General features: G+C 43.6%; 2 protein-coding genes across 5 annotated transcripts in view; one reads left to right on the plus strand and one right to left on the minus strand.

Moving 5' to 3' along the window:
• LOC121001628 (kinesin-like protein KIF20A) overlaps positions 1-12781 on the plus strand; it is a 132729-nt gene extending 119948 nt beyond the window's left edge. Inside the window, exons 17-18 of the mRNA XM_040432795.1 lie at positions 12281-12391; positions 12479-12781. Of these exons, the coding sequence (XP_040288729.1) occupies positions 12281-12391; positions 12479-12730 (363 nt within the window). The 3' untranslated portion in view covers positions 12731-12781. The remainder of the gene's footprint in view (positions 1-12280; positions 12392-12478) is intronic.
• Positions 12782-41082: 28301 nt separating this feature from the next.
• Positions 41083-113818, minus strand: LYN (LYN proto-oncogene, Src family tyrosine kinase). 4 transcript variants are annotated; one of them, XR_005778963.1, is made up of 14 exons: positions 113699-113818; positions 75511-75647; positions 69148-69196; positions 68947-69052; positions 67573-67671; positions 67392-67495; positions 66721-66870; positions 64076-64228; positions 60565-60747; positions 60375-60451; positions 46803-46956; positions 45889-46020; positions 44410-44681; positions 41083-41440 (listed from the first exon to the last, which is right to left on the minus strand). XR_005778963.1 is itself a non-coding variant. In XM_040431956.1 (13 exons), the coding sequence occupies exons 2-13, from the start codon at positions 75640-75642 to the stop codon at positions 44479-44481; spliced, it is 1479 nt and encodes a 492-aa protein (XP_040287890.1). In that variant the 5' UTR covers positions 75643-75647; positions 113699-113818; the 3' UTR covers positions 43341-44478. The 4 variants fall into 4 exon arrangements, 3 of the variants coding, with proteins under 3 accessions (XP_040287890.1, XP_040287889.1, XP_040287891.1); XM_040431956.1 differs by lacking the exon at positions 41083-41440 and having other exon boundaries at positions 43341-44681; positions 75574-75647; XM_040431955.1 differs by lacking the exon at positions 41083-41440 and having other exon boundaries at positions 43341-44681.
• Between the last annotated feature and the right edge of the window lie 30361 nt (positions 113819-144179).

The following is a 144179-nucleotide window of genomic DNA, read 5'->3' on the forward strand; positions in this document are numbered from 1 at the left end:
TATCCGTTCCAAAAGTCCTGGGGTCGCCAGGGATATATCTATCCTAGACATAACCCTGCAGGATCTGCTAAAACAGGAGAAGGCAATTATTTTATTTTTTTCATATAGAGACTACCACACATCTATAAGGCCTAACTCCTGGCAGTTCCTGCTAAGGGCTGTAGGCTCATCACTTACACTCCCCCCTCCACTGATGAGATACCCTATCCTTATTATCCATAACGGCATTGAAATCTCCCTGAACTAATATGGGGCACGAGTCCCATTTACAAATATTCCGCTAGCTTTCTCAGCACCTCGGAGGAAAAGGGGGAGGGGGGGGATATATACAAACGCAAGCACGCACACCAGTCCCATTCATCGGCCATATAAGAATATAAATCTGCCTTCTTTATCGATCCATTGATTGTATGGGTCGTAATCCACATTTCTGTGAATGTAGAAACTTACTCCCCGCGAATAGGCCGAATAGTGGGAGTGGTACTCGTACTGCGTCCAGGACTTTCGCATATAGTGCATTCTTTCAGCAGTTAAATGGGTCTCCAGCAGCCCCACGATGGCAGTTAAATGTCTAAAGATGGTATCATAGACCATCCTCCACTTAAGTTTATCCGCCAATCCGCGGACATTCCATGTCAAAATGCGTGCTATGTACCCTAAATTGGAGGGTGATCCATACCATCCGCTCCCCTCCTAACTCTATATTGGATCCCGCAGCAGTGAAACAACCCTCCCCCCCCCCCCCTTCCCCATGGTGCACGAGGCAATTAAGACCCATGATCCTCTTACACATCGCCTAGGCCTCCTACCCCCCCCCTCTCCTCCCCTCATCCTACCCACTATATATGCAAAACAAATACAGCTTAGATCCCAAGACAAAATGGCAGCTATTACATGAATAATTCATATTTGGCCATGAAGGGAAAGAAAAATAAGAGGAGAGTGAGCACCACGCAGCAGGTGTTCATATCTCATATCCCCCTGGCGTCCAACCAAGCAGATGCCTACTCAGAGCTTGCGAAGATGGAGACAGAATCATTATATACTATTCTTAATTTGGCCGGGAATAGCATCGAGTATTTAATATTAGCATTAATGAGACGTTTCTTAATCTCCCCAAATTGCCTTTTAAGCTGGGTAGAGAAGGATTAATCAGGGTAGATCGAGATTTTATTTCCATTATACACCAAATCACCTAGCTCTCTTTTATTCGGCGTAATATTTTATCTCGGTCGCTTTTAGCAAGGAGGCCGCATGGAGGGGCGCCAGGGGGTGGCCTTTTTGTTTGGGGCTCTATGTGCTTGTTCAACCATAAATAATAATGAAAAGGATTCTCGGCCCAGGGATTCCCCCAACCACTTCTGTATAAATCCCCCTGGGTCGTCCCCCTCTGATCCTTCAGGGAAGCCTATCAGTCGGATTTTCTCCCTACGTGACCTATCCTCTAAGTCGGTCAATTTTTCTTTGAGGGCCCTATGCTCTAAATCAATCCTTTCAATTCTTTTTTCACATTGAGGAGACTTCATTTTTAGTAACGGTTAAGGATTGTTCCGTTTCCTTTACGCTGCAGCGAATTTTATCCATATCGTCCCTGAGGGAAGAAATGTCAGTTTGCATAGAGCATACGGTAGTTGTTAGTGTTCCTAAGGCTTGATTAGTAATTTTCAAGGTGTCCAAAATGTCCCCCAGTATTTGCTCAATTGTTTCCATACGCGAATGGATCCGGGTATCCATGTCTTCCTTATCGCTATAATCTGAGGGCATTACGGTTTTTCTGAGCTCTTCCTTTTCCTCTTGACGGGCGTTGGGTTTCAATGTACCTCTTGTTTTTGTAGGGGAGGATCTTAAATACCTCTCTATATTGGATCTAGGGCTTTTGTCTGACCCTTTTTGGGACGTAGTGCCCACAGATTTCTTATTTGGAGCTTTAAGGGCCATATTCACGCCTATGGACAGCCGCAATAATCTATAACGGTAACTATGCGGTCTGGCCTAGGTCTCGGTGGTTCCGCACGACTCCTTCAGAGTGTCCCGTTAGATGTAATATTGGGTCCCTCTAACTAGAACCAGAGAGTAAATCGTACCCCTTAAATCATACAGAGGTGTTACTTTATTAGTATTTTTAAGGGGTTACCCACGGTGACTTCGCAATTAAAGCCCCCCCCTTTTTTTTTTGTGGTTAAGTTAATAGATATTAATAGCAATATTAAATAATCAGCCGGGTGACTTTCACCCTACTTGCCCATCCTAAGCGTGGTCAGTCTATAGATTCAGATAATTGGCTCCAGTTCAGACAATGAATGCGGTTCCACTCTTCGGTATCTCAGGATTCTGCTGTCCTATGGATAACACGGGAAGATTATATTCATAGGGGCTCACCACTCCAACATATATAATATGTTATAATAACAAAATATAATTACTTTATATTATATTGTTATATGTTATGAAGACAACAAGTATACAGTATATTATATATATTTCTCATTAGGGGAATATTTGTCTCTAAGAGTGTAAAGATGTGTATTTTGGAACAATTAATCACATCTTTGGTATGACAGGAGGTACTGATATCTCTGAGAAAACAAGGCCATTCATATCATTATGGTCCATAAATCAACAGTGTGAGAAACCTAGAGGTCTGTCTCTAATTGCTACAAGTGTCATAATTAATCCCTATAGCTTTGAATTAATGCTTCTAAGGTCAAATGTATAAAATACGTTTTATTCAGACTCGCATAAGTTAACCCTTTTATGATGCAAATAGCTTACACAGCAGTGCCACCTAAGTATGAGTAGGTGACATTACAACAGTAGCAAGAGTGCATTCTGGGTGCACAATTCTATCAATGGTCACTCCCATCAGACAATGATTGGAAAGTTCCAAACTAGGAATGTGTGTCTAACTGATAAGTTTGTGGTCATAAACCACACAAAGGAGAAACACAGGAGAGGAGAAAGAATACAAAGTTGAGCTCTAGAAGGGCCTATCAAGATGAAAGCCATGGTGAGATGCGCTATGATGGACCACCCAGCTTTCCTAGGAGCAGAATTGAGATTTCCACTAGGACTTGGTAAGGGACACAGAAAATGATATTTCATTTTATTAAGACTAGTTTGATAGTGTGGGTGAAATTATACCATCTAGATTGGCAAATTAATTAATTGATCATCTCCATATTGAGATGTAGTCTTAGGATATTGTGAGACTTCATTCTACCTGCAGAAGAATAAAGACTCATAATCTAGCAAAGCATTAAATAAATAGAAAAAAAAAAAAATATATATATATATATATATATATATATATATATATATATATATATAAATATTCATAGAAAATCAACGCAAGAAGAGTCTTTTAAAAAACGCAGTGTCTTTATTCACACGTGTCACAAAATAGGCAACGTTTCAATCCCTTTCCGGGATCCTTCTCAATCCTAGAAGGATCGCGGAAGGGGATTGAAACGTTGCCTATTTTGTGTCACATGTGTGAATGAAGAGTGCTGCGTTGATTTTCTATGAATATACAAGCTTGTATGTATGTATGTATGTGTGTGTGTGTATGTATGTATGTATGTATATATGTATATATATATATATATATATATATATATATATATATTTACACAGTACAGACCAAAAATTTGGACACACCTTCTCATTCAGAGTTTTCTTTATTTTCATGACTATGAAAATTGTAGATTTACACTGAAGGCATCAAAACTATGACTTGACACGTGGAATTATATACATAACAAACAAGTGTGAAACAACTGAAAATATGTCATATTCTAGGTTCTTCAAAGTAGCCACCTTTTGCTTTGATTACTGCTTTGCACACTCTTGGCATTCTCTTGATGAGCTTCAAGAGGTAGTCCCCTGAAATGGTTTTCACTTCACAGGTGTGCCGTGTCAGGTTTAATAAGTGGGATTTCTTGCCTTATGAATGGGGTTGGGACCATCAGTTGCGTTGAGGAGAAGTCAGGTGGATACACAGCTGATAGTCCTACTGAATAGACTGTTAGAATTTGTATTATGGCAAGAAAAAAGCAGCTAAGTAAAGAAAAACGAGTGGCCATCATTACTTTAAGAAATGAAGGTCAGTCAGTCAGCCGAAAAATTGGGAAAACTTTGAAAGTAAGGGCTATTTGACCATGAAGGAGAGAGATGGAGTGCTGCGCCAGATGACCTGGCCTCCACAGTCACCGGACCTGAACCCAATCGAGATGGTTTGGGGTGAGCTGGACCGCAGAGTGAAGGCAAAAGGGCCAACAAGTGCTAAGCATCTCTGGGAACTCCTTCAAGACTGTTGGAAGACCATTTCAGGGGCTACCTCTTGAAGCTCATCAAGAGAATGCCAAGAGTGTGCAAAGCAGTAATCAAAGCAAAAGGTGGCTACTTTGAAGAACCTAGAATATGACATATTTTCAGTTGTTTCACACTTGTTTGTTATGTATATAATTCCACATGTGTTAATTCATAGTTTTGATGCCTTCATAGTCATGAAAATAAAGAAAACTCTTTGAATGAGAAGGTGTGTCCAAACTTTTGGTCTGTACTGTGTATATATATATATATATATATATATATATATAAAAAAAAAAATTCTCAAAAAGTAGATGAGCAGCACACACTATGGAGGTGCAATTCCTTAGAGTAGACCACGGACTAGATCCAATTCAAATCTGTGTAGAAAAAATCCAAGGCAGCACACAATAATCCGTGAAAAACAGGGTGTTTATTCCCCCATGTGAGACAGCAACGTTTCAGCTCTCTCTATGGAGCCTTTGTCAAGCCAGCTTGACAAAGGCTCCATAGAGAGAGCTGAAACGTTGCTATCTCACATGGGGGAATAAACACCCTGTTTTTCACGGATTACTGTGTGCTGCCTTGGATTTTTTCTACACAAATTATATATACTGCTCAAAAAAATAAAGGGAACACTTAAACAACACAATGTAACTCCAAGTCAATCACACTTCTGTGAAATCAAACTGTCCACTTAGGAAGCAACACTGAGTGACAATCAATTTCACATGCTGTTGTGCAAATGGGATAGACAACAGGTGGAAATTATAGGCAATTAGCAAGCCACCCCCAATAAAGGAGTGGTTCTGCAGGTGGTGACCACAGACCAATTCTCAGTTCCTATGCTTCCTGGCTGATGTTTTGGTCACTTTTGAATGCTGGTGGTGCTTTCACTCTAGTGGTAGCATGAGACTGAGTCTACAACCCATACAAGTAACATAGTAACATAGTGGCTCAGGTAAGTGCAGCTTATCCAGGATGGCACATCAATGCGAGCTGTGGCAAGAAGGTTTGCTGTGTCCGTCAGCGTAGTGTCCAGAGCATGGAGGCGCTACCAGGAGACAGGCCAGTACATCAGGAGACGTGGAGGAGGCCGTAGGAGGGCAACAACCCAGCAGCAGGACCGCTACCTCCGCCTTTGTGCAAGGAGGAACAGGAGGAGCACTGCCAGAGCCCTGCAAAATGACCTCCAGCAGGCCACAAATGTGCATGTGTCTGCTCAAACTGTCAGAAACAGACTCCATGAGGGTGATATGAGGGCCCGACGTCCACAGGTGGGGTTTGTGCTTACAGCCCAACACCATGCTGGACGTTTGGCATTTGCCAGAGAACACCAAGATTGGCAAATTCGCCACTGGTGCCCTTTGCTCTTCACAGATGAAAGCAGGTTCACACTGAGCACATGTGACAGACGTGACAGTCTTGAGACGCCGTGGAGAACGTTCTGCTGCCTGCAACATCCTCCAGCATGACCGGTTTGGCATTGGGTCAGTAATGGTGTGGGGTGGCATTTCTTTGGAGGGCCGCACAGCCCTCCATGTGCTCGCCAGAGGTAGCCTGACTGCCATTAGGTACCGAGATGAGATCCTCAGACCCCTTGTGAGACCATATGCTGGTGCGGTTGGCCCTGGGTTCCTCCTAATGCAAGACAATACTAGACCTCATGTGGCTGGAGTGTGTCAGCAGTTCCTGCAAGATGAAGGCATTGATGCTATGGACTGGCCCGCCCGTTCCCCAGACCTGAATCCAATTGAGCACATCTGGGACATCATGTCTCGCTCTATCCACCAACGTCGCATTGCACCACAGACTGTCCAGGAGTTGGCAGATGCTTTAGTCCAGGTCTGGGAGGAGATCCCTCAGGAGACCGTCCGCCACCTCATCAGGAGCATGCGCAGGCGTTGTAGGGAGGTCATACAGGCACGTGGAGGCCACACACACTACTGAGCCTCATTTTGACTTGTTTTAAGGACATTACATCAAAGTTGGATCAGCCTGTAGTGTGTTTTTCCACTTTAATTTTGACTGTGACTCCAAATCCAGACCTCCATGGGTTGAAAATTTTGATTTCCATTTTTTTAATTTTTGTGTGATTTTGTTGTCAGCACATTCAACTATGTAAAGAACAAAGTATTTCAGAAGAATATTTAACTAATTCAGATCTAGGATGTTATTTTTGTGTTCCCTTAATTTTTTTGAGCTGTGTGTGTGTGTGTGTGTGTGTGTGTGTGTGTGTGTGTGTGTGTGTGTGTATGTGTGTATGTGTGTGTGTATGTGTGTATGTATATATGTATATATATATATCTATCTCATGATATCAAAATGGGCATGTCTAATACTAGACATCAATATGGAATGCTAAATACATTCCGTCCCCTTCTAACCAACTACACATCACATGACTTCAAGATGGGCAAATCCATTCAAAGATATAATTTAGAAGAGATAACTGTATCCTTCCGCCCCATCCTGGACTGTTTTCACACATATGACTTTGGTAAGACTATTAAAGACATAACAGGGATCTCGGATCTTTGCTAGACCATATCTTAAATGGGAAGGACTTGAAACAAGTCTTTCCTGTGGGAATCCATCACTTAGCTTGGCGAAGAATGATATACACTGCTCAAAAAAATAAAGGGAACACATCCTAGATCTGAATTAATTAAATATTCTTCTGAAATACTTTGTTCTTTACATAGTTGAATGTGCTGACAACAAAATCACACAAAAATTAAAAAATGGAAATCAAATTTTTTTAACCCATGGAGGTCTGGATTTGGAGTCACACTCAAAATTAAAGTGGAAAAACACACTACAGGCTGATCCAACTTTGATGTAATGTCCTTAAAACAAGTCAAAATGAGGCTCAGTAGTGTGTGTGTGGCCTCCACTTGCCTGTATGACCTCCCTACAACGCCTGTGCATGCTCCTGGTGAGGTGGCGGACGGTCTCCTGAGGGATCTCCTCCCAGACCTGGACTAAAGCATCTGCCAACTCCTGGACAGTCTGTGGTGCAACGTGACGTTGGTGGATAGAGCGAGACATGATGTCCCGGATGTGCTCAATTGGATTCAGGTCTGGGGAACGGGCGGTCCAGTCCATAGCATCAATGCCTTCGTCTTGCAGGAACTGCTGACACACTCCAGCCACATGAGGTCTAGCACTGTCTTGCATTAGGAGGAACCCAGGGCCAACCACACCAGCATATGGTCTCACAAGGGGTCTGAGGATCTCATCTCGGTACCTAATGGCAGTCAGGCTACCTCTGGCGAGCACATGGAGGGCTGTGCGGCCCTCCAAAGAAATGCCACCCCACACCATTACTGACCCAATGCCAAACCGGTTGTGGCGAAACCGACCTCGCCACTGGGTTTTGGAGAGGACTGGCTGCTGGCCTCTTGCCCCAGGATTATGGGCCATATACTAACTTTTAAACCCCTGATCCGATTCAAGTGAATTTTGGATAGGTTTGTCCCCACGTTATACTGTTTGAATTAATGTAAGTTATATGTATGGCCAATGTAAACTCACAAAGTTGTAACAATCTATAATAATTGTAACTTGTCAGCTTGGGAGGAAAATGCTGGGTGTGTTTCTATTGTGCCATTGTCCCATTGTGTGTTTAAATGGTGATGTCTGTCCTGTTGTATCTACATGTGTATTGGCGATCTCCCTTTGTTCTGGGAGATAATTGGATTGCTCCTCAGGTTGTCTCCAGACAGAGGGGAGGAGACCATGATGCATTGTGGGGATATGTTGTCCTATGTCAGTCTTCATTCTGGTCCTCTGGGGGCGTGAACGATTGGTTGCTGTAGTTACATTGTATGTGTTGTTAATTATTGATTGGTTGTATTTCAAACCCCTGTGGGCAGTACTATGTTTGTGGTTTATGAATAAAAGAGGCTGTACGTGAAGTACAGTCAGATGACTGTTTGACCCTCAACACGGAGCCTTGTCTCGTTATTGGGGGGGATTCACTGTATGCTGTTAGAAGACCGATTGCCAGGATTGTATGCCTTTCCTGTTCGTCTGCTAGCAGCTATTCGTGAGGTTCCAGTTTGGAGTGCTACTTTGTATCCAGTTCGGGACATTGGTGTTCTGCAGTAGCTGTGCCTGTGTCTCAGAAAGGGGCTTATCGCCTGAACGGAGTTTAACCCCTTGTCTGCTGAAACGGTCCGTTACACCGGTCATGCTGGAGGATGTTGCAGGCAGCAGAACGTTCTCCACGGCATCTCCAGACTCTGTCACGTCTGTCACATGTGCTCAGTGTGAACCTGCTTTCATCTGTGAAGAGCACAGGGCGCCAGTGGCGAATTTGCCAATCTTGGTGTTCTCTGGCAAATGCCAAACGTCCTGCACGGTGTTGGGCTGTAAGCACAACCCCCACCTGTGGACGTCGGGCCCTCATATCACCCTCATGAAGTCTGTTTCTGACCGTTTGAGCAGACACATGCACATTTGTGGCCTGCTGGAGGTCATTTTGCAGGGCTCTGGCAGTGCTCCTCCTGTTCTTTCTTGCACAAAGGCGGAGGTAGAGGTCCTGCTGCTGGGTTGTTGCCCTCCTCCGCGTCTCCTGATGTACTGGCCTGTCTCCTGGTAGCGCCTCCATGCTCTGGACACTACGCTGACAGACACAGCAAACCTTCTTGCCACAGCTCGCATTGATGTGCCATCCTGGATAAGCTGCACTACCTAAGCCACTTGTGTGGGTTGTAGACTCCGTCTCATGCTACCACTAGAGTGAAAGCACCGCCAGCATTCAAAAGTGACCAAAACATCAGCCAGGAAGCATAGGAACTGAGAAGCGGTCTGTGGTCACCACCTGCAGAACCACTCCTTTATTGGGGGTGTCTTGCTAATTGCCTATAATTTCCACCTGTTGTCTATCCCATTTGCACAACAGCATGTGAAATTGATTGTCACTCAGTGTTGCTTCCTTAGTGGAAAGTTTGATTTCACAGAAGTGTGATTGACTTGGAGTTACATTGTGTTGTTTAAGTGTTCCCTTTATTTTTTTGAGCAGTGTATATATATTCAATTATATTTTAGGTTGTCTACAATTCACCATGTCATGATTTTAAGAAGTTATGACAAATTTTATAAATTTTTTTATGGTTAATTATTTTTATGACTAATAATTCTTGATTGAATTATTACCCCCCCCCCCCCCCCCCCCCCCCCCCCCCCCGACAGTGTAGGGCTGCAGTAAACTATTTTTACGATTTAATAAAGTACTCTAATAAGAAAAAATGAATTAATAGACTGTTTTCCTTTATAAAAACTCATCATTCCCCCGGTCCTATCAGCTCTCCCCCACCCGTGCCTTCAGCTCTTCCCCACCCCAGTCCCATCAGCTCACCCTTCAATGCCACCAGTTCTCCCACTCCCTCCTAGCCATCAGTGCCCACCTGCAGCGCCAGTGAACTAAAATGTCCTGACTATGTGTAAGTCTGTCACAAGCCGGGATCCCGCGAAGGACCCCCGAGACGTCCGGCAAGGCAGGATATTGGGAAACGGGCTATGGACCACGGAAACTTTAATACAAAATTACAGAAGCAAATATAACAGAAGTGCCGAAGAGTACTGTACAAACAGCGGGAGAACCCACTGTGCTGCTTACGGTTGGCACCCTAAAGGGGCGTGACTAAGCAGCTACCTGGACTTCACTAGGGCCCCTGGTGGTGGCGATAGACTTTGCCATTAGGGTAGCTGCCAGGTGCCACTCCAGAGCTGGACCCGTACCGTAGCAACTGGTCCGACAGTACATACAGTAACCAGGCTTGAAGGGAATCCAGGCTAGGACAGGAATAATCAAATTACAGGCATAACGGAATACAGGACAGAGCCAGAAGCAGTTTTCTGCGCCACAAGCAATGGCAGCTAGACAGCCCCAGGCAGAGCTGCACACAGGTGGCAGTTCCCCCTCCAGGGAAGCCAGGGACCCACTTATGCAGGCGGACAATACAGACATCAGCAGAAGCAGAGTAAACTGCCACAAACTGTCATAACAGAAACGGATAACTGACACAGTTAAAGAGGACCTTTCACCAGAGGAAGGCCTCTAAACTAACTATACAGAAGTGTAGAGCGGCGCCCAGGGATCCCCCTGCACTTACTGTTATCCCCGGGCGCCGCTCCGTTCGCCCGGTATAGCCTCCGGTATGCAAGTAGTTAGGCTCCACCCACTTGATCCTGCCGGCGTCTTCTTCTCCTATGCTGTAGCGCTGGCCAGTCGCAGCACTCAGCTCATAGCCTGGCTATGAGCTGAGTGCTGCGATTGGCCAGCGCTACAGCATAGGAGAAGACTACTCCGGCAGGATCAAGTGGGTGGAGCCTAACTACTTGCATACCGGAGGCTATACCGGGCGAACGGAGCGGCGCCCGGGGATAACAGTAAGTGCAGGGGGATCCCTGGGCGCCGCTCTACACTTCTGTATAGTTAGTTTAGAGGCTTTCCTCTGGTGAAAGGTCCTCTTTAAGCACTGCTAGGCGCTCAGATGCAGGTACGCCCTGCTAGGCGATAGACAGAACATGGCATTCAAACAGGACAAACAACAAGGCAGAACCACGCCAAGGTATGGCAGGCAAGGTCCCAAAGGGTGAGCAGCATGGGGCAAGGTAAAACAGACCGACAGAACAAAACTGAACCAAGGAAGACTGACCCAGACACTGAGGGATCACAGGAATAAATACCAGCTCCGTGAGTGCAGCTGAGAAGCCATGCCCACAGAACCAAGCAGGGAACATTAAACCCATCAGAACTACTCAGGGGAGCTAACCCTTACAGGAAAGGGAACAGAAACTACAGCGTGGAAAGCTGCCGTACAGGCGTTGCCCATGGCAAGCAAACACAAGGTCAGGATACAGAAACAGGACTACAGATGCAGTCAAAGGGGTACACACTTACACAGGCTAGTTCACACGTGAAGCTGCAGCCTGCACTGAGACACAGCCAGTACGCCAGGGGACATGCAGCCAGCCTACACAACAACACACGTCACTGAACCGCACTGTTATAATGTCTGTATCCAAAGCAGCGTTGTGCGAGCAGGCGGTTGACCACGGAGCGTGAGTAATAGCAAGCTCTTTACTCACACTCTGTGGTCACATGGCACAAACAAATGTATTAATCGATTTAATTTGAGTAATCGTTTCAGCCCTAGTTGGGTGATTACTAAATCCTCCAGTCAACATGATGACTTTTTTATTTTGCAGTAGAAACATGTCTCCAGCAAAAGATCAGACCACTTACTCAAACTTATGCCTTGACAGTTGTCCAGATTTGTAGGAATTCTTACTCTCCTTTTCATGGGGTTTTCCTGGAACTTGCCTCAGGAGGATGATCTTACAAGTAGTGCTCCCTCCTTAGGGTTTAACTCCTCCACTGTCCTCTCTGGTGCTGCCATGGGTGAAGAGGGAAAAAAGATAATTACACTTATTGTTAATCTGATTTTCCAGAACCCATGACAACGCCTCTTAGGGTCCTTTTACAAGTACTATTTTAGGTGGATCAGAAGGGCAGAGCAAGTATATACTTTTCTATTCCTTGGTTGGGCTTCAAAAATGGCACCGAAATTGCTTGTGTGAAAGCATTCTTACAAAACAGGAGGTTTTGTTCAACTAGTCATATCTGATTTTTCAAACTTTGATTTTAAAACTTTAGTTTTTGATAATTATAACACTTGCCAAACACAGATGATACAACAAGAGATGATGTAAATTTTAAAGTGTAACCTTTTTGTAGTTATTCCACTTAATAGCATTGTCAAACGGCTGCAATTCTTTCAATATATGTTCATGGTTTGGATAATGAACCAGAGCAATTTAAGAACTGCAGTTTATGCCCACCTGTATTCTGTGGATGGGCAGCATATAACAATATGAATGTGTAGAATTGTGTTCAATATATTAAGTGCACATCAACTTTCTACAAGGTGGTAACAGATGTCACTTTCTGCTTTAACAGATCATAATTGGTCTGAAGGTGCAGATACAAAACATTAGGGATGAAGCTGATCTGAATGGAAGAAGGCTAACTGAAGAAAATGAAATGTTGAAGCAGCATTTGAAAGTCAACGTAAGCCTGCATGTATTGCGTTTTGAGCTAGTCCTTCATTTTCCTAACTATGATCAAAGATTATAAATCGGTACTTGCTTTTTACAGGAGCAGGAAATTCGAGGACTCCAGAGCCTGGCAGAGAGAGCTATTCATCTAGAGGCTTCTGTAGCAGAACTTAAGGGACAGCTTGATGAAAGTGGGAAGCTTATGGATGTTGGTGAACCAAAACCCAAAAGAGGCTTGTTCTCCAGCATTAAAAATACCATGAGTGGTACTCCAAAACAGTCTAAAAGTGTAGAGAAAAGTGGGGAAACTACAGGCTTGGCTCGGAAAAAACCTCTGCTGGCTCGTAAATGAGACTTTGATTTATCAATTGATAACTATGAATTTTATCAAACTATTTGTATAAATGAGCTATTTATTGTATGTAACTAATAAACACCAACTTAAAATGTTTCATTTTTATTAATTCCCCCTTGTCGTATACTTAAAATTTACATAGGAAATGTGCAAGAGTGATTCTATAGACTTTTCTGCTGCCTCAGACAAAGGAAAAAATGAAAAAATAATTAAGAAACCTTAGAGCTCACTTCACAAACTACAGAAACTAGAAGATACAAGAAGGTGAAATCATTGAGCAGCAACCAGAGTGTTTAGCAAAAGACAGGGGGAGATTTATCAAACTGCTGTAAAGAAAAACTGGCTTAGTTGCCCATAGCAACCAATCAGATTTCACCATTCATTTTCTAGAGTAGCTTTTGAAAAATTAAAGGTAATCTGACTGGTTGCTATGGGCAACTAAGCCAGTTTACTCCAGGGAGATTTATCAAAACTTGTGTAAAGCAAAACATGATTTCAGACTGTTTGGGATGCACTGGTCAAATATAAAAAAATATATATAAATGCAGCACTTGTGAATTGTTGATTAGTACTGTAACCCCCCTAGTATAGTATGATTCCCCTGTAGTTGCATGTTAGGCTGACACACTGTCAGCCTGATCCTCCTGAAATGGCAGGGAGCTGTCACGATCAGCTTCCTTTAGCAAAATGCTAAACACAGCACTCAAGAGCTTAGATTTACTAATGTGGGTGGGGCTAAATGGGAAAATACTTGTTGCATTCCTTCCCAAAAAACAGTTGCTCCTTGCAGTGTCTAAATTGAGCAGAATATGGCCATGAAAATGTTTTAATTATATTTTTTTCCCAGTACAAAAACTAGAGAAAAAAAATATACAAATGTGCTATTGCCATAATCATACTGACCTGGAGACTGAAGAGCAAAAGTTAGTTTTACCGCATAATGAATGCCATAAAGGCAAAACCCATAAAACTGGCAGAATTTTATATTTTCTAATACCACCCCATTTGAATTTCCAGCTTCCCACTACATCATATGCAATATTAAATCATGCTATTAGAAAGTACAACTTCTCCTGAAAAAAAGTCCTCGTATGGGTATGTGAATGGAAAAAATTGAATTAGTCTTGCCGGTTTCACACAACCTGTATGGCGGCACCTTATGTTGAGATTATCCTCATCCTTCTCCTACCAGCCAGGAACAGGAAAATTTAAAAGGGCCCTTCTTAATCTTCTCCATCAGTGTCTTCTGGACTTGACCAGCTGTAAAGCTTATCACTCATACAATAATTCTCTCCTACTTAATATTCTATACATAATTGAAATAAATTAAAGCTATATACATTAAAATTCATATAACTAAATCTTTTTTAAAATCTGTTTTACTTTTTATTGAAATAAACATTATCACATTAACATCAAGGAGTTCATAGTTTTTTGTATAGTTGAAAATAAGTACAACAACTTACAAAGATATTGGTGTACGCAGACACCCATAACAATTATGGGAAATCAGGATTCATGTGAACATTACAATATTTAAATGATTGAAGTATTGTAACATTGCATTTATTAACACAATAACACCCTTCCCCATTCTGAAAAGAAATTGTGCGGTTCTACACTGCGTGCAGAATTATTAGGCAAATGAGTATTTTGACCACATCATCCTCTTTATGCATGTTGTCTTACTCCAAGCTGTATAGGCTCGAAAGCCTACTACCAATTAAGCATATTAGGTGATGTGCATCTCTGTAATGATAAGGGGTGTGGTCTAATGACATCAACACCCTATATTAGGTGTGCATAATTATTAGGCAACTTCCTTTCCTTTGGCAAAATGGGTCAAAAGAAGGACTTGACAGGCTCAGAAAAGTCAAAAATAGTGAGATATCTTGCAGAGGGATGCAGCACTCTTAAAATTGCAAAGCTTCTGAAGCGTGATCATCGAACAATCAAGCCTTTCATTCAAAATAGTCAACAGGGTCGCAAGAAGCGTGTGGAAAAACCAAGGCGCAAAATAACTGCCCATGAACTGAGAAAAGTCAAGCGTGCAGCTGCCAAGATGCCACTTGCCACCAGTTTGGCCATATTTCAGAGCTGCAACATCACTGGAGTGCCCAAAAGCACAAGGTGTGCAATACTCAGAGACATGGCCAAGGTAAGAAAGGCTGAAAGACGACCACCACTGAACAAGACACACAAGCTGAAACGTCAAGACTGGGCCAAGAAATATCTCAAGACTGATTTTTCTAAGGTTTTATGGACTGATGAAATGAGAGTGAGTCTTGATGGGCCAGATGGATGGGCCCGTGGCTGGATTGGTAAAGGGCAGAGAGCTCCAGTCCGACTCAGACGCCAGCAAGGTGGAGGTGGAGTACTGGTTTGGGCTGGTATCATCAAAGATGAGCTTGTGGGGCCTTTTCGGGTTGAGGATGGAGTCAAGCTCAACTCCCAGTCCTACTGACAGTTTCTGGAAGACACCTTCTTCAAGCAGTGGTACAGGAAGAAGTCGGCATCCTTCAAGAAAAACATGATTTTCATGCAGGACAATGCTCCATCACACGCGTCCAAGTACTCCACAGCGTGGCTGGCAAGAAAGGGTATAAAAGAAGAAAATCTAATGACATGGCCTCCTTGTTCACCTGATCTGAACCCCATTGAGAACCTGTGGTCCATCATCAAATGTGAGATTTACAAGGAGGGAAAACAGTACACCTCTCTGAACAGTGTCTGGGAGGCTGTGGTTGCTGCTGCACGCAATGTTGATGGTGAACAGATCAAAACACTGACAGAATCCATGGATGGCAGGCTTTTGAGTGTCCTTGCAAAGAAAGGTGGCTATTGGTCACTTATTTGTTTTTGAATGTCAGAAATGTATATTTGTGAATGTTGAGATGTTATATTGGTTTCACTGGTAAAAATAAATAATTGAAATGGGTATATATTTGTTTTTTGTTAAGTTGCCTAATAATTATGCACAGTAATAGTCACCTGCACACACAGATATCCCCCTAAAATAGCTAAAACTAAAAACAAACTAAAAACTACTTCCAAAAATATTCAGCTTTGATATTAATGAGTTTTTTGGGTTCATTGAGAACATGGTTGTTGTTCAATAATAAAATTAATCCTCAAATACAACTTGCCTAATAATTCTGCACTCCCTGTATATACTTGATGTATAAGGTACAGTTGTGATAGTCGCTGGCATTCCCTAACAGTCAGAGAAGGAGTAAGGGCCAGAATATCTGTCCATTGTTCCTGGGACAATGCTCCAAGATCCTTTTCCCATTGGACCCTTGCCTTAATGGTGGTAAAGGAGGAGGAAGTATCAATAATATGTCTATATAGCAAGGATATAGCCCTTAGTGGAAGAACCCTTTTAATAACTGTTTAACCACAGGGGGAGAATCAAAAATCCGTACACCCTTGGGAAATTGCGTCTGAAACGCATGTCTCAATTGTAAATACTGTTGGGTAAGCTAAACTCCATCTGATTTGAAGTTGTCCCATGAACACTAGACCCCTCCTTTCCCATGGAGAAAAACCTTCCAGACGAAATATCTCAGGCACTTGAGGGTTACGCCACAGAGGGGTAACCTCACAAAAGCCATTAATACCTATCATACTTTAAAATTTAGACCATACTTTGGGCGCTAGGGACAGAGTAGGGAGTGTGGTCGAGAGTGAGGGACCTAATTCCACCGTGGCAATTGGAGCCCTTTGTTTTGTTATAGATGAAATAATAGCAGCCGAAGAATCCAACTCGTAAGTCTGGAGCCATCCTTTTTAAAATGTTGCAGCTGGGCAGCTATGAAATAGGACAATGGATTTGGTAAAGATAAGCCACCCCCCTCTTTACATTTTTTAGAGCGTTGCAATACTCGAGAATTAGGGATCTAAAAATCCCCTGAATTTTAAACAGCCTTTATGGAATCCAGACTGGGGAGTTATGAAAGATATAGCAACTGAGGCATAAGTACCATTTTTATGAGATTACTGCGACCGATGACTGATAAAGGTAATTTACACCAAATATTAGGTTTTGTGACAAATTTGGCAATCAATGGTTCTATGTTTAGTTTGATGTAATCCGTCGGAGATGAGGTCACCATCACCCCTAAATATTTAAATCTATCAGCTACTTGTAAAGGCAAGCTTTTAACATCTAATGAGGCTGGAAGTGGATCAAGTGAAAGGATCGTGGACTTATCCCAGTTAATGGTGAGTCTGGAAAAATTTCCAAATCTAACAATTTCCTGCATTATAGAATCTATGGAGTACTGCAGGTCCCCTACTATTAGTAATAGGTCATCTGCGTATAATGAAACTCTCTTCCCGATGATCCAGCTGAAAACCCTGCCAGTGTGTCTATGTACGCAACAGACAAGCAAGGGGTTCAATGGCAATTGCAAATAGCAAGGGTGACAAGGGGCATCCCTGCCGAGTACCACTATGTAGATTGAAATATCCGGATAGCAACCCATTTGCCCTAATTCTTGCAACTTGAGTGATATAATAACTACCCAGGAGATAAAACCCTTACCAAAACCCATAGCTGTTATGACCTCCCATAAATAACTCCATTCTATACTGTCGAAGGCCTTAGCAGCGTCCAGTGATTCTTTGTATATTGAGAAACAGTCTCCTTAGATTAACGGCCGTACTTCTATCTGGCATAAACACAGATTGATCTTTGTGTATTATCGGAGATATGACCTTATTTAGCCTATTGGCCAGTACTTTAGCTAATATTTTGACATCATGTGGTAATAGGGAGATGGGTCTATGATTCGGGTTGAGTTAAATCCTTATTTGGCTTTGGCATCACTACCACTATAGATTCACGCATAGAAGCGGGCAGGATACCAACCTGTAGGGCTTCATTGAATGTATTTAATAGGTGAGGAAGGAGACACTCCTTATATCGCTTAAAGAATTCTGCCGGGAGTCCATCCGATCCTGGGAATTTCTCATTAGGAGGAGGAGCTCAAGGCCATCTCTAATTCTTCTAGTGTTAGGGGTTCTTCCAGGAGAGCAGCGGATTCCGGCGATAGCCTAGTAAGTGATATATGAGCAAGATACTGTTGAATATCCTTATTTACTGATATCTTCGAGGTGTATAGCTCCCTATAAAAGCCATGGAATACCTTCAATATAATATCCTCAACGGAAAGATCTCAGTCAGGAGTCCGTATGGCTGCGATTCTAGAAGGACCTTGTGAACGGACCACCCTCTCTAATAAGCTGCCCGTACTCTCACCCGCCTCAAAATAATTTTGTTGTAGAAAAAAACGCTTATTAGCTATATGTAATAAATGCTCATTGAGCCTAGCTTGCGCCTCCTTCCACTTGGCCTCTACATGTGGGGACGGGGTGCCTATGAACCTGTGTTCCCATGTCTGCACCTCCAGTTGCATGGCCTTAGTAAGTGCTCTAGAATTAGATTTGCGCCTCCTGGATTCTCTGAATAAAGAGGTCCGTACATATGCCTTCATGGCATCCCAAACCGAGTTAAGAGATGCAGACCCTACATTGTTATCAAAGAATTCTATAATGAATCTGGTCAGTGGCTCTTCCTCATCCAATAGTTGGATCCAGAATGGATTAAGCTTCCACAGTGACATACCCCGACGACTCCCTGATTCCTCAAGCATCAATTCAAGGTGAATGGGGCAGTGGTCAGAGAAGCTGCGGGGTAAGTATTCCACTACCGATACATAAGAGGCCTCCAGCGACCCAATGGGCAAATCTATCCTGGACAGAGAGGAGTGTGAAGCTGAAACGCAAGAAAATTGTCTCTCCATTGGGAATCTAATCCTCCAGAGGTCACATAAATCTACTTCTCTCAATAGTCTTGCCAATGAGGTCTCTCCAGAAGGCGCCGCAGCCTGGGACGATGAAAACCTGTCCAATTCAGGATCAAGACAATTAATTAAAATATCCTACCATCAGAATTGTGGTTTGTAACAGCCATTTCAAAATCTCCTTGATTGCCACAGTGGAATACGGGGGTGGAACATAAACTGCTACCAATAGGAACTGTACCCTGAAAATAGTGCAGTGTAAGCAAACATACCGCCCCTCCGAATCTAGTTTACTAGAATGACATTCAAATGGGATTGCTCTGTGAACCAGAATGCTAACCCCTCTAGCTTGCGAAGAGAAGGCAGAATGGAAGGCTTGTGAAATCCAGGGCTTAGCAAGCAGTCTGTGATGCTGGCGTGTCAGGTGGGTCTCAGTAAGACATAAGATGGCTGGTTGATATGGTTGAACAGCTGTAAAGACCGCCTGACGCTTGATTGGATTACCCAAGCCTCTCACATTCCAAGCTATAATATTGGTTTTTCCCGCCATCATTCAACGGTACATATATCCGAAGGATAGCAAGAAATCCGTTATACCGGAGCCCATCGCCCAACTGTATCACAATAAGAAAAGTTGTCTCTCTGCTCAGAAAATTCCCCCCAAAAAAGAAAACCTAAGAATAAATTCTACAAGAAGGGACACTCTCCGCAGTCCCAACGGAGAGTTTGAGCAGACAATTTTCCTGCAACCCACAACATAGGAAGCAATAACAAGCCCACATAAAAAGTAGACATACAAATAGTCATCAGAACTCCCAAACGGCAACTCCGGCATTAATAGGTAAACATGACGAGGCTGTTTTAGTCCTATGCGGTATCAGTTAAAAAAAAAAAAAAAACATCATAGAAGCAAGCAGCATCCCTGAGAAAGCATACATATTAACCTAAATCAGGAAAGGGCAAAAAAATCATTAACAACGGATACTTTTCAGCAGCAGAAAAGTAAAGTTAGTGCAAATAGAGAGCAGAATACTCATCCGCCCGAGTGTGAAGGCAAATGTCCGTCATAGCTGCAGAGGAACATCTTCAGGTCTGCGACGACGAATCTTCCCTCTGCATAGCAGAAAGACATCCCGATTGTTCAGTCCACCGATATGCTTCCTCCGGCGACTCAAAAAAGTGGGTTTTGCCCTGAAATTGTACACGTAGTTTAGACGGGTAGAGCATAGAATATTGAATTCCATGGGACCTTAGAGTGCGTTTTACATCCAGGAAGCTGGCTCTACGTCGCTGCAGTTCTGCCGAAAAGTCTGGGAAAATGGAGACTTTAGATCCACCAATGGAGAGATCCGGATGATCCCGGGCTTTACGATGAATAGTATCCCTCTCCTGGAAATGTAGAAGCTTCATCAAAACTGGTCTGGGGGGGGGGGGGGGTGACGATATGGCACCCTGTGCGCTCTTTCAAAAGGAGATAGGGAGTCTTTTTAGCAACCGTATTGCTGATCCAATCTTCAAAAAATCGGACAGGATATTGTACCTCAGCTCTCTGGAATTCCTATTAAGCAAAGATTGTTACGGCGGGACCTATTTTCCCGGTCGTCCGCTTTATTTATCGCAAGCGTAATATTATGGATGAGCTTGGCTAAGTCATGTTTTACCGGTGGAACTTGATCCTCCAAGTGGCCCACCGATCTTCAATTTCTGTAACTCTTTCTGTTATCTTCCGCATATCTTGTCGGATAAATGACATTCTCCTGCAGTGATCCCTCTGAGGTATTCAAAGTAAGCAAAGTGGAGCTGCATTGTTGTACTGCAGCATATATATCTTTGCTAGTAGGGTCCATGATCTGTGGCAGGGGGAGGATTGAAGGCCCTGCTTGGGCCGCATGGGCCTGGTCTGCAGCCGCAGGGCAGGCTTCTGGGACGGATCCTTTCTGGCCCTCATGGTGTCCGCCATCTTGGGCGCTGTGGGCCTTTTCATCAGGGGCATCGGACACAGTCGCATCAGGGGCTGTTTTGGGATTAGGGGGACACTCATCCTCGGCACCGCCCGCAGTAGAGAAGGAATAGGCATATTGTATCAGCCGTGCCACGATCTCATCCGCTTTGTCTGGCGCGGCGGCGCCATTTTGTTTTGCAGATGTAGGCCCGCCACCTCCTGGTCCTTCTTACCGGACCTCATCATGATCATTGGGGGATCCGTGGGGCTATGAGGCACCGCAGATGTTGTGGCAGCGATCCGGAGCAGAGATGAGGTAGCTAGCCGCAGGATAAGGCCGGGAGTAGTCGGGAGCTCAGCGAGGTGCGCCTTCTTAAAACGCCGGTCAGGCCACGCCCCATATAACTACATCTGATATTAAACTCCATAATATTTGAGTTTTTATTGGAATTTTATTTATAGGGGGTGAAATAAGTGATGCCATCATGGAGGCTTTCGTGAAAAGGAAATTACTTGTAAGACTAATTTGCTTTTCCCCCTCACCTGCCCATGACTGCACTTTGTTGAGAACCAACAGATCAAATTTTATGGTGGGACAACAGCTTGAAGTACCTTCCTACCATAAACCAGATCCTTTTTATCCTCAATCTCCACTTTATAGTGTTTAATGAATGTGTAAGGGTTGGACAAAGTAATTGCCCTAGATATTTGTTCAAGAGAAGCAGACCCCTTCTCTGCCCAGGATGGCTATACTGCCCTAGTCGAGTGAGCCTTAAGAGGTTCTTTCCCCATTACACTATATGCTTCACAAATAGCAGACTTCAGTCATTGTGCTATGGTTGCCTTGGAGGCTTTTAGACCTTTCCTATCTCCATGAAGCTGAATGAAAAAGATTTAGAATTTCTCTTCGTTGCCAACAAATATTGAAGCGCACACCTTCTCACATCAAGCTTGTGAAAAACTTTCTGCCTCTGATTTAGGATGCTCACAAAACGAAGGAAGAACAACTTCCCAAATTCAATGAAAAATGGACACTACTTCGGTAATAAAGGATTATCTTGAGGTTTGAAAATTCCTAACATCTCTGATACTTAGAAAAGGTTCTTTGATAGAAAGCCTGAATCTCATTAACTATTCAGGCAGAAATAATGGCAACCAAAAACATAGTTTAAAGCGTCAAAAGGCTCAAACAGGAAGAGAGACCTGAAAGAACTAAATTCAAATTCCAACAAAAGATCTCAATCTTGGTCTGTCTATTGGCACCTGTCAGGAATATACTGTTAGTCTTTTGTCTAGAAATACGCTTAGAGTACAGATATCTGAATTAAGGGCTCTTGGGTAGCTTTGAGCTTGGCTGTCTTTCACGCAGTAGATTCCACGCACGGCATCCACTCGTGTGAAAGAGCCCTAAGAGTGCTAGGCCTAAGGCTCTTGCTGAAACTTTCTTGTAAGAAATCTAACACCGAGGAAATATCCCCACCATTACCAGAAAAATTATCGGAACACCAGGAAATATATATTCTGGTAAACCTTATAAGTCATAGTTTTCCTACTGGCAAGCATAGTACTGACTACTGGATCAGAAAGCCCTTTTGACCTCAATAATACCCTCTCAGGATCCAGGCGTAGACTTGGAACCCAAGGATGAGAGACTGGCTCCTGGGTTAGAAGGTCCTGGGACCACAGTAGAACCCACATTTTTTCCCTGGCCATCTTGAAAGAAGGGGATACCATGATTTCTTTGGCCAGTCTGGTGCGATTATCACACTTCCTCTGCCCTCCTGAATCTACCTTAGAACTTTTGGGATAATGGGCAATGGCAGAAAACAATATGCCAGATACAATTTCCACTGAATCGACACTGCATCTGTTCTTGCGCTTTCCACGTCTCTTGGATCCAAGGAGAAATAAATTGGAACCTTTTGCATATTTTTTTATTTTTTTTTTGCAAAGGGAATCTCATATCTCCTTCAAGCTCCACTCTCCCAGATCCAACTTCCTGCAACTTAGAAAATCCGCTGTGATGTTATGAGCCCCCTTCAGAAAGGCAGACGATAAGAAATTGACGTTCACCTCTGGCCAAAGAAAAATTGTCTGTCAGGGATTGCAAGATCTTGTTCCTTGTACCGCATTGGTGATTTAAGTATGCCACCACTGTTTTGTTGTCTGATCTGAAGATTGGAATTCTTTATCACATCTGTGAAATGAAGTAAGGCCTCCCAGACCGCTCTTATTTCTCTAATTGGCCAACAGTTTTCTTTGTATTTGAGGCCATTCCCCCTGAGAGGACAGGTTTTGGAGATGGGCTCCCAACCCCTGGAGACTGGCATCCATGGTGAGAATTAAAGGATCTCTCTCAACCCATGGAACCCCTGTTTAGAGATACTGTTTTTCTTCCCACAAGGATGATATAATTTCTGGAATACTCATCGTGCTGTCCAGAGATTCTTGCCTTCAATCCTAATGCCGCAGCATGTCTCTGAAGGGGGCAGGAATGGAATTGAGCCCATCTTACAGCTGGAATGCAAGCCATCAAAGACCCGATGAGATCCATAGTCTGGCGAACAGTGAAACATTTTTTTCTTTTTTAAATCCTTTTATCTGTGTCATAATTTTTAAAATATTCTCTTCTGGTAGAAAACACATTTGAGGCGTTGAATCGATTAGAATGCTAAGAAAAACAATTTGTTGTGTTTGGGACAGTTTAGGATTTCTCCCACTTTGTTATCCACCTTTTAAATCCTCCAACAGGTTTTTGATTTTCTAAATCCCTCTTTGAGTCGCCTACTATTGGAAGATTGTCAAGGTAGGGAATAATTAAAACATTTTCCCTTTAGAGATGTGATCATTTCCAACATCACTTTTGTGAACTGTCTGGGTGCCATAGTTATTCCGAACAGTAAGGCTTGAAATTAATAATTCCTCATCTGCCCTTATATTTTACACTTCAGAGTAGTGGTTATTATACAAGAGTGAAACTGGATCGCACATCCTCAATACTATGCTTTTTTCTAATAACTGCTTCTCAGCATAATTACCATCGGTTCTTAGCGCAATTTATAGTATACCTACCCCTATGTTGCATACTGTACATTAGGCATTGGTATACAATTTGATCAAAAAGCATAGGCTCACTCACCATGACAAGGTTGCCTCCTCGAGTGGGAACCTACTCTAAATTAGGCGCGGCGCTGTGCAGCGCCAACTGGCACCACTGCACCAATAGGCAGTGGGACCCAGCAGCCAAACAACGCCCCTGCTGTCTGGCAGCGCCACCCTGGCCAGATAGCGGGGCATCGTTTGGCTGCTGGGTTCTGCTGCCTATTGGTGCAGTGCTGTGGCGCCGGTGGTTGTCGCTCAGCGACATGCCAAATATAGAGTAGATTCCCACTCTAAGAGGCAACCTTGTTGCGGTGAGTGGGACTATACTTTTTGATCAAATTGTATATCAATGCCTTATGTACAGTATGCAACATAGGGGTAGGTATACTATAAATTGCGCGGAGAAGCAGTTATTAGATAAAAGCATAGTATTGAGGATGCGCGATCCAGTTTCACTCATATTTTACATGTCCTGTAGAATCTATTATTTTTTTTTATTCCCCCCCTCCTCTGGTATTAGCACTCCTCCCCATTCGGCCCAGGTGATTTTAATTAGCAGGAGACTGCATATGGGTGTATAAATTCCTACCACCTCTGTTGGAGTTCCTGAGAGCATGTGCTTAGGTGAGCTTCGACAACTGTTCACATTGTGCGGTGCTGTGTGACTGCCATTGTTGCTCTGGTGCTGGGTTGGTGGGGTCCAGTTCTAGGGTGGCTTTGCCAGACAGCAGGGGCATTGTTTGGCTGCGGGGTCCCGCTGCCTATTGGTGCAGAGCTGCGGCGCGCCAAATTTAGAGTAGGTTCCCACTCGAGGAGGCAACCTTGTCAGGGTGGGTGGGCCTATGCTTTTTGATCAAATTGTATACCAATGCCTCATGTGCAGTATGCAACATAGGGGTAGGTATACTATAAATAGCGCTGAGAAGCAGTTATTAGATAAAAGCATAGTATTGAGGATGTGTGATCCAGTTTCTCTTATATTTTACTACTCTGAAGTATTTCTGGTGATCTTAATGTACAGGTATGTAAAAGTAGGCATCCTTTAGATCCAGTGATGCCATAAAGACCCCCTCCTGTAAGACAGTTAATGTGGACTTGATCAACTCAATTTTGAACTTTATGTATTTTTTTATAGATTTGCAAAAAAAATTCAGGTTTATAATAAGGCATATTTTCTCGTTTTGGTTTGACTACCAGAAATACAGTGGAGTACTAACCCAGAACAACTGATCTATTGGAACTGGCAGAATTACCGCCAGATGTACTAAGTCCAGAATTCATTGCTTCCAACACAGTTGTAGAACTTTTTTGGGGGAAAGATTGAGCAACAGAATCCTATTTATCAACCAGGGACTTGAAGAAATATTTTCCCAGGATTCCATGAACCATATCAATCTTCCCCCTGCCGGACTCCTGGTGTCACTTCTTGGAAGAGTCAGTAGTACTGGGATTAAACGAAAAACCTTTCCCTTTATCCTGTCTATTAGGCTTCCACCTTTTTTTTGTTTTTCTGTTTTTGTTTTGAAAACAATCCAATTTTTTTTTATCTTCTGGAAAACTCTGTCTGAAGCTTTTTCTAGAATTTTGTTCTCAAGATCTTTACCGAACAGTAACTCCCCATAAAAAGGAATACTACAAAGTTTAGACTTGGAGCTAATATGACCTGACCAAGACTTTAGTCACAATGCTCTTCTAACATTATTAGCCAAAGCCGTGGTCCTTGCAGTGAGCTTAAGAGTCCACTATGGCTTCAAATAAATAAATAAAAAATCTACAGCTTTAACAGTAAGGGAAAGGAGTCTGCAAAGTTTTCATAAGGAGTGTTAGCTTTTCAAAGGGCTTCCCTTCCAGATGTAACATCCAACTTTTAAAAGACCTGGTCACAGATGTGGCCGCTAGGTTGAGCTTAACCCCTTAAGGCCATTTTTTGCAAATCTGACCAGTGTCACTTTAAGTGCTGATAACTTTAAAACGCTTTGACTTACCCAGGCCATTCTGAGATTGTTTTTTCGTCACATATTGTACTTCATGACACTGGTAAAATGAAGTCAAAAAAATAAATTTTTATTTATAAAAAAAAAACAAATTTACCAAAAATTTTAAAAAAATTGAAAATTTCCAAGTTTCAATTTCTCTACTTTTATAATACATAGTAATACCTCCAAAAATAGTTATTACTTTACATTCCCCATATGTCTACTTCATGTTTGGATCATTTTGCGAATGATATTTTATTTTTTGGGGATGTTACAAGGCTTAGAAGTTTAGAAGCAAATCTTGAAATTTTTCAGACATTTTCAAAAACCCAATTTTTAGGGACCAGTTCAGGTCTGAAGTCACTTTGCGAGGCTTACATAATAGAAACCACCCAAAAATGACCCCATTCTATAAACTACACCCCTCAAGGTATTCAAAACGGATTTTTCAAACTTTGTTAACCCTTTAGGTGTTCCACAAGAATGAATGGAAAATAGATACAATTTCAAAATTTCACTTTTTTGGCAGATTTTCCATTTTTATAATTTTTTTCCAGTTACAAAGCAAGGGTTAACAGCCAAACCAAACTCAATATTTATGGCCCTGATTCTGTAGTTTACAGAAACGCCCCATGTGTGGTCGTAAACCGCTGTACGGGCACACAGCAGGGCGCAGAAGGAAAGGAATGCCATACGGTTTTTGGAAGGCAGGTTTTGCTGGACTGGTTATTTTGATACCATGTCCCATTTGAAGCCCCCCTGATGCACCCCTAGAGTAGAAACTCCAAAAAAGTGACCCAATTTTAGAAACTACGGGATAGGGTGGCAGTTTTGTTGGTACTAGTTTAGGGTACATATGATTTTTGGTTGCTCTATATTACACTTTTTGTGAGGCAAGGTAACAAGAAATAGCTGTTTTGGCACTGTTTTTATTTTTTGTTATTTACAACATTCATCTGACAGGTTAGATCATGTGATATTTTTATAGACCAGGTTGTCACGGATGCGGCGATACCTAATATGTATACTTTTTATTTTATTTATGTAAGTTTTACACAATGATTTATTTTTTGAAACAAAAAAAAAAATATCATGTTTTAGTGTTTCCATAGTCTGAGAGCCATAATTTTTTCAGTTTTTGGGCGATTACCTTGGGTAGGGTATGATTTTTATGGGATGAGGTGACGGTTAGATTGGTACTATTTTGGTGGGCAAATGCCTTTTTGATCGCTTGCTGTTATACTTTTTGTGATGTAAGGTGACAGAAAAATGGTTTATTTAGCACAGTTTTTATTTTTTACGGTATTCATCTGAGGGGTTAGGTCATGTGATATGTTTATAGAGCCAGTCGATACGGACGCGGCGATACCTAATATGTATACTTTTTTTTTGAGTATTACTCATACAGCTTCCGGCCTGTGAGATCCAGGGGGCTGGATCTCACAGGCTCTTCACCGGAAGGCAGCGCCATGCCTTCCTTAGACATCGCGCTGCCTTCCATGCCATCGGGTCCCCCCTACAGCCGCAGGGGGACCCGATGGCACCGCCACACGCCACCACCGCAATAGGTAAAAGCCGCAAACCGCAGGTCTGAATTGGGACCCCCCCCCCGGCGTTGACAGGATGCCCGCTGAATGATTTCAGCGGACATCCTGTTGCGATTAACCCCCGCCGGGCGGCAGTCGCGATTTAAACTTAGGATGTACCGGTGCGCACAGAGTCCTTAAGGACTCGGGAAACAGGGCGTACCGGTACGCCCTATCCTTAAGGGGTTAAACAGTGCTGCTGCATCACAAGTCGTCTTAAGACTTGCGTCAATTTATTTTTTTATTATTATTATTTTTTTATTATTTTTCTCTTTCCCTCCATGGGATCACACAATGAGCCTATATCTAGAGATGAGTGAATTTCATATTTTGAAATTCGTTAACACTTCGTTTGTTGGTAAAAGGTTAATTGCGTTATGGATTCCGTTACCACAGACCATAACGCAATTCCTTTAGAGGCATTCCGTCATAATAGAAGTCTATGGGCTGCAAAATGAATCCGTCCCATTTCCGTTATGCAGGGGAGTCCTCCTCTGCATAACGGTAATGTGACGGATCAGTTTTGCAGCCGATAGACTTCTATTATGATCGAATGACTCTAAAGGTATTCCTCTATAGAATTGCATTATGGTCTGTGGTAATGGAATCTGTAACGCAATTCACCTTTTACCAACAAATGAAGTGTGAACGAATTTCATAATTGGAAATTAGCTTAGGTCTACCTGTATCATTGAGGGGTAAGGTTGAACCTTTTGCTAGTTTAAACAGGGAAGTATATACTTTAGGACAACCTTAAAAAAAAAAGTAATTTTTCATCTTGTTCATCAAAAAGCAACCTTTTCTTTATAGTTCTAGGTTAAAAAAAAACTTTCCTATCAGGATTTTTCCATTCACATAAAATTAGAGACTGAAGATTTTTATGTACTGGAAACTACCTCTTTTTCTCTCTTCATGAGCCAATCTGAACTTTTTCCTCCCTGATTTCTATTATAGCGCTGCTCGCCTTTAATAACTGGTATGTTTTCTTCTGACGACATTAATATCTCTTATTCAAAATTGCCATCAGAGTTGGTCACTTCTTTTTTTTTTTTCCCCTCTTAGGCCTCATGCACACGACCGTTGTGTGCACCCGTGGCCGTTGTTCCGTTTGACGTGATTTTCTGCGGTCCCATTGACTTTCAATGGGTCCGTTGAAAACTCTGCTGCTGCACCCGTTTTGTCGCCCGCGCCCGTGACCCGTGTTTCCTGCCGTGAAAAAAATATAACCTGCCCTATTTTTTTCACGGCTAACGGTTCGCGGCCCCATTCAAGTCAATGGGGCCGTGAAAAACTCGTTTGCACACCCGTTTGACAGCCGTGCCCGCGTCCGCGCCCGTTTTATTTATTTCTTTTGCCATGTTCAAACTGTTTGCCAAACTTTGTGCCAATAAAATTAAAAAAAAATATGTACAGGAAGTTTAAGGTCACAGGTTATGCTAATTTCTAGCCACTTGTGCCTGGAAGCTTCTGTGTGTGGTGAGGCAGACGTTTATGATAGTTTCCTGGCACCATGCCTCGCTGGAATGTGGAGAGGCTCATCACCCTGGTCCAGGAGAGGCCAGTGATTTGGGATTCACGCTCCAATGACTATTCGGACCGCCTAAAAAAGGATGCTGCGTGGGAGCAAGTTGCCCGGAGCCTGCGAAAAAACGAATGGGCCAAGGCGGATAGCCGAGGCCGGGCCGATTTACGTAAGTGCTAGCAATGCAGTTGTGCTATCCTTGCCCTGTGTGTGCCCAAAATATAATGTTTCAAACTCCCTCTGGTCCCATTTTTTTAATTGGGGTGGTCCTGCTTTTTTTGCCAGGAAGGCCTGGACTTGGTTTACCAAAGTGACGACTATTAAATTGCATCCCCCCCCCCTTTTTTATCGACAAATGGCTTTGCCTCCTTTTGCACAGTATACAGTACTCATGTCTAATCACGTCTATGACCTTTTTTTGGCCTGCGCCATGTGCCATTGTAATTGAGCATCTTACAGTTGTCACCTTCACATATATTGCAAATTGGTTTGGACCAAATGGCTTGCACGACTAGTCTCCTCCACCTTGTTCTTCTTCATTAGTATCCACACACCAGCTGCACTGTTCCATGTGCTGTTTAATCTCTCCATTTTATATATTTTGTTCATAGTTCCTCTTTTTTTACCATTTTTGTAAAGTTAATGGAGAATTGGTTTGGCAAATTTGGGACTCACAATTGTTTGTTATGTCATTTTTTTTTACAGTAAAACTAACTAAAACCCGCTGGGCCAGTTGCCGGGACCAATTCCGGCGGGAGGTCACTAAAAAAGGACGGAGTGGAGAGGGGACGTCAGGGAAGCGCCCCTACATCTACACTGCCCAGTTGCAGTTCTTAAGACCGGTAATGGATATGAGGACGTAAGTTTCATTTTTTGGTTTATATGCATCATAAATTTGAATTATACACTTGCATTTAAATCTTGCTGCCCGAAAGTGTACACAAAAGTAATGGGTTGAGTGGAGTTGGAGAATGGAAGACAGATACTTACAGTAGGCCTGGCATGTCATAACTGACTGCTCCTAGCTCTTTTAAAATTTAAACACCAAGCATGCCAGAATAGCTGTAAGCTAACCAGTCCTGCTTGGAGTTGTAGTTGGGCATCAGATGGTGGGCAAGAGTTTGTACATGCCTGGTGTTGGTTGTCTACATGACTGTTTGTCAACTAGTGTGCCTCCAGCAGTTGCAAATCTCAAACTCCCTGCATGCCCACACAGCCAAAGGCTGTCGGGGCATGCTGGGAGTTGTAGTTTTGCAACAGATGGAGCCACACTGGTTGTGAAACACTGAGTCTCTACATCATTTGGGGGGTGGAGTCACACCAGGCTCCACCGCTGAAGAGCTGTCTGATGAGACGACACGTGCCGTGCGCAGACAGCGCCTACCCTCTCTGTTTTGTTCGTGATGAATCAATTCTTTGCTGGTTCGGGAACATTGATGTTTGCAATCTGACCTAGAATAGAGATGCGAGATGACATGTGTGCACTGCATGCATTATCTCTGCAGACAGATGTTCAGTGTGTTGGACGGCTGTTGCTCCCACACCAATTTCTGTTTTTTTTTTTGGTTTTTGTCGTTTTGGTTTTAGAATTTGGAGAAATGTGTGTCCAACTACCTTTTTAATGGTAGTTTGGAAAAATATGATTCGTTAAGGGTTTCATAGGGTGTCCATATTTTGCCCATGTAATCTACAGATTTTTGCCCTTTTGAAAGCTTGGGAAAATGGGACACATTCGGGATTTGCACAGTCAACTATAATGGTTTAATGTAATAGCACCAACCACGACAGGGATGCCTTACTTAGCACATATAAAATGTCAATACCATAATCCATGGAAAATGGGTATAAAAGATGGTCCACCAATGCTTGCCCAGCCGCATTAAAACTACTACTCACCATGCTCAAGTGTGGCCTAGTTCTTTTTTTTATTCTGAAGAAACTGAGGTGCTCCAAGGATTAAACCTTACAACATGTATGTTTGGATGGTTGAAGCAGGCCACAGACTATTGAGTTGGCCAGAATATCCACACTGGTTTTATCCCTTGAATGATTGTTCCTCTACTGGCGCAGGCCAGCCTCAAACGGCAAACAATGGTTTACCATGACATTAACATTAGCCCTTGACAAGACTTGGCCATTCGTTGCATTTAAAAGGTATTTTTTTTTGGAACTGCACTATTCCACCAAAAGAGGACGGTCATTGTGTTCCGTCAAATATCTGATGTATGATGCTACTCTCTCTACATTATTTTAAGAACACACCTGGTTACACCTAATATAAAAGATGAACTTTAGAAATGTTGAAAGCAAATGCTCTAATTTTTACTTTTGGTTATTTCAAATACAGTACTGTGGACAGTCTGGATCCTACGGAAGATTCCGACTCAGGTGGGAGTGAAAGCCCAGCCGTCTTTTCACCTGAACCAAGTCCAGCACCTACGCCGGCCCAGGCCCCCCTACCACTAGCCAGTCCATCGCGGAATCCTCAGCCGCAGCCAAGACGTCGCCGCCAAGTCCCTCCTGCCACCTCTGAGCAAGAGAGTCGTGCGGCAATTGATGCACGCCTCATTGAATTTCTTGCCCAGAGGCGGAGTGATGGTGTGGAGGACAAGATGCTTAGGGGACTTGGGCCCCTATTGAAGCTTGTTTCGCCAAATGACCAACACCAGTGCCTGGCTTCTTTGATCGTGGTCCTCAAAATGTTCACCCTTCCTAATCATGGTGACATTCTAGAGAAATTAAATAACATGAGGAGGGAATTAGAGGATGCCGCACAGCCCCCACCTCCTGACCCCTTTCAATTTGCTCCACAACACACCCAGCCACCTTCTTTCCACCCACACCACCAGTATGGCCTACCCCAGGGCCAAAGGCAAGGTGTGGCTCAGCCCCTTTACCCGGGCAGTTTGCCACCTGGACCACCACAGCAGGCCCATGGAAGGCCACGGTCCTCTTATCCAGTGGGTTCCTTCACGCAGGACCTGCTGGATATGTGATTTGTTTTTTTTATAATTTTGTTTGTTTGTAAAATGTTTGGCCCTTAATTTGGGCAACTTAGTATATCATTCTTGAACGTAAAGGCCATTTATTGTTATAAAACTGTGTTTTTGGCCCAAAATTGTGGTCTGTTTTGTTTTATTGCACAATACACCAAACAGTTTCCATGAACAAATGTAATATTTTGAAAAATTACACGCACAGGAGCTCACAAAACAACACTTTATTTGTATTGACACAAACTTTATTTAGGGCAACTTTGAAGTCGAGGTATTAGAAGATTTTTCGGACAATATACTACACAAAAAATGATGTTAATCAATTTGACCAAAGCATCGTTTCCAAATAGTTATATGCAGAATTCAATATGATCTGTCCAAAAAATCTCAGCCAGCAAGCCCACGTCAAGGGTCCTCTTTATCTTGCGAGTCCCTACACTCAACTATCACAATATTTTTACGTAATCTATCTATAAAAAAAAAAAAAACTAAAGAGCCCAGAAGATTTCAAATACTGCCACGAATAGCGTCCCTCTGCCATGGCACGGACCCCTCTGAGCTGAAAAAGTAGTCTGCATAGAGTTCCCGAACTGCAATGCCAGCAGTCCCAGGTAGTCTATGCAGGGTCCTTTCCAAACCCAAATCTGAAGACGTAGGAAGATCTGCCAGGTCAACAGAAGAGGAAGCCTCGTGAATCCTGGTGAAGTTGTGGAGAACAATACAAGCTTGAATCACCAGGGTAACATTCTCCGGATCCATCTGTATGGATGACAAAAACACCCTCCACTTGCTAGAGAGAATACCAAAAGCGCACTCCACATACCGACGGGCACGAGTCAACCGGTAGTTGAATATACGCCTCCTGACATCCAAACCACGCTTTGGAAAGGGCCGCATAACATGGGGAGTCAATGCAAACCCTTCATCCGCCACGATGACAAATGGAGCCGGCGGACCTGCATATCCGGGCAGTCTTCTGGACTCGGGCAGGGCAAGCTGGTTGTCACGAAGCCGCTCACCCATTCTAGAAGCACTAAAGATGCGAGCATCCGCAGTACTTCCATAGGCCCCGATATCAACCATTATAAACCGGTAATGACTGTCAGCAACAGCCATCAGCACTACCGAAAAATATTGCTTATAATTGAAGTAACGGCTCCCTGAGTGAGGTGGCTTCTTCACACGGATGTGCTTGCCATCCATTGCCCCGATGCAGTTTGGAAACTGCGCTGAAATTTGGAAGCCCTCAGCGATCCGAACCCAATCGTCCGCCTTGGGCTGCGGCATCACCGTCTCTCGGAGTTGCTGCCAGATGACATGGCAAGTGTGTCGTACAATCCGAGATATCGTCGAGGTTCCTAACAGAAACTCAAAATGCAGGGATGCAAAAGAGTTTCCAGAGGCAAGGAATCTGTTGACAAAGGAAAAAGGCATCAGTAAATGCAAGGAAACCACAGATTCATGATTCTAGTCGAATGTTGTATACACTACATGATTGTAAACACCCTATGTGTAGAGAAGCGGAAACCTATGGGACAGGTTCCAGAGGCCCTCTGTGTGGGCACCCACAACCATTGAAAAGTCTAGGGTTTTCCAAAAAACTCCATAGACTTTCAAAAGCATCCATCAGCACAGGGCACACTATGAAAACGACAGGCAGCCTGGAATTACACTAGGCATTTAGGGCACAATGCGAAAAGGCTTAATCGCTAAACTATATTGGACTACAGTATTCATGCAAATTGGCCGTGTGTACATTTTGCATTAAACTGGAAGGATCGGGATTGATATTTCGCATCCCGGTCTAAAAACGGCTCGCCATCACTGCCCCTTGACCATGGTTGCTTAAACTCCCGTTACGGTTTAAAATGCAAAGTGCAAACCCAAATCAGCAAATGGGGTGTGGCCAGGACTACCACAAGTAAGTTCCAACAACTGTGTTTAGCCCCTTTGAAATGCAGATAGTCATGCGCAAGTCCAAAAAGATGAGAACATTAGGCCTAAAGAGTACAATAGCAGACAATCGCAGGTGTTGACAGCAGCACAATCCTCAAAAATATGGAACAGACTGGTATCTAGACTTCAAATAGGGTGGTGCACGCAGCTACAGATCCTGACCGAGGAACCCAATTCTTATAGACACTACAAAAATCCAAGGCACCCAACAGCATTTAAAAAAAAAAAAAAAAAAAAAAAAACAGGTTACAGCCTGCTGGAACATGGCTGACTGACTGACTAAAGCAACCTTTTACAAAACCTACTGGCGAGTGCAGAGGATTCATGGAGTGTCTGGAGGCCGTTAGCTGAACACACGTTTAAAACTTGCACAAAATAAACTAAAAACTTCAATAATGGATTCTTATGTGGCAGGGAATAAAGGGGTAAAGCAAAAAACAGCTCTAAAAAGTTTTAAACAACAAATAGAAACGTTAAAAAAGCAAACAGTAGCACATGTTTCACAGCAGCCATTTTCAAGCACATGTTACTCCTGACACAAGCACTGCACATTACTGGGTAAAGTTAAAATGTTCAATATTGCTTACCTCAACGTGACAATGAGCCTTTCCGTAGGAGAAATGCTGCGCCTCATATTGGTGTCCATAAAGGTAAGGACAGTACGTAGAGACGACAGCAAGCGATCAAATGTACCCACTGACATCCGACAGAAGGAATAGAACTTCTCAGGATGCTGCCGCAGATCATTGTAGAGGGTATGGAAGTGTCCTTTCCGGTAGCGTTGGGAAACTATCGGATGGACCCAAAATCGTCGCCGTCTAACAGGTTGCTCATTCAACAAAGGAGTGCGCGGTCCCCATTGCCGACAAACAACCCAATGCAGTAAGAACTCTTCCTCTGAATCCGACATTGTGATACAGCAAAGAGAAGCAGCCAAAATAACCTCTGTACTCTGGAAAGACTACAGAAAATGGCCACAAAACCAAACTCAGGTGCCCTTCATTTATACCAGTATCCAGGGTGGAGCTATTAAAATCACATTCTTTAAACCATCCCATGTTTTATGACGGGCCGCAAAAAAAACGGGAACACGGACACACGGAAGCACAACGGTTGCAAAAACGGTCACGGATCACGGACCAACGGAACCCCGTTTTGCGGCCCGCAAAAAAATACTGTCGTGTGCATGAGGCCTTAATCTGAGAAATCCTCACTGGAGGAAGACAAGGGAGATCCCCTTCTAGTCCCATGTTTAGAGGTGGATGGGTGGCAGGAGAAAATTCTGCCAAAGCAGACCTAATCTCCTGTTGCATCATGCCTTTCATTTCATCTGTTAAAGAAGGCACCTCCTCCTCTCACCATTTAATCAGTACATTTTCTAAATTTTATTTTTTTAAAATTTGCTACATTTATCTGGGAGCCTAGCTGCACACATGACATCCTTGACAATAAAAAAGAGGAAAGGAAAACCATTAATAATTGCAGTCCAGTACTGACAACCTTGTCATGCTGGTCTTGTATCCGCTTGCTGACAGGCTGCTCCACAAATTGCCCAGGCTCCAACATAATGCTAGTGGGAGATGACGGTGCAGGAGGCTCAGGGACTACAGTGTTGCTCAAATGCTGGTCAGAGGGTGACATCTGCCTTGACCAGTGCGCTAGATTTTAAAGCCAATCAACAGCATTACCCAAGTCAGCCCCATTAGCAACTCCATGATGATGTCACACACCAGAGCCAAGAATCTCGTGCGCCGGGGAGCCGGAGGAATTTCACTGAAACAAAAGCCAAAATGGCAATTTGATGCAATGTCTATGGTAGAAAAACACTCCTAGGAAAACCCTTGCTATGTGTGAGCATTATATTAAAAATGCCAGCTGGAAGCCCTACCATGAGAGGCAACATGTGGCCACAGAATGTTCTGCACATATTTATGAGCTGTTACTGTCCTCTTATCACTACTTAGTCGGTTACCCCTGTCATCTGAGATGGCTCCCCAGATCATCACACCAGTGGTTGGGGCAGTGTGTCACTCTGCAGCAAAGGCAGGATAGAACCTGACTATTGTCGGATCCCAAACAGAACCTGGATTAGTTGCCAAAGATGATATGGTTCTAGTCTGTAGCAGCCCAGGTTTCTTGTTCACAGCACCACAGCAAACAAAGGTGACAGTGGCTGGCTGTCAGTAGCAGCAGACGTAATGGGTGATATGACACCAAACTTCCTTCCGCTAAGTGCCTGAAAATGGTCCAGGCAGAGACAGGTGTGTAATGAAGGTGCCACATATCTCTGGATGGTGGACGACGACATTGTGGGAGCTGCTTGTGCTTGTTGGTGGATCAAATGATCTTCTCTACTGATGGTCTGTTTATGCCGTCCAGAGCCTGTTCTCTTTGTGTGAAATCGCATAACTAGTGCTCCCAGCAGCTAGGTCGTAACAGTCTAGGTGGTGGACAATTCTTTTAGTCCAAAGATGTGTCCCCTCAAAGTCTCTCAACTGGTGAAAATATCTATTGCTTTGTAGAGGCATGAAAAGGGGTAATCAATCTGTCTCTAAGAGGTACACTACTAAAAGTAGCTTCTGAGAGACTTTTTTTTTTTTATAGGGCAGCAGGGGATGCACTGTTACGCCCTCTTGTGGCAAGAGCCAATTTCTAATCAGATCACACCTGTAATCATTTACAGACCTGCTTGAAAGAATTGCATGCAGAGTTTTCTAGCAATCAAACTTTTCTATCTGGGTGTGTTTTTTTTTTTTGTCAGTGTATATTACAAATGTAATTCATGCTTTTAATGTGAAATAAATTAAAATTAGCCATTCACAGACAAAATTCTGACCTCTCTGTCACATAGAGTGTAAACTGATCAGCCAACCAGCCAGACATTTCTCTTTGTGGCTTCCTCAGGGGACTGTCACAGAGTTTTGGATCCATTTAGTCCCCGTTTTTTATGCATTTTAATTTAAGATGGTAAAGTAGCATTCTCCTCTCTCAATTTGGAAACGGGGGATGAAGAGTGTAGGTGGAGCAAACAGTGTTATCAAGCATTGTCAGGTGAAAGCTCCACCATTAAATGGTCTATTTCTGACACAGCCTCCATTGTGCTTATAAAGAATGAAGGTTCTAATCATTCTAGGCCTTTTTTTTATTATTATATTCCCCTTTATAGAAAATGCCAGTAGATAGCACCATCACATAAGAGAGCATGGTGATGTGGTGTTTTAAAGAAACCAAGGCCTTCTTTCTGGGAAGTTGACCAACCATTGAAGACCTAGTGAATAAAGGTGAAGGTTTTAGTGTTTGTTTGCAGTCCCAAACAGTGATGGCCAGTTCGCCCGCGAACACATGTGGGCTGCCATCTTAAATCAAAAGTCCGACGATGCACAGGTAAGCCCTTACCTGTGCCTGCGCCGCGAGCCGGTCTGAAACAAATGCGGTCACCGGGAGCAGGCAGTTCCGAGAACAGCCGCCAGGGGCCTTCATCGGGCTATTCTTGGAACTGCCTGCTCCCGGTGACCGCATTTGTTTCAGACCGGCACAGGTAAGGGCTTACCTGTGAATCGCCGGACTTGTGATTTAAGATGGCAGCTCGCATCCGGTAAGCCCTTACCTGTGCCGGACTGAAACAAATGCGGTCACCGGGAGCAGGCAGTTCCAAGAACAGCCCGATGAAGGCCCCTGGCGGCTGTTCTCTGAACTGCCTGCTCCCGGTGACCGCATTTGTTTCAGACCGGCTCCGGCACAGGTAAGGGCTTACCTGTGCATCGCCGGACTTGTGATTTAAGATGGCAGCCCACGTGTTCACGGGCGAACTGGCCATCACTGGTCCCAAATACTGAATGTGAATGTCAACAAAGGTGCAGCAAAGCTGACTTTGGAAACATTTTGGTAATAACTGGTTCGGTGGAGCCAAATATAGTTTTTCTTCTGATTGTCTGCTGAAGCTTTCATACAGGGCTGACTGACTCCTTTCTGCAGTTCGAGAAGATATATGGTGTTATATATGGGTCGCCTATAAGTAGCTGTTTCAATTTCTGGACTAGCAAGACATTTAAAGGGACTCTGTCACCTCATTTTAGCCTATAGAGATGTGGACATGAACTGCTAGATCGCCGCTAGAATGTCTGCAATATACCTGTCCCATAGTGGTGTGCTTTTATTGTGTTTAAAAAATGATTTTAGATATATATGTAAATCAGCCTGGTAAGGAGCCCAAGGGGCTGTACTAATCCTCTTGGAGTCCAGCCACACCCACCCACCCCCCCCCTCGAAGGAGCCCAGCACCGCCTGCATCCTCCGAATCTCCTCCTTGCTCAAAGTTAGATTGCCGTAATCTTGCGATGCGCATGCGCAGTACCTTCCCTGAGGCTGATGCCAGCACAGGGAAGGAACACTGTTTAGACACTGCGCATCGCGAGATTACGGTGATCTGTGAGCTAGGAGGACGCAGGTGGTGCTGGGCTCCAAGAAGGTTAGTACAGCCCCTTGGGCTCCTTACCAAGCTCATTTACATATCTCTAAAATTTTAAACACAATAAAAGGACACAGCTATGAGACCGATATATTGCGGAAATGCTAGCAGCGATCTAGCCGTGCATGTCCGCAGCTCTATAGGCTAAAACGAGGTGACAGAATCCCTTTAAAGCTATTACTAATCACTTTTGTTGGAACAAAGGAAATCTTGGTGCTGGATTGAAGGACACATCTAGCTAAATGCTCCCAACTTTGCAGGTACACTGAAGATCAAGCCTATAGGCTAGGCTCTGTATTGTAGGTGTGCTTTTTGTCTCTGCAGCTGGCCTAAACTAATAATACTTGTATTCTACAAAGAATAATATTGGGTACCTCTTCTTAGAACCTGTGTTGTAGATGCAATTTTAAAAACTCTGTGTTGCACTATGAAAAAATATATTAAAGAAAAACTAGGCCGGTTTCTTCTATAATGGACCCGCTTCTGCTGCCGGCTTCCTTCCTTCGGTGCAGGCGTCCTTCACTCACTGCGCCGAATACTAAACGGGACGGCGCAGGCACAGGATTTACGGGAGACTGAGGAGAACTCGAAAGTCAATCAACTAGACCTGGGCGTGCCAAAGGGTGCGTAGACCGAGCCTCTAGGTGCTGAAGCAATGCCCTAATAGGACCTAGAGGCTCATTAGCATGTTTTAAAAGTCTTTATTTTAAAGAGGACCTTTCACCGATCCTGACATTGTGAACCAAGTATCATGACATATACATCGGCGCCCAGGGATCTCACTGGAGCGGCGCCCAGGGATCTCACTGGAGCGGCGCCCAGGGATAATAGTAAGTCCATTCTCCCGTTATGTCCTCCGGTATGTTCGGGGACTTTGTTATAGTAGGCGGAGTCTGCCCTTGTTCTGCTGGGCGTCTCCTAGGCCAGGGATGGGCAAACTGCGGCTCTACAGATGTTGTAAAACTACAAATCCCATCATGCCCTGCTGATAGCTGTAGGCAGACTGGGCATACTGGGATTTGTAGTTTTAAAACAGCTGGAGACCCGCAGTTTGCCCATCCCTGTCCTAGGCTGTAGTGCTGGCCAATCGCAGCGCAGAGCTCACAGCCTGGGAGAGCAAAACCTCCCAGGCTGTGAGCTCTGCGCTGCGATTGGCCAGCACTACAGCCTGGGAGAAGGAGACACCCAGCAGAACAGGGGCAGACTCCGCCTACTATAACCAAGTCCCCGAACATACCGGAGGACATAACGGGAGAACGGAGCGGCGCCCAGGGATAATAGTAAGTGCAGTGAGATCCCTGGGCGCCGCTGTATGTCATGATACTTATTTCACAATGTCAGGATCGGTGAAAGGTCCTCTTTAAGAGAACGGCGGCAGGCAGGGAGTTATAAAGCATACTGGTATGTACTGCTGACATTAGCACATCGCTGATGTCAGTCAGCTACATAACGTTATTTCTCATGACAGAAACCCTTTAACATAAAGAGTGCCCATGGTGCTTATAAGCTCTTGCTGGCTAGGTGTGTCAAAAGTTACAACTTCACAAGCACTTGATGATGTGTATGAGCTGTGCAGCGTGATGAGACATTGTATCTTACCTACGTATCTTGGGTCTTTTATTACCTCTGCTTGTTCCTGTGCACATTCTCTTTCTCTATGCTAAGTCGGCAGACACTTACTAGTTATCTTACCCATCTTATTTACTACACTGGGTATGGCAGCACAACATTTCATATACAAACAATCAAGCTGGGAAATAGGGATTATTCTAAATTAAAGTGGTATTATACTTACTATAAATGAAAAAAAAAAAATAGAAGCTCTGCTCACATTTTTGATCAAATGTGTGTCAGGCCCATCTACCAGGTGTGAAGGTGGCTTCTGCAGATGGGTCCCTAACACTAACAGAACTGCATCTCCTGGGCTTGACTAAGCCTACAATGTTCAGTGCAGTGTAGGAACCAGCTACATACAGGTGAAACTCCAAAAATTTGAATATCATGCAAAAGTCCATTTATTTCCGTAATGCAAATTAAAAGTAATTGCATTAATTAATTGCAGCTTAAAATTAGAATTTTGTGAAAAGGTTCAATATTCTAGGCTCAAAGTGTCACATTCTAGTCAGCTAATTGATCCATACCCCCTGAGCAAAGGGTACCTGAGATTGGGACTTTGGGGTTTCATAAGCGGTAAGCCATAATCATCCAAATTATAACAAATAAAGGCTTGGAATATCTCGCTTTGCATGTAATGAGTCTATCTCATATGTTAGTTTCACCTTTTAAGTTGCATTACTGAAATTTGCACAATTTTCCAATATTTCGAGTTTCACCTGTATATACTCTGCTCAGAAGCCCTAGGCTGTCATACCTTTTTTGTTTGCTTCCAGCATGCTAGCTTTATGGTTGTGCACCTGTGACTTTAGATGTGCTAGTCTAAATTTTCTTGTAGTATATATTGAGGGTAGCTGCCTCTTTTAGATTGAGCACTCCCCGCCCATCTACCTGGGACTGCTGAGCAGAGTATATATGTAGCTGGTTCCTACACTTCCCTGAACATTGTAGGCTTAGTCAAGCCCAGGAGATGCAGTTCTGTTAGTGTTAGGGACCCATCTGCAGAAGCCACCTTCACACCTGGTAGATGGGCCTGACACATGTTTGACAAATATGTGGGCAAAGAGCTTCTATTTTTTTTGTTAATTTATAGTAGGTATAATACCACTTTAATTTAGAATGATCCCAATTTCCCAGTTTTTTTGCTTGTATGTGAAATGTTGTGCTGCCATACCTTTTTTATTTTTTTTATTTGCTTCCTGCATGCTAGCTTTATGGATGTGCACCTGCAACTATGAATGTGCTAGTCTAAACTTTCTTGTATTATTTACTACACTAGACAGTGTTTTGGAGAACTGAAGAGGTTTTTATGTTAAAAAAAAATTACATATTTAAATGCTCTACTGATTTACGAAGTTAAAAAAATATATAAAATTATTCCCAGACATTTTTTGTTTTTAATCTAAGGAATTTTATACAGCATCATGTATACTAGAATCAGCATTACTTCCATAACAGCTAATATTTCACAATATTCAATGAAAAACTTTATATACATTAGTTTCACATGAAGTGTAGAAACAACAACCAAAGTAAAACAGTTAAGTAAGGAAATACACCCACAATGGTCCTTGAGTCATACAGCTGGAAGGATCATGGACTGTATGCTGCCTCCTATCTATTCCTATTCTAGTAAAGATGGGCAACATTTGCTGGCAAGCGTGTTCTGCCAACCTCTGCTGTGGAACATCCCACTTTGTTCAATTGCACAGAGGATATTTTGTAGAGACAGTACGGTCTAGAATAATGGAAACCTTAAAATGAGATGAACAAAAAACAAAAAAAAACAAAAACATGAGCCATGGCCATGTGACAAGAAATCCATGGTGGACTGTACAGCTCTTTGGGTAGAATGCATTATGATCTATATGGTGTGTTGTACATTTTGAACATAATTCATCTACTACATGATAACTAGTTATGCACACAAACATCTCTTTGGTATCAAGGCGCCAACTCTAAATGTGGGATTATAGAAGAAAACATGAAAAACCTGGAAAAACTATTACTACTAAAAGGCTTAACATTACAAGTTTACTTTGGAAGACAGCAGGAGGCCGGAGGGTTACAGAATCGCAAAGTCTTGTTTAGTGGGAATAATATAAAAGAAGCCAAGTCATGGAACGGTGTAGACGTTCATCCTTCACGGTCAATTGTGAACTCAATTTAAAGCAGATCTCCAGGGTACTGAACTGGAAATCATATCAACATGTACGGACTTCTTAATTGGCTGGTAGGTGGGCTTGTGCATCTACATAGCTGCCAATATGAACAAGCAGAGCTGCCATGTAAAGCATGAGTACGGCCACACTGAGTTTTGAGTCAGATGTGCCTGCAGGATTTTCAGCCAAAGCTAGAAGTGGATCCACCAGAAGAGAGAAATACAAATCCTCTCTATATTTCCGATTCCTTTCCATCCACTTCTGACCTTGGCAAAGAAAAAATTCTTGCAGCCATATCTGCCTCAAAACCTCCTAAAAATAAAATAAAAAATGTGTGTCCGAACCCTGACAGAAGGGGCCAGATTCTCTCACAGGAGAAATGCACATCAGACTCCCTGTAGCACAATGCAACTAAGCTGTGGTTTCTGACTAACCCTGAACAAAGCAATATTAAAAAGCAGCTGAGAATACAATAAATAGCATGTAAAAATATACAAAAGGTGGGAATGAACATAATGTTACGCTCACATCTGCATCATGCATCTAGGAGGAGACAGCACAAACTCATCTCTGAGGAATGATTCCTTGGCTGGTATTCTAGACATTTATGGCATATCCACAGGAATACCGCTTTTAGGCCGCTTTCACTCGAGCGTGACGGATTAGGTCCAGATACATTCAGATGCATTTTGCAAGCAAGTTCAGTCAGTTTTTTCCGCGCGGGTGCAATGTGTTTTGATGCGTTTTTCACGAGCGTGATAAAAAAAACCTGAAGGTTTACAAACCGCATCTCTTAGCAACCATCAGTGAAAAACGCATCGCACCTGCACTTGATTGCGAATGCAATGCGTTTTTCACTGAAGCCACATTCACTTCTATGGGACCAGGGCTGCATGAATAACGCAGAATACAAGAACATGCAGAACTGATGATGCGTGAAAAACGACGCTCATGTACACAGACCCATTGAAATGAACGGGTCAGGATTCAGTGCTGGTGCTATGCGTTCACGTCACGCATTGCACCTGCGCGGGAAAACTCGCTCGTGTGAAAGGGGTCTAAGGGCTCATGTTTTTGTCCGCATTTTTTGCGGGTCGTATGCAGACCTATTCACTTCAATCTGTGTGCTGTCTGCATCCGTATGTCCATTTCGCGGCACCCGCAAAAAAACAGAACATGTCCTTTTCGCACTAGTTTGGAGCACCTATACATCACCATCACAGGGGTGAGCCGTCCTATACTTTTTTTTTACCATGTCCTATTCTTGTCCATTTTATGGACAAGGATAGGACTGTTCCGCATTTTACAGAACATCCTGCCCTTTATGGAACACACACAGCCAGTACCAGTGTTTTGTGGCCGTGTGCATGAGCCCTAAGTCAGCGGATTCTGTCTACACTTCATGCTATGAGCAGCCACTGTGTCTAGATTACATAGGACTGTTCTTAATATCACTGCACAAATAGAATTGCTGTTTTTTTTCTTCTAAGCAGCTACTTTACACAGAAAATATATTTCATACCAGGCAGTTAATGCCACAAGATAAAAATAAAATGTAAAAAAAAAAAAACATAACCAGGGTCGGACTCCATTACTCTTCTTCTCCACATTTATGGGTGAGCTGCCCTTTATAGCCACACATCCTTTTATTGGCTATAGACCAAAAATTGGTTCCAAAAGCAAGAAAAAATAAGTATTGGTGGAATTGTGCACAGGGTTGTTAAAAAAAAAAATGAAAAAAATCTGGCCAAGGGAGCAGCAGCACCTGAATGTTTGGCCACATTTTTAAAGGCACTTTTTGGTATCCACTTCTCCGCTGTCTCTCTGATAATTAAACCATTCATTTACACTACATTTAATTATTCAAAAATAATGACCGGTCTGTGATTGTTGTTTTCCTGTTACAGTCCCCGAGTATGACACTTATGGTAGCTTACTAACATTCATGCCTTGGAATAGATTTGGAAATGGGCGATGATGTAGCAGAAATGAGTGAGCTCACAACACTTACGCAGGATTGCAGGTGAACCTACTGCATTGATCTGCAATCCTACAGGGTTTAATGACATGTTCAGCTCTGTTTCCTCTTCCACACATGCTCAGGAACGTCTTTTCACATGTTAGGACCTGTAATCCGTAGGCACACATATAACACACGGGTGCTGTGTGCCTGTGAGGACAGTTCAGACAGGTTTGGCTACTCTGCGCAGTCATGGAACAGTGAGATCGTCCAATAAGCAAACCATTTCCTTGAACTGAACACTCAGCTCATCGGTTAACAGAAACTGATCACATTACTGAAGTGAATGGCACGCTACATGATTACGTACACTGCAGAAACTCAAAGTAGCTGCACAGGCTGTGAATAGGTGACCGCTGGAAATTCCCAGCCACAGCTCACTAAAAATCTTTTAAATACTCAGATAAAGAAACCAGATTAATTTAGTCCATTATATACACAAATGTAAGAATCTGATGCCGACGGCCGCATGTAATGTACCCTCTGAAGCTTGGGATATGAGACAGCCATGGTAAAGAAACATACACTACTGGATGTGGGTTATCTCCGGCCGGCTCAATCGTTTTCCGCACACAGTAAGGGTTTGTCCATCATCTATGGCTGTTGTTGATACTGCACTTCTGTCGCTGTGTAGAAGTCGTCCAAGACACTTTGCAAGTAATCAAATGTGGGTCTCTCTTCAGCTTTCTCCTTCCAGCATTGTTTCATGATTTCATACAGTTCTTCAGGGCAAGAATCCATACGTGGCAATCGATAGCCGCGCTGGAGCGCAGACATCACATCTGCATTGCTCATACCTTTAAAAAACAAAAAAAAAGTTACATGAAAATGTAGCACCATTATAAGCTGCACAGGTTTCTTAACTGTCCCCATTGCTTGCACCTTGTCGACATGTAATACATAGCCCTACCTGGTCGTTTGGACAACCCAACTTATTTGCTAGATACCGAGAAGACTAACTGACTGCGGGAGTTTTTTTTTTTGTTTTTTTTTCTTTTTTTCTGTTACCAGCAGAGGAACTCTGCTCTCAATTTCTCACAGTAAGGCCTCATGCACACGACCATTGTTTGGGTCCGCATCCGAGTCGCCGTTTTGGCGGCTCGGATGCGGACCCATTCACTTCAATGGGGCCGCAAAAGTTCCGTTCTGCGACCCCGTTAAAAAAAAATATAACATGTCCTATTCTTGTCCGCGCTTTGCGGACAAGAATAGGCATTTATATTGCGGGCGGCTTCCGTTTTTTGTGGATCCGCAGTTTGCAGACCGCAAAAAAACGGCACGGCCCTGTGCATGAGGCCTAACACAATATACGTCATCCTACTGAAATTAAAGGGCCGTGCATGGATTTCAATTGTTGAGTCAGGTCATCCAAAACAAGGGCAGGTCTCTTCCAGCAAATAGAGGGCAATACTTATCAGTGGACCAATCTCTAGGACCTCAAAATGCACTAAAGATGGCCATACCCATTAGTCTAAAGTCAATCAAAATGAACGTTCGTCGGTTGAAATGTAACCACAAATTATTGTTTTAGCGGAGCGATGACAGAGCATTATCACCTGAAAAGAAGTCGGCCATGTTCAATATTTTTTTAGGGGTTATCCAAATCAAACATTTCAGGGCTTATATCTGAACTGCAGAGCGCAGACTTAAAACCGAAACATTCCCAAAAAATAACTTGTCCTTTTCTACTGATGGCCTAGGCTCAGGAGGGGCCATAAAATTCCGATCAGTTCATTGGAACAGCACAACAGATCCCTACTGAATGGAAGCAGAGCTGCAGCAACCAGGTCGCTCCATTAAACCATGAACAGGGCTGTGCAGCTTATTCTGGGGATAGGCCAACAATATAAAAGTATCGGAAAACCCCTTGAAGATGTGGGGGCCTTAATATTGCTAAATATCGCTAGAAAATAGAGCTGCAGATTGTAACCGTGGGGATTAGATAAATTCTGCAGTTATCATAATGGCATTGTTTTTAACCCCTTTAATAACATCCTACTTTACCTGGATATGGTATCTTTCCATATGTTATAATTTCATACAGCAATATTCCAAAGGACCACACATCAGATTTTATCGTGAATGACCCAAAGTTGATTGCCTCTGGAGCAGTCCATTTGATGGGGAATTTTGCACCTGAAATAGCAAATATGCCAGTCACTACTTAATCCGACAATATTAGACACACAGAATATCTTATTTCTTTGGCGCTTTTCTCTATTGGGAGCAAAGTGCTGTACATCAAGGAGCTAGTAAAGATACTATTGTTAGACAACTGTTTCTAAAGTTTTGCATAGACATGCAGAAAGAAACATGTATTCAGTCTTTCCTTTAATATGTCCACAGATGGAGCCTCAGAGTTCCAATGGTGTTGGAGCAGAGTGTGAGAAGGAGCAAGAACCATAAGATTTCAGATTCTGGGAAAAACAAGGTTTCTGCTTTCAGTGAAGCAAAGGGGAAGAGTTAAGGTGTGTGGCACCAGTATACCTTGTCATATGAGAGGCCAAGATCATTCAGCGTTTTAAACGCAAGGAGGCCAATGTTCCATTCTCCATATCAATGGAAGCCAATGAACAGCAGGAAGAACTTGTGTGAGGTGTGAATGGAGGTGGGCTAATTTGGGCTGCAGTTTTTTGTACAAGTTGTAAATGGCTGCAGGTCATTTTTGGTAGATCTAGAAGTATTCTATATGAAGGAGGAAATAAAGAGGTGTATACGTTTTTGTAGATTTTTCTGGAGGAATAAGACAGATTCTTGCTATATTGCTCCGGTGTGAAGATTTGACAAGAGCATTATTATGCCATCATCCTAATAGGGCTTGTAAATAGGTTGCCCAATGTAGCTAATCTCTTTAAACTTACAGACAAGTAGAATTCAATCAAACTGATTATAGACATTCAGCAATGATTAGACCGTACCTTCTCTTGCTGTATATTCATTATCTTCAATAACGCGAGCCAGACCAAAGTCCGCTATCTTACACGTGAGAGACTCAGAGACCAGCACATTCGCTGCCCTAAGATCACGGTGGATGTAATTCTTTCTTTCTATGTACGCCATACCTTCTGCAATCTGAAAGAGAGGCGATGTAATTAAAGAATATGCATATTGTACAAGTTGTCTACAGGTAAATGGTGACTTTCCTCTGACCAGATCTACTGTATACAGCCTAGCTTCTTCTGATTGTCAGTGTTAGTATGGCAGGTAGTATGTGACATGCTATGCTATATAATACTGAGTTACTTTTGGTTTTTTTATTCATTTATTTAGCTGTGTTATTCCTGGCGCCACAGTGTGTTATAGCCCTGGCAGAACGCAGGTCTACTGAAACCTGACCCACAGCCAACGTCAGATATTTCTACAATGAGTGATCTGGCAAAACACATTCCCGGTAAGAATCCAGTAGAACACAGTGGGATATGCTCTACAATGTGGTTTACACCTAAACCTCTCTACATATCTAGAAAATATATAAAATTAGTAGGACATAGTAAATGAGCACTATTTTTAAAAGGACCCATACTTAACTACAGGTACCTACAGTGGATATAAAAAGTCTACACACCCCTGTTAAAATGTCAGGTTTCTGTGATGTAAAAAAAATTAAATAAAAATGAGACAAAGATAAATCATTTCAGAACTTTTTCCACCTTTAATGTGACCTATAAACTGTACAACTCAATTGAAAAACAAACTAAAATCTTTTAGGTAGAGGGAAGAAAAAAATCTAAAAATAAAATAATATGGTTGCATAAGTGTGCACACCCTTAAACTAATACTTTGTTGAAGCACCTTTTGATTTTATTACAGCACTCAGTCTTTTTGGGTATGTGTCTATCAGCATGACACATTTTGACTAGGCAAGATTTGCCCACTCTTCTTTGCAAAAACACTCCAGATTTTCAATCGGATTCAGGTCTGGGCTCTGGCTGGGCCATTCCAAAACTTTAATCTTCTTCTGGTGAAGCCATTCCTTTGTTGATTTGGATGTATGCTTTGGGTCGTTGTCATGCTGAAAGATGAAGTTCCTCTTCATGTTCCGCTTTCTAGCAGAAGCCTGAAGGTTTTGTGCCAATATTGACTGGTATTTGGAACTGTTCATAATTCCCTCTAGCTTAACTAAGGCCCCAGTTCCAGCTGAAGAAAAACAGCCCCAAAGCATGATGCTGCCACCACCATGCTTCACTGTGGGTATGGTGTTCTTTTGGTAATGTGCAGTGTTGTTTTTGTGTCAAACATATCTTTTGGAATTATGGCCAAAAAGTTCAATCTTGGTTTCATCAGACCATCACACCTTTTTCCACATGATTTTGGGAGACTTCAGATGTGATTTTGCAAAATATAGCCTGGCTTGGATGTTTTTCTTCGTAAGAAAAGGCTTTAGTCTTGCCGCTCTACACCATAGCCCAGACATATGAAGAATACGGCAGATTGTTGTCACATGTACCACACAGCCAGTACTTGCCAGATATTCCTGCAGCTCATTTAATGTTGCTGTAGGCCTCTTGGTAGCCTCCCAGACCAGTTTGCCATATTTTCTCCACTTGATGATGACTGTGTTCCATGGTATATCTAATGCCTTGGAAATTCTTTTGTACCCTTCTCCTGACTGATACCTTTTAACAATGAGATCCCTCTGATGCTTTGGAAGCTCTCTGTGGACCATGGCTTTTGCTGTGGGATGCGACTAAGAAAATTTCAGGAAAGACCAATTAGAGCAGCTGAACTTTATTTGGGGTTAATCAGAGGCACTTTAAATGATGGCAGGTGTATGCTGACTCCTATTTAACATGATTTTGAATGTGATTGCTTAATTCTGAACACAGCTACATCCCCAGTTATAAAAGAGGGTGTGCACACTTATGCAACCACATTATTTTAGTTTTTTTGTTTTCTTCCCTCCACCTAAAAGATTTCAGTTTGTTTTTCAGTTGAGTGGTACAGTTTATAGGTCACATTAAAAGGTGGAAAAAGTTCTGAAGTTATTTATCTTTGTCTCTTTTTTTTTTTTTTTACAGCACAGAAACCTGACATTTTAACAGGGGTGTGTAGACTTTTTATATCCACTGATGATTGAGATAGATAGAGATATATATATATATACAGTGGGGGAAATAATTATTTGACCCCTCACTGATTTTGTAAGTTTGTCCAATGACAAAGAAATGAAAAGTCTCAGAACAGTATCATTTCAATGGTAGGTTTATTGTAACAGTGGCAGATAGCACATCAAAAGGAAAATCGAAAAAAAAACTTTAAATAAAAGATAGCAACTGATTTGCATTTCATTGAGTGAAATAAGTATTTGAACCCCTACCAACCATTAAGAGTTCTGGCTCCCACAGAGTGGTTAGACACTTCTACTCAATTAGTCACCCTCATTAAGGACACCTGTCTTAACTAGTCACCTGTATAAAAGACACCTGTCCACAGAATCAATCAATCAAGCAGACTCCAAACTCTCCAACATGGGAAAGACCAAAGAGCTGTCCAAGGATGTCAGAGACAAAATTGTAGACCTGCACAAGGCTGGAATGGGCTACAAAACCATTAGCAAGAAGCTGGGAGAGAAGGTGACAACTGTTGGTGCGATTGTTCGAAAATGGAAGGAGCACAAAATGACCATCAATCGACCTCGCTCTGGGGCTCCACGCAAGATCTCACCTCGTGGGGTGTCAATGGTTCTGAGAAAGGTGAAAAAGCATCCTAGAACTACACGGGAGGAGTTAGTTAATGACCTCAAATTAGCAGGGACCACAGTCACCAAGAAAACCATTGGAAACACATTACACCGCAATGGATTAAAATCCTGCAGGGCTCGCAAGGTCCCCCTGCTCAGGAAGGCACATGTGCAGGCCCGTCTGAAGTTTGCCAATGAACACCTGAATGATTCAGAGAGTGACTGGGAGAAGGTGCTGTGGTCTGATGAGACCAAAATAGAGCTCTTTGGCATTAACTCAACTCGCTGTGTTTGGAGGAAGAAAAATGCTGCCTATGACCCCCAAAACACCGTCCCCACCGTCAAGCATGGGGGTGGAAACATTTTGCTTTGGGGGTGTTTTTCTGCTAAGGGCACAGGACAACTTATTCGCATAAACGGGAAAATGGACGGAGCCATGTATCGTGAAATCCTGAGCGACAACCTCCTTCCCTCTGCCAGGAAACTGAAAATGGGTCGTGGATGGGTGTTCCAGCACGACAATGACCCAAAACATACAGCAAAGGCAACAAAGGAGTGGCTCAAGAAGAAGCACATTAAGGTCATGGAGTGGCCTAGTCAGTCTCCGGACCTTAATCCAATCGAAAACCTATGGAGGGAGCTCAAGCTCAGAGTTGCACAGAGACAGCCTCGAAACCTTAGGGATTTAGAGATGATCTGCAAAGAGGAGTGGACCAACATTCCTCCTAAAATGTGCGCAAACTTGGTCATCAATTACAAGAAACGTTTGACCTCTGTGCTTGCAAACAAGGGTTTTTCCACCAAGTATTAAGTCTTTTTTTGTTAGAGGGTTCAAATACTTATTTCACTTAATGAAATGCAAATCAGTTGCTATCTTTTATTTAAAGTTATTTTTTCGATTTTCCTTTTGATGTGCTATCTGCCACTGTTACAATAAACCTACCATTGAAATGATACTGTTCTGAGACTTTTCATTTCTTTGTCATTGGACAAACTTACAAAATCAGTGAGGGGTCAAATTATATATATATATATATATATATATATATATATATAGTACAGACCAAAAGTTTGGACACACCTCATTCAAAGAATTTCTTTATTTTCATGACTATGAAGGGATCAAAACTATGAATTAACACATGTGGAATTATATACATAAGATAACAAGTGTGAAACAACTGAAAATAGGTCATATTCTAGGTTCTTCAAAGTAGCCACCTTTTGCTTTGATGACTGCTTTGCACACTCTTGGCATTCTCTTGATGAGCTTCAAGAGGTAGTCCCCTGAAATGGTCTTCCAACAGTGTTGAAGGAGTTCCCAGAGATGCTTAGCACTTGTTGACCCTTTTGCCTTCACTCTGCGGTCCAGCTCACCCCAAACCATCTCGATTGGGTTCAGGTCCGGTGACTGTGGAGGCCAGGTCATCTGGCGCAGCACCCCATCACTCTCCTTCATGGTCAAATAGCCCTTACTTTCAAATCCTACTTACTAAACCTGACAGGGCACACCTGTGAAGTGAAAACCATTTCAGGGGACTACCTCTTGAAGCTCATCAAGAGAATGCCAAGAGTGTGCAAAGCAGTAATCAAAGCAAAAGGTGGCTACTTTGAATAACCTAGAATATGACATATTTTCAGTTGTTTCACACTTGTTTGTTATGTATATAATTCCACATGTGTTAATTCATAGTTTTGATGCCTTCAGTGTGAATCTACAATTTTCATACAGGGAGTGCTGAATTATTAGGCAAGTTGTATTTTTGAGGATTAATTTTATTATTGAACAACAACCATGTTCTCAATGAACCCAAAAAAACTCATTAATATCAAAGCTGAATATTTTTGGAAGTAGTTTTTAGTTTGTTTTTAGTTTTAGCTATTTTAGGGGGATATCTGTGTGTGCAGGTGACTATTACTGTGCATAATTATTAGGCAACTTAACAAAAAACAAATATATACCCATTTCAATTATTTATTTTTACCAGTGAAACCAATATAACATCTCAACATTCACAAATATACATTTCTGACATTCAAAAACAAAACAAAAACAAATCAGTGACCAATATAGCCACCTTTCTTTGCAAGGACACTCAAAAGCCTGCCATCCATGGATTCTGTCAGTGTTTTGATCTGTTCACCATCAACATTAAGTGCAGCAGCAACCACAGCCTCCCAGACACTGTTCAGAGAGGTGTACTGTTTTCCCTCCTTGTAAATCTCACATTTGATGATGGACCACAGGTTCTCAATGGGGTTCAGATCAGGTGAACAAGGAGGCCATGTCATTAGATTTTCTTCTTTTATACCCTTTCTTGCCAGCCACGCTGTGGAGTACTTGGACGCGTGTGATGGAGCATTGTCCTGCATGAAAATCATGTTTTTCTTGAAGGATGCAGACTTCTTCCTGTACCACTGCTTGAAGAAGGTGTCTTCCAGAAACTGGCAGTAGGACTGGGAGTTGAGCTTGACTCCATCCTCAACCCGAAAAGGCCTCACAAGCTCATCTTTGATGATACCAGCCCAAACCAGTACTCCACCTCCACCTTGCTGGCGTCTGAGTCGGACTGGAGCTCTCTGCCCTTTACCAATCTAGCCACGGGCCCATCCATCTGGCCCATCAAGACTCACTCTCATTTGATCAGTCCATAAAACCTTAGAAAAATCAGTCTTGAGATATTTCTTGGCCCAGTCTTGACGTTTCAGCTTGTGTGTCTTGTTCAGTGGTGGTCGTCTTTCAGCCTTTCTTACCTTGGCCATGTCTCTGAGTATTGCACACCTTGAGCTTTTGGGCACTCCAGTGATGTTGCAGCTCTGAAATATGGCCAAACTGGTGGCAAGTGGCATCTTGGCAGCTGCACGCTTGACTTTTCTCAGTTCATGGGCAGTTATTTTGCGCCTTGGTTTTTCCACACGCTTCTTGCGACCCTGTTGACTATTTTGAATGAAACGCTTGATTGTTCGATGATCACGCTTCAGAAGCTTTGCAATTTTAAGAGTGCTGCATCCCTCTGCAAGATATCTTACTATTTTTGACTTTTCTGAGCCTGTCAAGTCCTTCTTTTGACCCATTTTGCCAAAGGAAAGGAAGTTGCCTAATAATTATGCACACCTGATATAGGGTGTTGATGTCATTAGAACACACCCCTTCTCATTACAGAGATGCACATCACCTAATATGCTTAATTGGTAGTAGGCTTTCGAGCCTATACAGCTTGGAGTAAGACAACATGCTTAAAGAGGATGATGTGGTCAAAATACTCATTTGCCTAATAATTCTGCACTCCCTGTAGTCATGAAAATAAAGAAAACTCTTTGAATGAGAAGGTGTGTCCAAACTTTTGGTCTGTACTGTATATATATATATATATATATATATATATATATATATATATACACATACACACACACACACACACATACATATACATACATACATACATACATACATACATACACACAGTTGCAAGAAAAAGTTTGTGAACCCTTTGGAATTATATGGATTTCTGCACAAATTGGTCATAAAATGTGATCTGATCTTCATCTAAGTCACAACAATAGACAATCGCAGTCTGCTTAAACTAATAACACAGAAAGAATTAAATGTTACTATGTTTTTATTGAACACACCATGAAAACATTCACAGTGCAGGTGGAAAAAGTATGTGAACCCTTGGATTTAATAACTGATTGAACCTCCTTTGGCAGCAATAACTTCAACCAAACGTTTCCTGTAGTTGCAGATCAGACGTGCACAACGGTCAGGAGTAATTCTTGACCATTCCTCTTTCGAGAACTGTTTCAGGAATATTCTTGGGATGTCTAGTGTGAATCGCTTTCTTGAGGTCATGCCACAGCATCTCAATCGGGTTGAGGTCGGGACTCTGACTGGGCCACTCCAGAAGGCATATTTTCTTCTGTTTAAGTCATTCTGTTGTTGATTTACTTCTATGCTTTGGGTCGTTATCCTGTTGCAACACCCATCTTCTGTTGAGCTTCAGGTGGTGGACAGATGGCCTTAAGTTCTCCTGCAAAATTTCTTGATAAACTTGGGAATTCATTTTTTCTTTGATGATAGCAATCCGTCCAGGCCCTGACGCAGCAAAGCAGCCCCAAACCATGATGCCCCCACCACCATACTTCACAGTTGGGATGAGGTTTTGATGTTGGTGTGCTGTGCCTCTTTTTCTCCACACATAGTGTTGTGTGTTTCTTCCAAACAACTCAACTTCGATTTCATCTGTCCACAGAATATTTTGCCAGTACTGCTGTGTAACATCCAGGTGCCCTTGTGCAAACTGTAAACGTGCAGCAATGGTTTTTTGGGACAGCAGTGGCCTCCTCTGTGGTATCCTCCCATGAAATCCATTCTTGTTTAGTGTTTTACGTATCGTAGATTCGCTAACAGGGATGTTAACATATGCCAGAGACTTTTGTAAGTCTTTAGCTGACACTCTATGATTCTTCTTCACCTCATTGAGCAGTCTGCATCGTGCTCTTGCAGTCATCTTTAGAGGATGGCCACTGCTAAGGAGAGTAGCAGCAGTGCTGAACTTTCTCCATTTATAGACAATTTGTCTTACCGTGGACTGATGAACAGCAAGGCTTTTGGAGATACTTTTATAACCCTTTCCAGCTTTATGCAAGTCAACAATTCTTAATCGTAGGTCTTCTGAGAGCTCTTTTGTGTGAGGCATCATTCACATTAGGCAATGCTTCTTGTGAATAGCAAACCCAGAACTGGTGTGTGTTTTTTATAGGGCAGGGCAGGGCAGCTGTAACCAACACCTCCAATCTCATCTCATTGATTGGACTCCAGTTGGATGACATCTCACTCCAATTAGCTCTTGGAGATGTCATTAGTCTAGGGGTTCACATACTTTTTCCACCTGCACTGTGAATGTTTACATGGTGTGTTCAATAAAAACATGGTAACATTTAATTCTTTGTGTGTTATTAGTTTAAGCAGACTGTGATTGTCTATTGTTGTGACTTAGATGAAGATCAGATCACATTTTATGACCAATTTGTGCAGAAATCCATATCATTCCAAAGAGTTCACATAGTTTTTCTTGCAACTGTGTGTGTGTGTGTGTGTATGTATATATATATATATATGTGTATGTTCTGCGAAAACTCAAACACAACCATCCATTTCTACGAAACTTGGTATACACATCCCTTGCTACCTGGAAATAAATCATGCGGGGGTCTCAGCTCTCAAGGACGTACCGTTCCTGAGAAATTTAGCCAATACAAGCCTGCCAGCCTTTCACTTAAATCCTAACTGCCATACACACGGTCACATGTCCCTTATCAGCCAATAGAAGCTTGCAGGTCCTACTCCAGGTTGCCATAACAACTGATCACAGGTTTTAGCAGTTCGCAGGTCCTTAAATATTCAGTCATATGACGGCACAACTACACTGCTACATGCATGGGGGGCAGGAGCCACTATTAAACGGACGGGTGCTGTGGAGTTCACTGTTAAAAGGGGCGGTCACTGTTAAATGGGCGGTCACCGTTACAGGGACAGCCACCGTGAAAGTCACTGTTAAAGGGGCGGCCATTGTGAAAGTCACTGATAAATACCCGAGCGACGCTGGGTCATCAGCTAGTCCTTTTATAAAAACGGATCCTGTTGCATCAGTCGTCTTCCGTTTGGGCCATTTCCGCCTGAGATCCGTTTTTTTAGACAGAAAAAATAAGTACTGCATGCAGGACTTTTTTTTCCTATCTAAAAAAAACGGATCTCAGATGGAAATGGCTCAAACGGATGACAACTGATGAAACAGAATAATTTTTTTTTTTTTTTTTTTTTTTTTACAGAATCCTGTTTTTTTCCCCCTCTCTTCTTCTGATGGATCAGAAGAACGTAAAGCTAAAGCTAAACGGTTATGTGAACTCAGCTGGCCATACAGATTAGATTCATGCTGGCAGATCCAGAAGATTGGAATCTGCCAACAATGTAATGTTTATGACCACCCTTGACTGTTCTCCTCAAGGGAAAATGAGGATCGGGCATCCTGACTTTCAACATGCCTTATCCTGTGTGTGAAGAAGCAGCTAGTTTTCCTCTGCTCCATGAAGTGTGCATGTGGATACCCATCAGATGTGCTCATTTGACTGCTATCGTAAGGTGTATGACCAGCTTAAGTTCCATTAATGTAGGAATTTTCCACCTCATATAAAATTCTTTTCTTTTTTTTTTATAAATAAAAAAAAAAAATTTGAGGTTTAGTCTACAGCAACCAGACTACTACTTTCATATTTTACTAGGCAAACTAATAATGAAATGTGGAATCTGACTGTTGCTGCACTAAATTTTATACACACAGTGTTGTGATGTCAGACACCCCACGGCAGCTCTTTACAATCACTTCACAAAACAGCATCTTATAGAACTGAACGGAGTAGCCGTGCGCATGTGTTAAACATTGCTCCCTTCACTTGGGGAACTCCTGGTTAGGAGTCCCAGTGGTTGGACCCCACCAATCAGATACTTTACACCTATCCGTTGGATAGGTGTAAAGTTGTTACAGCGAGACAACCCCTTAACATTATTAACAGCATCCTTAGAGACAAGCAGCCACATACGCCGTGAAGTAGTTGTTGCAATGACGACAATAATAAGCTATTGCAGTTTTGGTTCAAGTTCCTGTTAATTCCCCTTCCTGGGCTGCATTATCATTGTTATTCACATGCTGACCGTGAAGATTTTCAGTTCCTCTTTCTCACTGCTGGTTTTACAGTAACGCAACTGTTAATGTGAAATCTAGCACATTGAAGAGCCTATGCTGCTAAAATGTAAACATATTACCTTCTTCATAGTATAAAATTAATGTGATCAGAGAGCTCTAAACTCTACTACAGGTTCATCCACCAAAGATCATGAGATAAAGCTGTCCGCACACATTATATATAAGCTGTCCAAACTTGCTCATTTCAGCTGCATTGGCCAATAAGCAAGGTCATGTGTATGGGAGCTTCCCTAGTGCTCCTAATGGCCAATGCTGGGGGGTAAGAAGGCTTAAGCCTGTTGGTTTTCAGTATATCTTGTGTACAGCAGTAAGAAGTTACATAAAATTTCAAGACACATTGGCTACCTAGCTCCAGAGACTTGTCTAACAGTGTAACCAAACTATTTTCCCCACTGGACAGCAGGGTAGTATAAGGTTCCCCCCCAAAGGTACATATTGCTGATGCTGTTAAAGGGTACAGAATCTGATACAGGATTTGGCGGGGTATCAAAACATTACCAATGATTCAATCACAGTAAGTTGAACTATTTCCTGAAAATACTGTGATAATGTGTACAGTAAAGTGCACGGTAGTGGTATGGTGGGGGTGTGTATCTCATCCGGTTTTTCAGTTTAGCTGGGTGAGAACTGAAATCCAGATATGGTGCTGCTTCAGCAAGGCATAGCTTGCTGGAGATCATTTAATTTAAAGTTGTATGGGCTGGATTTCTTTGGACTGGAAGACAGGTTGGTAGTGGGAGTCTTCCAGTTCACACCCCTAATCCATTACATGTTCCCTGGCTCCAAGTGAGGCCAGCTGGGTTAATCAAGGAGGGATAAAACAACCCTCAGTGTATGAGTCTGGGGGATATGGGTTGGAGCCTGAGACCCTGTGTGTAAGCTGTGCTTAGAGGTGAGTCAGGGAAAAGAACTTTGTATTAGGTAGAGCCCAGACGGGCAGGTGTTGATTATGGTTTGGATTTATGTTTGTGCTGGTGCTAAAGTGCCAAAATAAAGCACCATTTAGACTTGAACCCCGTTGTCAGAGGAGAAGTCTGTGATTGCGACCCTTAGAGAGAGCAATACGTATAATTAATTTAGATGTAATCCATATATAGCTTACGAACCATGCAATAATCATTTATGCTTCACCACCTGAAGCAGGAATTTTCATCACAGCCCAGAAACCTTAAAGGGGTTATTGAAGTTCCAAGTTTTTATGGACAAACTGCAGAGAGGCAGCTAAAATAATGAAATAAAAAAACAAACAAAAAAAAAAAAACTTGAAATTCACCCTCTGGAGCTTCCTCTAATCCAGCGCCACCATTCCACCCTCATCGCCCTGCTGCAGTTGTGATGTCGGTAGTCTCATGCCATGTCCAGGATGTCACCAACGCAGCCAAAATATTACAGCTGGGTGGAGAGGATGGAAAAGCAGTTCTGGATTGGAGGGGCCTCTGAAAAAAAAAAAAAATACTTTCTTCATGCAGTCAGATGCGGTAAAAGCAGGAAATAACATTCTTTTATCCCTCGTTCGGGCTATTTTCGAGTCACTCTTGAAGTCAAGCGAGCAGCAGCCGCCTTGCCTCAAGTCAAGGTAACCGCGCCCCCTTCCCTGCCCCTTCGCTGTGATTGAATGCGGATGTTGCAAAGACATCATTTGGTCAAGTCAAAGTCCACTTTATTGTCAATACTGCAGTACGTGCGAGACATACAGGGTCTCTCAAACTCATGGTGTAGCCAATGACATTTACAGACACAAAACATAAAAATGTATATAAGTAATCTACTCTAAAAGAAATACCTAAAATACATATAAAAAAAATAAAATAAATAAAACACGAGTTGGGTCTGGGTATAATTATCCTAATATATATGCCTAACCAATTCATATGATAATAGCAAAGTCAGATATAAATAAGGTAATATCCAATCCTGAATCCTAAATTAATTTAAGGAATGGCAAAGCAGGAGGGGAGTTTAGCATTCTGACAGCCTGATAAACAGAACTATCCCTCAATCACTTACAGAGAGGTTGTGCACTGAATATTCTCCTGGAACCAACATAGGAATCAATGGCGAAGAACTATTATCCTAGATTCTAATGCTTGGAAAGAGAGGCCAGGGATGTCATTTCATTCTTTTCCTCGTGAGTTAGTTTTATCAAACCTCTACATTTCTGTAGGTCACTGCACCTATAATTTGCATGCCTATCTCCACTTCCTAGTAGATAAGAAATAAGGTAACAGTGAGCCCTTTGTCTGAGCATGTGTGTGTGTTCTCCTTTACAAATAACACAGGGCAGTCCACAGCCCATGCACCACACAATGACCCATTGAATGTGCAGACAAGAAGAGGATTTAACTTTGCATCCTAGGTTAATATAACGTGGTGGCTTGGAGCCAAAAGCGGACACTCACGTTTCCATCCCCTGAGAGAACAGGCTATGGCCACCTCTCCAATAAGTATTTTTGTTATTTTTACTGTAAGCAGTTTCCTGTACTGTAAACAATGGGTAAAGAATCTGCAGTCAAGTAAATAATTTTTCTTCTGCCAGAAGAGGGCAGTATAACACAAAAGCGTTTTCCCAGGCATAAGCAGGGTCTGTCAGCAGTTTTGACTATTCTAAAAACTGTTGACAGCACTAGGTATGGACTGGGGGGGACCAGTAGAAACATACCTTTTGTGGAGTTTTTATTATAAGGAGTAGTGTGAATATGAACATTTATTCCGCCAGAATCTGCTCCTTAAGTGCACTGGAAGCGGCACTTCACTGCGAAGTGCTCTCTGCACTGAGTTGCTTCACAGCCCCTTCCCTCTGCTCTGAGTGACAGCTGTAGAGGTCTCCAGACTGGATGCTACATCTGTCGCTCAGAGCAGAGGAGAGGAGCTGTGAGGCAACTTAGTGCAAAGAGCACTTTACTGTGAAGTCCCACCTCCAGTGCACTTAAAGAGAAGAATCTGGTAGAAAAAAAATTTCATATTCTCATTACATCCGACAATAAAACACCACAAAAAGGTATGTTTGTACTGCTCTCTCCAAACCCTACCTAGTACTGTCGATAGCTTAGCATGCTCAAAAATGCGGACAGAGTCCCTTTAATAACATATTTTTAGAATATCCACAGAATATGCCACAAATATCTTAAATAAACAGGTCCCACCTCTTGCTTAGCTCTGATGTGCATTGCATGTGCATATGTATATTCATTAAAGAAAATCTCTGTACATATGGCCTATTAGGACATATTAACTTCATAGGGGTTGGGGGCTAGAACTAGGAGTTGGTAAGTAAAACTGCCCATACACCTTTAATAGCGGTTGGCTGAACTGATCTCTCGCAGCTCCCCCATACACATATGCTCGCTTTGGCTGAGCATGTATGTGTTTTCAATGGGGAGATACAAGAAGGCTGCTGCCAGACACCTCTGGTGGTGCCTTATCTCATGGGATACAAAACAGATGATGGTAGGGGCAGGAAAGGATTGGGGTGGCTCATTGAATTTTAATGTCCTATTTTTCCCTGACATCATCTGCCTGTCCTTACGCCTCTATCCAGATTACACTGACGGCTGGTCCTACTGAAAATGGCAGGTTTGGTCGACAATAGCCTAATATGTATTGCGGCCGTAAAGGGGGTTTTCTGGGATTTTGATACTGATGACCTATGGTATCCTTCAGGATAGGTCATTAGTTTGTGATCGGTGGGGGTCCGACACCTGGGACCCCCACCAATCAGCTGTTTTGAGAAGGCACCGGCGCTCCTGCAAGAACCGCGGCCTTCTCCGTGCTCACCAAGCACAGCGCCGTACATTGTATAGCAACTGTGCTTGCTATCGTGCTCAGCCCCATAGAGGTGCCTTCTCAAAGCTGATCGGCGGGGGTGCCAAGAGTCGGACCCCCACCGATCAGATACTGCTGACCTATCCTGAGAATGGGTCATCAGTATCAAAATCTTGAAAAAACCCTTTTAAGACTGGCTTACTAAACTATATGCGTCAACCACTTTAAGGAAGAGGCAATGGCCCGAAAAAAATAATAAAAGAAACTCCATAATGCTGAAGTACCTGAGCAGAGAAGTCAATCAGCTTTGGAAGAAGCAGCTTAGAACCTTCATCACTCTTGAGAAAATCTAGTAGGCTTCCTAACAAACATAAAAAAAAGAAAGCGGATTAGACAATAATTAGTAAGCTGCGTACACACAATTGACACATTATTTAGTAACTCTGGTAAACGTGTAGTAGGGAGCAGACTTACCCTTTGCCATATATTCAGTAATAATGTAAATTGGTTCCACTTTAGTGACCACAGCGTAAAGTCTCACTAGCTTGTCATGTTGGAGCGTCTTCATCAAGTTGGCTTCCTCCATGAATGCTTCCACGGACATGGTTCCTGCCTTCAGGGTTTTCACTGCAATTTTTGTATTATTATTATAAAAACCTAAAGAGGGGAAGATTGAAAGATGACCAGAAATGAAAACTTGTATAGACAATTAAAAGATATATTATAGTTGACCCATTAGGACATGGAAATAAGACATTCTATGAAAGTGTGCACACACAGACCCACACAAAAACAAGGTTGTCCCATCCCTCTCCCGGCACTCTCAGCAAACAGCTGATTCTGCAAGGGGAAGCCATCAGGCAGCTGGTGAAGGGGAAATAAAGTATTAGATGGCAGCTGTCCATGCAGCACAAGTATAGCTCGAGTGCACCAGAATGGAAGGCTGCTCATAAAGAATAAGGACCCCACTCTATTATGTTCACATGTCCAGACAGGGCATGCCTTCAGGACATATAACCCATTTAAGATAAACTACATGTAAGCCACACTATCCTCAGTTCACATCATCTTTTTTGTAGAACGTCAATATCCATACGTTAGCAAGAGGAAACATCTTGAAACTTGTGTTTCAGAATATTGCAAAAACTGCTCAAGTCATTTCCTGTGCAGTATGATGAAAGGAAGAGGTAGCGAGTGTCCCGTACATTCTTGTGTTTCTTATTATGGAAGATCCCTTTAGGGGTGTACGCGTCTCTTCCTTCCCCTGTTATTATTAGGTAAATGATTAGGATGACGCTATAACAGGTCTGTAAAACGCTGACCTTCAAGTCAACAATTTACATAGGATTTTGTCAAGAGAATCACATTCAAAATGACAAAGTATTAATATATTTTGAGGTTAATCAGATTTTATTGGGTTTAACTTTTCCCGATAAAGCTTTACAGTATCCTGTGAAAAGTATGTGATATCAGTCTCCCAAATGGCAGTTGAGAAGCTATAGCCCACTGCTCTAGATTTTGGCCATGATCCACTGGTTTTTAAGGTCTGCCTCAAAATTTATATTGGCTTCAAATCATGGAGTAGGCCAGTCCAAGACTTTTTTGTTGCCGTTTCTTTTCAACATTCATTTCTTCTGTCATCTGATTCACTGTCAGATTGCAGAACCCAGTTATCAGTTTGTGGACAGATAACTAGATATTTCTCCTTGTTTTCCAATGATATGGTTTAATAATGCTTTTCAGCACTTCTGGAATGCTGTATTTGATTTGCAGATGACATATTGGCACACGCGTTGTCCAAAGAGTTTAAATCCAGATGTGTTTGGGAAGCATTATCCAAATGCAAAACTCTGGCCTGCAGGGGAGTTGTGGGGATGGAGAGGACAGGAGTGGTGGTGGAGGCTCTGAGGTTGGTTGTAGTCCTCACATTGACAATCCTTCTCCAGTTCTCCCTGGGCTGGCATGCAGCGAAAGGAGGGCTTACCCTTCCTTCCTTCAGGGAACACCATGGGTTTTTAGTTTCTCCTTCCTAGTGCTGGCTGCGGTGGCCTTAATGTTAGGTGGATGGGGCAAGGCAGAATGGCAGATGGATGTTGAAATTAATGACCAAGCTCGTTTGGTTGTAATAAATAAAGTATCATCTTTCTTTACTGATATATATATATATATATATATATATATAGCAGCAATTGGCACAGTTGTGTGGTATATTACACTTTAGGCTTCTCCCAATAGTTGTGTAAGGCCTCATGCACACGACCGTTGTTGTGTTCCGTTGTTCCGTGATCAGTTTCAGTGTGTCTTCCTTTATTTTTGGAGGACCACCAGACATAAAAGGAATGTAAAAAAAAAAGTCTAAGACAGGTTTGCCATGCAAATGACAAGAAAAAAACGGACGCGGATGACAATCTTGTGTGCCTCTGCGTTTTTTCGCGGTCCCATTGACTTGAATGGGTCCACGAACCGTTTTCCGCGAAAATAGGACAGGTTATATTTTTTGGACGGACTGGAACCACGGATCATGGACGCGGATGGCAGACGGTGCATCAGCAGAGTTTTCAACGGACCCATTGAAAATCAATGGGTCCGCAGAAAATCACGAAAAACGCTGCAACGGACACTGAATAAAACAACGGTCGTGTGCATGAGGCCTAAGGGCAATAACAACGATGGTAGCACTCCTGCCTTAGTCTCTCTCTTGGTACACTTTGCAATCATCCTAAATAACCAGATGTTCAATTCTGTTCTCATTAACACTTTCCTAAATGCCCAGTCTGGAGGGTGAAGATCAGATGGCCAGTTCGTCTGACAAGTGTATTGAACTCCGAGGCAAGTAACCCTTTTCACAAGCAGTAAAGTCTGTTGCGTGTGTTTACCTTACTGTCTTAGCCCAGCATGGCCTTTAGATAGTTTTCAACCATCTGCAAATGTCCGTTCTCTTTCTCTCAGGGGTAGTCTCTCAGTTCAGTTGCTCTATGGTAGCTTTCAGTCTCATGGATGAAAGTTCTCTGGACTAGACCTAGTCATCTGCAGCTCACACACATACGTCCTTCCATTTGGGATTTACAGTGTACAAGGAAAAGTACTTTAACCATAATAAACTTTTTAGCAGTGATCCAATGGGTCACTGCACAAACATTTTGAGCATTCATCAAAGTTATTTTATGAATGATTGAAAAACCGTGGTTCCAACCTTTCTATGGGTTTATGAATCAAATCTTTGGCCAGTCTTTCACATGAAGGAGTCATGAAATTGCCCTTAGCCAACACAAAAAAAGATATGCAGTCCTTTGCATGGTCTTCTGGGATATTTGTAACTTCTTGGATATGTTGTCTCTGCAACCCTTGGCATATTTTTCCATGCTGGTCACTCACGACAAGTCAATGTGTCGTACAGATACCATCCTTTTGGGAAATTGGTCAACTTTATTTTCTGCAAATACTGGCCTTAAAGGGAACCTGTCACCGGGATTTTGGGTATAGAGCTGAGGACATGGGTTGCTAGATGGCCGCTAGCACATCCGCAATACCCAGTCCCCATAGCTCTGTGTGCTTTTACTGTGTAAAAAAAATGATTTGATACATATGCAAATTAACCTGAGATGAGTCCTGTCCCTGAGATGAGTCACGTACAGGACTCATCTCAGGTTAATTTGCATATGTATCAAATCAGGTTTTTTTACACAATAAAAGCACACAGAGCTTTGGGGACTGGGTATTGCGGATGTGCTAGCAGCCATCTAGCAACCCATGTCCTCAGCTCTATACACAAAATCCCGGTGACAGGTTCCCTTTAAAGCATAATTCTATCTACAACCTATGTATACATGGATACAGTCAGTAACCATATATTGTCCTTAAAACCTAATTCAGCAGTACTCAGAAAACTGTTTATAAACTGACAGCACATAGCCAGGACACTTTATATTCAATTATATACTTTATATTAATGTTATAAACATTTCCAGTATGTTTGCCTACTCACCCATCCAGACTTCACCAAACTGTCCAGCTCCAAGTTTCTTCACTAGTTTAACAGACTCCCTTGGAATTTCCCAAGCATCTTTATCCCATGGTTTTTGTGGTTTGGGACTAAAACAGGGTTTTTCCAATTTCCTGCATAGGCCATCTGCTTGTCCTAAAACATCAAATTATTATAGATTATTGTAAAATAAATGTGAAGTACTATAACATGAAGAAAAGTCTGTGAAAGGCAAAAAAAAATTGATAAAGTCTCAATAACAAAGGATTGAGCAGCAAAAACACTGTACAAGAAAAAAAATCATTATGATCCTGAAATTTTGGGCCTCAGTCATTTCCTATGAAAATGCTAAAAGAATGAGTACAAACATATGTATGTATTGCATTGCACTGGTCTTTAAAAGGGAACCTGCCACGTACATGTAGGCAGCACGGTATAGAAAAGGAGGGGCTGAACAGATTGATATAGAGCTTGTGTATTTTAGCCATTGAAAGTGGTTGTACAGTGGATTAATAATGACTTATTTTTAGGATAGGTTATCAATTTTAGATAGTCGGGGGTCTGACTTCTGGCACCCCCGCCAATCAGCTGTTTGAAGAGGTAGTGGCGCTCATGCAAGTTATGCGAATTGTGCAAATCACTTGAATAGGATGGAGCAGCTGTAATTACACTGTGCCACAGAGACTTAGGCCTCATGCACACGACAGTGAAAAAAAAAGTCTGTTAAAAACGGACACACTGTCAGTTTTTCATGGCCATTTTGCATCAGTGTGTGCATCCATTTTCTGGCCCGGTGTCTGTTTTTAATGTCCGTTTTGCATCAGTTTTTCATGTCCGTTAAAAACGGACAAGAAAAATGGATGAATTTGACCCACCCTTCTGAGAACACCCAGAGGACGGTAGGCCCCCAGCTAAAATAATGTCCCCCATACTGTAGGAATTTATATATTTTTTTGCTGCCCCCAGCTTTAATAATGCCCCCATGTAGGCCCCAAGCTAAATAAATGTCCCCCACACTGTATATAATTTTTTCAACCACCCCTAGTTTTAATAATGCCCCAAATTCAAGTGAACAGAGCTTAGCCCCGCCCAGGCCAGTGATACTAGTCGTGACGTCACTGGGCCTGCGGTAAACAGTGAGAAGGCCGCGGAGCTACTGCCAACGCAGCTGCCTTCTCAAACAGCTGATCGTCAGGGGTCCCAGGTGTCGGACCCCCGCCGATCAGATGCTGATGATCTATCCAGAGGATAGATCATCAGTTTAAAAAAAAATACAGAACCCCTTTAAATAATGTCCCCTATAGTGTGTTGTTTTTTTTAGGGCCCCCAGCTTTATAATGTCCCCCATGATTTATATAATGCCCCCATAGTGTCCAGCAGCCCAAAATAAAACAACAACAAACCCTCACCTTATCCACTTGCTCGCGCTGCAGCAGTCTCTTCTCTCTTCACAGAACAGGGCCTGCCGAAGGCGTGCGATGACGTCACTGCGTGCTCCCGCGTGGCTACGTCACCACGCAGATCACAGGTCCTTCGGCAGGTCCTGCTCAATGAAAAGAGAAGAGACTGCCGCACTGCGAGCAAGTGGATGAGGCGAGTTGTTTTTTTTATCCCCTAAATGGCCTGTGTACCCGTTTTTAAAGGCCGTTAGACGGGTGCACTCCTGTCAATCGGCCGTTATAAACGGTCCCATTGATTTCAATTTTTGGACGGACGCTATTCACTGGCTGTTAAAAGAACGGCCATGTGAATAGCCCCATAGACTTTCACTAGTGCTAAAAATGGCCGTGTGACGGCCATTTTTCACTGTCGTGTGCATGTAGCCTTAAATGAATAAATGACACGTTCTACTGAATCTTTTCCCACAAAACTATGGGGGCGCCGGTCTTCATAAAGGCCCTGTGCTGGCGGCGGATATGCTGAGGTTATGCAGAGGTGCGGGCCTTTCCATAACTTTGGCGCATCCAACGCCAGTTCTAAATGTAAGACTGCTTCTCAGCTGTCTTACATTTAGACCATTTTCTACGCCTAAAAAAGGCGTAGAAAATGTTGAGTGAGATGGACCTGCCGGCCTATCCCCTTCTCCACCCACAATTTTAGAACCAGCGTGCGCTGGGCGAAGTCACAGATAGCGTAACAACTAACCGTTGCGCCACCATCTGCGCCTGAAATACACCTTATTTAGGTGTATTTTAGCATAATAAATGAACCCCCCCCCCATATATGTTAATGTGATCAGCTCCTCCTGCTCTATAACAAGCTGCCTGCAGATCAGACACGATGTGTAACATGACAGGTTCCCTTTAAGGATTTATAGCAAACCACCTAGAATGAATTATTAACCAACCACACTTAACTGCACTCACAGGTCAGGTCATCAGATTTATATTACTGTGAAGTTGGGTGACATGATCTCCAAAATGTATTTTCTTTTTATGGGGTAAAAAAAAAAAAGAAGTGTAAATAATAAAACAGCTTTAAATACTGTTATTGGAAAAAGTGCAACTAACAGTGCAAAGTACACAATCGATTCCAAAGTTGTTTCACATTAAACTATGTTCCAAGCTATAAACCATCTTTACTGTATGAATCACATCATCTATTGATAAAGAAAAGGTTCACAGGAAATCAGAGTATGAATGACTCACTTTGGTAATGCTGGATCATGTCACTGATGCACGGGAACGTAATCCGGGGGGAAATGTAAACTCCACCATTGTCAAGAGTCCTGATTTTGTAGTGCTTGATGACATCACCGTTCTTTGCATCAAAATCCCTTATTGACAAGGAGTAGCTGCCTAACAAATAGAAAATTATGGGTTTATAGCCCTGACCACGTTGATGTGGCAGACATGAAAACAGCCTGGTAACTACTACGCAGCAGTGCTCTATTATTCTGAGCTTCGTAATGTACAATGCTGTACTTAAATGGGCTGCAAATGCTTAGAAATTCAAGTTTTATATAAGAAAAAAGAAATCAAATACAACAATAAATACATAAGACTGACAAACAACCAATTTCTAGTAACAATGCAACCTGATGATAAGGCGACTATAAAAGACCTGTTTGGTACTGCATCTGTGTTTAGGCAGAAAACAATGAGGACATTTTCAGCCACTAGCATATTATTTGTGGTCCATTGATAGCATGAAACAGGTCAAGTAATCATTATTTTCTTCAACAATTGTAACGTGGGAAGGAAGAATCCAGCAAGCTAGTGTCTTCCAGGACAGAAGATTGATTATTGAGCTTTCATACATCCTCCCCATCTGGAATGGTGGTTTACTGGTACCATTACTACCATGTCACAGGAGTTACCTTTCAGGGTTTCACTTTCTCTGATAAGAAAAGCTCCAGCAGTATTCCCAGGTGCTAACAGCTGTCTTTCTGCATCTTTTCTTGTTATATCTTTGAAAAACCATCTGTGAAATACATGGTAAGGTAAGCATCTGAAGATGGTCAGTAAGAACTGGCTCCCACCCAAAACCACAGAACTTACTCTTCCGTTTCTAACGTGTTGACTTTGGCCACGTAGTTACTAGGTATGAATCCTTCTTTCTTGGTGGATAAGGACTTTGCTTTCCACCATTCCCCGTGTCTGTAAGAACGAACACAAAATCAGTAAGGTCAGAAAGTGGAACATTTAAAGAATGAGCAACGCTGCCTTGTAGTACAGATTGTATATGGCCTTCCCACTCCCAGTGAAGGGGGACTAAAACTAACTTATGCTCATGACTGTATTAGCAGAAGATCCCCATTGATCAATAAAACACCTAAACCAAACACATATACTCTAACCCTGAAATTCATAAAATGTCTCTTTCCTCAGTCACTGCACTCTGCATAGCGTTGTGTTGTCTTTATATGTTTCCTCAAGACATTGACTTGAGAAACACTTTAAAAGCTGACGGTCCCCCTGTTCTGGAAGAAAGCATAAACAGCATGGCTGTCTCACTAGTGCACCGAAAGTCACCTTTCCCTTGATTTAAAAAAAGCAGCCTTTAGCAAAACAATGGAAATGGGAGCTAGTCAACACAACCAAGATGAAGACTTATACAGATCAATATACCCACCCTTGACTTAATGGACTTCTCCAAATGCTCTTACCTTTCTGAAACTCATTTATTTATTTTTTTACGAAGTCTCTCTGTAAATTAAATGCACTTAAAGGGAGTCTGTCACCAACTTTTTCCATTTAAGACTATTCCTGGTGCTCTGTAGGTCACATACACCCTACCCCAGACATACCTTTGAGTTGTTTACTCAATATTTATTGCTCCCCCCCCCCAACAAAAAAAATCTTTATATGGATATGCAAATTATCATAAAAGCGCCCAAGCGGCAGTACCTATCTGTAGTACCCTCCATTCCTGATGTCATCAAGCCAATGCTCGAAATCTCAAGCAGGCGCACATCACTGCTCTGTTTGATGGCTCCCAATGTCATCAAGCCAGTGCCATAACCATCCTGTTTGCAAGCATAGTAGTTATGTGCGCCGGCATACCATTTCAAGTGCTGGCTTAATGAAGCCCAGAACAGAGGGAGGTGGAGAGAAGGCGAAGAGGAGAGGTGTGGAACCCGATTCTAATGGGAGCGGCTGGCTCAATTGCCGATGGGTACTGCCCCTTGGGCTCTTTCATGCTAATTTGCAATAGAGACTGAGAAAAGCATACAAAGGTATGTCTGGGATAGGGTGTATGTGACCTACAGGGCACCACAAATGGAAGGAGGAGGTGCAGCTAATCTGAACGTGTGTGCAAGGCTATAACACAAATTATATTTACTCACCAAGAATGGGAATGAAAAACTAAGTTAGGTACAAAAGGACCCAATCGTCATCTATCATCAGACACCAATTAAACGCAGCACTTACTCTTCAAGTATTTTTAATTTTTCTCCTTTTTTGAAAGTTAAGTCATCTTGATGGATTCCTTGATACGGATATAAAGCTACTACTATATTCCCAGTCTCCTCCGCTTCTGACATGGATGAAATAAGAGAGTTGTATTAATTGTGGCACATGAATTCACGGGGCTGTGGGTATTGTATCTCAAGGCACGGCGCACAAACCTACCTGCATGTTGCATCCTCTGCCCAGGTAATAGACTTCCTCCATTTTGTGGCTAGAAAAAAAAAATACACCATGGTGACTACAGAGCAAGGCGGTATGGTTTGGCATTTGACTACAATAAATGGAGACCATAAATAGGGAACAGCTGAAAAGTAACCAAAATAGTAATAAAATCAACCAAAACAGGGCTAGATATAGAATAATGCATGAATTCATTACAGCATTACATGCTGATCGGGGACTGATTGGGAAAAGATTATGGTGGTTTAATGCACAACAAATTAGGGGGGGCGGGAAGGAGTGGGACAATCTAGAAAATACCAAATATTCCTGATACTTATTAGCTAGCTAGCAACTACTCACAAAGCCTCAAGGCCAGAGGTCGTAATAACGCCTGTACAAGCGTCATAGATGCTTGTTCAGGTGATTTTACTCCTTAAAAAAAAGTCTAAGACGTACCAATACGCCTTAGACTTTTCCCTGCCTTTCATCAGCGCAGTGAGCGCTGTGAACAGCACGGGCAGCGCAGTGATGCTGCCTGTGCCTGAACTGACCAATAACAAAGCTCCTTACAGCAAGGAGCTTTGTTATTGGTCGGTTTGAGTGGGCAGCCGGACCATTCTGCACAACGCACTGAAGTGAGGAGGAAGCGTCCTGCAGCGGTGCGAGATTCTCACCGGGTGGTGCTTGGCGGGGTAAGCGGTCTTGGGCTGGCTGTAGGGCACTTCCTCCATGTGCTCACAGCGTCCTCTCCAGTGAAGAATGTGTGCCCAAACTCCATAGTAACCAGATACCAACAAACTCCCCCCAGGGCACTATATGCCTGAGCATGCTTGCCCTGGTCGGATGAATAAAATGATCGGGTCGGGTGCAGCGCATGTTCACATGGAGACTTGGGGGGGGGCTGATGGTGATGTGTTGGGGTGGGCTATGAGTTTGGGCGCGCGTTCTTCACTGGAAAGGACGCTGTCAGCACATGGAGAAAATGACCCGCAGCCCAACCGTCCAGAACATGAAGTGAATGTGACTATTGGAAGACTTTTATGATTGGTGAGCACATTAAATGAATTTATCGTAATTGGACAGCACAATTTGTGATTGGTGCAATGTTATATTTGTCCTGCTGGGATCTAAGAGGGCTTACATTTTTAGGGAGACTCCAGAAAAACCAAAGAGGGTTGGCAAATAGGCAATAGATTGTCCCAGATATCGGGACAGCCATTTTGCCTCCATTAGGTCTCATGTACACGACTGTATCCATTTTGAGGTCTGCAAATCGCAGATCCACAAAATATGGACATCCATGTGCTATCCAATCTCCATGCTGCAAAAGATAGAGCATGTCCTGTTCTGGTGGACCCACTGAAGTGAATGGGTCAGCAAGAAAATGCGGATTGCACACGGACCGCATCCGTGATTTGCGTACTGCAAAATGGATACAGTTGTGTGCTTAAGACCTTATAGTGAACTATACTGTGCAATAGTCCAATATACTGTGTATAAGACTGTCCTATAACTGCCTCCTGTGCATTCGTCCCAGACCCCACCCACTGCCACCAAGCCACCCACTACTCCCTGCCACAAAGACCAGACGTCCCCGTTGAATTCTTATTGCATTGTGTTTTGCACAGTCTACTGCTCCAATCCCGGACGTGACAGATTTGGTGCTTCAAGAAAGGTAGGGATTCAGTCTTCTGAGAGATAAATTTAAAATGGTCAAAATTTGCTATTCCTGCATGGAAGACATTATAGAGGAGACTGGTAATTTCCTTGTAGAAATATCAACATCTTACCATTATTTAGGCCTACGTATTATATATATGAATTACCGCAAATTTCATACTCCTCCTCAGCTAAAAATACTCCTCAAAAATTATATAAAAGGAGTATTTTTAGTCTTCTGGAAAACATGTAGCGCGAACTCTGCTCGAGGATCTCTATATGGTTTTGGATGTCCATATTTAAAGGGAACCTCTCTTGACGGGTCTTAGTAAATACCCTGTGAAAATCCACGTGTGTGTGAATGAGGCCTTAACTAGAGATGAGTGAATCGATTCTGAACTAGTCTGATTCATTACAATTTTCACAAGAAATCTGCTGCCAAACGAATCCAAAGTTTTGAAAATCTTGTCAGGCGAATAGAGTAAAAACGGCGTCCGCACCATTTTACTGTGAAAATTGCTGGGGAAAACGATAGAAAGAAAGAAGCTGGAGGATCATATCACCCTGGGAGGGAAGGATCTTGTACTGATTGGCTCAGAGGCTGACAGACAGCCTGTCAGCCAATCAGGGGGCAGGATTCTGGCAAGTCCTTTTGCCGAGAATGCCGTTCTCCGGAGGCAATAAAGAGCACAGGCAATGTACAGTACGGCCAAAACGACTGGCAGGGCCAAATTTGCTTGTATTGTTGTCACATCAGGTACTGGTGATAACACCAATACTGTGGGCACAGGCTCCACTTACTCTGTGTGAGTATCTCCCGTATGGCATTTTTTCTCCACAGGGCTGGCATACAAAACCAGTGCCATGTGCAAGATCTGCAAGCTGACAATAAGGCATGGGTGCTCAAACATAAGTACCTGGGCTCTACTGCAGCACGACCAGATCTTGTAGGAAAATAGAACTGACTGCCAGCGATTGGAACAGAGTGTCCACCTTCTACTGGTCTTCTTTTTGGCAGCCAGGCTGCATCCCCCTGTTGTGGGCAGGGACAGTACTTGTCTTTCATGGTCCTCAGTATAGCCCATTACTAGTTGCTGAGTGAGGGTCCGAGTCCGACACCTTGCTGATCAGTTGTTTGGTGGTGCTGGAAGATGGCACCAGAGCTACTCAGCGCCTGGAGGGAGCTCACTACTACAGCGCTGCCGCCATTGATTTCACTACAGTGTTGATGGCGATGTGTATCTCCTGCACCAACCTACAGCGTTGGAGCTACACCGAATAGCTGATATGCTGGACTTAGTTCAGACACCCATAGATCAGCTAGTAATGGCCTATCCTGAGGATAGGCCATCGCTTACTAAAAGTTGGACAACCCCTTTAACTGCCACTGGATTAGTAGTTAGGAGCCGCATTAAAGAGCCACCCTGGTGCTATAGGGATAATTATCATCTGTACATATGACCATGTGCAAACTAAGAAGAATAAAGCATGTTTGAGCGCTACTGACGGAAATACTGTAGGAAGACAGGGTATGGGAATGACCACGGATTTCTGATCTCGTCAGCGATAACCAACTATGCTACTTATTAACCAGAAAATGTGTAGCCAACAAGGCATGGAAAAAACACAATACTGGACACACTCAGAAGTGTAATTTTGTACTTTTTGGTACAACCTCCAACAACTGCTTTAGAAAACTACAAAACTTCATTTTCTGTCCTCTTGTCTAGAAAAAAAAAAAAAAAGTACTTCCCCAAAATCATGTTATAAATAGCAAGGTTTCATTAGAGTAAGGATTTCTTACTGACTGTGCCCCTTTCCTTCCTCACTGTAGTTTACAGACAATATAACAGAAGCTTAAAGGGAACCTGTCATCACCTTTCTGCTGCCCATACTGACGGCAGTATAAAGTAGAGACAGGTGAGTTGATTTCAGCGGTCTGTCATTTATAAGTTAAAAGTAAGTTGTTGCCGAGAACCAACATCACAATCATTGCAGACTGGGCCTGGAAAAGAGTCACGACCACCTGAGAAGAGTCTTGGTTATTCATGGATTCCCGCCTACCTGCTGATGACTGGCAGTCTTCTACCTGGTTTTCTCGCTTTCTCTCTAGGAGAGAACTGCCAACCATCAGCAGATGCAGGGAGGGCAGGAGATTATAATAACCAGGACTCTTCTCAGGTAGACTGGACTCTTTTCCAGGCCCGGGCTGCAATGATTATGATGCTGGTTCTCAGCAACCACTTACTATTAGCTCATGAGTGACACATCGCTGATATCAGCATTTCTGTCACTATTTTATGCTGCCCTCAGTGAGGTCAGGATTAAGTTGATGACAGTTCTTGCTATTAGTATTTTTTGTATCCTGGGCAACATTGACACATTGCTAAAAAAATTTAATGCATAATTAGTGAATATTTGCTGACTGTAGAAACATAACTGGTCCACATTGATATGGAGTAAGGTCTAAGGAATAAATTAAGTTCTGAGACCTCACAATCAGTAATGTCCCCCCATGCCAGTTTGTTTCCACAAAAGATGGCAGATTTTTGGCCCATTTTGACTGGAATAACTCCCCCAATGTATTACATTCATAGGGATATCTACTTGTATAGGGAGAGGTCCCTGCTTTCTACAGAACTGCAACCCTTAAAGGGGATGTGTCACCTATATTTTTTTCCTACCAGTTAAAACCAGACAGTAACAGACATCCTTTTTTCTAACCTTTTTTATAAAAAAAAAATGGGGGCTGCCATCTTGCCTGAGCTGTTGTTAATGCAGCAAGCCCAGGAGAAGCGAGCAGAGGATGGTAGTGGTTCTAGCAAAGATAGTTCTACACATGGCACACCGTGGCAATCCTCACACTGGCACCCTCCTAGGGCCATGCAGTGACAGGAGGACACATCCTAGTGTTGGGGCTCATGCCGCGTGGCAGTTGGGGTGCCCTTGGTGTTAACGGTTTTGGGAGGGTACAAGGCAGGTGTGTGGATGAGGGTGCACAGGTGCAACGACTGGTATACGGCCCAAGTCAGTAACCAGGTCAGTTGTGGTAAATAAGTCTCTCTTTAGTAAAGTGCAGAATAGGAGTAGTGGTACATCAACAATATTAAGGCACAGTTGCAAGAAAATTGCAATGCAAAACTTCCTCGATAGCAATGTATGGATAGCAGCAATGACGGAGGTTGTGGTGATCTTTCTCTCTGTCCATCCTCTCTGCAGAACCTTAGCCTGGCTATATGGTTCTTGTAAACATTCAGTAATTCCCAGGTTGAGGGGTACAGAATTAAGATACGGCTGGCCAAACAGTCTCAGTGTGTGGAAGGGTGCGCTGCCAATTTTCCGTCTCACAGCAGCAATGTCTATCAGCTTTATGCTGCTTTTACATCTGCGTTTTTGCTGGATCCGTCAGATCTGCAAAAACGCTTCTGTCATGATTATACAAGTCTGTATCTGTTATAAACGGTTCCGGTTGTATTATCTTTAAAATAGCCAGGACGGATCCGTCTCTAAAACCATTGTAAGTGAATAGGTGCCGGATCAGTTATCTTTTGTGTCAGAGAAAACGGATCAGTCACCATTGACTTACATTGTGAGTCATGACAGATCTGTCTTGCTCCACATCCCAGGACGCATTAAGAAACGCTGCTTGCAGCTCTTTTGTGTGCGTCATGGGAACGCAATGGAACGGAATGCATTTTGGTGCAATCAGTTACCTTCAGTTCAGTTTTGTCCCCGTTTTCCTCAGATATTGAGATCCTATGACGGATCTCAATAGAGGAAAGGGAAAGCGCAGATGTGAAAGTAGCCTTAAACTAGCACAGTACCTTGTTGACCTACTGCAATGTATGGGTTTGCAGATTCTGACCCTTCTAATCTTCCTTCTCTTTTCCTCTGGAGAACTTTGAATAGCTGTAACTGTCTCTGAAATGAGGGTTCTCTGAGCAAGCTGGCATGTGTCCTCTTAGTAGCACACCTAGGTTACACTCTCTACTGACTAGGGGCAGACCCAGGTCCATTTCCTAGCAACTTAATAAAATGCTTAGTCCTAGTTGCTAACCCTGATCTCTCCATACAATACAATTGAGTTTCATTTAACAATTCAACAACAGAACAACCAACCTGTCTGCAGTAAGCCTGGTTAGGGGTACTGCATCAACAGCATTTAGACATGTGATTTACAGCAGCCACCATGGGCCATATACACAATGGACAGGAGGGGATCTCACCGAGTTCTATTGGAGAGTTTTATAGCTATGCTCTGTGACCTGTGCAGAGGCCATGAGGGAGTAGATAAGCTGTGATATCACCTACTGTGAATGGAAGATCCTGTGTTAGCTATATACAGGTGATATCTGTCATTGTAATCCTGCATATGGTGATAACCAGATGACTGCAGAAAAGTGATCTGTACAGACTAAGAAGTGGTGCCTGTTATTAGCCTTAGTGGACAGCGTGAAAACTGCAGGCTTTTAGGATCTTTTTAAATATAAATAGCCACCAACAATTCCTTAAAAATACGTTTACCATAAAAACTCGATTTAAACAACAGGTCATTTTTTGATGACATATTCCCTTTAAAGGCCAAAGCACCAGCAGCTAGACAGCCAGAGGTTGTCCAATATTCCTGCATATAGGAAAACACTGCTAACAGCATGAAAAAAATAGGTGCTACTGAATGCATGCTCTCCCTGTCTATCTACTTACTGGCCTGCGCTGCTTATTGGACGTTGGATCTGGTACATAAATAGTTCGTTCAGGTTTACGTACTGGATAGCTCTTGAAATCGTTTTCGACTGGAGACGCTTGGCCTTTCGCTGTTGATTTGATGCATCCCATATTTTCTGAAACAATAGAAACAATTATCATTGAGGCTGATGTTAGATCTACATATGGATAGATCCCAGCAGACTGGAGAGCCACACCTTAAAGGGGCTATCCAGGATTTGGCTACTGATGGCCTGTCTTCAGGATATCTGATTGGCGAGGGTCTGACACCCCGCACCCAGACCAATCAGCTGTTTCTGAGTAGCTCCAGCGCCGGAAGTCAATCACCGGAACTGCACAGCTCCGTCCATCGTGTAGTGACAGAACTGCAGCGCTACTCCCATTAAAGGGAATGAGAGGAGTGCTACAGTAAGCGACTCTGTCCACTACACAACGGACATCGCTATGTAGTTCTGATGCAGACTTCGCAAGTACAACTGATCAGACCCCTGCTGATCAAATATTTATGTCCTCCCCTGACGATAGGCCATCAATAGTAAAATCCTGGACAACCCCTTTAATATTTAGGTACACAGTGAAAGTGGATATGAAACAAACATTGGCATCATCATCTCTAATTTGTGTGACCCATTACTGTTAGCAAGGCAACTTATGGTGGTTGTAACCTTACTAGAAAAAAAACAAAAAGTTGATCTGTCCTACTGCACTGTAACTGAGGCATTCAATTCATGAACCAAGAAGCTCAGGATGAACAACGCTATAAACCAAAACCAATTTATTATGATCAAAAGCAGATTTCCGGGAACAACTAATTTCAGTGTATGTATCCAGCCCTGACCCTGCTGTGTGTATAAGAACATAGAAGCACCACCACATTACCCCCCAAAACTGCTATCAAGGATTAGAAAACGTATACTGTACAAATGAGAGAGGTAACAAGGGGCGAACACAACCCGGCGCAGGAAAGTGTCTGGTCAGAACAGCTTACAGAATGGTATAATCATATTCATAAGTCTCACTACAGATCAAAGGAAACCCTACAACTGACTTAGGAAACGCTAAGAGATGCGGAAAAGAATCCATGGAGGCCTGAGGGACAGATCCTGAAAACCAAACACAATGAGGTATAGTGCATATGATCATTCCAAAGCTTGTCCACATCTCAATGACTCTCCACACAGTGGAGCTTGATGGGATAGGCCGTGCCTTTTTTTCAACCTATATAACTACGTAAGTAAAATGGCGCCAGAGGTGACGTGTTTTGGAATATACTTGCATTATAAAGCACATGGGTTATGCTATTTAGGGCTCATGCACGCGGCCGTGTGCACCCTGCATCACGGATGTGGACCCATTCACTTTAATGGGTCCGCAATCTGGAAGGTTCGGTTCGGAATGGAGGCACGGAACCCAATGGAAGCACCACGGAGTGCTTCCGTGGGGTTTCTCTCCGTGCCTCCGCCCCGCAATAAAATAGAACATGTCCTATTTTTATGCAGTGCAGATGGATCACGGACCCATTCGAGCTGAATTAGTCTGGATCCACCGCGGCACCCGCACGGATGTTGCCCGTGCATTGGGGACTGCCCGACCAATGGCCGTGTGCACGAGGCCTTGGACTGGGGCCACAAGAGTTGTTTTGCCATTTATCTATAAAAGCTGACTAAAACTCCAAATTATGAATAGATAAATCAGAATTTCATACAATAAACATTTGTTTGAAGCATTTTGGCCAGTTGAATATGCGCCATTTTAAATGGCATTTTGTTCCCTTTTTCTACATATATAGGGGTCAGTTCACACACATTTTATTTTACTCTGATTTAGTTGTCCACCTCAAAAATCAGCTCCAAAAACCACCCTAAAGTGGTTTTCTAAGGATTTTACACCTCGATAGGTGATCAGTATCTGATCGGTGGAGTGCGACACACAGAGTGCTTGGTTTGCAGAGAGAAGGCCGTGGCGCTAGTACGCTACTGCCTACATATTCCCAAAAATAATGAAAATCACAACGTACAGCGCACACGCATGGGTTTCTGCATACCCTACATTTGGAGATTGTGCAGCAAGTCTGCCGCATGTGAACATACCCTTATTAGAAGGCATAGCTGTGCCTCTGTTGCAACTGTCTATATGGAAAATACTCTATTTTCCAGTCCTTATTTACTTTAGTGCTACATTTCCACTTTAGAATCAGTGTGAACTAGGCCTTGTAATATAGCAGTTATATTGACGTTCATATTAGATGTAATATTTCACCTCCTGAACCCCTGATATGTGAACATTTAGCTTCTTCCACATTCTTCACATTCTCCAGCTAAATACCAGCAATGTAATGAAGACATTACAGGTAATCACGAGGCGTTCACTCCTGTAATGGTTCCCATATTTCAGACACAGGGCACCGATGTGATATCTACAGCAGAACCCTTACAGAAGCCCCTTTCCCCCTGCCGCACTCAGCTGGACATCACAATACTTAAAAAGCCATCAAACACATCTTGTATGCCTCTCACAATCTCGCTACCTTCATCTTTGGTGTCTCTCCCCCACACCCTCTGTTTCCACCATTTTGTGCACATGCAAATGTTTCGTAAAAAATATTTTCAATTCCTTTTTTTGTTTTGTCGAGCCGATAAGGTTGACAGCACTGAAACAGGAAGTTGTGTTCTTGACATGAGCAGATTATATTTAAAAGGACACTTTCACATTAGGACACAAACAAACACCTGATTTAAAAAAAAAAAAAAGCCACCATCATATCCATTATTATTGAGGCTGGTGAGCTGGAGTGACATTTCTCTCCTGCTACAGTATGTATGCCAGCAAGACACTGCAGCACATGGGCTCTGGCAGAAAGATCGATTTAAGATTTAAAAAATGTTTTCTTCATCTCCACATTTCCAAAAGCCATAACTTTAAAAAAAAAAAAATATCAAAATAGCTGAATTAGGGCTTCTTTTATGCTGGCCAAGTTGTATTTTTTATTTACTTATTTTTTAAGAGCATCATCAAAGGTGAAACAACACCGCCCCAATTTAGGGTTTTGTTATATGATGTTCACCGTGTGGTAATGACATTTTGACTATTCCATGGTTCAGTACAATGATGGAGACAACAAAATTATATGGACGATTGAATATTGCTTTATGTCACCATATTCTGCCGGCAGATCTGAGTGAGGGCTCATTTTTGCTGGGTGAGCTATAGTTTTTATTCATACTACAAATATGGGATACATGGCACCTTTTGATCATGTTTTAGTAATTTAGGTGGCCAAAAAAAATAATTCTGGCATGGAGGATTTTTTTATTTTTATTAACTGAGGTTAACGTATTGATTAAATAATGATTTTGATATAAAAAAATAAAAAATTATATATATTTGCAAGAAAAAGTATGTGAACCCTTTGGAATGATATGGATTTCTGCACAAATTGGTCATAAAATGTGATCTGATCTTCATCTAAGTCACAACAATAGACAATCACAGTCTGCTTAAACTAATAACACACAAAGAATTAAATGTTACTATGTTTTTATTGAACACACCATGTAAACATTCACAGTGCAGGTGGAAAAAGTATGTGAACCCCTAGACTAATGACATCTCCAAGAGCTAATTGGAGTGAGGTGTCAGCCAACTGGAGTCCAATCAATGAGATGAGATTGTAGGTGTTGGTTACAGGTGCCCTGACCTATAAAAATAAAAAAAAAACACAGCAGTTCTGGGTTTGCTTTTCACAAGAAGCATTGCCTGATGTGAATGATGCCTCGCACAAAAGAGCTCTTAGAAGACCTACGATTAAGAATTGTTGACTTGCATAAAGCTGGAAAGGGTTATAAAAATATCTCCAAAAGACTTGCTGTTCATCAGACTGCTCAATGAGGTGAAGAAGAATCCTAAAGTGTCAGCTAAAGACTTACAAAAGTATCTGGCATATGCTAACATCCCTGTTAGAGAATCTACGATATGTAAAACACTAAACAAGAATGGATTTCATAGGAGGATACCACAGAGAAAGCCACTGCTGTCCAAAAAAAAAACATTGCTGCACGTTTACAGTTTGCACAAGAGCACCTGGATGTTCTAGCAGTACTGGCAAAATATTCTGTGGACAGATTAAACCAAAGTTGAGTTGTTTGGAAGAAACACACAACACTATGTGTGGAGAAAAAGAGGCGCAGCACACCAACATCAAAACCTCATCCCAACTGTGAAGTATGGTGGTGGGGGCATCACGGTTTGGGGCTGCTTTGCTGCGTCAGGGCCTGGACGGATTGCTATCATCAAAGGAAAAATGAATTCCCAAGTTTATCAACACATTTTGTAGCACTTAACGCCATCTGTCCACCAGCTGAAGCTCAACAGAAGGTGGGTGTTGCAACAGGACAACGACCCAAAGCATAGAAGTAAATCAACAACAGAATGGCTTAAACAGAAGAAAATATGCCTTCTGGAGTGGCCCAGTCAGAGTCCTGACCTCAACCTGATTGAGATGCTGTGGCATGACCTCAAGAAAGCGATTCACACCAGACATCCCAAGAATATTGCTGAATTGAAACAGTTCTGTAAAGAGGAATGGTCAAGAATTACTCCTGACAGTTGTGCACGTCTGATCTGTAACTACAGGAAACGTTTGGTTGAAGTTATTGCTCCCAAAGGAGGTTCAACCAGTTATTAAATCCAATCACATACTTTTTCCACCTGCACTGTGAATGTTTACATGGTGTGTTCAATAAAAACATGGTAACATTTAATTCTGTGTGTGTTATTAGTTTAAAGGGTTTCTACCACTTCGTTTTCACATAATTAAGTTTCAGACACTAGCGATCCGCTAGTGTCTGCTCTAACAAACAATCCTAATATAATAGCTTTTGGGGCAGCAGTTTTGCAAAAAAAAAAACAGGGAGGATCGCATTCCGGAGGAGATGGGTGGGCTGGAGGGACGCGCTGGGCGGCGGCATTTTGTGAAGGTAGACCGAGCCTCTAGGTGCTAATGACGCCCCCATAGCACCTAGAGGCTCATTAGCATATCAATATAAGTTCTTTTTTTAGCGAAACGGCTGCCCCAAAAGCTATTATATTAGGATTGTTTGTTAGAGCAGACACTAGCGGATCGCTAGTGTCTGAAAGCTAATTATGTGAAAACAAAGTGGTAGAAACCCTTTAAGCAGACTGTGATTGTCTATTGTTGTGACTTAGATGAAGATTAGATCACATTTTATGACCAATTTGTGCAGAAATCCATATCATTCCAAAGGGTTCACATACTTTTTCTTGCAACATTAGGGGGTCTCCATCACAAATTACTTCAGCAGACAAGGGTTTCAGCAAAACAGGTTATGAAGTCGCAGCTTCAACTTATAACGTGTGACATCCACACAAAATAACAAACCCTTGCCCGGCTAGGCTCTAACTAAAACACATAAGCGTATCCCTAACTCACCTAGAGAGCCCTGTTCACACATGGAACACAAATGCGGTTTCCATATAGTCCAGCAACCTCCAGGCTGTGACACTTCACTACCTTTTGGGGGATTGTGGCCCAGTAGTCCTCCCAACTCTGGCCTCCTGGTCCTTGTTTCACAGGAATCACCGCGTCCCACAAAGTTCAGGCTATCGCCTAGCCTCGTGGCCCCTCAGCCCACCCAGCTGAGACCACTTACACAGAGCCTCACCAGGACTCTGCTTCACAAAACACTCCAGAGTGAGACACACCCAATTCCAGAAACCAGATCAAATGGAATCCCTGGACGTGAGCATGGCCTAAGTCCCGGACTGGAGCATGGGGAACAGGCACCCACCCAACACATTGCCTGTTCCCAGTAAAAGCCCGCCCTGAAATAGCTGAACCAGCTACACTATCTATATGGTGTACCCCAACTACTTTAGTGGACACCTGGACTAGGGCTTTTACTCCACCAAGGCCGGACCCCTTGGTGACACGCTCCTGGTGCAAACACCACCTCAATGTTCACATTGCCACAATATAATTATATATATAGCAGCACTCTAGGATTGCGGTAGAAAAATTGTGTTTATTCACCCATTAGTGACGCAACGTTTCAGCTCCAACATGAAGCCTTTCTAAGGCTTGAGAAAGGCTTCATGTTGGAGCTGAAACGTCACGTCACTAATGGGTGAATAAACACAGTTTGTCTACTACAATCCTGGAGTGCTGCTCTATTTTTCAGTAAGTAATACATTTTGGGTAAGCCTCTCCCCTTGAGCTAGCACCCACTTCTATCAATGGTTGGTGCTGCTATATATATATATATATATTTGGGGAAAAATTATGCTTACCTTTTTTATTGTAGTACTATAGACTTTAATTGTATTACCGTACACAGTCATTTTGACAGGCAGGCTTCTACATCCTTTGCAGGCTGGGGGCTCTTCAGGGGGCCTCCAGATGACATGCTAAGTACTTGGCACCTCGCGATTGCATTGTGGTAGCTCCTTCTCTCTCTCTTGAATCGAGGAGATGCCTTGGTCAATATAGACAACAGCATCTGAGGGGTTAAACTGCCACGATCTGAGTTATCGCAGATTCTGGCAGTTAGGGATGGGTGCCAGCTTTATAATACAGCTAATAAACCCAAGGATGGTAAGGGCCCAGCTCCCGAGACCACACCATCGCCATGATCACCTATTACAGCACAGAGCGTTAACAACCAGTGTCCTGTGATGTAACGGTATGTGTAAAAGCAACGAACGGTAGAGTGGCAACTGACAAATCGGTAGATTTCTCAATGGTTCGATCGTTTGTGTGGGCTCAAAAATCATCGCTGGATGTTAACGATTTCATACGTGTAAACAGGAATCATTCACTGCACACACGATTATATCGTGGGTGTGCCTAAGCACGGCACTCAAGTTATCGCTTTGTGTAAATGCAACTGACTGCTTTATAAACGGTGGACTATACGATCAAAATTCCGATTATGTGAATGATATCTGCGCGTCTAAAAGTGTCATTGTTGAAACGTTCACTACACCAAGAAATTACTAGTTTGTCACTCAATCATATCGATCATCTTCTCGTGTAAAGGTACCTTAAAGAGGACATGTCACCTCTCCTGACATGTCTTTTTTAATAGCTACATGCCTTCCCCATGTAATAATTCTGAAGCATCTATTCTTATGTCTCTATGTTGTGCCATTCCTTTATTATTTCTACTAGAAGTTATGAATGAATCGCTAGCAGTCTGCAGTAAGGGTACAGAGGGGTGGTAACCAGTTGGGGGGGTGTACCTGCACAGACTTGCTCTGACCAATCACTGCTGCCATTTTCAGACTGTGCAGGTACACCCCCCCAACTGGTTACCTCCCCTCTGTACCCTTACTGCAGACTGCTAGCAATTCATTCCTAACTTCTAGTAGAAATAATAAAAGGAATGACACAACATAGAGCCATAAGAATAGATGCTCCAGAATTGTTATTACATGGGGAACGCATGAAGCTATTAAAATAACAATAGCAATGAGAGGTGAAAGGTTCTCTTTAAGACCGTACCATGTGCCTATCTCACTGTAAAACATTACTACATTACCATGATCATCTGTAAGTGGAGAGCTAACTACACCTAAGAACAGTATGATCAGAGAAACTGATTTCAAACTTCAGTAGTACAAATGTGAGGGTGGACATATGAGGAACACGCTAAACAGATCATTCAATACTTGTGTTCTTGAAGAACCAGAAATATGTAGTGTTGTACTGAAATGTGTTTAGAAGACATATCTTACTAGGTTTCAGAATTTCCCGGCACATTTTCCCCTCTTTTCACAAGACCTAGCCATCTGTATACTCTTCAAACAAAAAGACACATTAGCGACAAAAGCCATCTGTGTAAGGAGGTTTACACAGTGAGCTAATGGGCTTCTGCCGATCCGGTGTCATCTGAAAGGTATGAAACCAGTAAAACCAGTTCTAAGGCAACTACAGCACATGACACCAGAGAAAGGAGGGGGTATGTGATGAATTATGTGTGAAATAAATGTCAGACATTTCATGAAACAGACACAAAAGGTCAGATGTTTTTCATGGGCCATCAGGACTTCAGATCATTGATAAATACATCTTTACACATATCTGTATCAGAGGCATGATCTTGAAATGTAAATGACAGTCGTAGGGACACTTATTATAGACACTGCGGCATGGAGAACTTTTGCTGCTGTTCAGTAACAATGGCGATCCTCACCGACTGGGAGGAAAGTGCCCCATGTTGGTTAAAAAAAATTGTAAGGTAATATCAATCCTATTATCAGGCATGATCAAACCATGGGTCATTTGTTGGAAGTTTTAAAAAATCATTTCATGTGGGTGAAACGTTATTTCTTACGAATGGTGTCAGCACCCCTGAATACACGGATCCTGAATAATATTTTCCCCTTTCACATTAAAAGCTGTATTCACTGTTCACCTGACACTCTCAATAGCTTAGGTGAGATTAGCCATAGCATCAAAGCTACATACCTGCCTATGATTGTGCGGTTCTCCCTTGTGCCACTAAAACAGCTCTGATCAGTTGAGGCATGAACGCCACAAAACCTCTGAAGGTGTCCTAATATCTGGCACAAAGATATTAGCAGCAGATCTTTAAATTGTTACTAAGCTTTCACCCAACTTAACATAAATCAATAGTACAACCGACTGTAAGAAACTTTATAACATATCTTATCAGAGAAAAGTGTCTTGTTCTAGCGTTATCAGCTGTTTCTTCCCCTCTTCCCTTTTTAAAGTAACTTTGTGTGTGAAATTTATTAGAAACCTGTCTTGGTGAGACCAGGATGGCTGTCATCTTACTGAAGGATTAGATATGTCATCTCATACAAGTCTATGGAGAGGGTAGGGGGAGGAGTGAACAGGAGCTGTGCGAAAGGCAAGACCCCCAAACAGTAGATGAAGTCCAGCTCTCATACATACTGTGAGGCGGTGACAGGAGTCATCTATGAGGGGAGATATGTGTCACCCAGAATGTTGCAGGAACCATTCTAAAGCTGCTTGCTTACCAGGAATGTGCCACCAAGGTGCCCGACCTTGGTGGAGTAAAAGCCCTAGTCTAGGTGTCCACTAAGTTAGCTGGTGGACACAGAAAATAGATAGGGTAGCTGGTTCAGCTAGTTCAGGGCGGGCTTTTACTGGGAACAGGCAATGTGTTGGGTGGGTGCCTGTTCCCCATGTTCCAGTCCGGGACTTGAGGCATGCTCATGTCCAGGGATCCTATTTAATCCTGCTGCTGGATCTTAGGTGTGTCTCAGTCTGGAGGAAAGACACACAATGTGAGGTAACACTGTCAGTGTGCTACAACTGCTCGACCCGGCTGCGATCCGGATGTACTTTTGATGGAAAAGCCTAAATAAAGACGACTTTTGTTGAACGTTTTGGTGTCCCTGCCTCTGTACACTGGTCAAGTGAGTACAGTTCCCCACAATACACACAGTGGTAGTTTGATGCGTTTCGACTGATAAGGTCTTAGTCATAGACTGTCTACGACTAAGACCTTATCAGTCGAAACGCATCAGACTACCACCATGTCTGTGTGTGTAGTTTAAGATTTTCTATATGGAATGAAGAATCTACTGATTTTACTCGCTGGATTCGTGCGTTTTTGTTCTAAAGACCCCCAAAGAGACTATTGCAGCTAAACAGGAAGTTTCTATCTCCGCTCAAGTGCTTTTTTCATATCAGTACAGGTCAGTGTGAGAAAGTTACTAAACAGATTCTCCTCTAATTTCTGTTTGATACAAAAAATTGTAACGGACAGCTAACCCAGCCTTATAATCACACATTTCCAGGTGCACAGAGCAAATGTAAGGCCAGCTACCTGCTAAAGTCCAGAAAATAAAGTGCAAGTTTCCAGCAATAGTCCAGCATAAAACTACCTTTATTAAATCATGGAAGTTGAAAAAAGTTAAAGCATAAGGAAGACTTATGATTAAGACCTTCCAAATCTTAATCATGGTGGGGTGTCGAAATGCATTAGTCTTATGCTCTTACTTTTTTCATCTTCCCTGATTTAATAAAGCTAGTTTTATGCTGGACTGGTGCTGGAACCTTACACTTATTATTAGCTTAGTTTCTTTTTGCAGTGGCAGCTAGTCTCCCACAGCTAGTGGATGGCAGCTAGTCAACCACAAGATTACAAAGGAACTGTAAACAAAAGATCTAGCATTCAGATTAAAATAGCTGCTAAAAATGCCAGATACAAGTCTTAAAATGGCCAGCAATAGTGTTGTTCTTTATGTACACACATTGTACTACTGATTAAGGCAGTTTGTTGAAAGGTTAGGTACACTTTAAAGGGGTATTCCCATCACAGACAATGGGGGGCATATCGCTAGGATATGCCCCCATTGTCTGATAGGTGCAGGTCCCACCTCTGGGACTCGCACCTACGTCAATACCGGAGCAGGGAGAGTGGTGGCTGGAGGACCCTGGGTTTCCCGGGGTCTGGCCAGTGCCAAGCGCTCTCCCCATACAAGTTCACGGAAGCACACCGCGCTTGCGCGGCCACTGCTCCTATTCCTTTCTATGGGGCCAACGGAAATAGCCGAGCCAGCACTCAGCTATTTTCAGCGGCCCCACAGAAATGAATGGAGGGAGGCTGCGTACGCGCAGTGCGCCCTCCACCATCTTCCCCGCTCCGTTCTCGGTGTAGGTGCGAGTCCCAGAAGTGGGGCCCACACCTATAAAACAATAGGAGTATATCCTAGCGATATGCCCCTATTGTCTGTAATGGGAATACCCCTTTAAGTCCTGTAACTTTAAGAGGTGGAGCACATCCTCCTGCATCCATGCCCCTAACCAGAAATGTATGACAGCTGAGAGCTGCTGTAGATTTCTAGATTCATTTACGCCAGAAAACTGGCATAAATGAAGATAAATTTGTTGCTGAGGTGCTGAGGCTGGCCATGCCCCCTTCCCTATCCTTGCCACATACTCTTTTCTAAAAATGGCAAGGACAGAGAAAACGGGAGATGCAACAACTTTTTAAAAAGTTGTTCCTAAAACTTTTTAATGCCACTTTTCAGGCAACATACTTTAAAGTATACCTTAACATGGCCACAAATTAGTCAACAGGTCTAATGATTTGGGGTTAACAGCTGGCCTACTTTGACTCTGTTGCCCAACAGTTCACATTAACATAGGAATGGCCCTGTTTAATGGATATAGACCCTTTTGACAATACCAAACTAGTGGCACAAAATATGAAGGCAGAACTTTAGGTCAGACATGGGCTTCCCCAATGTAGTTCTGTCTGGTATGGGGAGAGAAGGAATCTTTTAGCTTCCATACTAGGAAAAAAAACTAATAAATATTTCTGTTAGTGTGAATAACACTGTAGACTGTACCTACTGGGATGTCACCTATAGCTTTTGCACCTATAATAGTCTGGTTCTTGTACAAGAATAAGGGCTCATGCATGTGGTCGTAGTTTCTGGATGCATATGATCTGCAATTTTTGCAGATCGGATGCGGACCCTTCCATTCCACAGCCCAGGAAAAAAAAAAAAACAGAACATGTCTTATTCTTTTCCATTTTGCGGACAAGGATAGGATATTTTTACGGAAGTTAAAAAATAAATGGTGGCATGGTCTCGAATGGGATTAGTGTTTTGCAGATCCGCAAAACACTCATTGCCATGTGCATGAGTCCTAAAGCTAAGCACTACCATGTACTGCGCATAATTGTTGTTGATGCTCACACTTCGAGAATCCAAGGAAATACATACAAGCTGCTAAGGAAGATATCTTCTCACACAGCTATTTTTGAACTTAGCAGAAAGCAGAGTGCAAAACATCTCCATCATGGGTCATAGAGAATCATTTTACACTAGGCTCGCCAGCCATAATCATTCGCTCAAATTGGTTACTCTTCTGTAACAGCTTTGTGCATGCATTCCCTTCCTTAATGTAACCTCTAATAGCCATGAAGACAGAGTGTGCACTTCATAGTTCGAAGCCAAAAAGCTGTTGTCAAAAACCAACTCCAAGGGGTTTCGTCTGGCAGCGGTATTTGGCAGAAAGTCAACATTTATGCTGGAAATCTGCTGGATCGCTGTCAAATGCAATTATAGTCAATGGGGATCCAGCATTGTGCGGCGGTGTCCAGCAATGCTGGGTACGGTAACTCCTCTGCTTGAACAGAAATTAACTGTAGCGGAGACTTTTCTGTACCAGTTTTACATGTGGTCATATCACTATGCTTCCAGGGTTTATCTCCTGCTTCTGTGATGTTCCGTACTGTGAACATATTATCTGCCCTCTGTCTGATGTACAGGGAAGTCCCAGATCACAAGCCTTATTTTTCCGATCTTTGGAGGAGACCGTTTCACATAGACTAGTGTCTAGTAGACAGCAGAAGTGTCAAAGTAGGAGATCTGTGCTGTGTATAAAGCTAGTGAGTTATTAAAGCATTAAATTACACATTGTAATAAAGGGGAACAAAGGCAGCTGTAAATAGGGGCAATGTCTGGGAGTGGGGAGAGGAACTGTAGCCCCTCACATTGTAATCCTGCTTATAGGAAGCCCTGGCATCATCAAAACAAAAGTGCAGCACAGAGCTGGAGAAGATACAGAAAAAGGGCTACGGTTGCATTACCTGGTTATCATTCACAAACAAACAGGTCCATTTCTATATTTTTTTATGCTAGAAAAACATAATGGGGACATTTATTAAAGGGGTATTCTGGTTATCCCCTATCCACAGGAATGGATGGAGCAGCAGTACACATTTCTCTCCAACTTCTCCGTGCATTTCAGGGGGCTCCATGGAGAAGTACCTAGTAATAGTTTAAGGTATTTATGCCACTATTGTGGCGTAAAAAAGTGGCAAATAATGAAGCACACCATAGTGACTGAGTTTCTTGCCACTTTTTTAAAGGCACAAGGGGTGGGGCTTAGCAGATGGGCAGAGCTTAACATAGCTCACTGGATTTACTACAACATGCCAGAAACTGGCATATAGCTGAAGTCTGCGCAGCCCCTAGCTGGCGTACACTTAAGATTCTGGTGCACGGACTGCCAGAGATACAACTAATTTATTAAGAGGCATCTGCCTCTTAATAAATTAGGCACATTTCACTCCAGCACATCGGATTAAAGATTAGCATATGGGTACGCCAGTGTTGATAAATGTCCCTGAGTATTTTTGCAGTGTTTTGGTATAAAGTTATGGCAGAAATGCATTTTTTTTACGATGTGCTTTTGGTCAGTACATGTTGGCATACTTTTTAATGCTTTTTTCATTTTAAAATTGATTGTACTTTACTTTCTGACATGCAAACCTTTCTAGTAATGAATATGGTAATATATGGATGCTGTTGAGGCTGGTAAAGCAAGGTCACTACTAGGGCTGCAACGATTAATCAAAGTTATCGATAATATTCGATAACGGGATTCGTTGTCAACGAATCCAGTTATCGAATAATCGACCGATTCGTTGCTATGCGGGGCGGGAGCGGGCGGTCAGGGTCCTTAACCAGCAGTAACTTTTACTTCAACTTTAAATCAGCGCATCTTTACTAAATTACAATGAAGCTCCGGTAACAGGCAGAGCGGGCGGCGGCGTTTTGTCACTTACGTGACGCGCCTGCTCCGTCTGCTTCATTCATAAAGTGGGCGGAGCAGGCGAGTCACTTGAGTGAGTGACGTTACGCCGCCGCCTGCTCTGCCTGTTACTGGAGCTTTATTGTATTTGTAAGGTAATAAAGATCATAGAGCTGATTTAAAGTTCAAGTAAAAGTTACTGCCAGTTAAGGAATAGTCTGAATACTGATGTGGCCGGTGTATTGGGAGATCTGTGGATGGCACTGTTATGGAGGGGATCTGTGGATGGCACTGTTATGGAGGGGATCTGTGGATGGCACTGTTATGGAGGGGATCTGTGGATGGCACTGTTATGGAGGGGATCTGTGGATGGCACTGTTATGGAGGGGATCTGTGGATGGCACTGTTATGGAGGGGATCTGTGGATGGCACTGTTATGGAGGGGATCTGTGGATGGCACTGTTATGGAGGGGATCTGTGGATGGCACTGTTATGGAGGGGATCTGTGGATGGCACTGTTATGGAGGGGATCTGTGGATGGCACTGTTATGGAGGGGATCTGTGGATGGCACTGTTATGGAGGGGATCTGTGGATGGCACTGTTATGGAGGGGATCTGTGGATGGCACTGTTATGGAGGGGATCTGTGGATGGCACTGTTATGGAGGGGATCTGTGGATGGCACTGTTATGGAGGGGATCTGTGGATGGCACTGTTATGGAGGGGATCTGTGGATGGCACTGCTATGGAGGGGATCTGTGGATGTCACTGTTATGGAGGGGATCTGTGGATGGCACTGTTATGGAGGGGATCTGTGGATGGCACTGTTATGGAGGGGGATCTGTGGATAACACATATAGCATACGATGCTATATAGTGTCATCCACTGATCCCCCTCCCCATAACAGTACCATCTACAGATCCCCCTCCCCATAACAGTACCACTGCCATCCACATCTCCCCCTCCCCATAAGTGTGCCATCCACAGATCCCCCATAACTTGTCTTTTTTACATTGTAATGCAAAATTTTAATAATTATGTAACTCCTAAATTTGTTTTAATATGGCCTTTGAACATAATTTTTGAAGTAAAATCATATAAACCCCTTTTTTTTTTGTCATTTTGGTGTTTTTTCCCAATTAATCGATGAAATTATCGACAACTAATCGATTATTCAAATAATCGTTAGCTGCAGCCCTAGTAACTACACAATGTCTCAGGTGCTAGTACCACTGTTATGCCATGCTTTTTAACTAGTAACCGTTGTCAAATCCACAGTATTGTAAGCCAGTGAAAACAATATCCTGAACTGTTTCACGTATTAAAACATATTTCCAGTAATCCTCCACAATGTCCATTCCAAATTGCATAATTGTGTTATCCACCTAAGGCCTGCATTACACTGGCCGAGGTTCAGCCAGATCATCGCTAACATGCATTCGCAGGAACGCTCATTAGCGATGATCTGCCTGTGTAAAAGTACCGCTGATTACCCGATCGTTCAATAGGCAATCACATCTTTTACACAGGGTAAAAAAAATTATCGCTTACCAGCAGGTTGTGCTGTCTAATCACGCTCTGTTGCCGGCAAATAATGATACAGTATGGGGACGAGCGATGACATTAGCGATTGCTCCTGGATATCTCTGCATGTAAATACAGGCGATTGTCGGGAAGGAACGCTTTCTTCCTGACAATCTTAAAGGGGCTATCCAACATCATACAACAGCCCCCCCCCCCCCCCATGTGCCGGGGCTCCTGGTCCCCGCACTGCCGCTGCTGCTTCTCCCTGTGCACAGGTGAAAACATCCAGTGTCGAAGGGGAAACAGCCAATAGCAGGCGGGGACAAGCCTCCCTAGCATCGCGGGTGACAGTAGGGAGGTCACTGGTCAGAAAACCCCATTAACTGCTTCTCATCACTGCACTGCCTTTTCACATCCTGATCGACGTCTCTCTCTATTAGGATGTGAAGGAGCAGTGTAGCTGCCCCCTGGGATACCGATGCAGGGGCTTCCCCTCTTTCACCCTGCCTACTACCTACTGACCCACTGCAAGTACTGGTACAGTGAAGGGTAGTGAGTGGGGTAGGAGTAGCTATCAGAACTGTTAACTGGTTGTACTATCATCCGTTTCAGTCCCCGGCAAGGTAATAACAGGCTGCCATTGGATTGTGATGCCAGCCTAAGGCCTAACAATGGCCTCTGTGTCTACCTCCTACGGAAGCCTATTAGGCCCTTCCAGAGGTAATACAGATGTATAAAAATAGCAGAGTGTGATGTATGATAAAGAAAAAAAATTAAAAAAAATGTTTCAAAACAGCTTAAAAATAATAAAAAATGAAAAAAAGTTAAAATCTTATTTACGCCTTCAAAAACGCTTTAATTTGTTAAAATGATAATAAATAATAATAATAGTATCACTGTGTACTTGAAAAAGTATTAGAACATAAAATCTATACCTCTTTGGCACTGTCATAATTGTACTAACGCATAGAATAAAGGTAACATGATATTTATGCATGGCACAAAATTTGTAAAAAAAAAAAAAATACAATAGCAGAACTGCAGTCGCTTTTTCCTATTAGGCCTCTTTCACACTTGGGTTGTCCGGATCCGTTGTGTACTCCCTTTGCCGGAAGTGCCCACCGGATCCGTAACACCGCAAGTGAACTGAAAGCATTTGAAGACGGATCCGTCTTCAAAATGCGTTCAGTGTTACTATGGCAGCCAGGACGCTATTAAAGTCCTGGCTGCCATAGTAGTAGTGGGGAGCGGGGGAGCAGTATACTTACAGTCCGTGCGGCTCCAGAATGACGTCAGAGCGCCCCATGCGCATGGATAACGTGATCCATGCGATCACGTCATGCATGCGCGTGGGGCGCCCTGACGTCACTCTGAAGCGCCCCGGGAGCCGCACGGACGGTAAGTATACTGCTCCCCCGCTCCCCACTACACTTTACCATGGCAAACAGGACTTTAGCGTCCTGGCAGCCATGGTAACCATTCAGAAAAAGCTAAACGTCGGATCCGGTAATGCGCCGAAACGACATTTAGCTTACAGCCGGATCCGGATTAATGCCTTTCAATGGGCATTAATTCCGGATCCGGCCTTGCGGCAAGTGTTCAGGATTTTTGACCGGAGCAAAAAGCGCAGCATGCGCGGTATTTTCTCCGGCCAAAAAACGTTCCGGTCCGGAACTGAAGACATCCTGATGTATCCTGAACGGATTTCTCTCCATTCAGAATGCATGGGGATAATCCTGATCAGGATTCTTCCGGCATAGAGTCCCGACGACGGAACTCTATGCCGGAAGAAAAGAACGCAAGTGTGAAAGAGCCCTTACCCCAGCAAGAGTTAATAAATAAAAAAAGTTACATGTGCCCCCAAAACTGGGTCATTGAAAAATACAACAGCAGAAGAACAGCCTGTTCACTAGGGGGTTAAATATGATTTTTTTTGTAAACCCAATTTCAACATTCATAACTTAAAGCATGATTTCTGGCTATGAATTAGAGAAGTGGAGGTAATGGGTCATTAAAATTTACTAGAAGTGTCAATTTCGCAACATCTATGTTTAGGAAAGCTGAAAGACAAAGTTACCACATTCAGCACATAAACCATCAGCTGTTCATCGGTTTTCATTACATGGAAACAAAAAATGTCCCATTTCCAAGCATACCTCAGAACAGTCCCACTTGTCACAGGACTGATCTGCAAATGCAAGATGGCCTAATGAAGAAGCGGGCCTAATAAAAAGGGCTGCACTGAATCTTTACTGGGCAGAATGGGCTGTGGTTATGAGCGGTATTGGTTGAGGTTAAATGCATCTGTGCGAGGGCACAGTCCTATGTGGCAGCAGCTGGATGCAGCCAGAAAACGTGCCCACACATCGTCGAGGTGGTTGTCAAATGACCTGTTAATGGTGTTGTCTAACATAGCTGAAAGATTAAAGACAGGCTGCAAAATGTGTACAAACCTCCTCTCTCCCCCCCCAAAAATTAACCTTAGCGCTTTGGATAAAATTCTGAAGTGATGTCATCCTGTTCTTGGTCACATGACTGCTGCAGCCAATCACTGGTCATATGTGCATAAACGGTAAATCACCCACTGGCGTAAATAGCAATTGTTTAAGGGCCGCTTTACCTGCAAAATCTGTGTGGCCATTAACTATTCATTTGAAAACCATGCCAAACACATGTGGGCATGATCTGGACGGCATGCGGATGCCGCTATTCATTAGGGTATGTTCACATATAGCTAAACCAAACTGGAAAAAAGGCATGTAGTTGCGTTTTTAATGTGGTTATAACTGCACCTCAACTACTACAAGATACCCCAGGGCTGAAATTTCTTTTAGCAGAAAATTATCACGTTTGTTGTAAACGGAATGAAAACAGGTGGAAATGACCCAAAACAGATGAGGAAGTTGTTGTACATTGTAAACTCTTATGTCTACAGAAAACAACATGGATCAAACTCTAACTGATCTTAAAAGGCTTTTTTTTCCCTACAAACAGCATTCATCACCTTAACCAAGAATTAGTGGCAAATGTGAGATTATTGAAGGTCCAGGCTAGTTTCCCATTCCCCAGCACCTGCTGTTTCCTTAAAGGGGTTTTCCGAGATTCTTTAAATGATGACCTATCCTTGAGATAGGTCATCAGAATCAGATCGGTGGTGCTCCGACACCCGGGACCCTCGCCGATCAACTGTTTGAGAAGGCACCGACGCTCACAGTAGCGCTGCGGCCTTTTGGCAACTTTCCCTAGGCCATGTGATGTCACGTTCATCGGTCATTTAAATGAACTGGGCTGAGCTGAGATACCAATGGGCGCTATATAATGTACAGTGCGGTGCTTGGCGAGCAGAGAAAAAGCCGCGGAGCTACTGCAAGCACTGGTGCCTTCTCAAACAGCTGATCAGTGGAGATCCCGGGTGTAGGATCCCCATCGATCAGATACTGATGATTAGTTAACAATTCCTGGAAAACCCCTTTAACTCCCCCAGACTTGTATAAGCTGGCATGTGATATAATGTGATATAATAAGATATAGATGCTGTCTGGGGGTCCACATGGGAAAGATCTGCCTATGGTTTAGCAGCAAAAAAGGGCACTTTCCACTGTTTAAGGCTACATGCACACAAACGTTGTTTGTTTCCGTTCCATTATTTTGCGGATCGGATGCGGACCCATTCATTTCAATGGGTCCGCAAAAAATGCTGTCCGCACCAGTATGTCCGTTCCATAGCCCCGCCAAAAAAATAGAACATTTCTTGTCCGTTTAAGGCATTGTTACAATGGATCCTCAAAAAAAAAAAAAAAAAGAAGGATGGCATACAGATGTCATCCGTTTTTTTTTTGGATCCGCAATTTGCGGACCGCAAAACACAGTCGTGTGCATGTAGCCTGAATCACATTCAGTGCATGATCAACAGCATCCCAATAACTTCAATGCAAAAAACTTGACTCTGAGCACATGGTAGTTTTTTCCAGCAGCCGATTTAAAAACCGCTCGAGAAGTGGCATGTTCGATGTTTGAAGCGGATTTGACGGAATTGTGGTTTTCCATAGAAGTAAATGGCAAAGAGGTACAATACATTGAAAGTAGAAAAAAAAAGAACCGTTTTCAGCTGATGCTTCTACTGGTCTGCCACAGATTTTTCTGCTGCTGATATTGCTGTCTGAACATAGCCCAAGACTTCCTTCACACACAAATGCGCTGTAGCATATCTTTTATCGCCCCAAAAAAACTCTTAAAAAAAAAAAACAGCTGGTGTTTTTTTTACATACCTTACGTGTTTTAATGGTGTTTAATCCCCTTTTTTAGGCGTTTTTGCCATTGCTTCAAAATGCTGCATAAAAAAAAAAAGAAAGAAAGAATGCCAGACGCAAAAAAGCCACTACCATAAAAAAAAAATATTAAAAACACACATTGTGTGTCTTGCTTTCAGCTAACACGTGGAGCTGCTGTTATTTCAACAACAAAAATGTACCAAAACAACACCTAAAAAACCATAAAAGTACATATTAAAAAAGCTCAAAAACTATGTGTGAACCCACTCTAAAAGTGGTTTTCCAGGGCGGCTTTTTTTTTTTTTTTTTTTAAAGATGTGTCAGAAAATGTTAAAATATAACAAAGAAACATTACTGACTTTCACCAATCCCCCGACACTGGTTCACACTGCTTTCCACTTCCTGCCCCTGTCTAAACATGCTGGAAAGGCGCGCTTAGCCAGTGACTAGCCTTAGTGGTGGCCTGCTTCAGCTGAGCAGACCTTTCCGGGCATTTCCAGTGTGTCGAGCTGCCACCAGGAAATAGAAAAAAAGTCGAAACGGCAGCAGCCAGGGATTGTTGGAGACGAATAAGGGTTGTTTCACACGAGCGAGTCCAATGCAGGGATCATCCTTTGTGTGTGAGTGTGATCCTCCATTCTGGACATGCAGGAGCGCATGACATTATCATGATTTATAATGCTGTGTGTCTCTGCTTGACCTTACTTCTACAGAATCAGTAACATAAAGCTATCAGTATGAGGCCTCATACACCCAGCCGTGGCTATATTTCGGCCAGGGAACAGTGGGCCTGCAACATGCGGGCACCGGCCGTGTGCTCCCCGCATCACGGATGCGGTCCGCAATCCGGAGCTGTGGTGCGGAATGGAGGCACAGAAGCACTACGGAGTGCTTCCGTGGTGTTTCTGTCAGTGCCTCCGCACAGCAAAAAAATAGAACATGTTCTATTTTTTTACGGTGCGGACGGATCACGGACCGATTCAAGTTAAATGGGTCTTGTCCCGGCCGCCGCGTTGTGCTCCCCAATGCACGGAACAGCCGCACAATGGCCGTGTGCATGAGGCCTGATCATGTAGAAGCAAGGTCAAGCAGAGACACATAGCATTATAAATAATGCTAAGGATGAATTCACATGAACGTGGTTTGGTTTTGCATCCGAGACGCATTTTGTGCTGCTCGGATGTGGACCCATTCACTTCAATGCTCAGCTACATGGTCAGCAAAAATTATAGATCATGTCCTATTCTTGTCCATTTCTATAATGGGCCACCTGTTCTGTTCCGCAAACACGGCATGTTCGTGTGCATGAGCCCTAAGGCTCCACTCACACGTCCGTGCTGTGTTGCGGACCCGCAAATTGCAAATTCGCAACACACCCGCCCGGCACCCCTATAGAAATGCCTATTCTTGTCCGCAGCTGCGGACAAGAATAGGACATGCTCTATCTTTTTGTGGAGCTGCGGACCGAAAGATCAGGGCCGCGCTCCGCAAATGCGGATAGCACACTGTGTGCTGTCCGCATCCATTCCGTCCCCATAGAGAATGAATGGGTCAGCACCGTTCCGCAAAATTGCGAAACGGATGCGGACCCATTTTGCGGACGTGTGAATGGAGCCTAAAGCTGTGCACTCCTGCAAGTCCAGAACGGAGGATCACACTCACGCACACGGAGCACGATTCCCGCAATGGACTTGCTCCTGTGAAACGACCCTAAGCCTTTCTTTTTCATATTGAACCCTTTCTGACCCATTTAATTTTTTAATTGTTATCTACCTGGAAACCCCTTTAACAAACAGCCACCTCAAACTGGAGACACTTTAACGAATATATTAGGAAATTAAATTAAAGGTAACTTGTCACATTGAACACCGTGTTTCAGCTGCAGGCGGCATTTTATAGAGAAAGAGGAGCAGAGTTTTTTGGTTTAAGATTTTGTAAAATAATTTATTCATCTAAATTCCTGCTCATTCTGGACTTTAAAGTGGAGGAGGCGGTCCTATAAATGATTGACAGCTATCTCGTTATACACAGTCATAGAGGGGAGGCTGTTAATCACTGATAGGACCGCCTCCTTGACTTCAAATCCCAAAATGAACAGGAGTTAAAGGGGTTGTCCTCAGGATAGGTTATCAATATCAGATCGGCGGAGGTCCAACACCCAGCACCCTCGCCGATCAGCTGACCGCCGTCTCTCTTCCTGCTGACCCCTGCCATCTATGGCAACGAACAGGAAGAGAGACGGGAGACGGCACGTGCACACTGAGCGCCGTCTTCCCATACAGCTGATGTTGATCTAACATTGATGACCTATCCTGAGCGGTTCTCTTCTCCCTGGCTATGAGCGGTGCGCTCTGATTGGATGCGCTCACAGCCAGGGAGAAGAGAACCGCTCCAGTCTCCGCCTAGTATAACCAAGTCGGCTAATTAGAATATAAGGCACTGAAATCAACGGGGGACAACAGCGGACGAACGGGAAATCTTTGGCAATAAAAAAAAAAAGTGTGATGACATCAGTGGGGGCCCCCTATTAAGGTAAGACCCTAATTAGACTAGGGCTAAACAGATGAAAGGTCCTCTTTAAAAGCCCGGACAACCCCTTTAAATGAATGAAATACAGGTTATATTTAATCTTTTCCCATACATCAAATTGCTCAGCAAGTCCTGCTCTATAATGTGTTGCCTGCAGATTACTCTGCATTTTAATGGTGACAGGTTCTCTTTAACCCATACCCGACCACCGTACGTATACATGCGTTGGCATTTTATTTTTCCAAAGTTACAGTATATTTTTTTTTTAAGAATTAAACTATACATATGTAGTATCGTTGTAATCATACTGGCCCAGAGAATGAAAGTAAGGGCTCTTTCACACTTGCGTTCTTGTCTTCCGGCATAGAGTTCCGTCGTCGGGGCTCTATGCCGGAAGAATCCTGATCAGGATTATCCTAATGCATTCTGAATGGAGAGAAATCCGTTCAGGATGCATCAGGATGTCTTCAGTTCCGGAACGGAACGTTTTTTGGCCGGAGAAAATACCGCAGCATGCTGCGCTTTTTGCTCTGGCCAAAAATCCGGAACACTTGCCGCAAGGCCGGATCCGGAATTAATGCCCATTGAAAGGCATTGATCCGGATCCGGCCTTAAGCTAAACGTCGTTTCGGCGCATTGCCGGAGCCGACATTTAGCTTTTTCAGAGTGGTTACCATGGCTGCCGGGACGCTAAAGTCCTGGCAGCCATGGTAAAGTGTAGTGGGGAGCGGGGAGCAGTATACTTACCGTCTGTGCGGCTCCCGGGGCGCTTCAGAGTGACGTCAGGGCACCCCAAGCGCATGGATCATGTGATCACATGGATCACGTCATCCATGCGCATGGGGTGCTCTGACGTCACTCTGGAGCGCCCCGGGAGCCGCACGGACTGTAAGTATACTGCTCCCCCGCTCCTACTATGGCAACCAGGACTTTAATAGCGTCCTGGGTGCCATAGTAACCCTGAACGCATTTGGAAGACGGTTCCGTCTTCAAATGCTTTCAGTACACTTGCGTTTTTCCGGATCCGGCGTGTAATTCCGGCAAGTGGAGTACACGCCGGATCCGGACAACGCAAGTGTGAAAGAGGCCTAACAGGTCCGTTTTACTGCAGAGGAAACGTTGTAAATAAATAAATCCATAAAACTGTGGCGGAATTGTGTTTTGTTTTTTTTTCTTTATTTTATAAATCCAACCCATTTGGATTTTCTTACTTCCCACTATATTGTATGCAACCATAAATGGTGCCATTAGAAACTTACTTGTTCCGGAAAAAAACAAGCACTTATACGGCTATGTGACTGGAAAAATTAAAAAAATTATGGCTTTGGGAAGGCTGGGAGTAAAAAACCCAAAATGAAAAAAAAAAATTATTGGAAAATGTTGCAGGCATTAAAGGGTTAAACGTTAATGGCTATTCCCCAGGATCACGTGGTTCTCAGAAGCACTGGGGGTGTACAGATCTCACATCTGCTGTTATTCCTGTACACAGCACTAAGCTGCACTCACACCGCCCTTCTTTGCGGAAGAGGTTTACTGTTTGATTTCATGCTCTATCACTTTTCCCGCTGGTCGTATTTCTCTTATCATACAGAAGAATGTTTTCTTAGAATAATACAAATTAGTTTCCTTAAGAGACAAAACAGCAACTATCAAAAGAATATTTCTTTATGTACAGACCTGGAAGTGAGAATGTATAACTGGCCATACACATAGCTGTTGGCCGAACGATTGTTTGGTAGACCGCTTCCTCTCGACCCCTGTACACACACACACAGCGAGTTTGTCCGAACATGTATTCAATGGGGAGAGAGGATAAAGCCGCTGACAGAGACGTCCATTCTCAGGAGGTTCGGCTGAAGGTACAATTTGTGTGGGAGTCTTAAAGGGGTTTTCAGAGACTTTAAAAGAGGACCTGTCAACGCTCCTGACATGCCTGTTTTTATAGCTTCATGCCTTCCCCGTGTAATAACAATTCTGGAGCATCTATTCTTATGTCTCTATGTTGTGCCAATTCTTTATTATTTCTACTAGAAGTTATGAATGAATTGCTAGCAGTCTGCACTAAGGGTACAGAGCGGAGGTAACCAGTTGGGGGTGTGTACCTGCACACTCGCTCTATCCAATCACTGCTGCCATTTTCAGACTGTGCAGGTACACACCCCCAACTGGTTACCTCCCCTCTGTACCCTTACTGCAGACTGCTAGCAATTCATTCATAACTTCTAGTAGAAATAAGAGGAATGGCACAATACAGAATAGATGTCATAAGAATTGTTAGTACATGGAAAATGCATGAAGCTATTAAAACAGGGATGTCAGGAGTGGCGAAAGCTCCTCTTTATCTAATGAACTGTCCTCTGGCGGGGGTCCAACACCCCTGACCAATTAGCTGTTTGAGAAGGCAGTGGCGCTCCTGTGAGTGCTGCGCCTTCTCTCTTCTTTTCCTAGTCTAGTGACGACACGTTCATTTGTCACGTGGCCTAGGAGCAGCTCACCCCATAAAAGTGAATGGGGCTGAGCGCGATACCAAGCACAGCTGCTATACAATGTACGTGCTCTGCTTGGTGAGCACAAAGAAGCACAGGAGCGCCGCTGCCTTCTCAAACAGCTGATCGGCGAGGGTCCTGGGTGGCAGACCACAACAGATACTGAGGGCCTATACAGAGGATAGGTAATCCGTTATAAAACCTCGGAAAACCCTTTTAAGTGTGGATTTCTGTACGGCAGGCAATGAAAATAGGTGGAAACAAACAAGATGAAGAGAAGCGTAAAAGTGATATTAGAATATAAAAATTAAATTTAAACTGTATTATTTTCATGCCTCGGGGAATGCAATTTACTTCAATGGGAGCAGAGCTGCAGTAACCAGGTGGACTAAGGGCTCTTTCACACCTGCGTTCTTGTCTTCCGGCATAGAGTTCCGTCGTCGGGGCTCTATGCCGGAAGAATCCTGATCAGGATTATCCTAATGCATTCTGAATGGAGAGTAATCCGTTCAGGATGCATCAGGATGTCTTCAGTTCCGGTACGGAACGTTTGTTGGCCGGAGAAAATACAGCAGCATGCTGCGCTTTTTGCTCCGGCCAAAAATCCGGAACACTTGCCGCAAGGCCGGATCCGGAATTAATGCCCATTGGAAGGCATTGATCCGGATCCGGCCTTAAGCTAAACGTCGTTTCGGCGCATTGCCGGAGCCGACATTTAGCTTTTTCAGAGTGGTTACCATGGCTGCCGGGACGCTAAAGTCCTGACAGCCATGGTAAGTGTAGTGGGGAGCGGGGGAGCAGTGTACTTACCGTCCGTGCGGCTCCCCGGGCGCTCCAGAGTGACGTCAGGGCGCCCCAAGCGCATGGATCACGTCATCCATGCGCATGGGGCGCTCTGACGTCATTCTGGAGCGCCCCGGGAGCCGCACGGACTGTAAGTATACCGCTCCCCCGCTCCCCACTACTACTATGGCAACCAGGACTTTAATAGCGTCCTGGGTGCCATAGTAACACTGAAAGCATTTGGAAGACGGTTCCGTCTTCAAATGCTTTCAGTACACTTGCGTTTTTCCGGATCCGGCAGGCACCTCCGGCAACGGAAGTGCATGCCGGATCCCAACAACGCAAGTGTGAAAGAGGCCTGAGCTGTGTAGGTCCAGCACCACAGCCACCCCAAAACAGCTGATTGACACTGGTGCGGGGTGTCCAATCAGATATTGATGGCCTGTCCTGAGGATAGGCCATCAATAGTAAAATCCTTTACAAAAAACGTAAGAGGGACTGAACTGATGCATCCTAAACGGATTGCTCTCCATTCACAATGCATTAGGAAAAAACTGATCAGTTGTTTTCCGGTATTGAGCTCCTAGGACGGAACTCCGAATACCGGAAAACAAAAACGCTAGTGTAAAAGTACCCTTACTAATGTATTGTGATTGACCATATTGTCTCCTTTGCTGGTTTGATTCATTTTTCCATCACATTATACTTTGCTTGTTTCCAGGGGTCACGGTCACTGCTGCAGTGCAGATATGAGGTGGCTAGGACAGGAGCTGCTGCGCATGCATACCTATGGGCGCTACCACGGTCCCGGCCACGAGAAGCTAGCTCTATTTCCTATAGTGTGCAAGCACGACCACCACTGCTGGATTGCAGGGTAGTCATTAGTAAGTGCCTTGTATTAACTTGATAAATGCCATTTGCTGAGGACAGGTCAACAATAATTAACCACTGCACAACCCCTTTAACAAAGTGCAACGAGTTATGTCATTAGTAATATCCACGGTTCGGTGGCTTCTGAGGTGGACACTCGTCCATGCGTCAGCTGCTACATGTGATAGCACCCTTCATACAAACCAGGAAAGACCAAGGAGTAGATGTATACAGGCCTATAATAAAACCATTTTCATGAAATTTGATTGCAATACTCAAAGCTCTTCTACAACAAAGGAATGTTTGCATATAAAAACTTGCCATTTGTATGTAGTACAGCAACTCCTCTCGGGTACAAAGATTGAAATAATAGACAGTGAATTTTTTTTAAAGGGAATGTGCCATCAGAAAATGACACAATACTTAAAGTGTACCTTAACCTTCCAGTAATTTTTTACTTTTACAGATACCATAATAATGATTTTAGTAATATATTTTATTTATAGATTTTAGTTTTAGTAGCAAACAGGCCCCTGAAGTTCTGGCCGCAGCCATGCACGGGGTGTACGGATCCTGACTTCTACAATACGCGCTTCAGTGAGCGCTGCACTCGCAGGAGCACACACCGCTGTTCCTGCGCGTGCCCTTCGCTCCGCTAAAAGCTGTGCATAGCAGATTGGTGCAGGATACCCTGAACTGATGAGTTGTGCCAGGCTTCAGAGGACAGGCAGGAGTAGTGCTGTGCTACACCAGGCTTCAGAGGACAGGCAAGAGTAGTGCTGTGCTACGCCAGGCTTCAGAGGACAGGCAGGAGTAGTGCTGTGCTACACCAGGCTTCAGAGGACAGGCAGGAGTAGTGCTGTGCTACACCAGGCTTCAGAGGACAGGCAGGAGTAGTGCTGTGCTACACCAGGCTTCAGAGGACAGGCAGGAGTAGTGCTGTGCTACACCAGGCTTCAGAGGACAGGCAGGAGTAGTGATGTGCTACGCCAGGTTTCAGAGGACAGGCAGGAGTAGTGCTGTGCTACACCAGGTTTCAGAGGACAGGCAGGAGTAGTGCTGTGCTACACCAGGTTTCAGAGGACAGGCAGGAGTAGTGCTGTGCTACACCAGGTTTCAGAGGACAGGCAGGAGTAGTGCTGTGCTACACCAGGCTTCAGAGGACAGCCAGAACTAATGGTGTGCTATTCCAGGGTTCAGAGAAAAGGCAGGAGCATTGATGTACTATGCAGAGTTCCTTTCTGAAGTGCATGACGTGGAAGCAGTGAACCCCCATTTTCTCAATAGGTGGGAGTCCTGGAAGTAACTCCCGCCTATCAGACATTTATGGCATATACTGTCACTATGCTACACATTTCTCATATGGAAATACCTGCAGCTGATTTGTGGCAGTAAAAACTGATCTTGTCAACCTCAGATCAGAAAAAGTTGTACAGTTAAAATACAACTTTGCAAACAGTTTTGTTTTCTTTCTTCTACGCAGACCTATGCACATCCATGGTGAGAGAAACATTTTTTACTTCCTTTTTTCCAGTTTAGATGCGTTTGGGACAATAAAAATAGCTTAGCTGTGAAAATGGATATATGCTTTGACCATTTAAGTAGGAAAGGAAACAAAAAAATAATAAAATGATGAAATATCTAATGCAATAACTGTGAGATTAATGGTTCTGACTCCTGAGGTAGCAAGTCAAAAGGAAATATACCATTTCAGGAACTGCTAGCCAACACAAGCCTACTAGCTGTACCCACAGAACTTGACGAGTGAGGTCTTCTACAGGAAATGAGTTTACACCATACAAAGGACCTCGGAGTGGATGAACATCACACACAAAGCTGTGGACCAAATAATATAAAACAATATACAAAACATATGTGCTTGAATAAACCATCTACCTAATACTCAACCTTCTGAAATAGACATAGAAAAACTAACTTCCTACAATAAAAAAAAATCATGTTATACTCTTCCCTTTAGGCCTCATGCACACCACTGTATGGGTTTTTCCCAAAAAACGGACAAGAACAGGACATGTTCTATCTTTGATGCATGCTGATGGAACAGACATACGGATTTGCAGCCCCACTGAAATGAACAGGTCCGCATCTGATCCACATTTTTTGTGGATGACATGCATGGGGTCTTATCCAGCGTCCTTCTCTGTAGTGCTGGTTCGATCCTCCTACTGCTGATTGCTTACAAATTGCAGCAGTGACATGCAGGGATATGGCAGATGACTGCCGCGGCCAACCACTGTCCTTAGCCGTCTACCACATAAGACAGTGACTGGCTGCAGCAGTGTTGTGCTGTACACATTTTGCAAGTCACAGTGTCATTGGAGGGCAGGTTTACAATGGATGATCACGGCATACTGACATGTCACCAGTAAAGTTTGCAGGGAAGCAGAGACAGGAGGACTGGACCAGTGCTGCAGAAAATGCCGCTGGACAAAGGAGTGAGTATAATTCAGTAGATGCAAGTCTGGCAGGGACACATTATAATACCATGCAATTCGGTCAGAGGGGTAAATTACGCTTACACATGCAGAGCGTTTCTCGTCAACTCGCTCTTGTGAGTCTGGCCGTAGGGTACGTGCTAACCGGTTCTGCAGCGTTTTTGCCTTTGCTATGAGTTACTGTAGTGGCTAGACAATTCATCCTACGGAATGCAATGTTACGTAAACTACACATTTTCTAAAGCATGTTGAGTTTATTGAAGACAGCAGCGTGTCATGCAGCAATTTTTATCCACGGACGTTAATGAGAAAGGAAAGACAACTTTATTTTTATCGAGGTGCTTCATCTTTCCCATGCAGACATTTTCCTCAAACCAGTTGCCATTCACAATCTGAATTTGTTGGCATGCATTAATTTGGTTTTTATTATGTGCATGTCCAGCGGACATGCCACACTGTCAACTGTCAGAAAACCCCCTTTAAAAGGGGCTGTCTGGCAGGATAAATCTTGAGAAACTGTTTACCTTAGTGATCCCCCCCATGCTGCTGCGGGATGCCTACCAGGCTGCTGCGGGATGCCGTTTCCTGGTTCACAGGAAATGTCCACTTCACCAATCACTGGCTGAGACAGGTCTCCACTGCTGCCAATGATTGGTTTAAATGGAATTTCCTGCCATTTCCTATGTGTCAAGATAGAACCAGAAAGTGAAGACTGGCAGCGGCCCAGTAAGCATTGGAATGACTGACTCTTGGGATTTCTCCAGTTCAGGTGCAGCAACCCCCAGGGGGAGTGCTGGGAGAAGAATGAGAATGGTAGCAGTGGCCCAGATGGGAGTAGTTGTGGTTCACTATTGCTCTCCTCACCCTGGCTCTCTCTGGGCCATGCACAGAATGGAGGGTTCATCCTTTCTTCCCTCAGGACACACCCATAACTTTCTGGAGGCGATTGCACTTGAGCCTCTTTTACACGGGCGAGTTTTCCATGCGGGTGCAACACGTGAGGTGAACGCATTGCACCCGCACTGAATCCGGACCCATTCATTTCTATGGGGCTGTGCACATGAGCAGTGATTTTCACGCATCACTTGTGCGTTGCGTGCAAATCGCAGCATGTTCTATATTGTGCGTTTTTCAGGCAACGCAGGCCCCATAGAAGTGAATGGGGCTGCGTGAAAATCGCAAGCATCCGCAAGCAAGTTCGGATGCGGTGCGATTTTAACGCACGGTTGCTAGGAGACGATCGGGGTGGAGACCCGATCATTATTATTTTCCCTTATAACATGGTTATAAGGGAAAATAATAGCATTCTTAATACAGAATGCATAGTACAATAGCGCTGGAGGGGTTAAAAAAATAATAATAATTTAACTCACCTTAATCCACTTGCTCGCGCAGTCCGGCTTCTCTTCTGTCTTCATCTTTGCTGTGCACAGGAAAATGACCTTTGATGACGTCACTGCGCTCATCACATGGTCCATCACATGATCCATCTTCATGGTGATGGATCATGTGATGGACCATGTGATGAGCGCAGTGACGTCAAAGGTCCTTTTCCTCAAAGAAGAAGACAGAAGAGAAGGCGGGCTGCGCGAGCAAGTAGATTAAGGGGAGTTAAATTATTATTATTTTTTTTTAACCTCTCCAGCCCTATTATACTATGCATTCTGTGGTTTAAACCTGAGAAGTAAGGGAAAAAGGTGCAATGGTGCACAACTTGAAAAAGGGTTATAGAAGATAGAGCCCTTAGATAGAGAGTCCACCACATCGGCTATATGGATCAATATCACACAACATAGAAAACAGCCAGTCCATTACCTGGGTCTCCTGGCTCTCTCTATTTCTTTTTTTTTCTGCAGCTTTCCTTGGTTTAGGCCTGGGTGGAATCCACAGCCTTTTTTAGGATCTGCAGTGGCGACAGCTGTTGGACCTGATTTCCTTCTGGCTGCAGAGCTCTAGTGCCCCCAGTAGCAAATGCATTGGCAAGTAATGCAGAGGGGGTGCAAGTTGGTTTCATGCATTCTGGGAGCTCAGCCTCAACGGAAATGGTCCAGAAGTATCTCTCTACGAAATGGCTCCTATGCAGCTCCAGCTGTTTTTTTTAGAATAATATGTATGAAATGTCCAGTGGTGACAACGATTACTGTGTTAATCTGCACTGTGTAGTCAGAGGTTCAAGTAAGCTGGGAATTAGAGGCTCTGGGGCAGCCGAGTCTTCCAACTTAGAAAGGGGTCCGTAGACAAGAACACACTCACAGAGGCGATTCAGTGCAGACTGACCAGTCTGGTCCTCCAGCCATTCTTCCGCTGATCTAGTAAGCATCAGCAGCTGGGTCACTCCCAAGGCAAAATGTGCTCTAAGGCTATCTACGGAGGTATATTCAACCTGGTCCCCTGGGGTATAGACTGTGTAGGTGCTGGGGAAGGTACTACCTTTTAAACAACCGACATCCCACCAAGAGTTCCTCCGGAATCTGAATCCACCTTGGGTGGGCTGTTCTTTTTCCTGTTCCAAGTAGGGTGGACTCTGCAATCTTCCCGCACTTGACAGGGAAGTCTCTCACAATTTTGGCGCAGTTCTTTTGGAGTTGTGGCATGGAGCCAAGTCTGGAGGTTAACCCCTTGTGGGCTGATGTGCAGCCTAGGGACACGGTTCATTTCAATGACGACAAGTGGGGCTATTGGTAACACCCGCAAAAGCGTTCTGCAGCACAGCCTGGCCAGTCAATCCACACTGTAGTCACCTTTATCACAATAAAGTCTCTTTAGGGTTCTTAACACAGCACAACCGTTCAACCAATTTGCAGGACACAGAGGAACAATCCTGTTTGTGATGTCATTTGTTTGCACACTAACACTATAGCCCAGATTTACTAAACCTATAGGGTGGCCTAAGCTTATCCAGGCTGTCTAGAACCGCAACAGATTTATTACAGTGGCTCAGGCTGGATGAGAAATGTGGTGCAGGAATAGCCACTCTTGTCTAACTCTATACTACTGTTTGGATTACTTTGAGAGAGAATTTTATGCCTGAATTGTGACGAAATTTTATTGCAAATTATCACAGTTTAGATCAAGACCTTTCCAATCTCCTAAGCCCCACACATTTTCATGTGAGCTACAAAGCTGTAGAAACCATTGTGGCACCATGGGTACAGACACATTAGTAAATCTGGGCCATTATGTGCATCCAAGACTAGCTGGAAAGACTTGTGGTTGGCTGAGCCTCATGTTTTGTGTGCGTCTCCATACACATTCCATTATTAGTGCTGTTGCCATGATATATAGTTACAGGCCTGACTCCACAGGACACCAGGAAGTTTCAGGGATCCGACCTTGGTTTACTTTCATTTTCTTGGGCAGTGACCTCCTACAGTCAAAGCTTTGAATAGTGAACAGTCAACCATTCTTACCTACAGTACATGGTCCCTGATAAGAATGTGGCAGGACAGGTTAAGTGAGGACTCTGGGCGGACAAGGGCTTCATTGCATAGGAAGTAGTGGTTTTATTCCACCGAAAAATGTGTTCCCAGATCAACTATAATTCAGATGCAAAATAACACATATGTGATGTACCTTTTGATCACAGATTTTCATCATGAATTCGGCTGCTGTTCATAAAAATGCAAGTCAGCTTTCGACCAATTTGGGGCACCTGTGCGTCAAATTTCTAATGAACCGTGCACAAAAACATGGCATGGGTGCCAAGCTTATTATGTTTAGACATATTTATGCTTACTGCCTAATAGAGCAGTTAAAATAACAAAACTTTATTGGAGATACTTAGATAAAATACAGCTAGTCCCTCTCTTATTATTCAGAGATAGGCAGATAGGACCAAGAGTCAGGGGTACAGTATATATTCGGCTGTATCCCGGACTTACGCCACAGAATTGATAGACACTGTTTATGGATACACAAAGTTGAATATCATGTTACTGCGGTAGGTCCCTATTCAGATCGTGACTGCAATGGACCTAGTCTCTTTTATTCACTAGAGGCTCCGGTCCAGCTATCCCACCTTAAAGGGAACCTGTCACCAGGATTTTGTGCATAGAGCTGGGGACATGGGCTGCTAGATGGCCGCTAGCACATCTGCAATACCCAGTCCCCATAGCTCTCTGCGCTTTTATTGTGTTGAAAAAACGTTTTGATCCATATGCAAATGAACCTGATATGAGTCCTGTGTCCGGAGAGGAGTCCAATTTTCTGAGCCCAGCACCGCCCCGCGTCCTCCGATTCTCCTCCTTGCTGGCTGACGTCACAGAGCTGGAGCGCCGAAATCTCGCAATACGCGAGCTAGCGCATGCGCAGTGTATCATGTTCATTCCCTGTGCTGGCATCAGAACAGGGAATGAACTACGCATGCGCTAGCTCGCGCATCGCGAGATTTCGGCGCTCCAGCTCTGTGACGTCAGCCAGCAAGGAGGAGAATCGGAGGACGCGGGGCGGTGCTGGGCTCAGAAAATTGGACTCATCTCTGGACACAGGACTCATATTAGGTTCATTTGCATATGGATCAAAACGTTTTTTTTAACACAATTAAAAGCACAGAGAGCTATGGGGACTGGGTATTGCAGATGTGCTAGCGGCCATCTAGCAGCCCATGTCCCCAGCTCTATACCCAAAATCCTGGTGACAGGTTCCCTTTAGAGCAGGGGTTCATTAAATTCCCCAGGGCTGCCCGGAAGTGACTGTGTAGCTAACACCAGGGCAGATTACTGGAGAACCCCTGCTGCCGCTTGTACAAGGCTACCTAATAAGAACAAGCCCTGCTCGATGCGTTTCTGTTAACCCTATAACAGGCACTTATTCAGGAGCACGGGGTAAGCGGGTACTGGTTCCATAAATGGTTGCCTAATATAAGGAACAAGCGGAGAACGCTGCACATGGGACGTGCAGCAGCATTGACGCTGATATGTAAATAGTTTCGAATGGTCTGATGTGACACTTGGGTGCCTCTCACCTCCCTTAAATGTACCTGGAGTTGTTTGGCATTCATCATCCGGTTCCGCAAGGCATTGTCCACAATGAAGCGGTCATCAGTGTGTCCACATCAATGCCTTTCTGTATCTCTGTTGCAACCTGCTGATGACACTCCGACACTCTAAGCTCAGTGGCCACTTCCGTCTGAGAACATCCTGCTCGAAGCCTCTCAATGGCGAGGTCCTGTTGATCAATTGTTAGGTGTTGTCTTGGTCTCATGATGAGGAGAACTATTTAAATACCAATTCTAATGTATTGGGCGATACATGGATCAAACAGCAGTTGTGAATTTTGCTGTTAAGCTCTTTGTTAGAGAACAAGTTATGCAAAAAGTATGGAAACACTGAACAGTTGGACATGTGCATTCAACAGTTTGGAGAAGGCCACATTCAGTTCACCTGTGAAGGTTCAATTGCATTTTAGGCCCATCCTGAAATTTCACCCACTGAGCCCCTGTGATAAATCTAGGTCTCTAGACTACCTGACTAAGCTTATACCATCTTTATGATTAGTAAATCTGGGCACTGTTCTTATTAACCAATCTTGTAACGTGCCCTTTACCCTTGGATAATCATCCTGCCCATGTGACGGCGATTGCAAATACAGAAGAAATGCAGAAGTAGTGACTTTTCACTGTAAAGAAACTCAAACCTAATATGACTGTCAAATGAGCACAATCCTAACCCAGCAATCCATACTGCCTACATGACATAGAAACTGGACAGTATAGGTAGAGGTCTCAGGTTTCATTAGTTCCCAGTAAAAAGGAACTAGGCGACTGTCACTTTAAGGGTTTTTTCTATCGCTATCATGCATAAACGGTTCCAGTAAAGATTACTTCTGCTTTTCACACAGAACGGCCTCTCATTATGAAATATGTAGATACAGTAGGTCCTTCAGTATAGCCTCTAGAAGTAATTACAGACACGACGACAGTTGTTCTCACTCGTGTGTTAATGATCACTTGTCCATTTTCTATCATGGTCAAAGCCATATCAACTAACAGGAAATGGTTAAAAAAAAAAAAAAAAAAAAGCCTGCCGACACCACGCTCTTCTGTCCAGCAAAAAACCACAGAAAGCAGGTCAAACGGTGTCCAAAGATCCTCCCCTTCACCCATCAAGGTGAATGCACCCACCGTTGTATATACATTTGAATACCGCTTGAGGGTATGCACACATATGAAGGGGGGGGGGGGGGGCATTTCTCAAGACAGTCATTTTCTTTGCTGGTCTTGAATTCCCCAGCGCAGCCGGGGGTTGAGCCTCAATTATGCCGAGGCCCAGGCATCCTCCAGCTTATCAGGCGCCAGACCGACATCTACAGCAGCCTCCTAGCTGGCATGAAGGAAGATAAATGTGCGGGACCCCCATAGTCCCAATAGAAAGGCTAAAAAGCAATGTGAAGCCAACCTCAGGTCTTACGCCAAGACCATGTTTTTTCATCCATGCGCTATCTGCATTTTTTTTCAAATAGCGCACTGATCCATTGGTTTCTATGGGGCCATGCACAGATCTGCACTTACTCCGGATCTGTGTGGCCCATCCTCAAATGACAAAACATGCCCTGTTCTGGTCTGTAATGTGGATGATGGGAGTGAGAGAGAAATGTGGAATGCACATCTGTGCGGATCCGTGGCCTGCAGGCCAAACTACAGATACGGACTGGTACGCCCCGTGCTGCGAACTGGGAATAGTGATCCACAATGCACGTGCACCGGCCCTGTGCCCACAGTTTATGGATGCGCACCCGTTCACTTGAATTGGTGCACGATCTGCCAGATATAGTCTGCACCACAAAAGAAAATTTCAATTTTTATTTCGCTGTGCAGAGGCACGGACCGAAATCACACGGAAGCGCTCTGTAGTGCGCAGACAAACACCCAACAATTTAGCTGAGCGCCCATAAGGTCTCATGCACACAACCGTTTTTTTTTTCCCCGTTTAAGTTGCGTTTTTTGCGTTCTGCATATGGAATTATTAATTTCAATGGGTCCGCAAAAAAAAATAAAACTGAATGTACTTCGTATGCATTCCGTATTTCAATCCAAAGATAGAACATGTCCTATTATTGTCCGCATAACGGACAAGGAAAGTACTGTTCTATCAGGGGCCAGCTGTTCCGTTCCGCAAAAAACGGAAATACTGAAAAAGCCACACGGTCGTGTGCGCCCCGTGGCCATGCATGAACACCTGACCGTGGGGCAGCCGCAGCGGATCGCGGACCCATTCACTTTAATGGGTCTGCGATGCACCCATTGCGCAAAAAGATAGGACATGTTCTATCTTTTTGCGGAACGGAAGTACGGGACAAAACCCCACTGAAGCACTGCGTAGCACTTCCGTAGGGTTCCATTCCATGCTTCCGTTCTGCATCTCCGGATTTGCGGACCCAATGAAGTGAATGGGTCCGCATCCGTGATGCGGAATGCCCCCGGAACAGCGCCCGTGTATTGCGGATCCGCAAATGCGGTCCGCAATACGGCAACGGGCAGCACACGTTCTTGTGCAGGGGGCCTTAGTGACATATCCCCTCGTATCCCTATACAGTAGTATGCGTCCGGAGCTCTTCTTGGCATATATGTCAGGTTGAAGCCATGATGTGAACGGGACCTTACTACACAACATCAGATTACTGTACAGGGCCCGGTATAAACATCCGACTTTCCAAAGTGAAACTTCTGTGCAAGGAATGCTGGGAGAATTCAGCTCTTAAGCCCGCAGAAATGTAACAGCACAATATAAGGCCGTATTCACATATTTGTGCTCGTTTTTCATCCGTGACGTGTCCATGTCCGGGCAACGGCCCATGATAAATGGACCCAAAATGTCTGCGGTTTTCACAGATACACAGGCCCCGATTTCCATCGTTTATTGGGAGCCAAAACCAGTAGTGAAGCCTCCACAGAGATCAAGTGTAAGACTTGCTCCTGTTCTGGCTCACAATAACTGATCGAACAAGTACTGTACCTGGTGTGAACTCAGCCTAAGGGCACATTCCCAACGAACGTAAGAGCGCCATGCCTGTAAACATCCTGTCCGCAATATACGGGCACAGGCCGCGTGCACTCCGTGGTGCGGATGTGGACTCATTAACTTAAACGGGTCCGCGATCCGTCAGATACGGCCAAAGACAGGACATATAGGACACGGAGCTTGCAGCGGTTTTTGTCCGGCATTCATGTCAGAAACAGGCCGGATCCCCACCTGGTCCCAGCATAGTCAATGGGGCCTAGTGGCGCTCCAGCCCTTTTTGGCTTTGCCGGATGCGATGATTTTAACGCTAGTGTGAAACTAGTCTGAGCAACAAAATAAAGACTAAATCAGTTTGGTAAATCAGGGGCAAAGTATTTAAAATGATGAGGAATGTGAATGTTCTCTCACCAATCAGTCCGGCTAAACACCCCACCGATCAGCGATCAGCCGATCGGATCTTACACCGGCCGCGCTGTTTATGCAGATTTTTCTTAGATTTTTACTGCGTTTCTGCATCGTGTGAATGTACCCATAGGATTTATTTTTTTTATCATTTCTGGACAACGCAGTCATAAATCACAGACAACCAATACGCTGACAACCAAACTGAAAATCCAAAAAATACTAAAGAAAACGTCTATACTGAATATATTTTGCATATTTTTTACCAAATCTCATCCACACAAGAATCTGCAGTGGACGCCAACTGTGTCCCATACATAAACTGTACCCCTTTGTAAAAAAAAACAACTAAAAAACAGCAATATATGGCATATGTGGAGTGTGGTGTATGTTGTATATATGTGGTGTATATGGTATATATGTGGTGTATATGGTATATATGTGGTGTATATGGTATATATGTGGTGTATATGGTATATATGTGGTGTATATGGTATATATGTGGTGTATATGGTATATATGTGGTGTATATGGTATATATGTGGTGTATATGGTATATATGTGGTGTATATGGTATATATGTGGTGTATATGGTATATATGTGGTGTATATGGTATATATGTGGTGTATGTTGTATATGTGGTGTATATGGTATATATGTGGAGTATGTTGTATATGTGGTGTATATGGTATATATGTGGAGTATGTTGTATATGGTATATATGTGGAGTATGTGGTGTATATGGTATATATGTGGAGTATGTTGTATATGGTATATATGTGGAGTATATGGTGTATATGTGGTGTATATGGTATATATGTGGAGTATGTTGTATATGGTATATATGTGGAGTATATGGTGTATATGTGGTGTATATGGTATATATGTGGAGTATATGGTATATATGTGGAGTATGTTGTATATGGTATATATGTGGAGTATATGGTGTATATGTGGTGTATATGGTATATATGTGGTGTATATGTAGAGTATATGGTGTATATGTGGTGTATATGGTATAATTTTCTGGGATATGTGCAGTCCATAGACATGAATACAGTTGCTGTAGAAGTCTGGAGCATTTCCAGTGTAATCTGCCCATACTATCCTTGAGCCAGTACTAAACAGGGCAGTAGCAGCAGATAGGAGTAGTAGTACTACAATCATACCTGTGGTGCACAGGTACTAAACAGGGCAGTGGCAGCTGATAGGAGTAGTAGTACTACAATCCCGGCTGTGGCATGTCATTTACAATGAGTACCGAAGTGACCAGGTAGGACCCCAGTCCTCTCCTCGCGGAGTAGTCCTCCTCCTCAGCACACTCACCCTAGTTGTCCCCTTCCGTAGCCGCCAGGTCAGTGAGGAGCCCGGTGTGAGGCGATGTGGACGCTGCTCCTGCAGCCGCTCTCTATGAGGAACTTCTCTCGCTGCACCCGGGAGGTTTTCTCTCTACTTCCTGGTGTGAAGCCTCGGGCGGGATTTGCATAGAGTAACGGGCGAGAGGACGAGGGAAGTTCCTGCTGACGGGAATCCCGGCGGGGAGGACTCGGTCCCTGTATCCCGGGGCTTATACTAAATGTCTCTGTACTGCCTTTCAAGTGCTAAATGCATAAGGTCACCTGCGACTCTGGGCGACATTACTAATGTTTTTCTGCCATTAGTTTTCTCATATAAATGTATTGAAATGTATTAAAAATCTCCATATTTATATGCAGCGAGCCACAGGGTAGAGAAGATGGGAGTGGTGGTTGTGGCCCACCAGTGGATCCTTCTGTGGGCCCAAGCTCTGACAATAATAGACCCCTAATAAAACAGGGCCCTTAAAGTTGTATTCCAGTTAGATTACGTTGACCTCTATCCACAGGACCCCCACGATCATGAGAACGCAGGCCCAGTACCCCCTGCAGGCTCTCGGAAATGAATAGAGAGGCTGGTCGGACATGTGTGCGACTGTTCTATTCATTTCTATGGGAATTCCGGAGATAGGTGAGCGATGGATGTACTGGGCCGTCTCCGGAACTACCCTAGAGATTTCCGAGGGGATACAGGGCCTGCGTTCTCGTGATCCATGGGAAGAACCCCCACCGCTCTAATAGTAACATAATCTTAACGGAATACCCATTTAAGGTCCTGTATACACATAGGGTGCGTCCATCATTTTCTCTGGTGGGCCCAAAGGACTTCAGTCCGACACTGGGTAGTAGTACTCACAGTGGCAATCCTCCCTCTGGCTCTCCCTAGGGCCCTGCAGTGACTTGAAGCTGCACCCTTTCTTCCCTTGGGGCGCCCCCTGGTACTTTGGCTCCTGCCTGGTGGTAGTTGGGGTGCTCTTGATGATAGGTAGTTGGGGTGCTCTTGATGATAGGTAGTTGGGGTGCTCTTGATAACAGGTAGTTGGGGTGCTCTTGATAACAGGTAGTTGGGGTGCTCTTGATAGGTAGTTGGGGTGCTCTTGATAACAGGTAGTTGGGGTGCTCTTGATAACAGGTAGTTGGGGTGCTCTTGAAAACAGGTAGTTGGGGTGCTCTTGATGATAGGTAGTTGGGGTGCTTTTGATGGTAGGTAGTTGGGGTGCTCTTGATAACAGGTAGTTGGGGTCCTCTTGATAACAGGTAGTTGGGGTGCTCTTGATAACAGGTAGTTGGGGTGCTCTTGATAACAGGTAGTTGGGGTGCTCTTGATGATAGGTAGTTGGGGTGCTTTTGATGGTAGGTAGTTGGGGTACTCTTGATAGGTAGTTGGGGTGCTCTTGATAGGTAGTTGGGGTGCGCTTGATAACAGGTAGTTGGGGTGCTCTTGATGATAGGTAGTTGGGGTGCTTTTGATGGTAGGTAGTTGGGGTACTCTTGATAGGTAGTTGGGGTGCTCTTGATGATAGGTAGTTGAGGTGCTCTTGATAGGTAGTTGGGGTGCTCTTGATAGGTAGTTGGGGTGCTCTTGATGATAGGTAGTTGGGGTGCTCTTGATGATAGGTAGTTGGGGTGCTCTTGATGGTAAGTAGTTGGGTTCTCTTGAGGATAGGTAGTTGGGGTGCTCTTGATGGTAGGTAGTTGGGGTGCTCTTGATGATAGGTAGTTGGCAGGGTGCAAGGCAGATTAAGAGCTGGTGACAGGTTGAGACAATATTCAGCCCGTTGGTTGCAATAAATAGTTTTCTTACTGGATGGAAGACAGTGTAGTCTTCTCCAAACAGACCTAGACCTCTTCAGAGTGGCTGGACCCGCGGTGAGGTTCATACTTCCCTGGTCCCCACCGCTGGATTACGGCCACCTCCGCAGGTCCCTGCTCTCTGGGAATCAACATCCTGGCTGCAGCGGTGACCTGTCACCCATGCGGTACATTACTGGGTCACATGACTTGTTTGATTTCCCATTTTATTCATATACTTTCTATACTAAGGCTACTTTCACACTCGCGCTTGGTGCAGATCCGTCATGGATCTGCACAGACGGATCCGTTCATATAATACAACCGTCTGCATCCGTTCATTTGTATTATCTTCAACATAGCCAAGATGAAGATCTTAAACACCACGGAAAGTCAATAGAGCACGGATCCGTTTTCTATTGTGCCAGATTGTGTCATAGAAAACGGATCCGTCCCCATTGACTTACATTGTGTGTCAGAACGGATCCGTTTGGCTCAGTTTCGTCAAACGGACACCAAAATGCTGCAAGCAGCGTTTTGGTGTCCGTCTCCAAAGTGGAATGGAGACGGAACGGAGGCAAACTGATCCATTCTGAGCGGATACTTTTCCATTCAGAATGCATTAGGGCAAACCTGATCCGTGAACGGATCTCACAAACGGAAAGCCAAAACTCCATGTCACTTCCGGCCCTGTGAGAGATCTGAGGAGATCAGATAGACTTGCTGCACGTGAGTCTGACAGGTTCTAGGTGTTTCCTTTCAGTTTGTTGTTGTTGGCGGGATCCCACCTCTCCACAGGTTCGACTCTTTTGCTGGTTAGAGGCTCTATTTTAGTCTGCCTCTGACTTCTCACCATGTGGTTGATATTTCCTTCTGGAGTTCCTGCTGGTAGTTTGTGGATCCCTTGTTCCTCACTGTTCCCAAGCTAAGTTCTGCTTTTGCTCTGTGTTGTTTGTGTCAGTCTAGGTCTCCGGGAGACGCTGGCCCCTTCACTGTGGAAGGTACCGGCAGTCTCATTCCCCGTCCCCTAATCTAGGGTTTGCTACAGTATTAGCAGGGTCTAGGTACTGTTCGTCCACCATCAGGGCTTGCACATACTGTCAGGAGTCAGGGAGAGACTCCGGGATTGCTAGGAGGTAACCATCTCTCCCTCACTAGCTTCTAGGCCTAGACTGTTATCCTATGCTGTCTGTTTATCTGGTGTAGCTGTTATCCACATTACCCCGTGACACGCCAGTGTGAAAGTAGCCTAAACAGTAAGGTTTGTAAATTTAAAAAAAATTAATATCCAAAGAACATGTCTCACTTCTAGATTGCTGCTTCCTACCACTTATTATATAACCGGAAGTAGCTAATCTCTGTGTAAGGCCTAGTTCACACGAACGTATGGCTTTTATAGTTTTTTGCGGTCCGTTTTTCACGGATCCGTTGTTCTGTTTTTGAGTTCCGTTGTGTTTCCATTTCTGTTCCGTTTTTCCGTATGGCATATACAGTATACAGTAATTACATAGAAAAAATTGGGCTGGGCATAACATTTTCCATAGATGGTTCAGCAAAAAACGGAACAGATACGGAAGACATACGGATGCATTTCCGTATGTGTTCTGTTTTTTTTGTGGACCCATTGACTTTAATGGAGCCACGGAACGTGATTTGCGGCCAAATATAGGACATGTTCTATCTTTCAACGGAAATACGGAAACAGAATGCATACGGAACACATAACTTTTTTTTGCGGAACCATTGAAATGAATGGTTCCGTATACGGAACACAAAAAAACGGCCCGTACACTCGTAAAAAAACGTTTGTGTGAACTAGGCCTAAAGGATAATAAACAGAATGAAACGCGCCTCGAGTGTCTTTTTTTATTTATCTATTTATTTTACTATGCTCATTCTAAAATATTCTACTTTATATGTAGTTCTACCAAGAACAATAAAACATACATGTGACTTAGTTAAAATACGCACTGAACTGGTGGAATTTCTGGAAGTCATGGCAATGCCTACCGGAAAGAGAGGAAGGAGGACGTAGTAAACAAGGATGAGTCATTGATCAAAAGGAAATGTGGAGGGGAAAAAATCACCATAGTAACCTGAAAACACAACCCTAACATGTTTTTGGGACAAAAACACTAATAATAGCCAGAACTTAATTATATTAAGGGTTCTCATACATTGGAATTTGGCTCTACCAGTAAAAAAACAAAACACCAGAATAAGACCTCATGCACATGACTGTAGTTTTGGTCCGCATCCGATCCGATTGATTTTAGAACATCCTCTGCTCTCATCGAGGTTTTGGACATCCCCTTTAACGTTTCATATTTTTTTTGAGGGGGGGGATTATAAAAAAAAAACCTGTTTGTTTGTTTAATGTCCTGCACTATAAATAATGAGTTATCTTTATTCTATGGGTCATTAGGATTACGGCAGTAAGGCCTCTTTCGCAAGACCGTTTTGCGGGCCGTTTTTTGCGTTCCGTATACGGAACCATTCATTTCAATGGGTCCGCAAAAAAAAAAACGGAATGTACTCCGTATGCATTCCGTTTCCGTGTTTCCGGATCACCGTTCCGTGCAAAGATAGAACATGTCCTATATTTGGCCGCAAATCACGTTCCGTGGCTCCAATAAAGTCAATGGGTCCGCAAAAAAAACTGAATGCATACGGAAATGCATCCGTATGTCTTCCGTATCCATTCCGTTTTTTGCGGAACCATCTATTGAAAATGTTATGCCCAGCCCAATTTGTTCTATGTAATTACTGTATACTGTATATGCCATACCGAAAAACGGAACCGAAACGGACCGCAAAACACGGAAATAGCCATATGGTAGTGTTAAAGAGGCCTAAGAGATATGCATTGTTTTCTATGATGAGCAATTTAAAAAAATATATATTTAAAATGGGTGTATTAATTTGTTTATGAAACTTTATTAAAAAATAATTTAAAAAAATTTCCCCACAAGAGACTTTGATCACAGATATAATTCTTTGGCATATGTAGTCTGGCCTGATACGCAGATACTGATGGCAGACTTCAGGAACTTTGTAACATCACCATTCATGGGCCGGCGGAGGGAGTCACCTTAGATGCAGCTGCTGCTATTGACCATGGTATCTATTGGGTTAAACTGACAGAATCAGAGTTATCGCATCATTACTCACCTTACTTTTTCTAAATGGGATCCCATAGCAATGAAAAATAAAGCAAGACAACATTGTATAATGTGGTTTGTGTTTGCTTTAATTACCAATGGAGGTCATGGCTTGGACTCAAAAGCACAACGTGAAGATTAAAGGGGTGGTCCCATGATAAATATGCTACCGTTTTCAAACCAGCAACTGGATCTGAATACTTTTGTAATTGCATGTAATTACAAATTTAGTATAGCCACTAAATTCAATAAAATCTATCTGTATAGCGCCACCTGCTGTTTGTTCTTTTCCTTATTCCTTTGTCCGGCTCACTGAGATGGCTGCGCATGCTCAGTTTCATACTTTAAAAAAAAATTACTTGTATTGAAGAATAAAACAGTGAGTTGAACAAACGAAGTAGACCAATAATACAGGCATAGAATAGCAATACAAGCAGATGCATCAAGCATAACAGAGTATGGTAATATACTTAGTTTTGATAGGCAGTCACAATCCCAAAATATTTAGTATTGAACGTAGTCGTGTACAGTGGAAGGATTTCTCACTAACTCTTGTGAAGCCTCATTAAGCAAATACGTTACGATGCCGCTCTGAGAGAAGTCAGTGGAGCACAGAAGTTACTTATAGTTCAATGGTCGGGGAGTAACGTTGTATAGAAGCCAGAGACTGCTCAAAACCTCTTTGTGTATAGGCTGGTAGTGGAAATTGGCACCACTGAGCCGACCTTATGAAATGTCATACGGTCTCCATTTTTATATACAATTTTATGATAAGAAATAACTAAATTATGCCATTAAACAATTGATGCAGGACATCTAGCCATCATCCTTTAAATGACTCCAGAGCTGCGATAGAGAGAGAGCTACAGAAGAAAGAACCCTCCCGAGCTGCAGCAGAAAGGGCATACCCCATAACCTGCCAGCTTGATATAAATCTAGCAGAGTAATGAATGGGGAGATCTCCAAATCCATGTGAGGTACAGGGCTGGATCTAGCTTTGTTTTCATTTTTTACATAAATCATCGGATAACCCCTTTAAAAACAAGCTGTGTGGTTTGCACCTATAAACTGTAGATGTAAAGTTATACACTCACCTAAAGAATTATTAGGAACACCATACTAATACGGTGTTGGACCCCCTTTTGCCTTCAGAACTGCCTTAATTCTACGTGGCATTGATTCAACAAGGTGCTGATAGCATTCTTTAGAAATGTTGGCCCATATTGATAGGATAGCATCTTGCAGTTGATGGAGATTTGAGGGATGCACATCCAGGGCACGAAGCTCCCATTCCACCACATCCCAAAGATGCTCTATTGGGTTGAGATCTGGTGACTGTGGGGGCCATTTTAGTACAGTGAACTCATTGTCATGTTCAAGAAACCAATTTGAAATGATTTGAGCTTTGTGACATGGTGCATTATCCTGCTGGAAGTAGCCATCAGAGGATGGATACATGTTCTCATTCTGTTTACGCCAAATTCGGACTCTACCATTTGAATGTCTCAACAGATATCGAGACTCATCAGACCAGGCAACATTTTTCCAGTCTTCAACAGTCCAATTTTGGTGAGCTCGTGCAAATTGTAGCCTCTTTTTCCTATTTGTAGTGGAGATGAGTGGTACCCGGTGGGGTCTTCTGCTGTTGTAGCCCATCCGCCTCAAGGTTGTGCGTGTCGTGGCTTCACAAATGCTTTGCTGCATACCTCGGTTGTAACGAGTGGTTATTTCAGTCAACGTTGCTCTTCTATCAGCTTGAATCAGTCGGCCCATTCTCCTCTGACCTCTAGCATCCACAAGGCATTTTTGCCCACAGGTCTGCCGCATACTGGATGTTTTTCCCTTTTCACACCATTCTTTGTAAACCCTAGAAATGGTTGTGTGTGAAAATCCCAGTAACTGAGCAGATTGTGAAATACTCAGACCGGCCCGTCTGGCACCAACAACCATGCCACGCTCAAAATTGCTTAAATCACCTTTCTTTCCCATTCTGACATTCAGTTTGGAGTTCAGGAGATTGTCTTGACCAGGACCACACACCTAAATGCATTGAAGCAACTGCCATGTGATTGGTTGACTAGATAATTGCATTAATGAGAAATAGAACAGGTGTTCCTAATAATTCTTTAGGTGAGTGTATATTTAAAGGAAACAGATGGATTATGACAATGTTGAGCCAGTGTAAATAGGCTTTTAGTTCTCTTTTAGGGGCTTATTACAAAATACCATGGTACCTTTTGATTGATTTTTTTGATTGGGTGACTAAAATAATAGATGGCGGAGGTGCAGTAGACATCGCTTATCTAGACTTTAGTAAGGCTTTTGATACTGTCCCACATAGAAGGCTTATCAATAAATTAGAGTCTTTGGGCTTGGACTCCCATATTGTTGAATGGATTAGGCAGTGGCTGAGGGACAGACAACAGAGTGTTGTTGTTGAGGAAGGGTTGAGACGCATGCATATATATACATATATGCATGCAAACACATGCATGTATGATATATATGCATGCATTAATGGTCACTTTATAGGATGATGTGCCCAGCATCTGTGCACATCTGCCCTTAGTGGCCCACAGGGGCTCATGGTGGCCCCTGTGGGAAATATATGGTCCCTGGAAGATAATCCCCCTTTATAATATAATATATGTGCCCTCTGAATGCTGTATAGTATATCCCATATATATCCCAGTATCAGTGTATACATATGTATGGATGTGCCCCAAGCATCCATACACATGTATATTATAAAGATATATGCCCCCATATCCATAGGCCCCAATATCTGAAACCAGGTGCATCGGTGTGAATGTGACCCAAGCATTCGCACTGATGCAATCTGGTTGATTGCATCAGAATGAACGGACAAAGGTCCGGTCATCCTGAGGACTACAAAGAACTCAGATTCAACAGAATCTGAGTCCTTTGTTGTAATTATCTCCAGCGCTGCTGAAGATAATTATGCATGATAGAAGGAAGGGAGAAGTCTCCCCTCCTATTATGCGCATTCCGACAGCACGATTACTATCACGCTGTCCGGAATGCTAAATGCTACAGGCGGGAGATCAAAGGCTTCTCCCACCTGTCAGCTGATGGTGCGGCCCCGATGTGCGCGTTCGGGGACGCACGGGCTGGCGCAGTGACGTCATATCACTGCGCCGGCCCACGTGTCTCCGATGGGCAGGCGCACGCGCGCGCCACCTTGTGGGCGTTGCGGGCCGCCGGAGATAAATATCCGGCGGCCCCTGCATCAGGAGATTCGGAGCGCCCCCCACCGGCTGTGGGACCCCAACCAGCTCCCCCCTGAAGGAGAGCGCAATCGGCGCTCAGGAGGTGGACGGAGCGCCCCCCGGCTGACGAGAATCACATCCAAACGCCTACACCCGTGGTAACCCCTACACCCCTGGTAACCCTTACACCCCTAAGCCCATACCACTATCCCACCAACTATTATACCCCCTGGTTAACCCCTGCACATCCAAACCCCTACTCCCCTGAATAACCCCTGTCTGTCCTATACCCCCTCTCTGTACACTTGCAGGGTATTAACCCTTGCATTGCTGTACAACCCTGATCACCCCCACTGTACCTCACCCCTATTCACTTGCAGGGTATTAACCCTTACATTACTGTATTTATGTCTGTGGCCTGCATACACCCCTGCAGTGCCACCGTTAACCCTCGTCGTACCCCATAGGGACAGTAAGTAGAAATAGGTGGTTGGGCTGTTAATATATATGTGTGTATGTATTGTATAGTTAGTTTGTGGGTGGAATTTGGGAACCGTGTAGTGTAGTTTAGTGCTGTATTCTTAGTACCTTATTGTTAGTGTATTGCGTGCTTAGTGTACTAGGTATTAATAAATACTGTTTTATTTATAACTATCTGTGTAATGTGTGGTTATTAGTGATAGTTAGTTTAGTAAGGCGCATGCAGCTAGCTTAGTGATTAGCGTAAAGTATAGCGAAAGTATTGTATTGTTAATAATATAAAGGTATAAATAGGCGGAGTCATAAATAGACGGTTCCCCCTATTTATGAATATTAATTATTGATATTTGCATAAATATTGTTGATTATTATTCCCCTTTTACAGTTGTAGTCAATGGAGTATATGCAGACCATGGTCTTGTTACCAGTGGGGTACCTCAGGGATCTGTTCTGGGACCCATATTGTTTAATATCTTTATCAGCGAAATTGCAGAAAGCCTCAATGGTAAGGTGTGTTTTTTTTGCTGATGACACACAGATTTGTAACAAGGTTGATGTTCCTGGAGGGATACACCAAATGGAAAAGGATTTAGGAAAACTAGAGGAATGGTCAAAAATCTGGCAACTAAAATTTAATGTTGATAAGTGCAAGATAATGCACCTGGGGCGTAAAAACCCAAGAGCAGAATATAAAATCAGTGATACAGTCTTAACCTCAGTATCTGAGGAAAGGGATTTAGGGGTCGTTATTTCAGAAGACTTAAAGGTAGGCAGACAATGTCATAGAGCAGCAGGAAATGCTAGCAGAATGCTTGGGTGTATAGGGAGAGGCATTACCAGTAGAAAGAGGGAGGTGCTCATGCCGCTCTACAGAGCACTAGTGAGACCTCATTTGGAGTATTGTTCTCAGTACTGGAGACCATATCTCCAGAAGGATATTGATACTTTGGAGAGAGTTCAGAGAAGAGCTACTAAACTAGTACATGGATTGCAGGATAAAACTTACCAGGAAAGATTAAAGGACCTTAACATGTATAGCTTGGAAGAAAGACGAGACAGAGGGGATATGATAGAAACTTTTAAATACATAAAGGGAAACAACAAGGTAAAAGAGGAGAGAATATTTAAAAAAAGAAAAACTGCTACAAGAGGACATAGTTTTAAATTAGAGGGGCAAAGGTTTAAAAGTAATATCAGGAAGTATTACTTTACTGAGAGAGTATTGGATGCATGGAATAGCCTTTCTGCAGAAGTGGTAGCTGCAAATACAGTGAAGGAGTTTAAGCATGCATGGGATAGGCATAAGGCCATCCTTCATATAAGATAGGGCCAGGGGCTATCCATATGCAGTATGCCAGTCCTGCAGGGTGAGCGAATGTGAGGTCACGGGGGTCAGTTAACAGACCGAGGGTTGCTCTTTGTACTCACAGTTTGTAGTATACCCTGGGCAGGCGTACAGCAGTGATGGAGAGGCTGGCACGTAGATCCTCTGGGGCACTCTCTGGATATAGGGACCAGGCGATAGGTGAGGTGCCCTGGGTGTTGAAAGTTTAGCGTGCCTGTGGCAAGATCTCTTACAGTTTGTGACGCCAGTGCCGGTAACGGTGGCACACCGATTTGTTGGAGGAATAATTGAGATACACACGATTATGGTGAACTAGAACTCCTCTTTACTGAACAGTTCAACTATATACAGGCTTCAGACAGTTCCATATGAAGTAAATTTGGTAACAGGCAGGCTTTACATAAATGGCAGGTAGAATCCTAGCAAGATAACTCAGAGGGAATAAACTCACAGATCAGGCTGTACTTTCTGCAGAACCCTGTCTGACTTTCTCCAAGGCCCGAATGCCTAATAGCTGGCTTTATCCTTGGGTAGGGAAACCTTCCTCTGGTATAAATCCACTTGCTGTACAATAAACTTCTGCCCTTCAGCTTTCTACTTGGCTGGACACAATTAGCACTGCTCTGTACTTTGCTTGATGCAGGATAACTTCAGGAGGAAACTTCTCCTGGACTAACTTCTGAGCTTCACTTGCTCAGGACTTCAGGCAGGCTAGACTGAGCTACATAGCCTCCTGGACTGGACTGAACTCCTCTTTCCTGTCTGGGCCTAACTATATATACTAGTGGGTTCCCTAGCTCCCTCTACAGCTTGGGAGGAGAAACTACACCCCTACAGGCCTGGTACACAGGAAATAACATTAAAATATGCATTACAATGCAATACAAAACACAATAGTAATTTCCCACAGGAGGTGGGGGCAACATGTCCCTTAGTAGTGCCCACCCTTACGTAGTGGGACACTACATACCCCGCTACTTTGAGGTTGCCCGTCCTCGGCGCAACACAGGGGGCCTGCCCAGCTGGAAACTGTAACCTGAAAGACAAAAATGCAAAGCAGGCATATACAACAATCACTACATTCGCAATGAGATTGGCAGGCAGCTCCGCTGGCAAAGGACAAGTGCGGTGAAAAGGGGCGTCGTTCTCTTCATAAATTGGTACATGGAACGGGGACGCTGACCTGGTACAGCGTATCAGGAGTAACCAGGATAGAAACATAGAAACATAGAATGTGTCGGCAGATAAGAATCATTTGGCCCATCTAGTCTGCCCAATATATCTGTATCCTATGAATAGTCCCTGGCCCTATCTTATATGAAGGATAGCCTTATGCCTATCCCATGCATGCTTAAACCCCTTCACTGTATTTGCAGCTACCACTTCTGCAGGAAGGCTATTCCATGCATCCACTACTCTCTCAGTAAAGTAATACTTCCTTATATTACTTTTAAATATGCGCCTCTAATTTAAAACTGTGTCCTCTTGTGGTAGTTTTTTTTCTTTTAAATATGCTCTCCTCCTTTACCGAGTTGATTCCCTTTATGTATTTAAATGTTTCTATCATATCCCCTCTGTCTCTTCTTTCTTCCAAGCTATACATATTAAGGTCCTTTAACCTTTCCTGGTAAGTTTTATCCTGCAATGCATGTACTAGTTTAGTAGCTCTTCTCTGAACTCTCTCTAGAGTATCTATATCCTTCTGGAGATATGGCCTCCAGTACTGCGCACAATACTCCAAGTGAGGTCTCACCAGTGTTCTGTACAGCGGCATAAGCACTTCACTCTTTCTACTGCTTATACCTCTCCCTATACATCCAAGCATTCTGCTGGCATTTCGTGCTGCTCTATTACATTGGCTTCCCACCTTTAAGTCTTCTGAAATAATTACTCCTAAATCCCTTTCCTCAGATACTGAGGTCAGGACTGTGTCAAATATTCTATATTCTGCCCTTGGGTTTTTACGCCCCAGGTGCATTATCTTGCACTTATCCACATTAAATTTCAGTTGCCAGAGTTCTGACCATTCTTCTAGTTTTCCTAAATCCTTTTCCATTTGGCGTTTCCCTCCAGGAACATCAACCCTGTTACATATCTTTGTGTCATCAGCAAAAAGACAAACCTTACCATCGAGGCCTTTTGCAATATCACTTATGAAGATATTAAACAAAATTGGTCCCAGTACAGATCCCTGTGGAACCCCACTGGTAACATGACCTTGTTTTGAATGTTCTCCATTGACTACAACCCTCTGTTGTCTGTCACTCAGCCACTGCCTAATCCACTCAACAATATGGGAGTCCATGCTCAATGACTGCAGTTTATTGATAAGTCTTCTATGTGGGACAGTGTCAAAAGCCTTACTAAAATCTAGATATGCGATGTCTACTGCACCTCCACCGTCTATTATTTTAGTCACCCAGTCAAAAAAATCTATAAGATTTGTTTGACATGATCTCCCTGAAGTAAACCCATGTTGTTTTTCATCTTGCAATCCATGGGATTTTAGATGTTCCACAATCCTATCCTTTAATAGGGTTTCCATTAATTTGCCTACTATTGATGTCAGACTCACTGGTCTATAGTTGCTCGATTCCTCCCTACTACCTTTCTTGTGAATGGGCACGACATTTGCCAATTTCCAATCTTCCGGGACGACTCCTGTTACTAATGATTGGTTAAATAAATCTGTTAACGGTTTTGCCAGCTCACCACTAAGCTCTTTTAATAATTTTGGGTGTATCTCATCAGGCCCCTGTGACTTATTTGTCTTCACCTTAGACAGAAAACTTAGAACATCTTCCTCTGTAAAGATACATGCATCAAACGATTTATTAGTCATCCTTTCTAGTGGAGGTCCTTCTCCTTTTTCTTTTGTAAAAACTGAACAGAAGTATTCATTAAGGCAGTCGGCTAGCCCTTTATTCTCTTCTACATACCTTCCGTCCTTTGTTTTTAATTTAGTTATTCCTTGTTTTAATTTCCTTTTTTCATTTATATATCTGAAGAATGTCTTATCCCCTTTTTTTATAGACTGAGCTAGTTTTTCTTCTGCCTGCGCTTTAGAAGTTCTTATAACTTGCTTGGCCTCTTTCTGCCTAATCTTGTAGATTTCCTTATCTTCATTGCTCTGGGTTTTTTTATAATTACAAAATGCTAGCTTTTTATTTTTAATGATTTGGGCCACTTCTGCTGAGTACCACAGTGGTCTCTTCCTTTATTTGCTTTTACTGACAAGTCTAATGCAATTTTCTGTTGCCTTCAATAATGCACCTTTTAAGTAGTCCCATTTCTCCTGGACTCCATGTAATCCGTTCCAGTCTGATAAGGACTCATTTATGACTAATTTCATTTTTGAAAAGTCTGTTTTTCTAAAATCTAAAACTTTTGTTTTTGTGTGGTGGGACTCTTTCACAGTTCTTATATTAAACCACACTGACTGGTGATCACTAGATCCCAAGGTTTCGCCTACAATGACATCATATACCGAATCCCCATTTGTGAATACCAAATCCAAAATGGCCTCCCTCCGGGTTGGCTCCTCAACCACTTGTTGTAGAGATAACCCCAGTAGGGAATTTAGAATATCTGTACTCCTGGTAGAACTTGCTATTTTGGTTTTCCAGTTTATATCTGGAAGATTGAAATCTCCCATAATGATAACTTCTCCTTTCATTGTCATTTTAGCTATTTCTTCAACTAGTAGATCATCTAGTTCTTTAACTTGACCAGGTGGTCTATATATCACACCTACACGAGTTACTGCATGGTTAGCAAACTGCAACGTAACCCAAACTGACTCTATGTTGGCCTCACCAACTTGTATTAGGTTAGATTTAATGCTATCTTTCACATACAGGGCCACTCCTCCTCCTTTCTTGCCTTCTCTGTCTCTTCTGTATAAAGAGTACCCTGGTATGGTTATGTCCCAGTCATTTCTTTCATTAAACCATGTCTCCGTAACAGCCACTAAATCTACATTCTCAGATGCCATTATTAACCCAAGTTCATTGATTTTTTTACCTAAACTGCGAGCATTTGTAGACAGGACTCTAAGCTTATCATTTCTTAACCTCTGTGCTTCTGACCTGTTCTGGCATTGTTTCGGGGGGCAATTGGACTCTTTTATTTTCACTCTTTTGCCCCCCCTTCCTAGTTTAAATACTCTTTCGCAAATTCTTGGAGTTGTTCACTAAGTGCATTTGTTCCTTTGAGAGAAAGATGCAAACCATCTTTTTTGTACAGTTCCTTTCTATTCCAAGTAGAGCTATCATGAGAAACAAAGCCAAATCCTTGCTCTTGACACCATTTACCAAGCCATATGTTGAACTCCTTTATGCGCCTCTGCCTATCATTCTGAACATTATGCACAGGCAGAACTTCAGAAAATGAAATGGTGGATGCAAAATCCTGTACGTCATTACCAAGTGTGATAAAAGATTTTTTCACCTCTGACACTTCATTGCAAGCCAGGTCATTTGTCCCTAGATGGACAAGAACATCCACGTCCCCTTCCTGCTTTGCTTGCTTAACAATATTAATAATACGTCTTCTATCTCTTCTAGCAGTAGCCCCAGAGAGACATCTCACAAATCCATTTTCTTTAAGCTCCACACTTCTTATGATTGAATCACCCAGCAACAGCTGCTTCCTTTGAGACTTCACTTTATCTTTTTTGTCCTTGGCTGCAGTCTTGCATACATTAGACATAGGAGTCGATGGTTTCACACCCTCTGTGCTTGAGTCCATATCCATGTTGTCCTTACATTCTGAGAGTTCTGCAATAGTCCATAATGATAAGAATGCCATAGTAACAAAAGTTCCTGGAGGCTCAGAGAAAAACATGAGTCCGTACCTGGGTCTTGTAGACAGTTAAACAGGAGTTTCCCGGGGAGAGTTACTCTGGTCAACAACGTAGTCTCCGAATCTCATAGGTGGGTGCCCCTTAGTAGGTTGCGTGGACCTCCTTACTGGCAGAGACTCTTCTTGCCTTGGTTCAAGGGGGCCAGAGAGATCCACAGGCTCTGGAGCCCTTTCTGGTACACCCTGGGACAGGTCATCTTGGGGTCGAGGACTAGCAGGAACTGTAGCCGGTACCACCAAGTTCAACCAGGGTGTGAGGAACCAATGAAGTGGCTCCTTGTCATGTAACAGGTTCTCAACAGCCCGCATAGGATGAACAGGTTGGGCCGACGACTCTGGCTCAGGAGACTCTGGCTCAATGTCCCCTGCTGTAGTTTCTCCTTCTATGCAGGGCTTTAAACAATTCCTGTGTACGATCTGGGAGCCTTTGCCTTCCCTGGAAATTTGATAAACGTGGGTCTCAGCATTAGGAATAGCAGTTATGATGTAGGGAGTTCTCTCCCACTTACTGTCCAGCTTGCTGGTTCAGTGGTTATTCCTCAACCACACCACGTGTCCTATGGCAAGAGGTTCCGCATGAGCAGCCAGGTCATAGTCTCTCTGCTGCCGCTCTCGGGCACTTTCCATGCGCTCCTGAACAATCTCTTTGGCATTAAGAAGACGTCTTTGATGCTCCACTACCCAATTAGTCTTTGGTAGTGGGTTGATGACATCGGGTACTTGCACGTCCAGGGAGTGGTCGGCAGGCAACCTCCCTTGACGGCCGAACATCAAATAGAAAGGCGTGTACCCGGTGGAGCAGTGAATTGTATTGTACGTGTACATAAGCTGTGGCAACAGAGTAGGCCAATTACCCCTTGTCTCAGGGGGTACTGCTCTCAACATTTCAATGAGAGTTTGATTCATTTTTTCACAGAGTCTGTTACCTTGTGAATGATAGGCTGTGGTCCGGACCTTCTGGCAATTGTATAGCAGGCACAACTCCTGGAACAACTGTGATTCAAACGCAGACCCCTGGTCGGTGAGGATTCTCTCTGGGCAGCCGTAGGGCAGGAGGAAATGCGTCCAGAATGCTTCCGCCGCAGTCTTGGCTGTCAGGTCCTTCACAGGCACTGCTACAACAAACTTAGTGAAGTGATCAATAATGGTCATGGCATAAGTATAACCTGAGCGACTTGGCTCCAACTTCACATGATCAATGGCAACAAGCTCCAGGGGAGCCTTACTCACAATAGGATGGAGAGGCGCTCTCTGGTCATGGCGCTCACTTCTCCCGACGGCACAGGCAGTACATTCCCGGCACCATTTTTCAATGTCTTCCCTCATCCCAATCCAAAAGAACCTTCTGAGAATGGTGGCCTCAGTCTTCTGCACACCGAAGTGTCCGGACCGGTTATGATACATCTCTAATACAAGACCGGCGTCTCGACGTGGTATAAGGATCTGGTACACCCTATCACAGGACACTGGATCCAGGCTCCTTCTTAGCATCAGGCCTTTTTGAAGGAAGAGTTGGTGGCGATGTCTCCACAAATTTCAATAGTTCTGGGTCTGCACTCTTCCTGCGGACTCTTTCAGGAGTTCTTCCACTAGTAAGGAAGTCGAGCAGTTCACCGAGGACTCTACTTTCTGACTGGAGCTTAATCCACCTTTCTTGTTCGCCCCTGGATTCAGGATTATTCGGTGGAGAGGGACTAGCAGCTGAATTATTTTCAGTGTGAACATTATCTTGCTGAGCAAACTTGTTGTAAAACGCCGGCATCTCCACTTCTTCCCAGGCATCCTTTGGTTCATCTGGTGCTTTAGTAGTGGGAAGCCGAGACAGGGCATCAGCATTCTCATTTGAGCGGCCTGCTCAATATTTCACAGTGAAGTCATAGTTGGCAAGGCGGGAGGCCCATCTTTGTTCCAGAGCCCCTAACTTGGCTGTATTCAGATGCGCCAGGGGATTGTTGTCAGTGAAGGCGACAAACGGAGTGGCAGCAAGGTAGTCCTTGAATTTTTCAGTCACAGCCCACACTAATGCAAGGAATTCTGATCGTTTTTCTCAGCTCCCCTCAGGGATCTGCTGGCGTAGGCAATCACCCTCTCTTTGTTGTCTTGCACCTGAGCCAACACGGCTCCCAGGCCTCTTTTACTGGCATCCGTATAGAGGTGGAACGGCTTCTGATAATCCGGGTAACCCAGGACAGGGGGTTCGGTCAGCTTCTTCTTCAGAAGCTGGAAGGCAATCTCCCGTTCTTCATTCCATTCCACAGGGATAGGAGTCTTTGGACTCTTTTTGGGATGCCCCCTTAGGAGTTCCTGGATCGGATCCGCAATCTGTGCAAAATGTGGGATGAAGCGTATGTAATATCCTGCAAAACTGAGGAAACTTCTCACCTACTTCACGGTGGTAGGAGTAGGCCAATTACGGACAGCAGCGAGTTTATCAGGATCAGGCTGGACTCCTTCTGCACTAACAACATGGTCCAGGTACTTTACTGCTGGTTTCAGCAGATTGCACTTGGACGGCTTGATTTTGAGGCCATATTTAATGAGGACTTGAAACACTTCAGCCAGATGTTTTAAATGATCCTCATACGTCTTGGAGTAGATAATGACGTCATCCAAGTATAGCAGTACAGTCTCAAAGTTCCTATGGCCTAAACAACGCTCCATCAACCGCTGGAACGTCTCTGGAGCATTACACAGTCCGAAAGGCATGTAGTTGAATTCAAACAGGCCCATAGGCGTGGTGAAAGCGGTCTTTTCCCGGTCTTCCGGGGCCATAGGTACCTGCCAGTATCCACTGGTTAAGTTAAGAGTTGAGAAGCAGGCTGATGACCCTAAGGCAGTTAAAGACTCTTCAATGCGTGGCAACGGATAAGCGTCTTTGTGGGTGATTATATTGATTTTTCTATAGTCCACACAGAACCTAATGCTGCCATCTTTTTTTTTTTACGAACAAGAACTAGGGGTGCAGCCCAGAGACTATGACTGTCCTGGATTATATTAGAGTCCTTCATTTCCTGTATCATCTCTTTTACAGACTGGTAGGTAGTAGGTGGTATGGATCTGTATCTCTCCTTGATAGGAGGATGAGAGCCAGTGGGTATGGTGTGTTTGATTACACTGACCTCTCCATAGTCCGTGGAGTGCTTGCTAAAGGCCTGGTGGTGCTCTTTCACCAGATTCAGGACTCCCTCTATTTGATCCTTTGGGGTGGATTCGTTCCCCACATGAAGTTCCTCCCACCAGGATACTGAAGAGGTGCTGGCAGGGGCGCTGCTGCTTTGTGAAGTTAGAGACGTCTCCGTGGCAGGCAGGCGGATAACATCCTGGAAGGATACCTGGAAAAGCTGAGCAACAGGGCAATGCTTAGAGAGAGTAACCGGGAGATCACTGAAATTAATCAAACTTTACCTTGAGATACAGTCACCAGATTCTTGGCTGCTCGCACGAAGGGATGATTCTCAATTTGGATAGGCTCCACCAGGGCTTGATAGTCTTGGCCCTGGATCCCTAATACAGCACAGCACCACAGAATGATCTGGGAATTCGGTTGCAAGATTACCGGCCGGTTATCCCGGATCCAGGCAGTACAGATTTCTCCTTTTCCATTCGCAAATTTTTGCTGAGCACACAGCACACTGATAGTCTTTTGAATGACTCTTTTAGAAGCAGGTGAAGCTGAAGGTATGGATTGGTTCAGTGCCTCAAGTACCTCGGAGTAACAATTTTTAAAGACATTAGTCCCTAAGATCACGGGGTGTCCCCCTTTATCTCTGGTTTGCACCACAATCACTCCTTGCTATTGGTAAAATTTATGGTGGTAGAACTAGTACAAAACCATTGGAGGGGAGGAAGCTTTCTAGAGAAAATTAATAAAAAAGAAAGTAAGTGGATATATGAATTATGTACGCTACAACCAGGGGGCCTGAATGTAGATTTTGACCTGCAAACCGTTTTAAATTAGAAAAAAATTGGCAGAACAATTAGTCCCATGTGAATTAGGACTTAAAGGGTTTCTGTCACCCTGCAAAACTCATTATTTTTTTTTTTGGATAGTTAGATTGCTCATAGTGCGATATAGCAGAATATAATGCTCTTACTTACTTTCATGCGGCCGATTCTTTATAAAACGAACTTTTATAATATGTAAATGAGGGCTCTACCAGCAAGTAGGGCGTCTACTTGCTGGTAGCTGCTGCAGAAATCCGCCCCCTCGCCGTGTTGATTGACAGGGCCAGCCGTGATCTCCTCCTCCGGCCGGCCCTGTCAGTAATTCAAAAATCGCGCGCCTCGCGTCATTCGGCGCAGGCGCTCTGAGATGAGGAGGCTCGTCTCCTCAGCACTCCCTCAGTGCGCCTGCGCCGATGACGTCTTCTCTTTCGGTGATGTCATCGGCGCAGGCGCACTGAGGGAGTGCTGAGGATATGAGCCTCCTCATCTCAGAGCGCCTGCGCCGAATGACGCGAGGCGCGTGATTTTTGAATTACTGACAGGGCCGGCCGGAGGAGGAGATCACGGCTGGCCCTGTCAATCAACACGGCGAGGGGGCGGATTTCTGCAGCAGCTACCAGCAAGTAGACGCCCTACTTGCTGGTAGAGCCCTCATTTACATATTATAAAAGTTCGTTTTATAAAGAATCGGCCGCATGAAAGTAAGTAAGAGCATTATATTCTGCTATATCGCACTATGAGCAATCTAACTATCCAAAAAAAAATAATGAGTTTTGCAGGGTGACAGAAACCCTTTAAAGATCTGCGTTTTTTCCCTTTAGAACTAGGAGATACAAGTGTAGGGTTAAGTGAAGAAAAAAGAGAAGGCGTCTGGAGTAGCACATCAGGTGCTCTAGCCTACCAAATAAAAAAGAAGGGGGATGGAGAGATTATGTGTGCCCCTGACGAAGCTTGAGGAGCGAAACCTGGGTCGGGCAAAGAAAAAGATACTGGGATTTTTTTAATGCGAATTTTAAAGTGCATGTTTGTAAGTATGTACTAATAAACTTTTTAAAATAGTTATCGGAGCTTCACTATGGTAGGAGCCACTTGTATCCCCAGAAATTTTTAGTCAAAAGAAGTTGGGACTACTAGCAGATATATCTGGTGTGTGCTGGAATTAAGTCCGTGGTTGAGCCCTGTTTGGTGGTGTATATACGTGGACCTTCGCCGCAAAAAATCTAACCAGCCGCGGAGGATATCTCAGATACGCCAGTTGGTGGAGTGCCGTGTAAATACAATCTGTGCACTGCAGGGCAGCATAACCGTACGGATTTACACTATTATAATCTTTATAAGTTGCAGGATATCTACAAATAAGACATCTGCAGACCTCGGTACCTTTCCAAAAAGCAGAAGGAGAAAAAAACTGTTCTGTATACCATCTATTTATGACACGCGCGGTCCGAACCCTATATGTATACTCCATGAAAGTGTGATTGAGCCCACAACACTCCTCGGAACTGCAGCGGAACATTTTTGCGGTGATTTAAATATTTTTCTTTTTTGCTGTGGTAAGGTAGCTTCTCCCACCTGAAGGGTAGGTTCCCAGTACCCATGGACTTTCACCGGCTTGCCGTTGCTAGCAATAATATCCAGCCAGGATTCTGGTGGCTGGGTGAGTAGACTTGAATCCCAGAATTTGTCAAAGGTGGGTCTTTGGATGGTGGTGACCTGAGACCCAGTATCCAGCAGGGCTTCAAAAGGTATCCTATTAATGCATATGTTAATTTTTGGGCGAGATCCTACGTATCTGGGCATCCAACTTGGTTCCTTTGGACCTACTGTTCTACCTCCCGAGGGGCGGTCCTCAGCCTCGAGGGTGGCCCGTTTAACTGCCAACACGTTGTCTCAGTATGGCCAAATTTTTTACAATAGGTGCAGACAGGCTGCTTGCGATTTTTAGATCGGTAATTTGGTCGTCCATCGGGTTCTTTGGGGTAGACCTCTTTATATGCAGGCGGGAGGAGCCTTTGAGGTAGGTGGCTTTCGTCTTCCAATAACAATGGTCTTTCCCATTCTTCTATTTTCCTGCACACCTTTTCCAGACTCTTAGTGAGATGGTTAACTTGCTCCATTAACGCTGCCACTACATCTGTTACTAGAGCCTGGGTGGCTTGACTGGCTCCGGACGGTTTCACATCAATAATTTTTGGCTGACAGGCCTGAGGTTCAAGGGAGGCTGCCGTCCCTATGGGTGGATTTTGACCCAGGATACTGATGGCCAGCTCTTTAAAGTCCAAAAAAACGTACAATTGGGGTGTTGGGCCGACAGCATCCTCAGCTGGCCCTTTAAGTGTTCAGCGTTTACACCCGCAATGAGCTGTTCTCTCAGGGTCTGGTCCTGGTCCTCAGCCTCCGGGGGTCCACCTGGACCACGGACCTCAAGGTCTCTTGCAGGAACAAAGCAAAATCACGGAGTGACTCACCAAGCTGTTGCTTCCTGCTGAAAAATCACATCTTAACTTCTGACACCGTCCTGGCTTCAAACGTGCTGCCGAGGCGATCAAAAATCTGTTCCATGTTATTTTTTTCGGAGCTGGGCCATGACATGACCTCCCTGCGGGCGGCCCCTTCTAACTGCGCCAAGAGAATTTCCATCTGTTGCTCAGCGGACATAGGATAGAGCCGGAATAAGGCCATGATTTGGTCTTTAAAGTCTTTCAACTTGTGGGCTTCCCCGGCATATCGTGGGAACCAGGGGGCCCCAAAATAATATGGCATGGTCAGTGGCATTAGACTGGATGCTGCCGCAGCGGCGGCGCCCTGTTCTCAGCTGCGTTTGTTACAGAAGGCTCGTTGGGGGCCACCTGCCCTGTTTCCTCAGATGCGGACATGGCGTGGTCTATAGAGGCAAGTTCTGTAGGCAGACTCACGTGGGACTTCGCTCTCTCAGGCCGTTGCTAAGGGTGACCACGGAGAGGGTATGGCCCTTTAAGGAGCGGCAGAGCCGGCCAAGAATCCAAATTGGATGTGCTTCCCCCGAATCAAGTCCTTTAGTACTAATGAGGGACCTCTCCCCCAGTCTCCCAGCAAGGATCGGAATCTTCCCGGTACTTGAACACAAAGGGGCCGGTTAATACAGAAGTTTTACTCACTCCGGTGATGCGCAGTCCAGGTCTCGCGAGGTACGTGATTATGTCGTGCGGAGGTCCCACGCGCAGTGTCAGGAGATAGGCGCGGCCTCTCTGAGCTTCAAGATTCACGGTAGGCGGTACCTTCTTTGCAGGCAGGGCGGCGCCTTCTCTCCTTTTTCGCGCCAGGTGGACACAACGGTGGCGCAACGATAATTCAGTCAGCTTAGGCGGCCATCTTGCAGCATAATGCTGTCAATTCACTGACAGCAAGCGGTGACTCAGAAACCAGAAAACAGTCCAGAACGTACAGTTTCACACTGCGATTTTCCACAGTTCTTTGGCCCCAATTTTTCAAATAAACAGATAGGGCATTTATCACTTAATAGGCAATTATGGCACACAGTTCAGATTCCACTATGTCGTAGAAACATTCGCATCCTGTTCGTGACGCCAAAATATGCAGTACGCCAGTCCTGGAGGGTGAGCGAATGTGAGGTCACGGGGGTCAGTTAACAGACCGAGGGTTGCTCTTTGTACTCACAGTTTGTAGTATACCCTGGGCAGGCGTACAGCAGTGATGGAGAGGCTGGCACGTAGATCCTCTGGGGCACTCTCTGGATATAGGGACCAGGCCAGGTGATAGGTGAGGTGCCCTGCGTGTTGAAAGTTTAGCGTGCCTGTGGCAAGATCCCTTACAGTTTGTGACGCCAGTGTCTGTAACGGTGGCACACCGATTTGTTGGAGGAATAATTGAGGTACACATGATTATGGTGAACTAGAACTCCTCTTTACTGAACAGTTCAACTATATACAGGCTTCAGACAGTTCCATATGAAGTAGATTTGGTAACAGGCAGGCTTTACATAAATGGCAGGTAGAATCCTAGCAAGATAACTCAGAGGGAATAAACTCACAGATCAGGCTGTACTTTCTGCAGAATCCTGTCTGACTTTCTCCAAGGACCGAATGCCTAATAGCTGGCTTTATCCTTGGGTAGGGAAACCTTCCTCTGGTATAAATCCACTTTCTGTACAATAAACTTCTGCCCTTCAGCTTTCTACTTGGCTGGACACAATTAGCACTGCTCTGTACTTTGCTTGATGCATGATAGCTTCAGGAGGAAACTTCTTCTCCTGGACTAACTTCTGAGCTTCACTTGCTCAGGACTTCAGGCAGGCTAGACTGAGCTACATAGCCTCCTGGACTGGACTGAACTCCTCTTTCCTGTCTGGGTCTAACTATATATACTAGTGGGTTCCCTAGCTCCCTCTACAGCTTGGGAGGAGAAACTACACCCCTACAGGCCTGGTACACAGGAAATAACATTAAAATATGCATTACAATGCAATACAAAACACAATAGCAATTTCCCACAGGAGGTGGGGGCAACATGGCCCTTAGTAGTGCCCACCCTTACGTAGTGGGACACTACACATAGTATTCAGTATATTGGGCAGACTAGATGGGCCAAATGGTTCTTATCTGCCGACACATTCTATGTTTCTATGCAGAAACCGCAATAAGTGGCAATGGTGAGAACATTCCCACCATGCCAGGAATTGGTCACACTGTCCCCATGATGGCTAAGGGTACTTTCACACTAGCGTTTTTCTTTTCCGGCATAGAGTTCCGTCACAGGGGCTCAATACCGGAAAATAACTGATCAGGCATATCCCCATGCATTCTGAATGGAGAGTAATCCGTTCAGGATGTCTTCAGTTCAGTCATTTTGACATTTTGACTGATCAGGCAAAAGAGAAAACCGTAGCATTCTACGGTTTTATCTCCGGCAAAAAAAACTGAAGACTTGCCTGAATGTAGGAATGTACAAAATACCGGAATGCCAAAATACCGGAATGAAAAAAGTAAATGCCGGATCTGTTTTTCCGGATGACATCGGAAAGACGGATCCGGCATTTCAATGCATTTTTTTTGACTGATCAGGCATTTTTAAGACTGATCAGGATCCTGATCAGTCTTACTAATGCCATCAGTTGGCATACGTTTTGCCAGATCCGGCAGGCAGTTCCGGCGACGGAACTGCTTGCCGGATCACTCTGCCGCAAGTTTGAAAGTAGCCTAAGTGAAAGAAAAAGGTATACAGCTCACCCAGTTGCTGATATTTGTAGAAAATCCCTTGGCAAATTGTAAGGCAGCACGGATTATCCCTCGGACTCCAGGTAAATTGCAATCGATCAAGCCCCAAAGGGAATCTGGAAACGCATGAGGCCATAATTAAGCTACGTTTTGGGTGTCCGGCACATGTGTTTGCTGTGTAGTGATTTGAACATGCAAAAGGTCAGTCCAAACCATATGATTTGCTCTAGCTAGTTTTGATTTCAAAATTTCCATTTTTCGGTTTCACTTTGAGCTATGAATAAGCGCGATATGCACGAAACGTGTAAGCAAAGGGACACTGTAGAGTTTTAATAATTTTCTAGTAAGAGCTATGTTTTAACTGTAGTGCCGTTGAATCAATTGCAAATTTATAGGGATAGATAGTCCAGAAATGGTTTCAAACCAGCATTCCCGGAAGGTTAGAGCCTGACTTAAACTAAGAAGGTTTTCTACTTTGAGAGACTGGAGATTAAAAAGGGTGAAATGATATGATATACCTTATCCAACCAATTCGTTTCACTTCTTGGTATCCTGAGGAGGAACTCCGAGGCACCCTGGGTAAGTTCACACTGCCATCCAGATTATTGTCAGAGACTTTGGTTAGGCTACTTTCACACTCGCGTCATGGATCTGCAAAAACAGATCCATTACAATAATACAACCACATGCATCAGTCATGAACGGATCCGTTTGTATTATCTGTAACATAGCCAAGACGGATCCGTCATGAACTCCATTGAAAGTCAATGGGGGACGGATCTATTTTCTATTCCATTGACTTACATTGTGTGACAGGAGGGATCCGTTTGGCTCAGTTTCGTCAAGCGGACAGCAAAATGCTGCAGGCAGCGTTTTGGTGTCCGCCTCCAGAGCGAAATGGAGACGGAACGGAGGCAAACTGATGTATTCTGAGCGGATCCTTTTCCATTCAGAATGCATTAGGTCAAAACTGATCCGTTTTGGACCGCTTCTGAGAGCCCTGAACGGATCTCACAAACGGAAAGCCAAAACGCCAGTGTGAAAGTAGCCTTAGAAGCAAGGTTTTGGAAATGAGAGGTAGATTTGCATAACAGGGGGAAGGATTTTTTTTTTTTAACATTGGTTCCTCTTCTAGGATTTTGTATAACATCTTACTACAACTTTATTGTAAAACTTGGGTATTTCCTGTGAATTCTTCTAATGTTTATGTCCCATTGTTCTACTGTTGTGTACATTATTCTGTATTGTACTTGGATATGATGACATTTTCTGCATGTTTTACAGTGAGGAAATGTCTAATAAAAAGATGTTGCTTTATACATATGACAAGTAATTTAGCTGTGTGATTTAATAGGTTATGTGTTTTTGAATTGTCCTGCTAAGGGAAAATGTAAAGTTGAATACATCTGCCATGAAAACAAAATTGGTTGAGATTTGAATTCTGTCGAGGCAGCTGGATCCCAAGCCACAAAGTTAGCCTTTTAGCATACCGTATGTTTGCCGGAAGTCTATAGGCACATTGGGACAGATTTACTAAACCTGTCTAAAGGCCTTTTTACACGGGTTGACTTTGCAGGCAATTATCGGGAGCAAACAGTTCGTTTCAGATAATTTCCTGCTAGTCAGAGGAGATGAAAGCTGCATTGACACGCAGCAATCATCACATTTGTATGGGGATGAGTTATGCCTTCTGCTATTGCTTATTTCCACATAGATTCATTGTTTCTGGGCAGAGGATTGTTGCTTAGGCAGGACAATCTGCTGCCCAGAAAGAAGGAGTCCACATCACCTAGGCCTTCACCTGATGAACAAGAGCTCAGGTGACCGGCAAAACCTTTCCACAGGGCAGTTATTGGGAGGGAGCGTTCCTAGGAACGCTTCTTCCTAACGCTTCTTCCTTAATTGCCCTGATTGTCGGCCGATGTAAATGGAGCTTAAAAAATGTAAACAGTGTAAACTTAGGCAATCTAAGTGACGGGCAGTCTAGCAATGGATCATGCTAAATAAATACAATATTGAAGAATTCTGCGGAACTCCAAGTCTTAAATCCGTGTTAATTAAGATTTATTCACCAAAATATGTGCAATGTTTCGACTGCAATCGGTCTTTTTCCAGGCATAAGAAAGACGGGTTGCTGTCAGGGGAGCACCTAGCCTTTCTGCTGCCTGAGGCGAAAACTGAAACGGCGCCCCACCCCGCATCGGCCACTGATAGACCACAGGAATGCAGTTGAATATGTAGAGATGAGCATTTCCACAATTGAAGCGCTCATTGTCCATGGCCGTTCCGCTGCCCCCCTATTGCCCCTACCTGGTGCTGCCCGAGGCAATCGCCTCACCTCGCCTCATTGGTGGTGCACCCCTGGTTGCTATTGAAACGTTGCATATGTATTGGTGAATACATCTTTATTAACATGGATTCAAGACTTGAAGTACTGCAGTATTCTTCAATATAGTACTTGCTGGGGCCTATGGCTAAGGCCTAGCACTGCCTGCACCGCCACTGAATGGAACTCATCACGAGATTTACTAACCAGTAGTGCGGCTTTTATTTTTCTGTGATCTGGATCATGCTAGATTAAAAAAAAATGGTATGTAGCTAGACACTTTTCTCCAACTTTACACCACCTATGGTTAGCTCACCTTGTGACGAAATATTTGGCCAAAATGTTGGCATGCATTATCTCAGGTCATGCCCCTTTTCCACTAAGCCATGATAAGTCACCCCTAAGTGAGGTAGGTGTGGTGGATTTTGCCTTTTGTAGCATTTGACTCATAAATAGCTTTGAAAGTAGATGTACCATATTTTGCCATATTTTACAAAAAGGTCTAGGCAAAATAATTTTGATCAATTTGGGCCATTGACATTTATGTCTGGAGATTTTCCAGCATGTATAGCAACATACATCACACACATTTAGCAAGATCAGCTGTACAAGGATTCAGTGACCTATGAAGCCTCTATAATACTGACATACATGCAGACCCTAACTGCAAACTGTTTAGGACACTTATTCGCCACATGGCTGACTGGAGGAGTCAGCGGCCTTGATGTTTTCATGAGATAGATGTCACATCCTCATGGGATAATTGCTGCTGACGTACAAGTCACAATATGAGACACAATAGAATGAGAATTGCAGGAAATGTACAGAAAAATAAGTGCATGTCCAGCAGCACAGAAACAGCAGCGAAGGAAATGGCCGGGAATCCTCAACAATACGGTGGTAATGAAATGCTATGCAAATACCAAAGTGTAATAAACAGGTACCAAGACATTAATACATGAAGCATTATATGGCAGATCTGTACATGCAATGTCCTGAGTGAGATAAGATAGCAGATAGAATAATGTAGTTACGTATATTGAAATGGCAGATTACGTGTTTCCTTGTGTTAGGCTGTCTTATGTGTTTTTATTAATTTTATAAAAAAATATTTCCTTGATGTGCACAGCAGCAGCACCAATGGGGATGTAACGTCCTCCTACAAGACAGGACAAGTGGTATATATATATATATATATATATATATATATATAAATTGGAAGGCGCATTAGGTAATCTCACAGTGTTTTTTTCTGTCCTTCCTCCAGGACAGGTGGTGTTGCTGGGAAGTATATTTCTTATTTTATTTCCTAGCAGTTTTTTTTCTGTGGGTGTTTGGGGTCCAAAATATATTTTCAGTAACTAATCTCAACAGCCATTCTAAGCTGAATGTACCTGCTCTTCTCACATTGCAGATGTTACACAGCTTAAAGGGATTCTGTCATCAGAAATTAGTCCTATAAGCTAAACATATGGCAATGTCCCCTGTAAAACACTGAATCCTAAAGTGAGTTTATCGAATGCCCCTGTGGCTCTATATTCCTAAAAAAGAGGTTTATATCACCTGTCAATCACATAAAAATGTGTTCAAGGGGACGTCTCATGGTGAAAGGTGCCCGGCCGTTTAGGCGCCCAGCGCCGCCTTCTGAGCTGAAATCGCCGCCCTCCCTTTCATTCGATCCGCCTACCTCAGGTGACTAACCTTCCTTGTGCCCAGCCGTGCCCAGCCACGCCCGCCTGTGAAGGAGCCCAGCACCACCTATGTCTCCTCCTTTCATCAACAATAGATAGCCGTAATCTCGCGATGCGCAGTTCTTTCCCTGAGGCTGATGCCAGCACAGGGAAGGAACACTATACCGGCACTGCGCATGCGCGAGCTCGCGCATCGCAAGATTACGGCTATCTATGGTAGATGAAAGGAGGAGACATAGGCGGTGCTGGGCTCCTTCACAGGCAGGCGTGGCTGGGCACGGCTGGGCAAAAGGAAGGTTAGTCACCTGAGGTAGGCAGATAAAATAAAAGGGAGGGCGGCGCTGGGCACCTAAACGGCCGGGCACATTTCACCATGAGACGTCCCCTTGGACACATTTTTAAGTGATTGACAGGTGATATAAACCGCTTTTTTATGAATATAGAGCCACAGGGGCATTTGATAAACTCACTTTAGGATTCAGTGTTTTACAAGGGACATCGCCATATGTTTAGCTTATAGCAGTGTTTCCCAACCAGTGTGCCTCCAGCTGTTGCAAAACTACAACTCCCAGCATGCCCGCACAGCCAAACGCTGTCCGGGAATGCTGGGAGTTGTAGTTTTGCAACAGCTGGAGGCACACTGATTGGGAAACACTGGCTTATAGGGCTCATTTCTGATGACAGAATCCCTTTAAAGCCAGGCAAGTGCCAGCTTGTGAGACCGGCTGGGAACACCTGGTTCTGTTGACCCAGCGAGAGGCTTCGGGACTTTCTACCTTAGTCATCAATACTCTCTTGCGATTAAGGGATACCAATAAGACGTATCTTAGAATTAAGAAGGTAATTTGTCAATGATGTAGGGTGTCATCTACGGCTCCGTCGGTGCAAGATATTCTTGATTTTTTTACAAGAGGGATTTGACAAAGGTTTAAAACCTTCTACCATAAAAGTCCAGATTTCTGCATTATCAGCTGCCTTAGGGAAAAAAAAGTTGTCAGCAGAACCATTGATTCAGAGGTTTGTTAATCACTTCAGAAGATTAGGCCTACTACAACTGTTCCAGTTACTAAATGGGACCTATGTCTAGTTTTAAATCATTTGGTACACTTAAAGCACCTCTCACTTAAGGCCTGCTTTCTGGTAGCAATAACATCAGCAAAAAGAGTAAGGCCTCTTGCACACGAACACGTGCGCCCCGTGGCCGTGCTACGGGCCGCAATGCGCGAACACCCACCATGGGGCAGCCGCAGCGGATCGCAGTCCCATTCACGTTAATGGGTCCGTGATCCGGCTGTTACGCACACTCCGTAGTGCTTCCGTAGAGTTCCGTTCCGTGCTTCCGTTCCGCACCATTCCGCATCTTCGGATTTGCGGACCCATTGACGTAAATGGGTCCGCATCCGTGATGCAGAATGCCCACGGAACGGTGCCGTGTACTGCGGATCCGCAAATGCGTTCGTGTGCAATAAGCCTAAGTGAGATCCAGGCGCTAGGGTCCTAGGAACGCTACTTGATGTTTCTGCAAGACAAGGTTTTAATACAGACTTTGCTATTTTTTACTCCAAAAGTAACCACTTTTCAGTAAATGAACAAATTGAACTTCCTATATGGAGCATTAAAGTTTTTTTTCCCCCATGAATAATGTAAAAAATGAAAATCATGCATAATCCAGTAGATGACAACCTTGTTTTATCAAATCTAGAACCAGCCTTGTACCTCACATGGATCCAGAGATCTCCCCAATAATTGCTCCAATTGCTCTGCAGCTGGTGGCAGTTGAAGGATGGACCTGAGCATGTGCTTCCGTCTTAGTGAGCAGGACAGAGGAATGAAAAAAAGAGCAAACAGCAGGTGGCGCTATACAGATAGATTTCATTGAATAACTCAGTAGCTATAATAAATGTTCAATTACATGCAATTACAAAAGTATTCAGACCCAGGCGCTGGTTTGAAAACTGTACAATATTTTTTCATAGGACAACCCTGGTCAGAATGTACCTGGAACGTACTAACCACTTAAAGACTGAACATATTTTTCTCTCCTTCCAAGGACAAAATAAAGTACTTAAAGCGTCTAAACCAACCTTGTCCAGATGGATAAATGAGGTGATCACTATCTGCTACATGTTGGCAGAGGTACAGGTTCCACATGGGCATTAAAGCCCATTCTACCAGAGCTGTCTCCTCTTATTGAACTGAAAGAAGTTGAATTCTGATTGGTCAGATTTGAAAAACATCTTTTGTAAACCACCCTAGGCTATATATCAGATCAGTGGGGGAAGCAGGGTCATTATGTCCGCGGTACAAAACAACCCACCCTAAGTTCACTATGTGCTATATTTCCATTGGTGCTGCTGCTATGGAAATCAAGGAAAATGTAATTTCTAGAGAAGCTGGGGGGCGTGGC

Source organism: Bufo bufo, chromosome 5, assembly GCF_905171765.1.
Source record: "Bufo bufo chromosome 5, aBufBuf1.1, whole genome shotgun sequence".
Classification (NCBI taxonomy): Eukaryota; Metazoa; Chordata; class Amphibia; order Anura; family Bufonidae; genus Bufo; species Bufo bufo.

Coding starts and splice junctions, on each gene's coding strand:
- LYN (XM_040431955.1), bottom strand. CDS start 75,642: ATGGGATGCATCAAATCAACAGCGAAAGGCCAAGCGTCTCCAGTCGAA. Junction 67,496..67,572: donor AACACGTTAGAAACGGAAGA/GTAAGTTCTGTG, acceptor TGTATTTCACAG/ATGGTTTTTCAAAGATATAA. Junction 60,748..64,075: donor GTTTGGTGAAGTCTGGATGG/GTGAGTAGGCAA, acceptor TCCCCTCTTTAG/GTTTTTATAATAATAATACA.